Source organism: Caretta caretta, chromosome 1, assembly GCF_965140235.1.
Source record: "Caretta caretta isolate rCarCar2 chromosome 1, rCarCar1.hap1, whole genome shotgun sequence".
NCBI classification, from domain to species: Eukaryota; Metazoa; Chordata; order Testudines; family Cheloniidae; genus Caretta; species Caretta caretta.
In genome coordinates this window covers 209,607,465-209,751,643 of record NC_134206.1, presented here as the reverse complement: position 1 = coordinate 209,751,643, position 144,179 = coordinate 209,607,465, and the positions used below count along the sequence as shown (strand labels likewise).

The following is a 144,179-nucleotide window of genomic DNA, read 5'->3' as shown; positions in this document are numbered from 1 at the left end:
AAATATTTTGCTGAACTCCCCAAAGCCATAGCTCAGCTACACAAATAAATACTGTAGCAGATCCTGACAGGAAGACGTTCAGTCCAATCTTTTCCAGATGGCAGTGATGGATGGCTGTGTGCATATATTTATTTAGTTTCCCAGGCACTGGTGTCCTGCTTTCAGTGGTCATCACGTGTTTAGCTTTGGCTTGGAGACTGACACAGCAGTCTTTACAATACTAGGTGGATATTCTGGCAGGCTTGCTTCATGGCTTGGGTACCATGATTGCAGAAGAGGAGCAAATGTTTAATCTACAACCATTTAACTATTTTGCTGCCACTATCTTTTCTGGAAGCTTTAGCTTTCTCTCAAATTTGTGATGAAATCTTGTAGCAGAGCTTGAGACGTCTATATGTAATACGTGTTGGTTGATCACTTGTGACATGCTAGCTGCTGGGGTACCCTGGAGATGAGTACAGAAGGGGACCTAAAGTGAACAGAATGGGAAAACCATCCTGTGTAGTAAAATCCTAAAATACAGGGACTGGAAATGTGGTTGCTATGTGGTTATATAATGCCATAATGTGCTTTACGTGAAGGAAAAGACAATGTCCCTGGCCCAAAGACCTTGAGGACAGATTTTCAAAGGTATTTAGGTGCTAAATATGCAGATAGACATCTAGTGGGATGTTCACAAGCTTCTAGGAGTTGCGAGTTAGGCATCTAGGTGCTTTTGAAAATCCCTCTAGGCATCTAAATGCATCATTAAGAGCCTGTATCTAGGGATATGGCGTCTCACCTCCACTGCTTTAATCTGGCCCCAGCTCAGTAATGAATAAATCTGGTGGATGTTTGGTGGTATGTATCAACTGACTATAATAATAATGGACAGGTTGTTTGTCATAGACACCCCTCTCCCCATGCACACACTCGCACACACACACAAATCCAAGGATAAATAGATACCAGAAGTATGAGCTATGTCCAGAAAACAGGTAAAACACAGAGTCACAAATGACTTCAGACAGTACTTGTCTGGCTGTTACCTGCTTCCTAGTAGGTACAACCAATATTACACTGTGCTTACTACAAAGCCTACTGCTAAACATGAGCCACCCAGATCATAACTGCATTAAGTGATACCCTTGTTGTCAGTTACAATCCTGCATCCAAGAATTAGAAGGCTCATGAAACCGAGGAGTCAATGAAGTGGAAAGACACAGGGAGACTATTTCAAATGGTAGCCGGAGATGAGAAGGCTTGAATACGAACAATTGTGGGATGTAGTGTGGAAGGACACATGGAGGATTGTGCTAGCAGAGAGTGAGTAGAAAGAGACATGGTCCATAAAATAGGCTGGGGTAAATCCATGGAGGGCATTAAAAATTAGAAAGACACGTTTAATCTGGATCCTGAAGAGACCAGGATGCAAATGGAATTGTCTGAGGGTATAGGTGTGCAGTCATGCTTCTTCGTACATGTGAATAGATGGGCAGCTGTATTCTTCATGTGATTGAGTTTTGACAACTGGGACTTGGGAAGGCCATAGACAAGGGAATTGGACTAGCTCAGAGGAGAGAAAATGAAGGGAAGGGTAAAAATTTCTTCATTTGAGGTGGTAGCTGAGGTTGTGGTGTGCATAGGTGCCGACCCCGTGGGCTGGGTGTGGGGGCGGGACACAACACATGACCTCCCCTTTAGATCATACCCCCACAGTATGGGGAGGCACCAATTGTCTAGGTGCCCTCGTGGGAAGGGGCAGAACGGGTGGAAAGAGGTGGAGTGGGGCAGGGCCTGGGATGGAGCGGGAGTGGAGCACCCCCCCAGGAAATCAGAAAGTCAGTGCCTCTGGTCATGTGTTCAGGCACAGAGCTTGAAAGATTCACCAACACCTCTTAGTCTACTTGCCAGGCTGAAATATATTACTACACAAAAAACTATGTTAAAAGAACATTATTAAGATTGCAAAATCAAGCATGCAAAATTTAGGAAATGCCAGAATTAACACTGCCTGTGCAACCTTAATTCATCCCCCTTGTTCAAATGCATAATGATACAGTCTTTAATTACATGATCACATACTATTTTTTCTCAGGACCCCTACCCACAAATTGAAAAATGGGTCATGGGTCCATCATGGGTCATCATATTGACACCTTCATGGCTCATCAGCAGGGTTGGAAACTTTAGGTCCAACACAAAGACACCTGCCAACTGAGCTAATGGAGTAACTGAGAGCAATTGTAGGTTGTTATCCTCTGTATGGACCAGTGCTAGAGGGAGGTGGGACACTCTGCCAGTGGCTTTCACAGGTATTTGCTGACAGCAGAGGAATGGTGAGACTCAGGGATCTTGAGTTCCATTCCAGGCTCTGGAGGAGAACGAGGAGTTTGGCTTATTCCACCCCCAAGCTTGACCCCTTCTGCCCCTGCCAGGTAAGGGTCTGTGGGTCTCAAACCTGAGTTCCCAGGCAGCCTTCACACCCTGGCCACTGTTGGGTATCTCACCCAGAACTACTGGAAGCAACTGGCAAGTCGAACTCTGACCCAACCCAGAAGCACTGCTCACTTGGGTCATGACCATAATATTTAAGCCGGAAGGAAGCACACAAAGTTGTCAATCGAACTGATCAACTTCCTTACTGGCTGCTCCACTGGACCTGACTGTTGTTTGATCCCTAGTTTCTGAGTCTGGCTCTGACCCCTAGCCTGGTTCCTGGACTCTGACAACTACCTCTCTGACCAGTAGGTCACACCACCCACATCCTGCTTCTGACATGTCCTCTGCAGCCTGTCCCTGTCCAAGTCCTGTCTTTTTTCACCCCAGACTCCTCATCCCAGTCCCAGTCTCTTTGCTCAACAAGTCTGAGTATCATCGCCCTGGACCCACTGTCCCAATCCTAGTCTCCCCTGCTCCAAGTCCCAGTCTCCTGGCCAACCACACCCAGTTCCCCTCAGCCCCCTCATTACTGTTCCCCAGTCTCCTTGCCTATTCAGTCCCACTTCTTCCCTGTCTCCTGGTTTATTGTCTGATCTGTCATCTCCATCTCTAGCCTCCAGTCAACCCTCTGCCCATGTTCTCCATTCCCAGTAGCTCCCAGCCCCAGTCTCCCTCCCTAGACTCCTCATCCAGTCTTAGTGATCCTTCCAGGTCCTTGTCTTAGTCTTTTTGCCCAGTCAGTCCATATGCTCCCCACTGTGACCTGTCTCTTTATTAGATCTGTTTTTCCCCCAACCCCACACCTTCTTCCTCCCACTGCATTGGTTCTCAGTCAGAGTCTCCCCCAGCTCTTCAATCAATCTGTCTCCCACCCATCCACTGGTGAGCTGTTTTCATATTACAACCATAGTAAAACCCAATCAAAAATAGTCAAGAATATTTGTTTGTGGAGGTAACTGAAAAGACTGCAGCAGTAACCTTAACTCTGTCCCGTTCTACATATTTATTACAAAAGAAGCTCTGATTACAGAATCACTGTCACATAATATTTGACAAAAATATTATGGTGCTTACTGGCTGTGCTCTAACAATCTCTGCTTAAGGCCTATTAGGCTTGAGACTGAACAGATCATACATTCCAAAGAAATATAGATACATAGGTTCACAGGTTTTAAGGCCAGAATGAACCACTGTGATCATCTAGTCTGACCTCCTGCATGATGCAGATCACAGAATTTCTCACAGTAACTTCTGCATAAAGTCCATAACTTCTGGTTGAAAGATATCCAGTCTTGATTTAGAGACTTCAAGTGATGGACTGCCGACCACATACCTTGTAAATTGTTACAATATTTAATTACCCTCCCTTATACATATTTGAGTTTTATTTCCAGTTTGAATTTGTCTAGTTTCAATTTCCAGCCATTTGGTTGTCTTCTGCCTTTTTCTTCTAGATTAAAAATCTTCTCTCCATGTAGATTCTGATCAGGTCACTACTTAGTTAAACAGATTGAGCTTCTTTAGTCTCTATAAGGCAGATTTTCCAGACCTCACATCATTCATATAGCTCTTGTCTGAACACTTTCCAGTTTTTCAACATCCTTTTCGACGTGTGAATACCAGAACTGGACACAGTATTTCAGTAACTGCCTCACTAATGCTGAATACAGATGTAATACCATCTTCCAACTCAATATTCCTTCGTTTATACATCCAAGGATCACATTAACTCTCCCAGCCACAGCCCTGCACTGGAAGCTCATTTTCAGTTGATTATCCACCATGACTCTTAAGATCCTTTCAGAGTCACTGATTTCCAGTGTACAATCCCCCATCCTGTAAGTCTGACCTGCATTCTTTGTTCCATTATTATATATCATTGCAATTATATTGAGCTGCCTAAAGAGGGTGTAAGACTAGACTGGCACCAATCTATTGCAGAATCCTGCACTTTGACAGTGCGTCTCCACAACAAGGTCCTAGAAGAGTAGGGCTTAGTGGCTCCAGCCAACTCCTTTTCAGATCACCTATTTGAATTAAATCTCCTGCTATCTAGAGAGCATGGTTGCTGTGTGAAATTTGAAATAGAGTCCTGCAGGATGCACTATGTAGCTCCAGAAAGTAGGAAATTTGACATAAAATTAAAACAAAAAAATATAATGGAGGAGAGGTATGGTGGGAGGGGTCCCAACCTAGACTATAACCCCTTTTAAGTGTGGAATCCATTGCAGCCATATGCATGCTCAGCTAGCTGTGCAATGTGAACGCTAGATCATGTTCAGATCAGATAACCTCTTTAAGGTAAATGGATTGAAGGCAGAATTACAGTTGCTGTGAACCCATTCTAAATTTCCTGACTGTAGGACAACTGCATACTCAACATTTTACTCAACATTTAACATTCCATAAGCACTTCCCTTCCTCCTGACATTCCAGATGGAGATCACTTGGGGAGTTTGTGATTTCGCTCTGCTAAGATCACTGAAGGGTGAGATCTATCAGCAAGGGTGGAGAAAAAGCACAAGGGGATTGAAAGTAGAGTACCACATTCAGCCCTGCTGTATGTGGATACAGTTCCTTTGAAGGGTGTGTAGTCCTCCTTGCTAATGTTAGGATCAAAATTGGGGTTTATTGTCCATTCTCGGCATATTTTAGCATGTCTGTAGACACTGGCTGCAAATAAACTGGGATTTTATGATTAAAGCTCCACTACTTTTGCCAATGTACTGTTGAAGAACAATTTAATCTCAGTTAACTGGGGATGTTTTGAGGGAGAAAGAGAAAGAGAAACGCCAACCACATGGAGATTAAAATCAGCAGTTCCAAGAATGGAGAGTCAAGATCTCTTCATTTCAAAATTTACTGGGCTCGAGAGGACCCAGGTTTGTATAAGCTTTGTGTAAGGGGACATGAACTAGACAAACTCTAGGATGCCGGTGCTGTCAACACTGGTTGCTGAAGTCTGTTTCTGGCTGAATACCACACTGATTTACAATTTCAGCATCCTATCAAGACAGCAGTCTGTGTTATTCCTATTATCCTGCACTATGATTTCCACTGACCTCACTGTGGAGGGGGTGTCTACACCAGCCCTGTACCTTGTGGCGCTGGCCCAAGATGGAAGGCCAGGGAAGAAGCCATAAGATCTGTGATTCTGTGGACCCAGTGGGGCTGAAACTGCACACAACAGGTGTAGAAGGGCTTCAGGAAGCCTGTGCGGCCCCATTTTCAGGCCACAGTTTGGGGGTGGATTTACCCTTGTTAAGCCCAGTTACTGGAATTTGACCCACCATGCACAGCTATAACTTTAATGAAGAAATCTATTGGGCATGATCGGTTGGCAGCTTTCAAACACTTGTAACTGTGGAAAATCAAAAACAATTTTCCCAAGCTAACTAAGCCATTTTCCCCCGAAGCTTAGTCTTGAAAAAAATGTGGTTTGAATTTTTCTAAATCAGGAAAAATGGATTTTTTTCACCATTGCTGTGCTCAAAAATGGCTGAAAGGATTTTGCTCAAACATTACGAACATAGAGAGACAGATGGGCAGACAGCACCGAGCATAGTGAGATCCTAGGCTCCTAGCCACTGTGGGAATACGAATAGTAAATAATAACAGATGAATGGTGTAGCGAGGGGGCATGGCCTCCCTCTGAGATTGACAGGGAGGAACCCCCGCCCAGCCCCGATGAGCGGAGCCAGGACACCTGTGCCTGCCCTGCCGGAAGCAGAGGGGCAGGACAGGAAGTATAAAAGGCAGGCCTTGCAGCTCAGTTGGGCTGGAGGAGAGAGATGCCTCCTGCTGCTGGGGTTTGAGCCTGAAGAAGACCCCTGCTGCACTGAGGACTTACCAGAGCTGCCAGACCAGGGCACTGAGGAACTGCTGAGACTGCTGCTAGCCGGGTACCTCGGGGAGAGAGAGGATGATCCTAAGCCACAGGTACACTGCGAGGGGACTGTAGGAAGTAGCCCAGGGATACCTGACAATAGTTTGGTTTTGTTAATGCCTGAATCCAGGTCAGTGTGTTTAAGGCAAATCCTAGCTGACCCAGTGGTGGAACACTCTGCCACTTTTAGGGCCCTGGGCTCAAACCTGGTGTGGTAGGGTGGGCCTTGGACCCCTACCGCTTGCTGCCATCCCCACCCCTGGGGTGGCAGCCTTCCTACCTTAGGCCAAGAGGCCTGCATTTGTCTGCCGTCTGCCAGAGCTAGGACATCAGACTGTTTGTGCTCCGTGCTGCCCAAGGGCCTGATCTTCTAGATTGTTGGGTGCTCTGCCATGTCTGATGGCCTGAGCCCATAGACTCTTTATTGCTCTGCCCTGCTTGCGGCCAGGGCCCTGGGCTACCTGCCGCTTGGGCCCACCTAGAGGGTCAGGGTCATAGAGACTGCTAATCTCCCAATAACTCTTGCCTTATTAGGGATCTGAGAGTGAGGGGGCATGGCCTCCCTCTGAGATGGACGGGGGGGATGGCCATGCACTCCTACAGACAGACACAAATCACCTTCAAGCAAGCTTACGCATGGAAAAATTTAGTTCAAAGGGTTGATTAGTTCAAATTTAGATAAAGGGTGGATATTTCAAAAGATTGTGAACAGCTGAAAACAGGGGCTGAATAAGAACATAAGAATGGCCATACTGTGTTAGACCAATGGTCCATCTAGCCCAGTATCCTTTCTTCTGACAGTGGCCAATGCCAGATGCTTCAGAAGGAAGGAACAGAACAGGGCAATTATCAAATGATCCATCTTCTGTCGTTCAGTCCCAGCTTCTGGCAGTCAGAGTTTTACAGACACCCAGAACATACGGTAGCATTCCTTACCATCTTGGCTAATAGCCATCAAGGAACTTATCCTCCATGAATTTATCTCATTCTTTTTTAATCCAGTTCACATAACATAAGAACCTGCCCCAATGAAATTAATAGGTAGCAAGTTTAAAACAAGCATAAAGAATTATTTCTTCATACAATGCATAGTCAACCTGCCCTCACAATGAGTTACACAGGTTGACTAAAATTAATTTCATTGGGTGACCCCTGGTTCTTTTGTTATGTGAAAGGCTAAATAACACTTCCTTATTTACTGTTTGCACACTATTCATGATTTTTAGACCTCTATCATGTACCCCCTTAGTCATCTCTTTCACAAGCTGAATAGTCCAAGTCTTTTTAATCTCTCCCAATATGGAAGCTGTTCCATACTCCTAATAGTTTTTGTTGCTCTTCTCCATACCTTTTCCAATTCTAATGTCTTTTCTGAGATGAAGTGACCAGAACTACATGCAGTATTCAAGGTGTGGTCAAACCAAGGATTTATATAATGGCATTATGTTATCTGAAGATCAAAGCTGTTATGAACTTGTAACTATAGAAAAACACTCTTTGTGGGATTTGAAGAACTGGCTCCTACCAGATCCCTTATTAGAGCTGGGGTGAGCTCTACCACCCAAGAGAGATGGTGGCAGAGCAGTTGGGTGCCTAGACTGGGTGACCTTGCTGGACAACAGAGGAGGACTACAGGTGTGGTTGCCAAGATCTGTTGGGAGTAGTCTGTTTGAATAAGGGCTCTTTATGATAAAGCAGCTTCTAAGTTATACCATTTCTCATAACTTCTATAGTGCAGAATGCAGAGAGCTCCAATACACCACACTGGTAAAGGCTATTATTCTTATTCATTATTTGTATTACTGTATTACTCCCAAGCATGAGGGACAGCATAGGTGAGAATAGGAATTGATTCAGGGGCTGTGGCTCTGTGATTTCTGAAGAGATGTACAAAGTAAAATGTCTGAATGGAAAAATCAGTGAGACATAAACTACTGGTTTGCCTGCAGGTCAGTGTTAATTATAAAGATATCTGCTTATCATTATAGTTATTTGTGATGGAAGGAAATGGGTTTTCAGCTAATTTACAGATAATAATAAGAAAATGTACTTGTGGTTGATGCTTATTCCAGGTGGACAGAATTAGTACACATAATGAACTTCTGCTGATTAAAGCATTGAGGTATATGTTCGCTGCATATGGGTACTTGAAGGGAAAGTGTCAGATAATCATTCTCAATTTGTTTATGAGGAATTCGGTAACAAATGCTAAATCTGCTACTTCAGCCCAGCAACAAACCAAGAGTCAGCTTCAAATGGGTTAGCAGAATGCTTCATGCAGACACTTATGTGGACATTAGAAGCAAATGAAGTCAGAGCCATGCAACACTGTATTGGAAATGTTATTATATGAGACTACACCACACTCTGCCACTCTGAGAACAGACTGACAGTTACATAGCTAGAGACACAACAAATACAAGCAGTAAGCTGCGGCACTGTAAATCACTGTTTCCATGTCTACACTAGGGGGTTTCCCCAGCATAGCCACATCAAAGTAGCTACACTAGTGGCTAAAAGCCAATGTAGACAAAGACTGACTCTGGGAAATCCAAGGATTCAGGAAATGCAAAGTTGGGTGAAAGCTCAGCCTTAACTCTCCCATCTTGTGCTTATGCCTTAAAATATGGTCTTTTATCATTATAAATGATTTGTTAATTATTATAACACAAAATTGAATTTCTTATACATCCCTAAATACAAGTTACAATATAAATGGGGCCAGGTTCTGATCTTATCTTATTTACACCAGTGTAAACCTGGAGTAACTTCATTGACTTCAACAGAGTGACTGAGGATTTACAGCAGTGCAGTTGACATCAGAAAGTGGCCCACAGCCTTTAGAGTTGTCTTGGTTCTTAAGTCTCTACAAGATTTACAAAATAAGCCAAATATGGAAAAAAAACATTTGATATTTTTTGAACATAAGAACGGCCCTACTGTGTCAGACCAAAGGTCCATCTAGCCCAGTATCCTGCCCTCTGACAATGGCCAGTGCCAGGTACTCCAGAGGGAATGAACAGAACAGGTAATCATCAAGTGATCTATCCCCTGTTGCTCGTTCCCAGCTTCTGGCAAACAGAGGCTAGGGACACCATCCCTGCCCATCCTGGCTAATAGCCATTGTTGGACCTATCCTCTATGAATTTATCTAGTTCTTTTTTGAACCCTGTTATGGTCTTGGCCTTCACAACATGGTCTGGCAAGGAGTTCCACAGGTTGACTGTGCGTTATGGATGTTTAAAGTAAGTCAATTGAAACTTTTTGAAACAACCAGACTATAGCCTTGAATAATCAGTGACCTGTTGCAGACTTTGATAGGGTCTTTGCTAATGGGGATGATACCTCTGTAAATTGGGGCTAAGAGATAAAAGCAATCTGATTTGGGGTACATTTTCAAAACTGTCACTGGACTGTAAGCTGTTAACTCCCATCAACTTTAACACAATGCTTTGAACATGTACCCCATTCAGAGGGTGTCTTTGCCTGCACCAGCAGAGTCTTTTCTACCACTTCTATGGGTGGGTGGAATGAAGGGGTATTTTTTTTTTTTTGCTGCAATGAGAGTTAGACAGTGCACTGATGCTGTTTGACAAGAAGGGAGAAGGAAATGGTGGGAGTTGGGGGGTGTTAGTAGACTATTGGGCAGTGGGTAGAGTTTCTGTTTGGCTTAAGTAGAAAGGAACATTTTGGGAGAGGGAGTTTTCTTCTTTGCTTTCCCATCTCAGGCCTCTAGCTTACTACCTTAGCCTCTGTGATGTGGGGGCTAGGAATGTTCAACAAGAAGCCAGTCCTGCTGAGCGAGAGCTCCATGGGGGTTGGGCTGAGAGTGATGGAGGGAAAGAGAATGGAACATAACCCTGTATACAAATTTGGGAGTCCTGTTTGGGGCATGTGGGGTTGCTGGGATTTGGCCTCTGCTCGCCTAATTTTTTTGAAGGCAGGGAATTATTTACAGTTGGTTTTTTATATTGATGGCATGGCATTACATTCTACCCTGGAACTTCTTGCCCTGGAATTCAGCTATGGCACAGTGCTCATTCAGTGGATACTGTATAATGACTAAGGGTTTGTCTACACTTACAGCGCTGGAGCTGTGCCGCTGTAGCGCTTAGTGAAGACGCTACTTATGCCAACGGGAGAGATTCTCCCCTTGGCATAGGTATTCCACTTCCACTAGAGGCGGTGACTATGTCGATGAGAGAAGCCCTCCTGTCAACATAGTGCTGCCTACACTGGGGGTTAGATCGATATAACTGTGTCGCTCAGGGGTGTGGCTTTTCCACGCCGCTGAGCGATGTAGTTATACTGGCATAAGTTTGTAGTGTAGACCCGAGCTAAGAGAGCTCAATGGTGCTGCTGCAGATTGGGGATGTGGAGCAGCAGGAGGGGGTATTGGCTCTGCAAGCCTGTCATAACAGGAGGCTAAATGAAGTGGTGAGACCTTCTTCTAGATATAAACCAGGTATTGTCATTTAGCATCAGTCCCAATGGTCTTGTCAGCAATCCCATCTCTGGATCACAGGCCATTGGATCTTGTTATACCTTGTCTGCTAGATTGAAAAGCCCATTATTAAATATTTGTTCCCCCGGTAGGTATTTATATACTGTAATCAAGTCACCTTTAACTTTCTCTTTGTTAAACTAAATAGATTGAGTTCCTTGGCTCTATTCTATCAATATAAGGCATGATGCTTATAATAATCATGCTTGCGGCTCTTCTCTGCTTTATCAACATCCCCTCTCCAATTTATCAAAATCCTTCTTGAACTGTGGACCCCAGAACAGGACACTGTACTCTAGTAGTGGTCATAGCAATGCCAAACGCGGAGATAATGTCATCTCCATGCTCAATATTTCCCTGTTTACACATCCAAGCTGCACATTACATATTCCTGGTGCACTGTGCAGTGTGTGCCTAGTTGCTGCATTTAAATACTGGTCTCACTCCCAGTCACCAAACTCCTGTGCATTTCCCCATCCCTGACCCCTAAAAGGACAATAGGCTGTTTTCACACCTCTGCTTGATCAGAGAAATCTTGAATAAATTCCCCTCTTCTGTTCAAGCAAAGGCTCCTGCCTCCACAGCCAGGGATAATATTACAAATGCTTTCTTGCGTGAGAGGTGAACAGAAAGGCTGGGCTTGCTTAAGCCTTTGCTTTTGTAGTTTGTTGAGAAGAGTGAGGTACACTTACGTGTCAGGTTTCACAGTGAACCGTCTCCACTCAGTTCATTACCTGCCAGTCATGTATCCTTTCTTCTCCACAATAAGTAGCAGCATTTCAGCTCCAACATCAGAACATTCCCACTTATCCCAATCTCTCCTTGACTCAGAATAAAGGAGGAAAGAGATAAGCACTTTGTACTTTACTCGTTTTTGGGAAATGACTCAGTTGTTAGTTAATGGTGAGGATACTAATCTGGAGTTTCTAGGGGCAGCGTTTTTGAAATATGGAAATTGTTCCTGTGAATGTAGCTGTCTCTGTGGGTAATCTGTGGAGAGAAAAGGGGTCGCTTAGCAGCTTGGGACAGCCCCATAGAGGGCTTTGAATATCAAACCCAAACCTCCAATTATTCAGGGGAGCCAGCCAGTCACTCTTGGTGACCTGGGCTGGTAAGTGAGCTACTGTGTTCTGAGCCAACTGAAGCTTTATCCGAGTCATCAGCATCATTTCTAAGGATAATGAGTTGCAATAAACCTGGCGGTTATGAAGCCATGGACTGCCAAAGCCAAATCTGAATCTCATAGGATGGGTCCCAGTTTTCTCGCCAGCTGCAGATGGGAGATGGCATTATTAGCATGTCTAGTTTTTTGGGTATTCAGTAGCGTGAAGGGCCCTGAAGAAGTGAGGCTGTAGACTGGCCTGATGGTAAGAAAGCAGATACCCTGGTTGGAGGAATATATTCTGTTCTGATGATGATGAGTTTTTAAAAGGATTTCCCCCTTGCTCCTAAAATCCCCCCCGTCTTGCCAGGGTTCAGCACTGGCTGGCTGTTCTTTGTCCAGGTGCTGATGTCTCCCAGGCACTGGAACTGGTGCTGGTTGCATAGCAGGTGAAAGAGATGTGGAGTTATGTGTCATGCGCATGCTGTTTACACCGGAACCCATGCTGCCTTACAATCTTGGTCTATGACTTCAAATGCTGAATGGGGCAGGGAAGAGCAGTGAGACTTGTAGAACTCCATAGGTGAGAGGCAGAGGAGCAGTTCCCCATCATGGCTTTTTGGGATCAGAATGATTTCAGTGCTTTCTTGTTCAGACCTGCTCTGTCTATACAGCATGTGCATTTGTTTTTTGTATAGCATATTATGAAGACATGGCTATACTGTGACCAGATAGCAAGTGTGAAAAATCAGGATGGGGGTGGGGGGTAATAGAAGCCAATATAAAAAAAGGCCCAAATATTGGGACTGTCCCTATAAAATTGGGACATCTGGTCACCCTACATGGCTGCCATAGCCCCAAAGCCCTGTGTCCTATGCACTAGTATAAAGTATGGGTGAAGTATAGGCCCCTTAAACTGACAAGGCTCCAAACCTCTATGCCTAATCTCTGTGTGCTTTGTTTAAACTGGATGTTTTCTGGGGCCAGGACTGTTTTGTCTTGTACAACACAGAGCACACTGATGGTGCTTAACAAATAATAAAATAAATAATCATTCTAAATTGCAAGGAAACACTGACTGTGGAAAGAACAAAACCAGTCTCATTTTCAAAAGTATCCTGACAATGTGTTTTACAGATTTCACGCAGTAGTTGGATGGCCTTTTGAATCGAGGCCTTTCGTCTCCAACTCAGCATTTATCTCTCAGCCCTTTGAAGCTCATCCCAAGTGGAAGAAAATGTTTGTTTGCTGCTGGCATTTGCTATTATGGCAGCAACGTTCACTTTCTGGAGACAAGAGCCCTTTGTGCTACACCACAGTCTGCTTCAGGAAGCAAGTGGGTAAAACTGCACCTCACCTCTTAGCCCAATTTCACACATTGGCTTCACAGCATTAATAAATTGGTTTCGTTTGCCACACATTTGGCAGGAGAATTTTCTAATAACATTTTTATCCCCTTTGAGAACATGAATCACTCACATGCTGAGTATAAAATTACTTCCCTCTCTGACTATTAAAGGTACCGCCCGTTAGCAGAGGTCAGACATTCAGCCTCACCAGTGGCAAAGTCAAAAACAGGGGCCATGGCTTGGAGGCACAATTGTAAAGCTCAAAGCTTTTCTTTCCTAGGGAGGGTAGATAACCTATTTAGCACTTGGAATATATAGTTTTCTACAGCTGTCAATCCTACCTGGTTGGGGTACAGATTGAGAAAATGTGTTAGATATACTGCATGGCTCACAGAGCCAAGCCAATAAATAAATAAATAAAATGTGTGCAGCAGATGTTTGCGTGTTCCGTGCCTACACGGACTTGCAGACGCTTCCTGTTTGGAACTGGGAATCTTCAAGGACAGATGGCCTTAGCTAGGACAGGACGTAGCACGTCAATAGCTGCAAACATGCAAATATCATGCGGCATCCACTCAACTAGCACACATGTAACATTGAAAATAGAACCCAGGACATCTGGCTTCAAAAGCATAGCCCTCCCTGCAATCGGCTAGCTCTTATTTTCTGAGGCCTCTAGCCACAAGGGGGCAGTGAGGGACACACTAGCCAGTCTGTTGCAAATTGTTTTGGAAAAGTAAAATTTATGTCATTTTTTTTTCAACAGAAAAGGGCCTTTTTAATTTCATTTGACATTTTCTGGGGGGTTTTAATGAAAAAATTAAAACCATAATATTTTCAGTTTTTAAAAACTAATCAATTTTTTTTTAATTATTTGGTTTCAGTTTTTCACTGAAATGTTTCATTAGGAAATTTTGAAAAAAAAAATTTAAAAATTTGACACAAAAAAGCAATTGGCATTTTTGGCCAGCTCTATGATGAGTAAAGGACAAATTCTACTTGTTTTGAATACTTCTGAGCGATGATCACATGCACAGCAGGGGAGCGCAGCATGGAGGAGGAAGGAAACTTAAGAGAGAAATCATGTCACAACATGCACAGTTTGCTGAAAGCAACTATATGACTTTCATTGAGAATGTTGTTGTAGCCATGTTTGTTCCAGGATATTAGAGAGACAAGGTGGGTAAGGTAATAGCTTTTACTGGGCCAACTTCTGCTGGTGAAAGAAACAAGCTTTATAGCTTACACAGAGTTCTTCTTCAGGTCGGGGAAAGGCACTCAGAGCACAACAGCTAAATACAAGGTGAAAGAGATGTTGCAAGAGACCATGCAAGGTGAAGTGGGCAGTTAACACTTCTACAGTCATAGGACAAAGGAAGGTTTGCAGGTTCCAGATTGTTGTAATGAGCCATAAATCCAGTGTGTTTGTTAAGTCCATGATTTTTGGTGTCTAGCCAAGTGATGAATTTTTGAAGGTGTTCTGCATGTTTCCTTTGAGGATGAGGACTGAGAGGTCAGATATGGAGTGATCATTCTATGAAAACTGTTCACCCACAGTACTGATTATTGTAACCGTGAAGATATGTTTGCAGGTTTTTTATCTGTTGTTATGGCAGATATGATAGATATGGCAGCTATGATAGATGCAAAACCTACAGACATTTCTCCACTGCTCTGACGATCTATACCCCCCCCAACTCACCTTTCAAGGTCCATAGGTCCTACACATGCCTATCACAACATGTAGCATATCTCAACCAGTACACTAAATGCCCCAGTAATAACTATCTGAGTGAAACCAGACAAGCACTTTGCTCTCAAATGAACTCACAGAAAAAAATGATAAAAGACAACAAACCCATAATACCCCTGGATGAACACTTTTCACAAAACAATCACTCTATATCTGACTTCTCAGTCCTTGTCCTCAAAGGAAACTTGAATGACATCTTCAAAAGATAAACCTAGGTCCTTAAATTCATAACTCTGCTCGATATAAAATGGCCTCAATAAAGACACTAGATTTATGGCTCATTACAACAATTTGTAACCACTAATCCTCCTTTGTCCTATGACTGTAGAGATGTTAACTGCCCACTTCACCTTGCAATGTGTTAACTCCTTATCTGTTCCATCTTGTATTTAGCTGTGGTATTCTGAGTACCTCTTCCAGACCTGAAGAAGAGCTCTGTGTGGCTCGAAAGCTTGTCTCTTTCACCAACAGAACATAACATCAGAACGACCATATTAGGTCAGACCAAAGGTCCATCTAGACCAGTATCCTGTCTTCCGACAGTGGCCAATCCCAGGTGCCCCAGAGGGAATGAACAGAACAGGTAATCATCAAGTGATCCATCCCCTGTTGCCCATTCCTAGCTTCTGGCAAACAGAGGCTAGGGTCACCATCCCTGCCCATCCTGGCGGATAGCCATTGATGGACCTATCCTCCATGAATTTATCTAGTTCTTTTTTAACCCTGTTCTAGTCTTGGATATAGAAGTTGGTCCAATTAAAGACATTCATTACCGCACACACCTTATCTCTCTATATGACTTTCGAAATATGCACTTATTATTAATTCTTTGCATTTCTGTAGTGCCTTTCCTTTAAAAATCTCAAAGCACTTTACTATAATGTGTGAGGATAGTGCATGCTATTGATGCAGATTAAGTCCAGCTTTCATTTTAATCTCTTGATTTGTTGCTAAGTGTCTAAAACATATTTCTATTTGGTCTAAAAATTGTCATATTTGATCTCACCCAGAGATGATTTTTTCCTTTTAAGAATAAATAAGGTTCCACAATTTTGAAGTTTTGAGTAAAAAGCCCCTACACCAAACAATCACCACCACATGCATACACTCCTTCCTAGGGTTACCACCCATCTGGGTTTTACCCAGACAGTCCGGTTTTTTTTTTTTTGCTTCTGTGTACCAGTACCATTTAGGTTTGCCAGGTGCCCGGTTTTCGACTGGAAAGTCTGGTTGGAAAAGGGACCTGGCAGTGTTCAGTCAGATGTACTGACCGAACACCAAAAGCCTGGTTACCGCAGGGCAGGGAGAGGAACTGGGTCATTAATCAATGAGAGCCCCTGCTCAGCCAGGGCCGCCTCCTACATGCAGGCAGACTCCTTGTCAAGCTGCAGTAGCTCACATCCCCCCATCTCTGGAGCAGAGGGAACCTAGCTGGGGGAGAGAGAGGTGGAGATAACCCAGTGAGCAACATGGGGAAAAGGAGCGAGTGATAGAAGCAGGGCCTTGGGGGTGAAGGGGTGGTACAGAGGTGGCGCCTTAGTGGAGAGAGTTGGAAAAGGGGGCAGGGCCTGGCAGAAGAGGTAGAGAAGGGGCAGGACCTCAAGGGAAGAGGCAGAGAAGGCAGGGCCTTGAATGAAGAGGCTGAAAAGGGCGGGGTCTTGGGGGAAGAGGTGGGGTAGGGACGGGGCTTCGGGGGTTCAGTTACCAGCAATTAGAAATTCCCCATCAGGAATTCTGCACACAAATAGCTCAAAAATTGCAGGATTGCTCTTGTTCAGACATGACTTGTCCTGTAGATCTTATTGAGTGCTAAGAAATAAGCCATGGTGAAAGACAATTGGTTCCGAATGTCTAAAATTAAGGATAGAAGTTTTGTTCATGCACAGTAGAATGTCCTGCAGAGATACAAATCCCTTGCGTAATGGCCAAGAGTTTCAAAAACAGGTGCCTGTAGTTAGATTCCAAAATCCACATTTGGACAGCTAAATAAATGCTGATTTTCTAAAGCGTTGGGCACTCAGCTGAGCACTTTTGAAAATCCTTAACCCACTAACCCTCCTTTGTCCTATGATTGCAGAGGCGTTAGCCCACTTCATCTTGAATGGTCTCTTGAAACATGTGTTAACTCCATCTGCTTAACAATCTGTTCCACCTTGTATTTAGAAGTGACACTCTGATTATCTTTCCCAGACATGAAGAAGAGCTCTGTGGAGCTCTGAAAGCTTGTAACGTAGGTCTGGTCTACACTACACTACACTAGAACCAGCTACTTGGGAATCTCCATGGCATAAAGGGAATTCCACAGTAGTGTTGGCTTTATGCTGTTCCCTCACAGTGCCTGGCAAGGAGTGGTAAAACGTGTTGCAGGAGGGACAAAGGGGGGGCAGGAGTGCAGGGCACGCTGACTCTTCTAGTCTGCTACAGTGGCTCATAAAGCTCAGAAGAGCTTAAGGCCTGGTCTATGCTTTCAAGTTGGATCAACATAAATTGCCTTGAATTAACCTATTTGTGTATTAAAATTAATCTCTCGTCAAAAGAAGCAGCCTGTTACAGCGATGCAGTAAAATCACCTCCCCAGACAGCGTTGAGCTGCAATTGACCTACTGAGGTCAACACAGTGCGAGTGTAGACAGTGTGTGACCTGTGTCAATCCTAACAGTTCTCAAGCAGCTGTCCCACAATGCCCCATTCCTTGTGACAGTGACCACTCTGGTCACAATTTTAAACTCATCTGCCCAGGGGTCACAGAGACAGGAAGCCTCCTTAAAACCCTCCATGTGTTTTTGAAATGCCTTTTTTCTAATTGCCTATGTTTGTGAGCACACCTAGCTCATCTGTGTACTGTGCAACTGCCCAACTGGCCATGTCAGCTTCATGCATACAGAGAGACATTAAATGTGATCCTGCCTGGACAGACAGGAAGTTTTGGACGTCCTGGGCCTGTGGGAGATAAGACTGTGCAAGCTCAGCTACAGACCAGCTCCAGAAAGGTGGACATCTACAAGCAGATTGCACAGGGGATGCAGGCAAAGGGGTGCAACAGGGATCAGCAGCAGTGCTGCATGAAAGCAAAGGACTTCAACAGGGACACCCCAAGACCAGGGAGCACAGCAATAGATTTGGTGCCAAGCCACTGACCTGCCACTTTTACAATGAGTTGAATGCCATGCTTGGCAGAGACCCCACCAGCACGCTGCAGACCACTGTGGATACCTGAGAGGAGCCCAAGACAGATACCCCTCCTGTGAACAGTGAGGAGGAGAAGGAAGAGGAGAAGGGTAGAGCTGCCAAAGGGGACTCCAGCCATGCTACCATGGGCAGCGAGTATAATAGGCCAGGGGAGGCCCTCCCCTGGTACTGCTGCAGCCTCTGGACCCCTGGTTGTGGAGTTTTGGGGGCAAGTTTTTGCTTTATTATGCCCCATGCAGGTCCTGGGGTGTCTGAGGAGGCAGGATGTGCTATTCAGCTTCCTGGGTTGATCAGTAATCTCCCTGGACTCCAGAGAGATTACTGAGGAACCCAGGAAGCTGAGTAGCTAAGTACTGCCTCCTCACCCCCACTCCCCCAACCTACATGGGGCAATAGCAAAATCTTTTTCGCGAGATTGAGAGCTTTTCTCCAGGGCAGCTTGGGGTCTGGGGAGGGGAGGTGCACTGCAGCTGCGGATGGCCCATGGCTCCCCCGGACAGGTGGGATGGGGGGCCTAGGGGCTTTGGCTGGCCAGGGGCTCCTCTGGGGGAGGGGAAGGGCTCGTGGCTCTGGCCATGTGGGTCAGGGGTCTCGGGACTTCAGCTGCGGGGGGGGCTCGGGGCTCTGGCCGTGGGCGCTCAGGCCTCTGGCCAGCCTGGGGCTGCTCTGGCCAAGGGCGGGAGGGGCAGAGGGTCTCGGGGCTGCGAGTGGGGGGATGAAGGGGCAGTGCCAGGAGCCAGCCTCCCCAAAGCGGGGTTCTAGCCATAGGTGCCAACTTTTCCCGGTGCTGGTGGGTACTCGACCCACCCCCGGTCCCACCCCAACTCCACCCTCACTCTCTCCCATTCCAACCCCTTCCCCAAAAGTCCTCACCCCAACTCCGCCCCCTCCCTGCCCCTACTGGACTCCTTCCCCAAATACCCACCCTGGCCCCGCCTCTTCCCCGAGAGCGCTGTGTTCCCCCTCCTCCCCCCTTCCTCCCAGCGCTTGCCGCTACGAAACAGCTGTTTCACAGCAGGAAGCACTGGGAGCTAAGGGGAGAAGCGGGGAAGGCGCGCTCAGGGGAGGAGGCGGAGGGGGAGTGGAGGCAGAGGTGAGCTGGGGTGGGGTGGGGAACTGCCGGTGGGTGCAGAGAGCACCCACCAATTTTTTCCCCCTGGGTGCTCCAGCCCCGGAGCACCCATGGAGTCGGCACCTATGGTTCCAGCCCCCACCCATGATGCCGCAAACCAGTAACCAGAGATTCTGCCATAGCCTAGGCAGTTCTGCCTGGCAAGTGCAGATGAGCCTAATGAAGGGGAAAGGAACTCAAGGCAGTGTGTTCATGCATTTTTCCTTACAGTGTTTAAATTTAAAGAAGGAACCTGGCCCATCCCCCAGTTAGCAAGACAAAGGTAATGACGTTTTACTGTTTTACTCATACAGAAATGTTAGAGGTACAACAAACAGAGGTAGAGTTGGCATCTGCTTTTCATTCTCCTGTTGGGTTGGGGGCGGGGGGCGCATATGGAAGACTTTGTCTAAGTGAATAGCGACGTCCCTTTTATCTTCTGAGAGATCTTGATGCAACTTTCATGGAGACACTCTGCAATCCTCTCTTGAAGGTTTCTAGGGATGGCAGGTTTATTTTTTCCTGTGCAGTAGACACTTTCCCATGCCACTCTGCAATGAGTTCTGCCGGTACCATTGCAGTAAATAGGCTAGTTGCATACAGGCCTGGGCAGCTCTGGGTGCCAGTAGCTGTGTTATCTGTGCCTTTTGTGACCCTTAGGAATGAGATACCAGCTAAAATCACCACTGACTATGGAAAATAGTGCCAATATTCTGTGCCATTGCCCTATATTTGTTGTACCCATGGAATGGGACTGAAATTTTACAGCTTTGTGCAACAGAAAATCTTTCCTCCTCCCACCCCTGGTGGGCCATGCTCACCATGGCTGGGACTGGACAGTGATGCTGTCCTGTGACACTCCAAAGGTGACATGTTAATAAATATTTCTTATTAAAAGTATGTATGGGAAATAAGGGAAGGGAGTTTTGAAACCTTCCCGTGTGACTGTAAATCCAGTGATACATCTCTCTGTTTTATTTGCAGTTGTTTCTGTTGTGGCCTTGATGGGTTGACCCTCCAGGCCCGCAGAACCTCTGACCCTGAGGAGAAGAAAGAAGAGGACATATTCTATGAGATGCAGCAAGCTAATACAACATTGGAACATGAACAAAAGGCTTGACAAGCCAGAATGACTGACAGCATGGAGAAAGGCAAAGAGGATGGGGAAAAAGCCCAGGAGTCCCAGAAGAACAAGAATGGGGAAATGCACCAGGACATAACTGGTCTTTTGAGGCAGCAAACCCAAATGCTGGAGACCCTATGTCACAGGGCTGGCCCTTTAAAGGAGTCAGATGCCTAGCCTCCTATGACAGTCTCTACTGAAGGGATTAGGGAATGAGCCAATGCAGGCCCACCTGGGGATAGTTAACTGCCTAAGTTGCTGGAAGGCAGTTAATTTAGGAAGGACCACCTGGGCCTAATAAAAAGCTTAGGAGAGCACACTTGAAGAAAAAAGTTCCTGAGGAGAAAGGAAGCTGCAGAGGAGGGGAGCTCTGAGGGGACCGGAACTAAGCGAAAGCTCTCTAGGCAGGGAGGCCTCGGAGAATGTGATGGTTCATGGAGCACTCAAGACCATGAGTGGCAAGATGTGGCCTTGCCTGTGGTGGCTGGGTGTCAGCTCCCTGACACCATCAGCCATTCAAGCATTCCCCTCTGGGATCTGATAGCCATAACATCGCCTTGCATATTAACATTAGGGGCACACCAGTCTCCAAATCCCCTTCAAGTGTCCCCCTGTGATATCCAGCCCCTGACGCTGGCTACTCACAGAAATCCCAGATCCCCTGCCCCCCAAAGGAGCAGTGTACCCCAGTTTGCCAGTTTTCTCTTAAATCACCATTCCTATAAACCACACAGCACTTTTAATACAACAAAAGTAGGTTTATTTAAGAAAGAATAGAGATTTAACTGGAAACAAGAGAGAGTGGTGGAAACAAATGGTTACAAAACACAATCATAAAACAGGAAACTGCGTCTACATTTATCATTCCTATCTAACAGAGCAGATTTCAAGTTCTATTTCTGGAGAATCCAATTATCTTTATTAGTGCACAATGAATATTGCAGAATGAATAGCAGTAGTCAAGCAAACAGTACTTGGAAGTGCACACCAAGCACCATACAATTCATAGCTTCGGGGCAACACACAGCCTTTGTTATAAATATATAGCCAACACTACACAGTTCTTAGCAGAACTCAAAGCTCCACGCTCACAGAACAGTCCAGCGCAGAACATTACTGTGACTGACCATTAAAGTGCTCTTTCAAAGCCTCCCTCAACCACAAGATCCACATTTGGTTCTTGTAATAGCCTCCGTGTCTGGGTATTCAAAGGCAGCAGACAGCCGCTCCACCTTCACCATGGTGGCAGCTTTTCCCCCTTTTGCCTCACAGATATTATGCTGGACCCAACAGGCAGCTATAACCATTTGGGACATAGGCACCGACTTCTGCTTCTGCCGATGGGTGCTCAACCGGCCTCTGCCCCTGGCCCCGCCCCTACTCCACCCCTTCCATGAGGCATTGCCCCTTCCCCACCCCCATTCCAATCCCTTCCCCAAAGTCCCTGGCCCAACTCCGCCCCCTCCCTGCCCCTGTTCTGACTCCTTTCCCAAATCTCCGCCCTGGCCCCGCCTCTTCCCTGCCTCCTCCCTTGAGTGCGCCATGTTCCTGCTCCTCCCCTTCCCTCCCGGAGCAGCCAAACAGCTGTTTGGCAGCGGCTGGGCGGGAAACGCTGGGACGTAGGTGGAGGAGTGGGGATGCGTGCACTCAGGGGAGGAGGTAGGGTGGCGGGGAGGGTATATTAGGATATAGATATTCAGGCCTGTCTGTAAAGGCCTATACTCTAAGAATTTAGGTGTATTCTTATCACTTGGCTAGTGATAGAGGTATAAAAGAAAGAATCAAAACCACTGTCTGCCAGTGTAAGGGCCTTCTCTTACTGTGACAGTTTGTGGCCCTGTGCTTAGGCTCAGGCCTTTGGCTAAGCAGCAGAGGCAGCCATAAGCTGGGAAGCGACCGGTCACATCCTCACATTCCAAACTAGTCACATTGAAATAAGGTGCTATTGGGCTGTTAGGCACTATCAGGACAGGATTGTATTCCTATCACCTCCAGAGAAAGGGAAGTGCCTAGAAAATGTAAAAGGAAACTTAGTCTGATAGCATCCTGTCTGGCAAGAACTAACTTATCAATAGCTGGGATGTGAAATCCTCACTTCTGTATTGTTTTGTCATTATAGTTCCCACTTTGTTGTTAAAAGAAAAGGAGTACTTGTGGCACCTTAGAGACTAACCAATTTATTTGAGCATGAGCTTTCGTGAGCTACAGCTCACTTCATCAGATGTTTACCGTGGAAACTGCAGCAGACTTTATATACACACAGAGAATATGAAACAATACCTCCTCCCACCCCACTGTCCTGCTGGTAATAGCTTATCTAAAGTGATCAACAGGTGGGCCATTTCCAGCACAAATCCAGGTTTTCTCACCCTCCACCCCCCCACACAAATTCACTCTCCTGCTGGTGCTAGCCCATCCAAAGTGACAACTCTTTACATAGTCAAGCCCGACTTGACTATGTAAAGAGTTGTCACTTTGGATGGGCTAGCACCAGCAGGAGAGTGAATTTGTGTGGGGGGGTGGAGGGTGAGAAAACCTGGATTTGTGCTGGAAATGGCCCACCTGTTGATCACTTTAGATAAGCTATTACCAGCAGGACAGTGGGGTGGGAGGAGGTATTGTTTCATATTCTCTGTGTGTATATAAAGTCTGCTGCAGTTTCCGCGGTAAACATCTGATGAAGTGAGCTGTAGCTCACGAAAGCTCATGCTCAAATAAATTGGTTAGTCTCTAAGGTGCCACAAGTACTCCTTTTCTTTTTGCGAATACAGACTAACACGGCTGTTCCTCTGAAACCTGTCACTTTGTTGTTGTTTGTCTGTATAATCTCTGTCTGGTTCTGTGATTGTTCCTGTCTGCTGTATAATTAATTTTGCTGGGTGTAAACTAATTGAGGTGATGGGATATAATTGGTTACATAATCATGTTACAATATGTTAGGATTGGTTAGTTAAATTTCAGGAAAATGATTGGTTAAGGTATAGCTAAGCAGAACTCAAGTTTTACTATATAATCTGTAGTCAATGAGGAAGTGACGGGGCGTGGGTGGGTGTGGGTGGGCATGTGGGTGTGTGAGATGGGAACAGGGAATGGGGGTAAGAAAATTGGAATAATGTTTTGCTAAAGGGGGAAATGGGAACAGGGAATGGGAGTAAGGAAGTTGGAATCATGTTTGGCTAAGGGTAGGAATGGGAACAGGGACACACGTGTAAGGCTCTGTGGTGTCAGAGCTGGGAAGGAGGATACTAAGGAAGGAAACTGGAATCATGCTTGCTGGAAGTTCACCCCAATAAACATCGAATTGTTTGCACCTTTGGACTTCGGGTATTGTTGCTCTCTGTTCATGCGAGAAGGACCAGGGAAGTAAGTGGGTGAAGGAATAAGCCCCCTAACAGCTTGGCTGCCAGTGGGTGCAGAGCTCCTCTCCCGGAGCTCCCATGGAGTCAGCGCTTATGATTTGGGATATTTTTCTCACTGAGATCCCATCTAGAAAGTAAACATCACCAGTGTCCCTTCAGTTTACTAAAAGCACATTCAACAGACTTTCTGCATCTGCTGTGCGGGTAGTCAGATCTTTCCTTGGTGCTATTGAGGTGGCCAGTGTACTGCTTCATGAGTCAGGGGAAGAAGGGGTAGGCTAGTTCTCCCAGAATCACTACTGGCATTTCAATATGGTCAGTGGTCATCTGTGAGTCTGGAAAGAAAATCCCTGCTGGCAGTTTTCTGACCAGTCTTGTGTTCTTAAAGAAGTGAGCATCGTGCACCTTCCCTGACCAGCCCCCATTGATATCAGTGAAGCATTCCCAGTGACCAACCAGTGCTTGCATCACCATAGAAAAGTAGCCATTTCTGTTGATGTACTCTGTGGCAAGTTGGGCTGGTGCCAAAATTGGGAACTGCAGTTTGGGAACTCCATTGCTGCGAATCCATCCACTATATCTTGCACGTTGCCAAGAGTCACAGTCCTGCACAGCAGGAGATGATTAATGGCCCTACGAACTTGCATGACAACAGCCTCCCACTGAGGATTTTCCAACTCCAAAATTATTTCCTACTGACTGGTAGCAATCTCATGTTGCAATTTTCCAGAGTGTGTTCACCGCTCATTTCTCAGCTGTCGGTGAAGCTCTCATTCTGGTGTCCACACACTGGAGGGCTGAGGCAAGCTCAGCACACAGATAAAGTTCTGCAGCAGCTGCTCATCATCCCAAACCTGCATTAGGATTCGATCCCACCAGTCAGCGCTCATTTCTTGGGCCTAGAAGCGGCTCTTTGCCATCTGCAGTTGCTCCCTGTACACCAGGGGTTCTCAAACTAGGGCCGCCATTTGTTCAGGGAAAGCCCTTCGTGGGCCGGGCTGGTTTGTTTACCTGCTGTATCCACAGGTTCGGCCGATCGCGGCTCCCACTGGCCATGGTTTGTCGCTCCAGGCCAATGGGGGCTCCGGGAAAGTGGTGGCCAGCACATACCTCAGCCCGCGCCGCTTCCCGCCGCCCCCAGTGGCCTGGAGCAGCGAACCGTGGCCAGTGGGAGCTGCGATCGGCCAAACCTGCGGACGCAGCAGGTAAATAAACTGGCCCGGCCCACGAAGGGCTTTCCCTGAACAAATGGCGGCCCTAGTTTGAGAACCACTGCTGTACACCACCAAGACGCTGGAATTGTTTTTTGCTATGTCCCTCAACAAACTCCTCTGGAAGAAATCCTCATGTCCCCCATTTTGCAGTACTTCCTGAAAGTCTGTACATAAAGAAGAAGCATACATCCTGTATCTGCAACGGTCATTGGAATACTGCAGAGCTCTGCAAGCTCCATGCTTCTGTTAGAGATGACAGAGACCAAAAAGAGCTGCATGGGTTTGTGGGATTTTTTTACAAGTGGTGTGAAAATTATGGGATATGGATGGCATAGGATGGAGAAAGTTGCATGCTGGGACCTTGACCCGTAGTGCCCAGAGATCCCTGGGCAAGTCATTACTCTCCCACAAAACCTCGCGAAAATATCTCAGAAGGCATTGTGCTAGATGGCGGAGCATATCACACGGGGACACTTACCCATGGTGCACTGCACTTGACATCGCCACAAGTTCTCCTGGTGAGTATGTGCAGCACTGACACAAGCAGGCAGGCATGCACCCAAATGATATAGACACTGCAGCGGCTACACACTGGCAGCTTGCATTGACCAAAGTTCATAGTGTTGATATGGTCTAAGTTAGAGCAAACTTTGGGCTCTGGGAAAAAAGTTAGAGCAGTCCCAGAATCCATGAAGTGCAAAGGTGGCATAAAGTCACTTTTGTCCTCATTTCTGCAGTTCCAGGACTGATCTCAGCTCACCCAGAATGGAGAATGAGGACCAGAATCTTTGCCGGTGATGCTTGAACCAGAAAGAAGCCAGCTTCTGTCTCTGGTCCCAGGTTAAGTTTGTGGAGGCAGCAGTTAGAAAAAACAGCATTTTACTTGTAGTCTAAACTAATTTGCTCTGGACTCATGAAAGACAATAAACCTGAAGTCCCACAATGATATGTTTACAGTTACCTTCCAGTGTAGAACTGCACTTTAACCTTATACTGTACAGTACATCCTGTATGTATGAAAGTATACAATGTAATAAACCCAGTGAATCATGGCTGTATTACAGTGTGGAGAATAAGGGAGTTAAGTGTATTATTTTTATTAATATCATATGCACCTCAGCTTACTTGTTTGATATTTGCCTGCCTGCCTACATAAATTTAAATCAAAGGAGGTTGTTAGGGGGCAAACAAGCAGGAAACAAAACAATGGCAGAGCTAAGGCTCCTTAAGGGAACAATGGAGGGAACTATTAACTGAGGAATGCCCCTGCCTGGCTCCAACCAGACTAGCAAGGTTTACTCTTCCCAGGCCCAAGTCTAGGATCAAAGGAGATATTCAACCATTAAAGAACCCTGGGTCTAGGCAGGAGAGTCGGGTTGAGTGGATGGTCAGCAGCTGCCAGGGGGAGATGCTGAGAGTGACACCTGGAAGGAGGAAGACAATGCAGCAGGGCAGTCTGCTTCCCCTGCCCTGAGATGGTAACTGCACTCAATGCACTTACCAAAGCTAGACAGGAAAAGTTGAGATTTAGGTAAGGGGAAATATCTATACAGGCCTTTGTTTTAACTCTTGTTTCTGACTGCTACATACATATGGGTGAATGAATAAATGCATATTTTCAATAAGTTGGTTTTGGTCACAGTTGGGTTGCCATCTGTCCAGGTTTTCCTAGGATCGTCCCTTTTTTGAAGTAGCAGTCCTGGGAAATCTGTAGTGGTGCTCAGCATACTCTGCCAGCTGTCTAGTTTTACGGGCTGAGGCTCATCCAGGATGTCCCTTTATTTCTACCTCAGAGATGGCAACCCTGGGACACAGGCTCCTGGAGGAAAAGGGTTTACAGGTGCCAAACACAACTGGGCCTGTCAGGTTAACTCAGTTGGTTAATAGGGGGGCTGCAGTCCAGAGATTCAGTCTAATTATGGTAGGACTTCTACCCAGAGAAGGGTGAGAGTAGCGAAACCTGTCCCCAAAGAGGTGCAATAGAGGGGGACTCAAACGGGTGAAAAGCACTGCCCTGTAACCAAGACATACAGCATTACAGTAATGACTCTGTAGTCAAGAGTGCAAAGGACAAGTCATACTAAAATGCCTCCTTTTCAGATGTAATTACTTTCTTCAAAAAGCTTGAGTGAAAAGGTTTTTGTCTCAGCCACAGGGGAATAGATCTTATTTGTTGAAAAGATTTTTTAAAAAATCCATGCAACCATTTTCAAGTTAAGAAAGTGGGTAGATGGATGAATTGAAAAATAATGTGATGCTCTTTAAATTATTCAGACCCTTTCCCTCTGAACATTCTGACAGCTGATTCTAAAATGATTTTGAATTCATGGGAAATGGCTAGTACTAAGGGAGGAATAGTTATTTGATTAGGTATAGGAAAAATGTGAAGACATAAAATTGTAAACAAAACAGAATTGCATGCTGACAGGTGCAATGTCTAATGGTCCCTGTCAATCAAGCTACTATTAATGACCTAAAATAACCAGAGCCCAGATTGTTTCCCTCCAAACTCCAGCTGGAGGGGATATTCTATGTCTGCATCTGCCCCTGACCTTGTAAGGGGTAGATTAAATATTTTGTGTCACTGTCTCCGCTGCGCTTGGCCCCACAGATGGCTCTCTATCGTGTCAGTATCTTCACTGCAGAGGATGTGAGGGAAATTCCCACACTTGAGCCATTCTTTTTTTAAGTGACAAATCTGAAGAACTGTCCCAGAATGAGGCATCAATAGAAAAAGTTTTTGAACAAATTGATAAATTAAACAGTAATAACCAAGACCAGATGGTATTCATCCAAGAGTTCTGAATAAATTCATATATGAAATTGCAGAACTACTAACTGCGGTATGTAACCTAGTGCTTAAATCAGCCTCTGAACCAAATGACTGGTGGATAGCTAATGCCATGCCAATTTTTTTAAAAAGGCTCCACAGGTGATCCTGGCAATTACAGGTCAGTAAACCTAACTTCAGCACCAGCAAATTTGCTGAAATTATTGTTAAGAACAGAATTATCAGATACATAGATGAACACAATATGTTGGGGAAGAGTCAACATGGCTTTTGCAAAGGGAAATCATGCCTCACCACTCTATTAGAATTCTTTGAGACGGTCAAAAAACATGTGGACAAGGGTGATCCAGCTGGATATAGTGTACTTGGACTTTCAGAAAGCCTTTGACATGCACCCTCACCAAAAGCTTTTAAGCAAAGTAAGCAGTTGTGGGATAAGAGGGAGTGCCTCAAGTGCCTTCTAGTAGCTAGGTCTGCAATCTTTTTTCTTCTCCTGGCATCCCCTATAAGTTGCCACCACAGCAAGGTATACAGCAGAACTGAAGCACAAGACAAAGACAAGAAAATGTACTATAGGGAATAATCTTGCATTGGCCTGCAGGAGGTGGACTGAACGATCTAACACAGGCGCTTTCATACATTTGCATAGACCACATGTTATTAAAACTGTGTTTGTGGACAACCACCCTCCCGTTTGCAATCTTGCAATATCGCTAAAATAAAATCGTCTAATGTATTATTTACTGTGATTCGCTCTCCTGACTTTTTATGACATTCATAAAAAGGTTAAAGTTCAAAAAGTGAGAACCTCCTTTTTGTGAATCCACATATCTCCAAAATACCTCATCTACTATGCCTTAAACATTCCAGAAATGTTCTACTCCAACCTACAACCTTACCTGTGAAATGTCAGCTTTGGTTTGCCCAAATTAGAAGTGGGGTTAGAATCAGGCTTATAATAACTGCCTCAACTGCAGTTATGTAAGAAACTAGCATCTCCTTAATAACAGAGAGTAGAATGTGTTAGATTGAGACACGATTATCAGCTAGGCAAGAAAGGAAGACAGATAGAAATGGGGATGGGCACTATGTTCTCTTTCATCGCAGTTTTTAGCTGCCAACCCCATCAATGGTTGTACAGTATGAAATGTTCAGTGTCTGACTCAACCACCCATTCTTCACCAGATCTCAGTGGGAATGTCTAACACTGAATCTCTGTGTTATTATAACATATCGGTAGATGCGCTGCAATATTTTCCTCTCTGCGTGTCATTGTAAAGTCTGGTGGTGGCATTCCATGATGGCAGATGATTTTCCAGCATCAGTGAGGTGAAAGGCAGCTGCCATTCGCCCCAGCAGCAGCTGGAGAAACCAGTGCTATGTGTAAAGAGTGTCAGAGGTGTCAGAGCCTCAGGGGCAAAAGAGGGAAGGGAATTGCATGACTGTAACAGGAACCTTGTCTGCTTGCCTATCTATCTGTCAGCATGGAGTTCTGAGTCAATAAATACTAGTCAAAATGCACAATTCCTGCTGACCCACAGTCCCCTCTCTGTCTCTGGAGAAAATAAACAGGAATCTTGGGTGCTGAGCAGTTCTGCCTTCTTCAGAGCTTCCATTGTATTTGTATTTGAAGTTTTCAGCCAAAAGCACTCATTAACATTTGTCTGGTAGTCCCAGGAACTTGGAGGGACTCCCCAGTTATTATGAGATGATCCTTTCACCACAAAATGAAAGGTTCTTTACTGTTTCCAAATCCAACAAAGGAGCGTTCTCTCACAGATGTCGAGGAGTCAGGATGGGCTGGGTGATTGATCTAACAAGTAAATCCTCTCACTGTTAGCTGAAGTTACCAGCACATTGTGACTCTCCATCCCAAGCATCCAACATGTCAAGAAGTTTTAGTGATTCTGTAGGTGGCACTCTTCCTCTGAATCAGAACTGAACGCAATGTCCCCCCAGCATAATGCTAGAGAACCCAGTGCTGCTGGAGGTGCCTCCTTTCAATGGGATGTGGTAATGAGGCCTTGACCACTTGGGCCCCATGGCACTTTTCAAAAACAGCTACACTACTACTTATAGGCTACTTGCTATTTCCTGACAACAAAACATTCTGTCTCAGGTCACGCAGGGGACAGGACACTACCCCTAAGAATAAAGGAACGTCTTTTATTCTAGATCTTTGCACAACCAATTGTGATTATTATAATTAATTGTTCACTGTAAAATTGCAGTACAGAGTTAGTTATGTATCTCCACCCATTGACTGACATCTCCATCCTCCTCTCCATATTTAACTCCACTGTGCCTCTGTGATGGGACACCCCCCTTGCTGGAGACCCTGCAGCCCTACTACACCACACCCCAGGAAGGAGCAGCTAAGGTGGGTCTTCCAGGCCTGACTAGAGAGGCCTCATGAAAGCAGCCAATCAGAGTCCAGCAGGCTCAGATAAAAGGAGCAGGTCACTTCCTGACTGGAGTCTGTGGGGCAGAGAAGGGGGCTCTGCTCTAGGCAATGGAGCTTGGTGAGCTGCAAGCCTTGGGGCAAGGGGACCTGGGAGATCTAACCTTAAGGTCACAGGGAGAGGTAAGGAAACCTGGTGGGAAGAGGCTCTGGGAAGTAGCAGTAACTAATTAAAGGGAGCAGTGTGTAGCTGCTGTTTTTATACAGAAAAGCCTCTGTATTAGGAGAGATTTAAAAGACTGGGACTTTTCAGTTTGGAAAAGAGATGACTATAGGAGGATATGATAGAGGTCTATAAAATCTTGACTGGTGTGGAGAAAGTGAATACAGAAATGTTATTTACTTCTTCATATAACACAAGAATGAGCAGTCACCCAATAAAATTAATAGGCAGCAGGTTTAAAACAAACAAAAGGAAGTGTTTCTTCATGCAATGCACAGTCAACTTGTGGAACTCCTTGCCAGGGAATGTTGTGAAGGTCAAAACCATAATAGGGGTCAAAAAAGAAATAGATAAGTTTCTGTAGGATAGGTTAATCAAGGGCCATTAGCCAGGATGGGCAGGGATGTGGATGACAGAGGATGGATTGCTTGATGATTGCCTTGATGATTGTTCATTCCCTCTGAAGCACTTGGAATTGGCCCCTGTCAGAAGACAGGATACTGGACTAGATGGGCCATTGGTCTGACCCAGTGTGGCCATTCTTATGCTCTTATGAGGCAGGCCTGGGTTCCTCCACTGGCCTCTGCCAAAGTGGTCTAAGCCCTGAGAAGGGGACAAGTCTCCTTTAGAAACCTGAGTGAAGGGCTGATTTGAAAGGATCCAGGGACAGGGCTGAAGACCCTGGTGGGGGAAGACAGTTTGTTGAACTCTTTGCTACCCAGGAAAGGGTTCATTTGTGACTCTGTGACTTGGCCAGAAGGCTGAACCACCGAAGACATACCTAATGAGGTTGGCAACCTACACAGGGTGCCAGGAGCAGAAAAAAAACTACAGAACCACACCCAGCTGATAGAAGGCACTCAAGAGGTGAGTGTTCTCTGTCGCAACCTCTTTCCAACTTTCCTTCCAGTCCTCAACCTTGGCTGTGCCCTGCATCTACTCCCTCTGTTCCTTCCCCTGTACTACCAAGCATTTTGAAAAAAATCCAACAACCATGCTGACTTCCACCTATAAATTTGTCTTGTTTGAGTTCTGCTATGTATCTTGCTTTGTTTCTTCTCCTTGAATTGCTCTATGTTCACAAACTTTATTCCCTCTTCTCCTTCAACTGTGTCCTCAAACTCTCTCTTCCCTCTTGGCCTGCACTCTTGCCAGTTTCCTGAAGGACTGACACCATCTGGTACTAGCTCTTCTTCTCCTCTTATCCCATTTGCTCCAAAATCTCCCTTCCCACATGCTCCTACATGCTGAGAAGTCCCTTCTCGTCTCTTGGAAGTACGAATGATATATGGAAAGGAAGTAGAGAGATCCTAGAGGCCAAATTTAGGCTACTGGGTAAGAGATTAAAGTTCAGGACCTCCATGGTAGCATTCTCTGAAATGCTTCCAGTTCCATGCGCAGGGCCAGTTAGACAAGCAAATCTGTAGGGTCTCAATGTATGGATGAATCTATGGTTTTCAGAGGAGGGATTTAGATTTATTAGGAACTGGCAACCTTTTTGGAAAGGAGGAGCTGATACAAATAGATGGGCTCCACCTAAACCAAAACACAACCAGATTGCTGGCACATAAAATGAAAAAGATTGTAAAGGAGTTTTTAAACTAAGGGCTAGGGGAAAGCCAACAGCAATGGTGCAACAGTAAGCTATTTATAGCCAGTAAGTCGTACTGGAAAGACACAGGAGGAGCTGTACCGCCTCCAGCCCTTCTACGCAGCTGCACACCTGCATCTCCTGTCTGGGGTCTGTTCAGCAGCCCCATTGGAGGACAGGGCTTAGAGCAGGGCTGGGGGTGGTACAGCTGCACCAGAGGAGCTGCCAGTGTGAGGCCACCCAGTGGTCCCACATTCTGCTCCTTTCGCCACTGCCCTTCCTGGGAGAGCCCTGTGGTTTACAGAGGCAAAAAGAGCTGAATCCCACGCTGGCAGCTGTTCCGGTGAGGCTATACTGCCCCAGTCCCGCCCCCAGCCCTGTCCTCCGATGGGGCTGCTGTACAGACCCCGGACAGGACTCAGGAAACGCAGCTGCATGGAAGGGCTGGGGGCGGGTCTGGGGGCGGTACAGCCACACCAGAGGAGCTGCTGGTTGCCGGCGAGTCTGGAAAAAAGTATTCTCTGCTGTCAGAGGGAGCTGGTTTGAAGCTCTTCTGCTGGCAATTTCCAAAGAGCGGCAGGGTCATGTGAGGAGTCACGGGAGCGGGTGTCACATGAGGAGGTCATGTGCATTCCCCCCGCCCCCAGCTGGTGCAGCCTACTGGTAAGAAATGAAATTTACTTGCACCACTGGCCGACAGGTGCAGAGGAGAACACAGTTCAGACAGGAGAGAATTTATTAAAGGGGATTTTCTATATCCTAGCAAAGAGGAGAGGATAGAAGTTGATAAAGTATATGTAGGAACTAAAGAGAGACAATCAAACAAGAGTCCCATTCTGTTACATCATATGAAGGCAGACAACTGAATACTGTCCAATTTTATAAGTGCTTGTAGACAAATGAAAGTCAAAATACTAAGATGGGTAACCTTGGACGCCTATTATGAAATGAGGATATTGATATAACTGCGTGCCTGAATAATATGAATATAACAGAAGGAATATACTACAGACTGCCCAACCAGGATGGTTGCAATGATTGTGAAATGTTCAGGGAGATTCAAGAGGCTAAAATACCAGAAAACCCAATAATAATGGAAGATTTCAATTATCCCCCTATTGATTGGGCCCATGTTACCTCAGGATGGGATGCAGAGATAAAATTTCTAGATACAATTAATGACTGCTGCTCGGGACAGCTAGGCCTGGAAACCACAAAGGGAGAGGCGCACAGGAGCTGGTTCAAGACATGACTATATCTGAACCGCTTGATAATAGCGACCATAATGTAATTAAATTTAACGTCCTTGTAGAGGGTAAAATACAAAAAAACCCAACACGCATAGCATTTAACTTCAAAAAGGTCGTTCCGACACAGAAATGAGGAAGCTAGTTAAATGGAAATTAAAAAGAACAGTCAGAAGAGTGAAATGTCTGCAAACTGCATGGAAACTTCTTAAAAACACCGTAAGAGCGGCTCAGAATATATGTATACCCAAATAGAAAAAAAAAAAAAAACAGTAAGAGGACCAAAAAAATGCCACTATGGCTAAACAGAATAAAAGAGGCAGAGACAAAAAGACATCCTTTAAGAATTGGAAGTCAAATCCTACTGAGGAAAAATAGAAAGTAACCTAAACTCTGGCAACTCAAGTGTAAAAGTACAATTAGGTAGGCCAAAAAAGAATTGGAAGAGCATCTAGCAAAGACTCAAAAATGAACAGCAAAAATATTTTTAAGTACATAAGAAGCAGGAAGCCTGCCAAACAATCAGTATGACCACTGGAGAATTGAGGTGCAAAATGAGCACTCAAGGAAGATAAGGCAGTTGGGGAGAAGCTAAATAAATTCTTTGCATCAGTCTTCGCTGCAGAAGATATGAGAGAGATTCCCATATGTGAGCCATTCTTTTTAGGTAACATATCTGACGAACTGTCCCAGATTCAGGTGTCAATAGAGGAGGTTTTGGAACATATTAATAAATTAAACAGTAATAAGTCATCAGGACCAGATGGTACTGAGTACTGAAGGAACACAGATGTGAAATTGCAGAACTAACTGCAGAACTAACTATCGCTTCATCATCTGGTACAGAGGCTGATTAGGCAGATAGCTAATGTAATTATTTTATTTTTTAAAATGCTCCAGAGGCAAACCTGGCAATTACAGGCTGATAAGCCTAACTTCAGTACCAGGCAAATTGGTTGAAACTATAGCAAAGAACAATTGTCAGACACATAGATTAACTCCACATGTCAGGTAAGAGCCAATACAGCTTTTGTAAAGGGAAATCATGCCTCACCAATCTATTAGCTTTCTTTGAGAGGATCATCAAACATATGGACAAAGGTGATTCAGTTGATATAGTTCACTTGGACTTTCAGAAAGTCTCTGACAAGGTCCTTCACCAAAGGTTCCAGAAAAGTAGGTTGTCATGGGATAAGAAGGAAGGTCCTCTCCTGGATCAGTAACTGGTTTAAAGATAGCAACAAAGGGTAGGAATAAATCGTCATTTTTCACAGTGGAGAAAGGTCCCCCCCGCCAAGGATCTTTACTGGGCCCAGTCCTATTTAACATATTCATAAGTGAGCTGGAAAAAGGGGTAAACAGGTGACAAAGTTTGCAGATAATACAAAATTAATTATCTTGAGTAAGTCCAAAGTGACTGGAAAGAGTTACAAAGGGATCTCATAAAACCAGGTGACTGGGCAACAAAATGGCAGATGAAATTCAGTGCTCATGAGTGCAAAGTAATGCACATTCAAAAACATAATTCCAACTATACATACAAAATTATGAGGTCTAAATTAGCTGTTAGCACTCAAGAAATAAATTTTGAAGCCATCATGGATAGTTTTCTGAAAACATCCACTCAATGTGGAGCGGCAGTCAAAAAAACTAACAAAATGTTAGGAATCATTAGGAAAGGGATAGATAATAAGAATCATTAGGAAGAAAATATCATAATGCCACTATATAATCCATGGTATGCCCACATCTTGAATATTGCTTGCCGTTCTGGTTGTCCCATCTAAAAAAAAGATATATTAGAATTGAAAAAAGACAGAAAAGGCAACAAAAATGATTAGGAGTATGGAACATCTTCCATATGAGAAGAGATGGAAAAAACTGGGATTTCTCAGTTTAGAAAACAGATGATCAAGTGGGGATATTCTAGAGGTCTATAAGATCATGAATGGTGTAGAGCAAATGAATAAGGAAGTGCTATTTACCCTTCATACAGCACAAGAACCAGGGGTCACCCAATGAAATTAATAGGCAGTAGGCTTAATACAAACATAAGGAAGTACTTCACACAATGCATAGTCAACCTGTGGAACTCATTGCCAGGGGTTGTTGTGAAGGCCAAAATTATAACTGGGTTAAACAAATTAGATAAGTTCTTGGAGGATATGTCCAACAATGGCAATTAGCCAAGAAGATCAGGGATACAGCCTCATGCTCTGGGTTATCCCTAAACCTTTGACTGCTAGAATCTGGGACTGGATGACAGGGGATGTCTCACTTGATAAATTGCCCTATTCTGCTCATTCCCTCTGAGCACTGTTGGAAGCCAGGATACTGGACTAGATGGACCATTGGTCTGACACAATATGGCTGTTCTTATGATCCAATACTTGACCCCAAGTTTTCACATCTCCTGATCTCCCTTCAATCCCCCTACTCCATGACCCTTCCATTGTACTCATTCTCAATTTTTTTTCATCTGGCTCTTTTCCCTCAGCCTCCTTTTCCCTCCAAGCCTCTTTTCCCTCAGCCTTCCCTGCTTCTCCTATTTCCCTACAAACATTCCCTCAACCCTCTCTGACTCCCCAACTACAGCACCATCTCCATCCTCCCTTTCATGTCCAAGCCCCTAGACTTTGCAGTTTACTCTTGCTCCCTACTAATTCACTCATTGACCCTTTGCACTCTGGCATCACTCCACTCAGGCTGCTCTCATTAAAGTCACTAATGACCTCTTCCTAGCTTCCACCTCTTGTCCTTCTACACCTTTCCCCTGGGAGAGCTCATTCACTTGCATCGCTTCCATCACCTTCCCAACACTAATGACTGCTTATCTCTGCCCTTCCTGATACCCACCTGACTCTCTTCCAGTTTAACAAAATGCTGCCAACAAATTCATCTTCCTCACCTGCCACTCTGACCGCATCATATTCTCTGCTGGGCCCCTTCACTAGCTCACATCTCCTTCTGCATCAATGTCAAACTCCTTGGCCTCATTATCAAGGATCTGTCCATTCCTATAAATTATCACTGGTCACCCACCACTCTCCTGATTGGGCTATGCAATCTAACAATTCTTCCTTGTTACTTTTGTTCCCTTCTATAGGTGCCTCTGCACAATTTCCCCATGCTGCCCAATGTCTGGAATGTGATCTCTAGTTCTGTGTAATACCTTCCTGCAAATCCCTCCTCAAAACCCACCTTTTCCCACAAACAAAGATTCTCTAATTCCCTATAAATTGTAATAAGTAATTATTTAAAATAAAATCAAGGAACTAACCTGCTGTGCATGATGCCATTGAAGCAGACACACAGGATCATCTCTATTTCTTCCTTCCTTCCTCTTTTCCCCATCTTGCCTGTCATTTGCTTCCATCCCACATTCCTTTTTCTGTATGTTGTCCATTTAGATTGTAAGCACTTTGAGGCAGGTTCCTCTTTTACCCTGTCTCTAAAGTATCTAGTACAGTTTGGTTGTCATACAAATAGTAGATGATAGAATATCAGGGTTGGAAGAGATCTCAGGAGGTCATCTAGTCCAACCCCCTACTCAAATAAGGACTAATCCCCAATTTTTGGCGCAGAACCCTAAATGGCCACCTCTGAGGTCTGAGGTTAGGCTGGTGTAAGGGTGAGAGAGTGGCCTGGGGCGGATGAGCAGTGTCGCAAGATGCAAGGATGAATGAATGATCTCAGAGACCTACGACAAGGGAGCAGGTGAGAGGGTACGGCAGTGACCTCTGAGGCATGGGGCAGTAGAGCAGCCATTGAGGATGCCAGAATGGTGCATAATGAATATTGAATGCAGCACATTAAGATGTTTATCAGATCTTGTAATCAGGGCTCCATGTTTCCCACGATTCCATAACTGTGGAATTCGCCACTTCCTGCAAAATCATGCTCCCAAATCTGAGCTTTCACTTAAAATAATGACAGGTTTCAGAGGAACAGCCGTGTTAGTCTGTATTCGCAAAAAGAAAAGGAGTACTTGTGGCACCTTAGAGACTAACCAATTTATTTGAGCATGAGCTTTCGTGAGCTACAGCTCACTTCGAGCTGTAGCTCACGAAAGCTCATGCTCAAATAAATTGGTTAGTCTCTAAGGTGCCACAAGTACTCCTTTTCTTTTTACTTAAAATAATGTTTCTAGTCATTAGAGCTGCAGAGAACATGAACCAAGAGTAAATAAATGCAGTGATGTTTGTCTGTTTAGAATACAGTAAACCAAAAAACAGTACCTCTGAGAGATGTGAGCTGTTCCATTCATTTCAATCAGGGCCTCATGGACTCCATGACTCTGCTTAGATGGGATTCCCCCTCCCACCCCCGATACAACTGAATTCAGTACTTTTACCGTTCACCATTTTGCTGCAGCAGGCTCCTGACATTTTTTATTTCAGTCAGCTTGCAGAGAGGGAGATGGGGAAGCTGGTGTAAGCTGGTGAGCTAGGCAGCCTGAAGAACAGTATAGCAGCTAAGACCCAGGATGATTCTAGGGAGATGCGCTTCTGAAGCCAGGTACAAGTTCCCTCCTTCCCTGCCCCATGAGAGGAAGAAAGCTCTGAGCCGGGCTACTTGGACTACATTGCTGGATTTGAGGCCTTGGGAATGGATCTGGGCTGCCTGGCAAGCATTGTGAAAGGAACCTTTCTCAGAAATAATAGTTGTTGAAAATAGTCAACAAATGTTACAGCTGAGTGTTTTCAGCTACAGGCCACAGATATGTGTGTGTTTGTGTGGAGATAGGGAGACAGAAATAAAGGGTATTTCCTAGCGGTCACATCAATTGTTGCCACACAATGAAGTGGTTGTTGCTGAAGTACTTGGCCCCACTGTACCATGGAGTACACAGGCCCCTGCTTATAGAAGGATGCCCTATTGAATCCTATGATACAATACTTTACACCAGCTAAGGATCTGAATCTCCATTGAAGTCAATGAGCTACTCATTAATCAACTGAAGTCCATGGAGCTACATTAACTTATACCAGCTGAGGATCTGGCCCTATATATGTACTATACATTAAGGTTGGAAAGTACTCAAAAGTAAGAAATGCCCATGCAACCATAATTCAGTCCCCTTTTGTGTATGCATTATGATAGTCTTAAATTACATGATCAATGTGATGCTTTCTCAGGGTATCCAGACGTGTAAGTAACCTTGTTATTCCTCTCTCTCAGTGAGAGAGATTTGCTGCTGCTAAACTGTGTGTCTGCACCTTGATGTTCCAATATTAAGCAATAACAATAGGGACAGAAAAGGTTACAAATAAAACAATGAAAAAAGAAAAGGAGTACTTGTGGCACCTTAGAGACTAACAAATTTATAAGAGCATAAGCTTTTGTGAGCTACAGCTCACTTCATTGGATGAAGTGAGCTGTAGCTCACGAAAGCTTATGCTCTAATAAATTTGTTAGTCTCTAAGGTGCCACAAGTACTCCTTTTCTTTTTACGGATACAGACTAACACGGCTGCTACTCTGAAATAAAACAATGGTATAATCATGCTTCTTAGAGACTAAAACTTAACTCAGCAGGTTATTATCCTTGTCTAAGGTGGTTTTCTCCCTACAGCCACTTCAGTGTCATCAACCTGTGTAGTGGGGTATCCACCATTCATAGCGACAAAGAACACTGGCCTCTTAGTTCCTCAGTGATGTATAGCTATGGCATTCTCTCACCTTCTTCTTATAGTCCAGTAAACCATTGACATGCATTCTTTTGAAGTGTATCCCCAGATAAAGTTCTCTTTCATTGCTGCTTGTGCCCCAGTGAGCTGATGCCATGCTGCCTTCCTCACCCTTCTCTCAATTTGCTTTTCCTGCTGAGTCAGATGCAAATATAACTTCCATTGTCTCTGGCTTTAGGCTGACTGGTAACTCAACGTTCCTTTGGTGCTGGGATTGCTCCCATCTGATCCATTATCCCTGCAGGCTTGAAATCAGACCTCTTACCATCCAGACTCTCCCGTGTTCCAGGGGAACTCTGACTCACATCACGTTATGGCTGTGCCTAGTTTTCCTCAGCCAGATCAGCAAAGGGTTCTGTTAGTGTGAGTGTGGTCTCATGCTTTATTTACTGCACACTATTCAATCCCTGATCTGAAGACAGATTTATTAATTTTCTCATGGGATTTTTTATGGCACTTAACACAGTAGGGCCAAGTGCTTCTCAAACATCAATGAATTTATCTTCACAACACCCCTCTGAGAAAAGGTGATATTATTATTCCCATTTTACAGATGGATAAATGAGGCATAGAGATGTTGATGTCAAAAGTGCCCACAAATTTTGGGTGATCATTGCACAGGCAACCCTAATTCTGGAATTTCCTAACTTTTGAGTCCTTGACTTTGCAACGTTAATGTTCCTTTATTGTAGGTTTTTGTGTGTAATTTTCTAGGTTTTTTTAAAAAAAAAGGAAACTGAAAAAATCGAAATTCCATTGCATGGAATCATTTCAATTCCAACATGGTTCATCAGCAGGGTTAGAATCTTTAAATCCATAGCACAGATCTCTGCCACTTGAGGTAAATGGAATAACTGCTAGCAGTAGTAGGCTGTCATCCTCTGTGTGGACCAGCACTAGAAGGAGATAAGGCACACTTTTTGTCAGTTGGCTTCACAGGTATTGCTGACAACAAGGGAATCTAGAGACTCAGGAATCCTGGATTATATTCCAGGCTCTCGAGGGAGTGGACTCAAGTGGTGTTAGACCCTGTTCTGCCCTCTCCCTCACAAGCCTGGCCACGTCTATCCCAGCCATTTCCCCCATGTCCCAGTCACCACTCCACCGCATCTTGGCTTCTTGTCTCAGACTCCCTGCCCACTCTAGCACTCCTCCCACTCAGTTCCATGTCCCAATCCCAATCCTCCATACTCTCTGGTTCCATGGCCCTGTCCCCCACCCTGCCTTGACTCCTCATCCTGGGCCTTCCTCCCTGTCAATTTGTCATAGCCCCTTAACTCCACATGCCCCTTCTTTGTTTCAGCCTTCCCACTCACAATACCTGATCCTCAACCCTCTGCATTCCAATCACGAAGCTTACTCCTGCTACTCCATGATACCTGAGGCTACGTCTACACTACCGCGATAAGTCGACCTACACTACACAACTCCAGCTACGTGAATAATGTAGCTGGAGTCGATGTACCTTAGGCCAAGTTACCGCCGACTTACCTTACTCTTCTCAGCGGGGGTAAAGTACAATTTACTAGACCCTCTAAATTGATCGCTGGTGTGTTTGATCTCAGAGCGTCGATCATGGCTGTAGTGTAGACCTGCCCTGATTGTCAGCAGAGTGTAGTGAAACAGTCTCTCTGCTCTCAGTTCCTGCGTGTGGAGCAACCATTCGTGGCCTCATGTAGCCAAGCGCACCAATTTCATGGAGAGGCCTGATCAGCCCCTACAGTCCTGAGCTGGAGCATGCCCAGTGCAGACAGAATCTTCAGGAAACTTAACTGCAAAACTATAAAAAGTCTATATTGAGCATGTGTGAACTGAGATTTTCAGAGGTTCATAATGCAGCCAAATTTGGGTGGATGTTGATAGGGGTAGGAGAAGGCATAATACCAGGATGTGAACCCTGCCAAATTTCAAGTCCAAAGCAAGGAGACATTAGACTTTCTCAACAAAACAGTTGTAAGATTTTTTGTTTTAACATGAACAAGACAACCATTTTCCTTTTAGCCTCCTTCTGAGAAATAGCAGAACTATTTTTGCAGACTTTTCTTTTTTTGTTGTTTTTTGTTCAGCCTGAGGCAGACATCTGGCACAGGAAATTTCAGCCGAAATAGTTAGAGTTGGCAAAGTTATAATTAACTGAAAACAGGGTCTTATAATGGAAAGTGTTGGCCAAGCTTAACTATAGGTGTAGCTATCTGTTCTGCCTATAATACCCATCTCAGTTAATAAAAACTTAATCAAAAATAATTTTAAGTGAAAAACAAATCTGCTCTGCACATTATTTTAATCAACTCAGTAATAATTTGGTGATTGAACATAGCAGAGTTCATCTTAATTATAGCAATTACAGGCCAATTGTATGTATTAACCTTGGTTCTAAAATCTTGCAAAATGTTTAGCCAAGCAATTGTTAAAAACCCATTTTACTTTCTCTCTTTTTATCAGATAGATTTAATAAAAATGTTTGGCTCAGATAGTGTGATGAAGACTGTTCAATTTCATTCCTACAGTAAGTCAGTGGGCTCATTACTGTGTGGGCAGCATCACTGTCTTCCAATGTCAAAAAGGCATTTGACCACCATGAGGAATGGGGCTACCTCATCCAAGCAGTTAGTTGACTTAGTGAAGTGCCAAGGCTCATTAAAGGAACATTTCAATTAAATACAAAAGGCCATCTAAACACTACATCTAATTACAAAACAGAATGAATGAGAATGTAAGTGTTCAGAAAAAATAAAAATAACAATGATCAGGTTGCTAGGAAATTGCCACATTAATAGTCTGACAATGCAGGGGAGGCAATAGATAAGTCATATGAATACATGAGAAGAGAGAACTTCAAAACTTGCAAGAAAAATTGATCATTTTTTAAATTAACTAAATGGGCCAAATCTAGTTAAGTGCTGACTAAGGAGGAACTTGATAATTGTCTTCAATTTGAACTAAGTAAACACCAAGCAATATGAAGAATTGTTTAAAGTTGTTCATGGAATAATGGGATGGAAATGCGGGGAAAATATCTTGATAGTAAAGATCAAATAGCTGCTGGAACTGTCTGCTTGGAGAAGTAGTAGAAGCCCCAGTATTTGTAATCTTTAAAACTGGACTGGACAAAGCACTAGATAATACATTGCAGGGAACAATTCTGCTTTGTCCCAACTCTATCTCTTATGATTTTGTGATCAAAATCAGTACTCATTGTCAGTCTGAGACTCTCAGCAGAGAACCCGAGGACTGGGTCTAGACCATGGAAACTGACTTCCCTTCTCCTCAGAAGGGGGATGCGGGTGTGCCTAGGGTATGGGTGATGTGCTTTGGTGAGGGAACTCAGTAGCTGTGCCCAGGCTGTACCTGTTTTGTGGATAAGTAAAGGACTTCAGTTTCTAAGGCTGTCAATTTGAAACCATTCACGAGAATCAAATGAATAAAAATGTCTTTAAAAAGTGAATAAAAAACATGTTAAAAGTGCTAAGTAGCCAGCGATTGATAGTTTGGAGCCCAGGGATTGATGGTGGAGAGTGAGCAGGGGGTCTTTCTCACCTAGGTAATGATTATATGAGCCCCATAAGGACATAGTTAAATCAAATATTAAGAAGACTGCACTTAAGAAGGGGAAAATATGTCAATCACACTTTGCCTTTGACAAAAGGAAATTCCTTGAAACTGAGAATGGAGAGAGAGCGGGAGGGAAAGTGTCTCCTCATGTGGGTGGCCAGGAAATTGGAGGCCAGAAAAGTACGAGAAAGAAAGAAAGTGTAAGAGACAGGAGGAAAAAAATCCACAAGATTGAATTCTAATCCAAATGCTGTGAGGCGTTCACACCAGGCCTTGTGAGAATATTAACAAGGTTACAGAAGAGGGGCCTTTAGCCTCGGGAATTATTAGTGAATATGGAATTATATTTGCACAAACACAACCAGATGCAAGCAGCTAAATGTTCTGCAGATGTGAAAAGGGCTGGAGTGTGTTACATGAAGCTGCCGCCCATTTGGATTTTAACCCTCCTTCTTGGTGCCTTGCTGCATGTTACAAAAGGGCTACATTTCTCAAATGCCAATAGTACCAGAGGTATGGGGGTTTCTCTCTTGTAAAAGCTGCATATATGGGTTCCGTTTTGGGAGTGTTCTTTTGCAGAGCCCCCAATACCTCCCAGGTGACAAAGCTGAAGAATGTGTCTTTACTTCATTCTTTTTCATTGTCTTGTACTTTTCCTCAGATGCATTTTCTACTATTTTAATTTCTTGTTGAATTTTTCCATTTATTTTTTTCTATAACTTCTATGTCCTTCTCACTGTTGTATTATGGCCATTATTGGTATTACAGTTGCGCCTAGAGCCTCAATTGAGAATACAGCTCTATTATTTTAGACACTGTACAAACATAGTAAGAGGCATGCCCTGCCCTGACTCCATGAGGAGAAAAATCTAATGAGTCTTTAAACAAAAGTTTAATCTAATTTGGGTCCACAAACACTAAAGTGCCTTAATCATAACTGTGTGGTTTTCGGATGGTGTCATTCTAGGGCAGAATTAAGGATTTTGCTGAAGGAAAAAAACCTCAGTTATGAAGAATAATGGGAAAAATTACTGTTAATCATAGAAAAATATTCAAGTGTAGCCTATGGACGAGAGTTCACTGAGTTTTAATTATATGGGAAGTTTGACAAGTCCGTGACAGGGCCGAATTAAAGTTGTTTGGCAGCCTAACTGTGCATTTGTATACTTTCATATGTTAGGGCTTCTTTTAACTTAACTGTAAATTTCCTGGATTTGTAATGCTTGATTTCAAGATAATTACCTTAAATGTAGTTTACCCTAAATTACAATTGATGTGAGCTCTCAGTCTAAACTTAATTTTGAAGTATATTTGTCTGGGAATATAGACTATGGAGGCATTGTTAGTAATTCCATAGCTAAGACTGAGTTGAGTTCTGCACTTAAAGCAGGGGATTTAACTTCTTTGTCATGTATGCAGGAAAAAAAAATTTCCTCCCCAAAATTGCAACACTTTACTTTTTAAGTGTGGAATAAATTTTCTGAGTATTTGTGATGCATTAGTTAATTAGTTTAGGAATAAAAATTAATGAAAAATGGGTCCTTTAAGAAATATATCATCCACTGACATATCTCATTTTTGCCTCTAATAATCTCAGTAGCAGAATAACAGACTCTTCAAACTTCCCACATAGTTAAAAATCACTGAAATCTTATGCATAGACTACATTCAGTTTTGTTTTTGTTTAGAATCACTGTTTATATTGGGGTGGGCAAACTTTTTGGACCAAGGGCATCTGGGTATAGAAATTGTATGGTGGGCCATGAATGCTCACAAAATTGGGGTTGGGGCATAGGGGTGGCTCGGGGTGCAGGCTCCAGGCGGTGCTTACCTCAAGTGGCTCCCAGAAGCAGAGACATGTCCCCCCTCCAGCTCCTATGAGGAGGCACATCTGGGTGGCTCTGCTACGCGCTGCCCCGTCTGCAGGCGCTGTCCCTGCAGCTCCCATTGGCCATGTTTCCTGGCCAATGGGAGCTGTGGGGATGGTGCTTGGGGTGGGGGCAGCATGCAGAGCTGAGCCACCTGGCTTCCCTATGTGTAGGAGCCAGAGGGGGACCATGCTGCTGCTTCTGGGAGCTGCACAGAGTGGCCCCCAACACTGCTCCCCGGCTGGAGCACAGGAGCAGGACAAGCCCCAGACCCCGCTCCACAACGGGAGCTTGAGGGCCAGATTAAAATGGCTGGTAGGCCAGATCCGGCTTGTGGGCCGTAGTTTGCCCACCCCTGGTTTAGATCATTTTTCAAGTTTTTCTTCATAACTGATTTTTTTTCCTTCAGCAGTGGCTGAAGGATAGAATGGCCTACTACAAAGAATTCCATAAAGAATTGCCCTCTTTCAGATGTCTGCCATGTTCCATTGCTCTCAGTGGGACTGAAGCCACAGTTGCCCCCTGTTGGTGTCCATTTTGAGAAGGTGCACTGTCTCTCTCATTGTTCTCAATGGGTCTGAATTTCTCTGATTCTTCACAATATAGTCTCTCACCATCTTCCCTGAGGGCAGCTGTCAGACTTCAGTTCCACTGAGAACATTGTGAGATGGTGGGCATTTTGAAAGGAAGCAATTCATAACAGATAAACTTTCAGTTATGAATAAGAATGGCACATATGATCATTCATCCTAAATATCTTTTCAAAAGCCAACCATTGCATCAGGTAGGCCTTGAGAGAGGGGGAAACTGGAATGTGTGTGTCCATGCAGGGGAATGTAGGAGGATACAGGAGGAAAGAAGAAACAGACATGTGGGTGCAAGGTCATGTAGACAGGTGCCAGAGGAAGAGGGAATTTGGAGTGTGTGCATAGGGTAGGTTTGCTAGTTCTGGTAGGATGTATTCCTGGAGGTTTCATCACATGACATAATCTTTAATTAAAGATTAATCTTTAATTCCTGGAGGATTGGAAAGCCTAGCACAGGGTAATGTAAGAAGGCGCAAGAAGCAGGGGAATTTTGTGTGCACACAAGGTAATGCTGGGAGGTGGAACAACAGGGGTAATCTGAGGGTTCTGAATAGTGGAACATAGGGAGGTGCAAGAGAGAAATGGAATTTTTGCCAGGACAATGCTGGGAGGTAGAAGAGGCAGGAGAAATTTGGAGTATGGAAGGCAGGGCTCTGAAACAAAGCAGCCATAAATCCAGTTTATATGACCCATAAACTCTGGCTCCTTTGTGTTGCTCCAGAGTGGGGTAAAGCAGCCAGAATGTATCAGTGAATCTGGTCATAAAAGTTAAAATTTAAAAAACAGATTTAAGGCTGATACTGCATATCTTCAAATCACTGAAAATATCAAATGCAACATTCTCTTTGAGTTTCTTATTTAGTGTTCTTCTATTAAATTTTCATTTAAAAAAGGAAATTCCCAGACAATAACTATGTCAAAATGGTTTTAAAGGTTAGAATAAATTTCAGTATTTAGGGTAAAATGCATGTTGTAATTATATATCAAATAAACAAAAAAAAAACCACCCCAAACTGTTGTAATCCGAGGAAATTCACAGTTAAGTTTAAGATGAAAAGAAATTCAATCATGTTAAGGTATGGAGAGGCACAAACGAGGGCACTGAAACAATCTTAAATCTGCCTTGTCACAGACTCTTCAAAACTTCTCATATAGTTAGAGCTCAGTGAAATGTTATGCATAGGCTACATTTGAATCTATATTTCTTTAGAATTAATGGTCATTTTCCCCCACAAGTCTTCATAGCTAAAAGTTTCTTGATCTGCAAATACCTTAACTCTGCCATGTAGGACAAAACCATATGATTTATTATTATTATAATTACGGCATTTTAGGATTTGTGGTCCCAAATTAGAGTAAAATATTTTTTAAAACTCATTAGATTTTCTTCATTATTTTCTCCTCCTAGTTTACTATAGGACTGAGTTAAGGTTATTTGGGTGCCCTAACTGTGCATTTCCTTACTTTAACAGGTTTGGATTTCTTTAAAATTTAATCTTAACTGAATTTCCTGGGACCATAATGCTTGGCTTTTAGATAATTACAAGACACCTGTAATGTATTTTGTACATAAAACATCAATGAAGCACATATTAAATAGCTTAAAAACTGACAGATTTCCAAAAAGAATTGTGATTGGGGAATCATCAGATAAGGGTGTTTTTATGGGTTTTCTGCAGAGATCTGATCTTGCTCTAATGCTCTTGAATGTCTTTTTTCAACAATCTGGAAGAAAATTATTGCAGGTAGAGTTTGCAAATGACTAAAGTTGTTGGATTAGTAAATAATGTTGAGGATCAGACTGTTATACCGAGTGATCAGGATTGCTTGGTAAGAAAGACTCAGTCAAACAACGTCTTTTAATACAACTAAGTGCAAGGTCATACATCTAGGAACAAAGAACATGGGTCATACTTACAGGATGCAACACTGTATCTTAGAAAGCAGTGACTGAAAATGGTTTAGGAGATCATGGTGAATAAGCAATTGAACATGATCTCCCACTGCTTCATGGTGGCTAATGCTATACTTGGATGTATAAACAGAGGAATATTGAGTAAGCAGGTTGAATTAAGTGAGACTGTTATTGGAATACTCTGCCCTGTTCTGGTGTCCCTGCTTCAAAAAGGATGTTGAAAAATTAGAAAGTGATCAGAAAAGAGCTACAAGAATGATTTGAGGGCTGAAAATCCTGATTTAGAGTGAGAAACATAAGAAAAATCTATCAAGCATTCTTACAACTACAATACCCACCTGTGGAAGTGAAGAAACAGATTGATAGAGCCAGAAGAGTTCCCAGAAGTCACCTACTACAGGACAGGCCTAACAAAGAAAATAACACAACGCCACTAGCCGTCACCTTCAGCCCCCAACTAAAACCCCTTCAACGCATTATTAAGGATCTACAACCTATCCTGAAGGATGACCCAACACTCTCACAAATCTTGGGAGACAGGCCAGTCCTTGCCTACAGACAGCCCCCCAACCTGAAGCAAATACTCACCAACAACCACATACCACACAACAGAACCACTAACCCAGGAACCTATCCTTGCAACAAAGCCCGTTGCCAACTGTGCCCACATATCTATTCAAGGGACACCGTCAAAGGGCCTAATAACATCAGCCACACTATCAGAGGCTCGTTCACCTGCACATCCACCAATGTGATATATGCCATCATGTGCCAGCAATGCCCCTCTGCCATGTACATTGGTCAAACTGGACAATCTCTACGTAAAAGAATAAATGGACACAAATCAGATGTCAAGAATTATAACATTCATAAACCAGTCGGAGAACACTTCAATCTCTCTGGTCACGCAATCACAGACATGAAGGTCGCTATCTTACAACAAAAAAACTTCAAATCCAGACTCCAGCGAGAAACTGCTGAATTGGAATTCATTTGCAAATTGGATACTATTAATTTAGGCTTAAATAGAGACTGGGAGTGGCTAAGTCATTATGCAAGGTAGCCTATTTCCCCTTGTTTTTTTCTACCCACCCAGCCACCCCCCCCCCCCCGACGTTCTGGTTAAACTTGGATTTATGCTGGAAATGGCTCACCTTGATTATCATGCACATTGTAAGGAGAGTGGTCAGTTTGGATGAGCTATTGCCAGCAGGAGAGTGAGTTTGTGCGTGTATGGGGGTGGGGGGGTGAGAAAACCTGTATTTGTGCTGGAAATGGCCCACCTTGATTATCATACACATTTTAAAGAGAGTGGTCACTTTGGATGGGCTATTACCAGCAGGAGAGTGAGTTTGTGTGTGGGGGGGCGGAGGGTGAGAAAACCTGGATTTGTGCTGGAAACGGCCCAACTTGATGATCACTTTAGATAAGCTATTACCAGCAGGAGAGTGGGGTGGGAGGAGGTATTGTTTCATGGTCTCTGTGTATATAATGTCTTCTGCCGTTTCCACAGTATGCATCCGATGAAGTGAGCTGTAGCTCATGAAAGCTCATGCTCAAATAAATTGGTTAGTCTCTAAGGTGCCACAAGTACTCCTTTTCTTTTTGCGGATACAGACTAACACGGCTGTTACTCTGAAAGAAAAATCTATTAGTTTATCAAAGACAAGATAAAGAACTGACTAGATTATTTGGAGAGAAGATTTCTGAGAACAGAGGGCTCTTGCTGCGATGATTTACTTGGGGTTGGTCCTACTTTGAGCAGGGGGTTAGACTAGATGACCTCCTAAGGTCTCTTCCAACCCTAATCTTCTATGATTCTATAGTTTATTGGACAAAGGCATAATAAGATACAATGGCTGGAAGTTGGAGTGAAATTAGTTCAGACTGGAAACGAGGCACAATTTTTAACATTGAGAATAACTAGAATAATTTGCCAAAGAGGTTGGGGCAGGGGGTGGGAGGATTCTCTATCACTTGAAGTATTTAAATCAAGACTGAATATCTTTCTAAAAGATATCCTCTAGCTCAGCCCAAAGTTATGGGCTTTAGCAGGAATCACTGGGTGAATTCTGTGATCTGTGCTATGTAAGGTGTCAGTCTAGAGGATCATAATGGTCACTTCTGGACTAAAATCTAGGACTACGTGTTCACACATACATGGATGTATTTAACAAGATCCCCAATATGTTTCATGGTAGGTTCTACATAGCCAAACCATGAGCATACACAGGATTTAAGATGTCCTCAGCTTTAGGGAGCCAGACTAAGGGTATGTCTACACTACGGAATAAGGTCGAATTTATAGAAGTCGTTTTTTTAGAAATTGGTTAAATATATTCGAGTGTGTGTGTCCCCACAGAAAATGCTCTAAGTGCATTAAGTGCATTAACTCGGCGGAGTGCTTCCACAGTACCGAGGCAAGCGTCGACTTCTGGAGTGTTGCACTGTGGGTAGCTATCCCACAGTTCCCGCAGTCTCCGCTGCCCATTGGAATTCTGGGTTGAGATCCCAATGCCTGATGGGGCTAAAACATTGTCGCGGGTGGTTCTGGGTACATATCGTCAGGCCCCTGTTCCCTCCCTCCCTCCATGAAAGCAAGGGCAGACAATCGTTTCGCACTTTTTTTCCTGAGTTACCTGTGCAGACGCCATACCACGGCAAGCATGGAGCCCGCTCAGGTAACCGTCACTGTATGTCTCCTGGGTGCTGGCAGACGCAGTACGGCATTGCTACACAGTAGCAGCAACCCATTGCCTTCTGGCAGCAGATGGTGCAGTACGACTGGTAGCCGTCCTCGTCGTGTCCGAGGTGCTCCTGGCCACGTCGGCTGGGAGCACCTGGGCAGACATGGGCGCAGGGACTAAATTTGGAGTGACTTGACCAGGTCATTCTCTTTAGTCCTGCAGTCAGTCCTATTGAACCGTCTTATGGTGAGCAGGCAGGCGATACGGATTGCTAGCAGTCGTACTGTACCATCTTCTGCCGGGTAGGCAAGAGATGAGGATGGCTAGCAGTCGTATTGTACCATCTTCTGCTGGGCAGGCAAGAGATGAGGATGGCTAGCAGTCGTACTGTACCATCTTCTGCCGAGCAGCCATGAGATGTGGATGGCATGCAGTCCTTCTGCACCATCTGCTGCCAGCCAAAGATGTAAAAGATAGATGGAGTGGATCAAAACAAGAAATAGACCAGATTTGTTTTGTACTCATTTGCTTCCCCCCCCTCCCCTGTCTAGGGGACTCATTCCTCTAGGTCACACTGCAGTCACTCACAGAGAAGGTGCAGCGAGGTAAATCTAGCCATGTATCAATCAGAGGCCAGGCTAACCTCCTTGTTCCTATAAGAACAATAACTTAGGTGCACCATTTCTTATTGGAACCCTCCGTGAAGTCCTGCCTGAAATACTCATTGATGTAAAGCCACCCCCTTTGTTGATTTTAGCTCCCTGAAGCCAACCCTGGAAGCTGTGTCGTCAGTCGCCTCTCCCTCCATCAGAGCAACGGCAGACAATCGTTCCGTGCCTTTTTTCTGTGTGGACGCCATACCAAGGCAAGCATGGAGGCCACTCAGCTCACTTTGGCAATTAGGAGCACATTAAACACCACACGCATTATCCAGCAGTATATGCAGCATCAGAACCTGGCAAAGCGATACCGGGCGAGGAGGCAACGTCAGCGCGGTCACGTGAGTGATCAGGACATGGACACAGATTTCTCTGAAAGCATGGGCCCTGCCAATGCATGCATCATGGTGCTAATGGGGCAGGTTCATGCTGTGGAACGACGATTCTGGGCTCGGGAAACCAGCACAGACTGGTGGGACCGCATAGTGTTGCAGGTCTGGGCCGATTCCCAGTGGCTGCGAAACTTTCGCATGCGTAAGGGCACTTTCATGGAACTTTGTGACTTGCTTTCCCCTGCCCTGAGGCGCATGAATACCAAGATGAGAGCAGCCCTCACAGTTGAGAAGCGAGTGGCGATAGCCCTGTGGAAGCTTGCAATGCCAGACAGCTACCGGTCAGTTGGGAATCAATTTGGAGTGGGCAAATCTACTGTGGGGGCTGCTGTGATGCAAGTAGCCCACGCAATCAAAGATCTGCTGATATCAAGGGTAGTGACCCTGGGAAATGTGCAGGTCATAGTGGATGGCTTTGCTGCAATGGGATTCCCTAACTGTGGTGGGGCCATAGACGGAACCCATATCCCTATCTTGGCACCGGAACACCAAGCCGCCGAGTACATAAACCGCAAGGGGTACTTTTCAATAGTGCTGCAAGCTCTGGTGGATCACAAGGGACGTTTCACCAACATCAACATGGGATGGCCAGGAAAGGTACATGACGCTGGCATCTTCAGGAACTCTGGTCTGTTTCAAAAGCTGCAGGAAGGGACTTTATTCCCAGACCAGAAAATAACTGTTGGGGATATTGAAATGCCTATATGTATCCTTGGGGACCCAGCCTACCCCTTAATGCCATGGCTCATGAAGCCGTACACAGGCAGCCTGGACAGTAGTCAGAAGCTGTTCAACTACAGACTGAGCAAGTGCAGAATGGTGGTAGAATGTGCATTTGGACGTTTAAAGGTGCGCTGGCGCAGTTTACTGACTTGCTTAGACCTCAGCGAAACCAATATTCCTAGTTATTACTGCTTGCTGTGTGCTCCACAATATCTGTGAGAGTAAGGGGGAGACATTTATGGCGGGGTGGGAGGTTGAGGCAAATCGCCTGGCTGCTGGTTACGCGCAGCCAGACACCAGGGCGGTTAGAAGAGCACAGGAGGGCGCGGTACGCATCAGAGAAGCTTTGAAAACCAGTTTCATGACTGGCCAGGCTACGGTGTGAAAGTTCTGTTTGTTTCTCCTTGATGAAACCCCCCACCCCTTGGTTCACTCTACTTCCCTGTAAGCTAACCACCCTCCCCTCCTCCCTTCGATCACCGCTTGCAGAGGCAATAAAGTCATTGTTGCTTCACATTCATGCATTCTTTATTCATTCCTCACACAAATAGGGGGATGACTACCAAGGTAGCCCAGGAGGGGTGGTGGAGGAGGGAAGGAAAATGCCACACAGCACTTTAAAAGTTTACAACTTTAAAATTTATTGAATGCCAGCCTTCTGTTTTTTGGGCAATCCTCTGTGGCGGAGTGGCTGGTTGGCCAGTGGCCCCCCCCACCGCGTTCTTGGGCGTCTGGGTGTGGAGGCTATGGAACTTGGGGAGGAGGGCGGTTGGTTACACAGGGGCTGTAGTGGCAGTCTGTGCTCCAGCTGCCTTTGCTGCAGCTCAACCATACACTGGAGCATACTGGTTTGGTCCTTGTCATAAATAAAGGGAAGGGTAAACCCCTTTGAAATCCCTCCTGGCCAGGGGAAAGCTCCTCTCACCTGTAAAGGGTTAAGAAGCTAAAGGTAACCTCGCTGGCACCTGACCAAAATGACCAATGAGGAGACAAGATACTTTCAAAAGCTGGGAGGAGGGAGAGAAACAAAGGGTCTGTGTGTCTGTCCATAGTCTGTCTTTGTCGGGGATAGACCAGGAATGGAGTCTTAGAACTTTTAGTAAGTAATCTAGCTAGGTATGTGTTAGATTATGATTTCTTTAAATGGCTGAGAAAAGAATTGTGCTGAATAGAATAACTATTTCTGTCTGTGTATCTTTTTTGTAACTTAAGGTTTTGCCTAGAGGGGTTCTCTATGTTTTTGAATCTAATTACCCTGTAAGATATCTACCATCCTGATTTTACAGGGGGGATTTCTTTATTTCTATTTACTTCTATTTTTATTAAAAGTCTTCTTGTAAGAAAACTGAATGCTTTTTCATTGTTCTCAGATCCAAGGATTTGGGTCTGTGGTCACCTATGCAAATTGGTGAGGCTTTTTATCCAACATTTCCCAGGAAAGGGGGGGGGTGCAAGTGTTGGGAGGATTGTTCATTGTTCTTAAGATCCAAGGGTCTGGGTCTGTAGTCACCTAGGCAAATTGGTGAGGCTTTTTACCAAACCTTGTCCAGGAAGTGGGGTGCAAGGTTTTGGGAAGTATTTTGGGGGGAAGGATGCGTCCAAACAGCTCTTCCCCAGTAACCAGTATTAGTTTGGTGGTGGTAGCGGCCAGTCCAAGGACAACGGGTGGAATATTTTGTACCTTGAGGAAGTTTTGACCTAAGCTGTTAAAGATAAGCTTAGGAGGTTTTTCATGCAGGTCCCCACATCTGTACCCTAGAGTTCAGAGTGGGGGAGGAACCTTGACAGTCCTCCAGCAGCCTCAGCATTGAATCCTGCCTCCTCTCATCACGCTGCCGCCACATTTGAGCTTCAGCCCTCTCTTCAGCCCGCCACTTACTCTCTTCAGCCTGCCACCTCTCCTCCCGGTCATTTTGTGCTTTCCTGCACTCTGACATTATTTGCCTCCATGCATTTGTCTGTGCTCTGTCAGTGTGGGAGGACAGCATGAGCTCAGAGAACATTTCATCTCGAGTGCGTTTTTTTTTCTTTCTAAGCTTCACTAGCCTCTGGGAAGGAGAAGATCCTGTGATCATCGAAACACATGCAGCTGGTAGAGAAAAAAAAAGGGACAGCAGGATTTAAAAAGACACATTTTATAAAACAGTGGCTACACTCTTTCAGGGTAAACCTTGCTGTTAACATTACATACATAGCACATGTGCTTTCGTTACAAGGTCGCATTTTGCCTCCCCTCACCGCGTGGCTACCCCCTCAACCTTCCCCCCTCCCTGTGGCTAACAGCGGGGAACATTTCTGTTTAGCCACAGGCAAACAGCCCAGCAGGAATGGGCTCCTCTGAGTGTCCCCTGAAGAAAAGCACCCTATTTCAACTAGGTGACCATGAATGATATCTCACTCTCCTGAGGATAACACAGAGAGATAAAGAACAGATGTTGTTTGAACACCAGCAAACATACACTGCAATGCTTTGTTGTACAATGATTCCCGAGTACGTGTTACTGGCCTGGAGTGGTAAAGTGTCCTACCATGAAGGACACAATAAGGCTGCCCTCCCCAGAAACCTTTTGCAAAGGCTTTGGGAGTACATCCAGGAGAGCCGCGAATGCCAGGGCAAAGTAATCCTTTCACATGCTTGCTTTTAAACCATGTATAGTATTTTAAAAGGTACACTCACCGGAGGTCCCTTCTCCGCCTGCTGGGTCCAGGAGGCAGCCTTGGGTGGGTTCGGGGGGTACTGGCTCCAGGTCCAGGGTGAGAAACAGTTCCTGGCTGTCGGGAAAACCGGTTTCTCCGCTTGCTTGCTGTGAGCTATCTACAACCTCATCATCATCTTCTTCGTCCCCAAAACCTGCTTCCGTATTGCCTCCATCTCCATTGAAGCAGTCAAACAACACGGCTGGGGTAGTGGTGGCTGAACCCCCTAAAATGGCATGCAGCTCATCATAGAAGCGGCATGTTTGGGGCTCTGACCCGGAGCGAACATTCGCCTCTCTGGTTTTCTGGTAGGCTTGCCTCAGCTCCTTCAGTTTCACGCGGCACTGCTTCGGGTCCCTGTTATGGCCTCTGTCCTTCATGCCCTGGGAGATTTTGACAAAGGTTTTGGCATTTCGAAAACTGGAACGGCGTTCTGATAGCACGGATTCCTCTCCCCATACAGCGATCAGATCCCGTACCTCCCGTTCGGTCCATGCTGGAGCTCTTTTGCGATTCTGGGACTCCATCATGGTCACCTCTGCTGATGAGCTCTGCATGGTCACCTGCAGCTTGCCACACTGGCCAAACAGGAAATGAGATTCAAAAGTTCGTGGTTCTTTTCCTGTCTACCTGGCCAGTGCATCTGAGTTGAGAGTGCTGTCCAGAGCGGTCACAATGGAGCACTCTGGGATAGCTCCCGGAGGCCAATACTGTCGAATTGTGTCCACAGTACCCCAAATTCGAGCCGGCAAGGCCGATTTAAGCGCTAATCCACTTCTCAGGGGTGGAGTAAGGAAATCGATTTTAAGAGCCCTTTAAGTCGAAATAAAGGGCTTCATCGCGTGGACGGGTGCAGGTTTACATCGATTTAATGCTGCTAAATTTGACCTAAAGTCCTAGTGTAGACCAGGGCTAAAGGTTAAAATGGTTGTAAAATGTCCAATAGCTGGTGTGAGGGGAAGATAGGATGGGTGTTGGATACTTTGTTGGTGTGTATATGGTGAGATGTTGATGTCTTGTCAATGAAGGGTGAATCTGAGAATAATCTATGATCACATTGATGGAACACACCACACAGCCATCTGTCCTCCCTGGGGTAAGGGCACTGTATTGGAAGTAAAGAGGTCTGGGTTGAATTCTTGGGCCCATCACAGACTCTTATGTGACACTGAGTAAATCACTTAATATCTCTGTGCCTCAATCTCACATCTGTAAAATTAGGATAATACTTCTCCACCTCCCAGGTGTGTTGTGAGAGTAAATTCATTCATTCATATTCAGAGGGAGGTTCACCCAAGGGCACTGGAACAATTTTTATAGTGGGGGTGCTGAAACCCATTGAACGAAACTGTAATAAACCCTGTATATGGTGGAAACCATGTCAAGCCAGGGGGTGCAGCAGGCCTCCCCCAGCACCCCTAATTCCAGCAGCTGTGGGTTCATCTAACTACATGAGACATATTTTTCTCTCATGTTATAAATATATATTACAATCTTAGCACTATTTTAGCATATTTTTGTTTGGGAATATCACTGTCAGTTTGGATGCTCTGCAGACAGGTTCCATAGATAAGAGTAAAGGAGATAAGATGTACTAACTCTCTTCAGAGTAAAATCCTTCAGCTCTACTCCATGAATAGTTATTTAAGCAGATGGTGCAGAGTATATTAATTTAATCCAAGAAAATAATATAGGGCCCATTGCAGATGTTTTGCACATATTGCCATTCCACATGACAGAACCTTCTCAGCACCCAAGAAGAGAATGATGACCGGGGATCTAGCGGAGAGGATGAAATTTAAATGTTTGCTGTCAGAACTGTACTGATTTATTATAAAGCCTGCTTGATCTCTGTGGATCGGTGTAGGGAGGAGTCTGTGACTCTGGTGGAAACTACTTTGGATAATATTTTAATTTGTTAAGCTACATTGGTACCTGGAAGTTTTAAAAGGAAGAAGTGTGTGGGAGAGAGGGGGAGAGCAGTTGAGGTGACATCCCAGCCATTCAATCCCCCCACCCCCATACACTTATGGGTCACGTTCTTGTAAGATTGCTGTATAATATGACAGGTTTCAGAGGAACAGCCGTGTTAGTCTGTATTCGCAAAAAGAAAAGGAGTACTTGTGGCACCTTAGAGACTAACCAATTTATTTGAGCATGAGCTTTCGTGAGCTACAGCTCACTTTATCATCTGATGAAGTGAGCTGTAGCTCACGAAAGCTCATGCTCAAATAAATTGGTTAGTCTCTAAGGTGCCACAAGTACTCCTTTTCTTTTTGTATAATATGAGGAAATACTGTATATATCTGCCCCCCCTCCTGATAGTTCTCTCTCATACACACACACACTCTTCTTCCCTTCCCATCCCTCTCTTGTATTCTGGAAAAGCATATAAAAGTAGGTACCAGATCAGCACTAAAACTTTTCTTCATATTGTCTGATTTGGATATTGATGCATCCTTTTCTTTCAGCCTGGGGAATTCATGTCATTTTAAGTAGATAGATATTTCCACTATCCCCCTTATTACTAATTCATATTATCAGCATCTAAACAGCAACACTGCTACAAACTGAATTTGGGAAGCAGGAGAAATGAAAATGTAATTATTAATTATTATTTCTGTGGCATCCAAAAATGTGCTAGGCACTTTACGGACATGAGATAAGACAGGGCCCTGCCCTGAATATGATTGGAGCTGTCTTCAGACATTCAGACTGGACAAACTACTGGAAATAATCGCTTTTTTTATTTACCATAGTAAAGCAACCTGGTCTAGAAACTCCTTATTGCTACAAACTAAAGGTGTGTGTCTGGGGAGGGAGAGCTTTTCCCCTTGATGTTCTAGGACGTGGAAACACAATCCTTTTTCAGACACAGATGTTTGCAATAGAAAACTTTCACCCTGCACTCCTCTGTTTTTAATCTACCCATGACAGGAAACACAGATTCAAAATGAATGTAAGAACAGAGTCACCACAATGGGTGATAATACAAAAGAACTTGTAGGAAAGATCTCCTTCCCCCAAAATAGTAGAGAAAGAAAATTCCAGTAGATTTTAGGTGTATGTATTTCTGCTATGTTATCAATGCAAATGTTTTTCATGTACTTCAGAGAAAATAATCCTTACCAAACTGTGCCATATAGTACTGTGCAAATATATCTGGTTTTTGTGCACAATACACATTTACTGTCTCTGCCAGATACTCAGCTCTTTTCAAACTGCTAAACTGCTTCATGTGAAAAGCTCTGAGTACAAAACAGAAATATCAGTTGTTAAAGCTTCCTCTTCTTATGTGTGTAAAGTTTTTAATGGAACAGATATGATTATTTGATCCACTCCCTAGCCCCTCAGCCAGTCTCCAGCCCTGCTCTAACTCCTTAGGCCAGGCCTGCTCCCAAACTCTGTACCCACAAATACAGGTTTCAGAGTAGCAGCCGTGTTAGTCTGTATTCGCAAAAAGAAAAGGAGTACTTGTGGCACCTTAGAGACTAACACATTTATTAGAGCATAAGCTTTCGTGAGCTACAGCTCACTTCATCGGATGCATTCAGTAGAAAATACAGTGGGGAGATTTATATACAAAGAGAACATGAAACAATGGGTGTTACCATACACACTGTAAAGAGAGTGATCACTTAAGGTGAGCTATTACCAGCAGCAGAGCGGGGGGGGTGGGGGGGACAGGGACGACTTTTTGTAGTGATAGTCAAGGTGGACCATTTCTAGCAGTTGACAAGAACGTCTGAGGAACAGTGGGGGGTGGGGAGGTGAGGGATTAACATGGGGAAATAGTTTCTTTGTGTAATGACCCATCCATTCCCAGTCTCTATTCAAGCCTAAATTAATTGTATCCAGTTTACAAATTAATTCCAATTCAGCAGTCTCTCGTTGGAGTCTATTTTTGAAGTTTTTTGTTGAAGTATTGCCACCTTTAGGTCTGTAATCAAGTGACCATAGAGATTGAAGTGTTCTCCGACTGGTTTTTGAACGTTATAATTCTTGACATCTGATTTGTGTACATTTATTCTTTTACATAGAGACTGTCCAGTTTGACCAATGTACATGGCAGAGGAGCATTGCTGGCACATGATGGCATATATCACATTGGTAGATGTGCAGGTGAACGAGCCTCTGATATTGTGGCTGTGATTAGGCCCTATGATGGTGTCCCCTGAATAGATATGTGGACACAGTTGGCAACGGGCTTTGTTGCAAGGATAGGTTCCTGGGTTAGTGGTTCTGTTGTGTGGTGTATGGTTGCTGGTGAGTATTTGCTGCAGGTTGGGGGGCTGTCTGTTAGCAAGGACTGGCCTGTCTCCCAAGATCTGTGAGTGATGGGTCATCCTTCAGGATAAGTTGTAGATCCTTGATGATACATTGGAGAGGTTTTAGTTGGGGGCTGAAGGTGATGGCTAGTGGTGTTCTGTTATTTTCTTTGTTGGGCCTGTCCTGTAGTAGGTGACTTCTGGGTAGTCTTCTGGCTCTGTCAATCTGTTTCTTCACTTCAGCAGGTGGGTACTCCATTTCTTTTTGTACCCACAAAGACATTTCAACATGTACTTCTCAAATACATATTCAAACATTCACATGTACAAAGATCATAGAAGTGTAGACTGGAAGGGACCTCAATAGGTCATCTAGACCAGACCCCTGCACTCAAAGCAAGACCAAGTAATAACTAGACTAGACCATTCCTGACAGGTGTTTGTCTAAACTATTCTTAAAAACCTCCAATGATGGAGATTCCACAACCTTCCTAGGCAATTTATTCCAGTGCTTAACTATCCTGACAGGAAGTTTTTCCTAATGTCTAACCTAAATCTCCCTTGCTGCAATTAAGCCCACTGCTTCTTGTCCTATCCTCAGAGGTTAATGAGAACTATTTTTCATTCTCCTCCTTGTTACAACCTTTTATGTACTTGAAAACTGTTATCATGTCTCCCCCTCAGTCTTCTCTTCTCCAGACCCAAAAAACCCAATTTTTTCAATCTTCCCTCACAGGTCACGTTTCTTTAATCATTTTTGTTACTGTCCTTTGGACTTTCTCCAGTTTGTCCACATCTTTCCTGAAATGTGGCACCCAGTACTGGACACAGTGCTCCAGCTGAGGCCATATCAGCGCAGAGTAGAGCAGAACAATTACTTCTCATGTCTTGCTCTCAACACTCCTGCTGATACATCTGAGAATGATGTTCATTTTTTTGCAACAGTGTTACACTGCTGACTCCATGTTTAGCTTGTGATTTACTATAAACCCCAGATCCCTTTCCATAGTACTCCTCCCGAGGCAGTCGTTTCTCATTTTGTATGTGTGCAACTAATTGTTCCTTCCTAAGAGAAGTACTTTGCATTTGTCCTTACTGAATTTCATTCTATTTACTTAAGAAGAACATAAGAAAGGCCAAACTGGGTCAGGCCAAAGGTCCATCTAGCCCAGTATCCTGTCTCCTGGCAATAGTCAATGCCAGGTGCCCCAGAGGGAATGAACAGAACAGGTAATCATCAAGTGATCCATCCCGTTGCCCATTCCCAGCTTCTGGCAAACAGAGGTTAGGGACACCATCCCTGCCAATAGCCATTGTTGGACCTATCCTCCATTAATTTATCTTGTTCTTTTTTGAACCCTGCTATAGTCCTGGCCTTCACAACATCCTCTGGCAAGGAGTTCCACAGGTTGACTGTAGGTTGTATGTAAAAAATACTTTCTTTTGTTTGTTTTAAACCTGCTCCCTATTAATTTCATTTGGTGACCCCTAGTTCTTGTGTTATGAGGAGTAAATAATACTACCTTATTTATTTTTTCTCCATACCAGTCATGATTTTATAGACCTCTATCATATCCCCCTTTAGTCATCTCTTTTCCAAGCTGAAAAGTCACAGTCTTATTAATCTCTCCTCATATGGCAGCTGTTCCATATCCCTAATCATTTTTGTTGCCTTTTTATAAACCTTTTCCAATTCCAATATCTTTTTTGAGATGGACGACCACATTGGCACACAGTAGTCAAGATGTGGGTGTACCACAGATTTATATAGAGGCAATATGATATTTTCTGTCTTATCTATCCCTTTCTTAATGATTCCAAACATTGTTAGTTTTTTTGACTGCTGTTGCACATTGAGTGGATGTTTTCATAGAACTATCCACAATGACTCCAAGATCTTTCTTGAGTAGCAACAGCTAATTTAGACCTCTGCCATTTTATATGTAGAGTTGGGACTTCAGACCATTTCTCCAGTTTGTCCAGATCATTTTGAATTTTAATCCTATTCTCCAAAGCACTTGCAACTCCTCCCAGCTTGGTATCATTCACAAAATTTATAAGCATACTCTCTATGCCATTATCTAAATCATTGATGAAGATATTGAACAGAACCGGACCCAGAACTGATCCCTGCAGGACCCGACTCGATATGCCCTTCCAGCTTGACTGTGAGCCACTGATAACTGGTGAACCCACAGAGTCAGCACCTATGCTGATGTGGTTGTCTCTCAATCTCCCACTGAAGTTGTTCCACTTTATATGAATTAAATATTTATTTGGGCAGAGAAAGAATGAGTGACTCTATGGCCCAGTGGTAAGAGCACTCATTTCAGAGGTGGCAGATCCCTATTCAAATTAACTTTTAAAACAGTATTTACATGCCTAACTGTTTAAACGATTAAAAATATTTCTTTTAAACCATTAACCAATTAAACAGTTGAGGTTGATCTTGCCAGCCAGCCGGCATGACTGGGGCTGCTCCAGCTGGGTGGCATGGCTGGTCCCTGCTCTGGCCAGGCAGCACAGCTGGCCCCACTCCAGCTGGGCGGTGTGGGGCCAGTAGGGCTAGCCGGTCAGCCCAGGGTTAATGGTTAAGTCGGGTTAACCAGTAAGACTACTACTTACCAGTTAACATTTTACATCCCTAATTCAAATCCCTTCTGATAACAGGCAGAGGAGGCTCTCCCACATCCTGGGTGAATACCCTAACCACTGGGCTAAAGTTTCAGAGCCCCTCCTCTGGCTCCAACTGTTTTATGGAGGCAGCCTCTAAGCAAACCTACTGGATTGGACTCCACATGTGAGGTCGGTGGAGGAGCACCTACCTCCTCTAGTTCATGGATTGTTAGCAGAGAGAGGCACTTTCCTGCAGCCTGGACCTAGGCACTGAACTCTGAGAGAGTGGAGGGGCTTAGCAGCATCTCACATTGGCTATCTTAGGCAGCTCCCCGCCTCATATGCTGACTTTGTGAATCACTCTAAGGCACCTATCTTTCCCTGTTTATTGTATTGGAAGTTTAGGAGCCAAACTCAGGCTTTGTGGATCAGTGTTGTTCCAGTGATTTTTTTTTTCTAGGTGCCTATAAATTAGACATTGTGATACTCACTGTCACAAAATATCTCTGTAGATACAAGCCTTAGGCCCTGATTTTTCAGAGTACTTACTGTTTTTTAAAGTACATTATATATTCAAAGCAAATCTCCAACTAAACCCAACAACTGGAATTAGACCAAGGTATTACAATCCTCAGAAGACTAAAACTATTCATAGATTCTAAGGCCAGAAGGGATCTTTGATCATCTAGTCTGACCTCCCCAAAATAATTCCTAGAGCAGATCTTTTGGAAAAACATCCAGTCTTAATTTAAAAATTGCCATTGATGGAGAATCCACTATGAACCTTGGTAAATTGTTCCAGTGGTTAATTATTGTCACTGTTTAAAAATGTACACCTTATTTCCAGCCTAAAGCTGTTTAGCTTCAACTTCAAGCTGTTGGATCATGTTATATTGTTCTCAGCTAGACTGAAGAGCCCATTATTAAATATTTGTTCCCCCCTTAGGTACTTATAGAATGTAATCAAGTCACCCCTTAACCTTGTTTGTTAAGCTAAATAGAGTGAACTTCAGTCTTTCACTAGAAGGCAGGTTTTCTAATCCTTTAATCATTGTCGTGGCTCTTCTTTGAACTCTCTCCAATTTATCAACTTTTTTTTTAACTGTAGACACCAGAACTGGACACAGTATTCCTTGCAGTGGTGGCACCATTGCCAAATAGAGAATAAAATAACCTCTCTACAAGTTGAAATTTCCCGGTCTGTGCATTCAAGGATTGCAATAACCATTTTGGCCAGAGTCAGCCTGGGAGCTGACATTCAGTTGATTATCCACCAATGCCCCCACATTTTCTTCAGTCACTGCTCCTCAGGATAGAGTCCCCCCACCAGTAAATACAACCTACATACTTTGTTCCTAGGTGTATACATTTAGCTGTTTTAAAACACATATTATTTGCCTGTGCCTAGTTTACCAAGTGATCCAGAGGACTCTGTCAGTGACCTCTTCTCTTCATTACATTAACATTTTAATTAAGTAGACTGCATAAGGATTAATTTTTTCAACAATCTGACTCTAAATTAAAGTATTTCTGTGAAAATTAACTTTTAAGCAGTATTGTATGTGTGCTGAATGTCTCTGTTCTAACGTCAGGCTACTAATCTGATCTAACCTGCACTAAAACATAATGTGTGCAGATGACCTGAGGTTGAAAATAAAAGCCGAGCTTCCACCTAATGTTTCTTTGTAAACTCTATCAAATGGCAGAAATGCCTCATGTTGCGCATCTGTGGGAGCATATTATGGATTGACACCCATACTAGTAAAGCCTGGAATATATTACCCACAGTAGGACGTTGGGGTTAGTATTGACTCAGAGAAGAGTGCCCCCTCCTGAATTAGTAATGCCACTCACTTCCTCCAGCCAGAAGTGGATTATGGCTAAACAGTAGCTAGAGCCACCAAAACGGTGGGAGACCCCATCCCCCGTAGACTGGTCGTCTTGCTCGAAAATTTACAGGCAGCTGGAAGCAATCACCTGTGTGTTACGTGCTGTCATCTTCTGCTCTGCCATTGGTCCACTGCTGCATCTGGCTCTTCCTAACTGTTGGGTCTGAATTACACAAATCCCGCAATAATCCACCCCTGCTTTTAGCACCGCGCAGGTTCCCAGTCCTGGATCTGAGCCTGCCCATCTCGGTTCAGCTTGAGCTAACTGATCACAAAGCTATCAGGGAAAAAATCACCTGTTCTTTATAACCCCAGTGATGTGTATTGCTCTTGGTTCTGTTATCCCGAGCATCGCGAGGGGACGGGGATGCAAGATCGTGCCGGATGGTTAGGGAGAGGTGATGGCCTGGGGGAGAAGTGGCCGATTTCTGGCAGGGATGGGGCTGGCGGTGCTCTGTGTAGGTGGGGTCTGTTTGGAGTGTTGGGGGGACGGGGACGAGACTTTGGGGTGATTCTGGGAGCAGCCTCGGAGGAAGGCCGGGCGGGGAGGTTCAGTCTGACTCTTGGGCTGGGGCTGGAGCCGGGAAGGAGGAGAGCTGGACACCCGCATCTCTGTGCGGGGACATGGCCCTGTGCAGGAGTCTGCGTGGGACGGGACGGGGGAGGCGCTGGGAGAGGGGAGCTGTGCACGCGCCGGGGCGGGCACGGGCCCCGGGAGAGGCGGGGGGGCGGCGGGGTAGGGGGAGCTCGGACGCTGCGCGGGAGGGGCGGGGCATGAAACCCAGGCTGGGGGAGGCTGGGATGACGCAACGGGAGAGGAGGCAACACGCGCCGGCGGCCGCAACACTGGGAGGTGGGGGCGGGGGCGGGGGACGCTGACGAACCTGCCGGCCCCGCCCCTGGGCCGGGCGGTCGATGATGTTCTGGCCCCGCCCCTTGAAGGCGGGTGCCGGGCGCGCAGGCGCTAGCAGTCAGTCAGGCCACGTGCGCAGGCGCAGGCTCCCCGGCTCGCTTCTCCCCTCCCCCAGCCATGGCGGCGCCGCGCGGCGTGATCCGGGCCCTGCACCGCGGGACCCTCACCCAGGTAACGGGCCGGGGCCCCTCCCCTGACCCTCCTGGGCGGGGCCCGCGCGCCTTCTCGCCCCGCCCCGGGCGCCCCGCCCGGGCACCGGCCCCCGGCCCCACGCTGCGCCCCGGCCTCTCCCTGGAGCCGCCCCGAGCGGGGAGCCGGAGCCAGGGGAGCCGGTGCGTGGGCCAGGGCCAGGGCCAGGGCCCGGCCCCTCTGCGCGGCTCGGCCCTGCGCCGCCGCTCTCTGCCCCGCATCGCACCTCGTCTGGCCCCGGGCCCCGCCCCCGCCTCGCCTCCTCCCCGCCCCGCATCACTTCGCTGCCCCCGGCCCTTCCTGTGCCTCTGCAGCGCATCGCCGCGCCCGCCTCCTGCCCCACGCCGCCCCGTGCCCTGCCCCACCAGCCTCTGCCTCGCACCACATCCCGGCCCAGCTCTGCAGCGCATCGCCCCGCTCTCTGCACCACATCCCTGTCCCTCCCTCTGCCCTACACCACGCTGTCCTCTGCCCTGCTGCCCCCCGTTCCCACCCTGCTCTGCCCCATCCTCTGCACCACATCACCGCCCTGGTGTTTGCTCTGCAGCACATCAGCGCACCTCCGCTCTGTATTGCCCTGCCCCTCTGCAGCATTGTGCCACATCTCTACACTGCATCCTTGCTCTGCGTGTCCTGCCTGCACCACTCTACCAGATCACCACCTTCCTGCTGTGCTGCAACAATGCACGACTGGACTGTCATGTTACCTTGTATTTACTGTAGGAAGAAAAGTCAAATTTAAGTTAGGCTTAGCTGGCACATGTGTGAGCTAAACCCTACTTTACACTCATCCACTGTCCCTAGTCCAGACAAAGCCTTTGGCCTTGTCTGGACTAGGGAGAGCTAGTCCAATTTAGCATGTTAAAGGAAGGCCACTTTGTCTCAATGAGACTCTTAAAAGGTAGGTTTCAGAGTAACAGCCGTGTTAGTCTTTATTCGCAAAAAGAAAAGGAGTACTTGTGGCACCTTAGAGACTAACCAATTTATTTGAGCATAAGCTTTCGTGAGCTACAGCTCACTTCATCAGATGCAAAGCTTATGCTCAAATAAATTGGTTAGTCTCTAAGGTGCCACAAGTACTCCTTTTCTTCTTGAAAGGTAGTCACTAACATCACACCATGAAATCCTAGTCTAGACAGTATTTGGTAATAGTTTTTCTCAGGGTGATGGGGAGCCAGAGCCTGACTTTCTAACCTTTTTTCCATAGTTTACTGTGTTTATATGTGCGTTTTAGAATTTTTCAAAACAAACCCTTTGGGCTGAAATTTATCAACCTTCTTCTCAGCCAGAGGTGGCATAGTTGGAAAACTGGTAAACTGTTTACAGCAAAGTTAGGTGAATCAGGGTGGAAGGGAATAATTCAGTTTATCCAAAAGTATGTGTAATAAGATTTTTTTTTTTTACGAATAGTACAAGGTTTTACCTGTCTTCCTCTTGTAGAAAAAATCTTTTTCAAGAAAAAGCTCACAAATGTTATGAAGAAATAGGCCCCTGGGGCCAGCTGTATCGGCCACTGCTCGAGCAATCGGTGTAGCTGTCTCCAGGGCCGCCTGAGCAGCTGGCCCCAGTGCCAGCTGCTCGGGCCACCCTGGGATCAGCCACACTGGCTGCTGCAGAAGTCATGGAATCTGTAACTTCCGCAACCTGTGTGACAAACATGGAGCCCTACATATGCTAAACAGTCTGTTACATCTTGTATTTAGCTGTGATGCTCTGAGGGAAGGTCTACACTTAAAATGCATCAGTGCAGCTGCATTGCTATAGCACTTAAGTGAGAGGTCCCCAAAGCAGGGACAGGAATGAGGGGGGGGGGGTGGGGAACCACCTGGCCCCTCCCTGTCCCTAGGTCTGCTCTGGTCCCAGCCCCCACCACAGCCTGGGTCTGGCTCTGCTCCTGCCCCCAGCCTTGGCCCCTGGCCATGGCCCTGCTCCCAGCCCCCCGCCCCACTGTGTTCTTCCCCCCCCCAGCTGCAGCCCCGCTTCCGGCTCTGGAGGAGTGGGGGAGTGCAGACAGAGGTAAGGGGGGTGTGACCCTCAAAAGTTTGGGGAATGCTGGCTTAAGCGAAGATGCTCCTACAGGGAGCAGAGAGGGTTGGATGGGGGTGGGGTCCTGGGGGGGCAGTCAGGGGACAGGGAGTGGGGGGGGGTTGGATAGGGTGCAGGGTCCCGGGGGTGTGTGTGTGTGGTTAGGGGCGGGGGGTCCGGGGACAAGGAAAGGGGGCGGGGTTAGATGGGTCGGAGGTTCTGAGAGGGTTGGAAGTGGGGTTGGAAGTTGGGAGGGGGTGGGGGCTAGGCTCTTTGGGGAGGCACAGCCTTCCCTACCCAGCCCTCCATACTGTTTTGCAACCCCAATGTGGCCCTCCAGTGAAAAAGTTTGCCCACCCCTGCATTACCGGGTGGTTCCTACTGAACAAAAATTTTTCACCTCTGAGGAATAATGTTAGAAAAAAGGCCACTAATCATAAAAATCAAAACGTAGCCTATACCTAAGACTGCACTAAGTTTTAATTATATGGAAAGTTTGAAGAATGTGACAAGGTGAAGTTAAGATTGTTTGGATGCTGTGATTTGCAGTGGACACTACACTGCGGCCTATCTCATTGTTCTTGAGAGTGCAGAGACGTGAGGATGATGCAATGTTTCTGGGTGAGGTGGAAGTTGGAAGCGGCAAAGGTCTGTTTGATCCCAGACCATCTCGTGGGGGCCAGTGCAGGATTGTTTAGTACAGTGTAATTTTCATGGTTTTTTTTTTTAGTCCAGTTTTAAATTACTTCAAATGTGGCTTCCATTGCTTCCTTGAAAGACTGTACACAGAAGAGCTGGTACATGATATTCTACCTCAGTTTTCTTTTTTATTACTATTATCCTTCTCCTAATTTTATGCCTTTGAACTGTTAGTGTTGGGTTTGCTCCTAGGCCTCTCTTACCAGTCTTCTGTTCTGATATAGCGTATTGGGTAGCTTTACAGCCATTTGCACTAAGGATTGAATATCCCTTTCAGATATCCCTTAGGACAGTGGTGGGCAACCTGTGGCCCGTGGGCTGCACGTGGCCCATCAGGGTAATCCGGTGGCGGGCCACCAGACGGTTTGTTTACATTTGCAGAGTTGCCCGCCACTCCCAGTGGCCTTCATTCTGGTGTCTTGGCAGCGCTTGGTTAGAGTCCTACCACTCGTTCCCTCTCTAGCCCATAATTGAATCTCTTCGTTGAGCCTGATGTTAAACTGGCAGTTCCAGATGCCGAAGTTCTCTGTAAATATCCCCAGAGCAGGTAGTAATTGTCACCATTTCAAGGTTAACTGCTCCCTCTGCCCCCCCAACCCCTGGTCATCCTTGAGGACATCCATTTAAGTTTCAGGCTCCCGGTAGTCACCTCTCGTGGGCAGAGACCTGTGTCTCTTTCCCTCCAAACTGGGAGATTAGATTAGCAGTCCCTTTGCACTTCACTGTGGTTTTCTCAGCAGGTGTGACCAGGTTCTAGCACCTATGGTTAACCTTTCTCCAGGGGCTACAGCAGTGTATACCAGTTACCAAGCAGCCTTCCAACCCTTCCGCAAGGATTGGGGATCCTCCTCCTTGGACAGAGGGTCCTTTCTGTTTACTGGGTCAGAAAGAAGGCCCTGTGTCCCAGGCTTTTGGTATAAACTCAGCCTGTTTATACCAAAAGCGCTTTATTTGTTTGAGTCTCTGGAAAACACAGTGCGAACCAATATATGCAAACCTCTCCAGGAGGTGATACCGCTGTAGAGTAGTTTAGTCTCAGTGACTCACCTTAATCACCCCCCTCACCAAACACACGCACCGTCTTTAGTTCCTGAAGGACCTGTGGTAACCCTTCCCATGAAGTAGAACGTAGTCATACATAAACCATGAATACATTTAGTACACTGGTCCCCAGAGATACTGCCTGGTGTTGCAGTATCTACCTGTCATCACACAACAGGAGACTAGAAGGTTATAAAAGGGCAGGAGCTGCTCTATTCTGCATCTCCAGCCATTTTCACCAGCCAAAGCTGAAGAGAGCTGCTGCTGCAGGAGCCTTGATGAGGCAGGGGGAGACCTGGCTGTCTGAACAGACAGACACTTAAGGGTTGGGTGAGCTGGAGTAAGGGGTGTTGCATTCAGGATGCTTGTTTTCTAAATGAATTGTGCTTTCTCTTAAGTAAAGAGTGACTGAGTTAGAAAGACTGTCTTTTGCTATTTGCTTTCCACAACCAGAAGGCTCACAAGGTATTCTGGGGAACGTGCAAGAGCTGCTGGGGAGCCTTGGGGAAGATGGCTCTAGTTTCAGGACTTAGCAACTGGACCATGTAGTCCTCATTGCCAAGAGTGGCATCAGATGCAAGGTCCGCACCTGGAATGCACGCGTAGAGGCCCAAAGGCAGGGACAGTGCCTAAGCTCATCTTGCTGGGGCTGAGCCCATGTTATGTGTCTTCAGTGTTGAGATCCCCTCACAGCTTTCTGACAAGTCTGCCGTAGGGGGAGCTTGGCCAGACCTGTGACAAATACAATGGGGCAGTGGAAAACTTCCTCCAAACTGGCCTGCCCTCAGAGAACCCCCTCTTGGGGTATGTCAAGAGTAGAGTGTGTAGTCCTGTATTAACTGAATTTAACTGACAATTTAGTTAACTCAAGTTAACTAAAATATGATGATAAATGCAAGTTGAGACACTCTACAGCTCTTTGTTACAGGACACCAAAATTGTTGGTTTACCCTTGGACTCCAAGGTTAGATGGACAAACACTTGTGGAATTGACTTTGTTCTCCTATTGTAATTCAAGTTCTGACAAACCTGAAGATTGAGGTCAGTTAAGTCTCCTTGGACCATTTAGCCCTTGACCTCAGCTGAGGTTGCATATAAGAGGGCTGGTCATGGTGGTTTTTAGTGAGTTGAGCATCTGTTCACTAGGAAATGGGCTGACACCTTTCCCCTCTATTCAGACAGGCCAATGAACAGCCTTCAGGAGCCTCACTTGTTTCTGTTGGGTTTAAAAGATTTACCTAGTACCTGTTAGCCAGAACAAACAGGTGTCCAGCTTGAAAGTGCTCCCAAATCTCTGCTGCAAGGAGGAATATTTTCTGTCTTTGACCAGTCCCACACTATTTCCGACTGGCTGCCACAAGGGTGGGGGAGGTCTCTGTTACTCTTAGCCCCCAGCTTCTATTTCTATGGTTCTTCCAAGGCTTGCTGCTGTTTCTCTGAGCTTTTCTAAGCAGCAGAATGAAGTGGACCAGATTCTTATTCGTTTCACTGATTCCTGCAGGACTTTGAATAGCAGCAGGGACAGCTTGCAGTACTCTGGTCAGTTTTCATGATAATGCACCTGGTGATTAGCAGCAGAAGTAGAACCACGTCAGTTACAACATTTTGTGTTTAGACTATAAGGGCTATACACATTTTTTTATTTTAAACGAGAGCTTATAGTTAGTAGGAGTGGAGTTTTCAAGCCCTGAGGGTAATGATTTGCTTTTTATGCAATCTTCACACTGGGCTTTTTCGGCCACCCTAAAGAGCTGGGTCTCCTACTATCTAGGGTTGGGCATTTGACCAGTCCGAAAATAGCTAGTCATTTGACCAATTACATACTAGTCACATATTGTCAAATAATGCCAAAAATGGTCAAATATTTTAAAGCATTAATTTATTAGAACAATAACAACAGTAACAAAAAAGATTAAGACTTTATGGTCTCCAATAGGCTTAGCTTTATGTACTTATGCCTAATAACAAAAAACATTTATGAAACAGAGTTATTTTAATGCAGAAAAATGTATAACACAATGAAATTAAGATTAAAAAATGAAAGAATGGTGCAATCAAAAAGGGAGGCAACTGCTTATATCAGGATATTCTTGCTGGAGTATTTGACAATAGTTGGCTGTAGTCAAATAATAGGTGCTCAACTGGCCAGTCAATTGACTGGCTTGCCAAGCCTAATCTGGTCCAGTGGTAGCACTTTAGTGTGCCTCGTAAAACGGAGATCCCACTAGTTTAGAATTGACACTAATATCTATAATTGTCATACTCAGCACCCTTCCCGTGTACACACCTCTTGTTACAGCAAATGCGTACTGACATACATAAGGATTTGCACTAGGAGGTTTCTGAGAGTGTAGCGTCTTTTGTGATGTGGACTGATGTCCAGTAAGAGCTAAGGTGAGAGTGCCAGGCCTAAAATAGGATTTGAACTTTCCTCTCCAGAGGCTAGTGCACTTGTCTGTCTGGACTCCAAAATCTGCCACATTTTCCAGTTCAAATGATCTGGAAACTCTTACTTTCAACTTCTGATGTATGACTGTCCCAAAGCTACCGCAGTTCATTGTAACTCCTTTTAACATGTGACTCTGTATAAGCAATTGTGCCCCCACCTCAAGCCATGATCCAATCACATATTTCAAGATGTGCCTTGCTGGGATGGGTCAGCACTTGGACTGGAGAAGTCCGGAGAATATGCATGTTCTGCCTGATATGGCGTTTGTGATAAGTACAGTCTTACTTTGTGAGTCAGTATTGAGCCAATGCTGGAGTGGTACTGGGGAAGGACATTGTGCTGCTGGAGGTGCTATCTACTAAGTAAGAAAAAACTTAGGTTCTTATATGGATTTGGTATTCACTTACTGTCCCAAACAGTTAAACAGCTGCCGTGTTCCACCTTAGAGGTTGCTGAATCATAGTGATTCCTGTGTATATTTTGTGTATAATGTTAAGCTTGTAAATAACTTTGGGATTCTTCAGGATAGAAGTGTGGCTATAAGATAATTAATAATCAGGAGAAAGTGAAAATTTTGGAACACTTATTATTTGGGGGGGGAGCCGGGGGGGGGGGGGTTAAGATGCTTTCTTGTATCCAGGAGAAGATGCTCAAAAGTAGCTGTATCCATTATACCACCACATTGCTGTGTTGCATTGTCTTTTCCTCCAGGAAGTTAGAGAAAATTACAGCTGGCATTTGGGATACACCTTTGCCACTACTCTAGCAGTGTCTGTCTCAAGGATGCACTACTGGAAAGTCAGCAGTTCAGGGGACATCTGTTTTAATGAAGAGACCATGCGTATACACAGCAATTCATGCTAGAGAGGCTGGATTCAGGAAATGAGGATTTCCTGTGTAATGTCCTATATTTCTGTACAGCTCCTTTTAACCTGAAGGATTCCAAAAGCACCTTGTGACCTTAAACTGTAATGTACTGCTTAGATTCTTAGACTTAAAATTTTCAAAAGTGCCAAAGTCCCATTTTCAAAAGTGACTTAGTCACTTAGGAACCTAACTCTCATTGACAATCAATGGAACTAGGGGCTGGCCTGCACAACGGAGCTTAAAGCACCTTTCTGCTGGTGTAACTGTCCACACTAGGGGGTTGCATTGCTTTGGTTATTGTTTTCTAAACTCATGTTGTTATAGTTGAACAAAAGTTGTGCAGACCAGCCCATGGTCCCACTGACTTTCAGTGGGACTTGTAGTCCTTAAGACGCTTTTGAAAAGGTATGTCTGTCACTGTGGTGCCTGAGCATCTTCCTGTAATTATTCTACGTAAAGATCATTGCCATGCTTGAGATGTAATTGGGCATCAAGTCTTTGGTGCACAGCAAAACTGTGCAACTGTTTAGGACAGGAAGAGAAGCAGAATTTTGTATCCAGCTGAAACTGCAGGGGGAATTTAGTGAGGCAGGATGTAATATGAGGTGAGATTTCACCAGGATGCTGTTGTTAATGGCCCAAGCCTTACAAAAAGTGCCATAGGATCTTTAATAACCCAGTGTGGTCAGATTATCAGTTTTGCATCCCCTCTGAGGACTGATTTAAACAAGCTTGATTACAATGTTCAGTTAAGTTAAGAAGAAAAAAGCTTCAAGTGATTTCTTGACTTGTTCAAAGGATTTTGCTTGTTGTCCAACCCCAAGAGTTGTCTGAGAAGCCAGCATTTCACATCAGTTAAGTGTAGACCTTGAATGAACTGATGAATTTGATCTTCTACCATCTGGATACAGTAGAAGGGATGATATTTTTGCATTGGCTTACTGGATACTATCCAGAAAATAACGTCTTTGGCATCAAAGAGCTAGATCAGAAGTGGTGTCTATGCTGTGGGATTGACTTTTTTTAAAAAACATGGTTATGAGACATCTTAGAATGAGATCAGAGTTGCCAAAATTTATGATTTTTCTCTTTTGCCACCCCTAAATATTAACTTATGTATTCAATTGTATCTTGGAATTAAACCTCATTGTCTCTCTAATGAGATCACTCCTGCCTGGGTAGCAGAACCAGGAGGGATGGGGGTGGGGAGTGGGCTTTGTCTCCTTGTAAACTCATGCACAGCAAGGGATGGGGGGAGAGGTGAGAGTGAGACCAACTGCTCTAGGACCTGGGCTCATTCCAGGGAGCTGGAAATGGAGGGGCTAGAATGTGCCCAGGAGCAGGTAGGAAGCCCTGGGACCCTCCTTCCCAGCCTGGGACCCTCCTTCCTGCCTCCATGCTGGCCAAGTCTTAGTACCTCCCCTCACTCCCCCTCCTGTCCTGCTTCTGCCACCTCCTGACTCCTGCAATGCACTATGCATTTAAACAGAAGGCTGTGAACATCTCTGGGGCCTTAAACTCGGTGTAGTCTAATGATGGATGCCCAAACTTTACCATACTGAGAATTGTTTTGGTAATTTGTAATGAACCTATAGTCCAGTGGTGGGCAACTTGCAGCCTGTGGGCCACATGTGGCCCTTCAGGATAATCCACTGGTGGGCTGCGGGACAGTTTTACATTGACCGTCCCCAGGCACGGCCGCCCACAGCTCCCAGTGGCTGCGGTTTGCCTTTCCCAGCCCATGGGAGCCGCAGGAAGCGGCATAGGCTGCCGGGACGTGCTGGCCACCACTTCCCGCAGCTCCCATTGGCCAGGAATGGTGAACCGTGGCCACTGGAAGCTGCAGGCGGTCGTGCCTGCTGATGGTCAGTGTAAACAAACTGTCTAGTGGCCCACCAGTGGATTACCCTGACAGGCCGCAGGTTGCCCACCACATCCACACCAGACTTGTATAAAACATGGCAGATCGCAAATGGCATCTCATCTTTCTTGCAGAGGAATGGCTCATGAAGACTACAGACCCAATCATGTGATGCTGCTTGGCTTAAGAGAAATAACAAATAAGACTGTGACTTTCATGAGATGCACTTTGGCCATCCTGGTCTTATGGGAAGAGTCCTCTGGATTTTAAATATCTTAGAACTCTATTAAGTGGCACGCTGCTAAATACCCTGGCACTTGGTAAGGGTGGAATTCTCATTTTCACCTGTAAACTAATAGTTTTCTTTTAAGTCTACCCTTAGTCATTGTAACATTAAAGAAAATATGGCTTCCACTTTTGCAGCAGCCATAAAAACAACTGTTAGTTATGCTGGTGTCTGTTAAATATGCTGATATATTAGGTTTCTAGATGTGAGAGGGTGCTAGGTTGAATTGGTAGTTTCTTACAATGTTTTAAGTGAATGCAGCATTGGTGAAAATTCTTGGATATATACAGAAGTAGAGATTGAAGAGTTGTCTATCTGAAGAATAGGTTCCAACACAGTAAATGACGGTGAAAGCCTCCCATCTGCCCGATCTCCACTAGGGAGCTTCAACCCCAACGTAGATTGGGCTTCTTGACGGGGGGAATGCAACTTCTGTTGCTCATGCAGTCTTTGGTGTGTCTGAGATTTAGGCCTGGTCAACTTTAGAAAAGATTTTTAAATCTTAGTCCAGTAATGTTGCAACACAAGCTATGTTGATTAAGTAAAGGTTAAAACAGTTTAAATATGTCTATGTGAGGGGTTCACGCTGATTTAATTAGTTCTATTTTAAATCCATTTAAATTGGTATAACTTTTCTAAAATGGGCAAGAAGGGCCAGTTGTGTTTTTTGTCATGTGCACATTTGCCCACTATGAGACTCCTAACTCACACACACTTCACAGTACCATCAAATGGTGTAAACTTTCATTTCCACCTGAGCTAGATTTGAGCCAGAGACCACAAAGTGAAAGTTTTTAAACAGGTGTGTTAATTTTGGCGCCATATACAAAGTAGCTAACCTTTCCAGCCTTGAGGCAATTGCCAAACAAAATAACCAATAGAAAAATATATCTTCTGGTTTTTAAGATGTATTATGAACAATTGAATAATTAAAACCCAAAACACACGTTTTTAAAAAGCCACTCTATATGTGACTTGATACTGTTTGTCCTTGTTTGTGTTTTTTTGGGCTAGTCTTGCTAGCATACAACTACACACTTGAACCAGAAATGCAATAAAATATAAAAAGTTCCCTTCACCTGAAGGTCAGAGAAGGAGAAACTGAGATTGTATGTTTGTAAGGGATTTAGATACTACTGTGATGATTGCAATATAAAAACTTAGCTAGCTAGTTCACTGAGAGGGAAGCAGGCAGTTGGGAATTTGGTTGCCCTCTCCTAAAGAGAAACTGGGAAGTCTTTTTTACAAATAAATGAAATAATTGTTTACATAAGTCAGAGATCAGAAAAAGGAGGCATTCAATAAATTAGCTACTACCCCTTTGTATGTCCAATTGTCATTATTCTTAAAAGGTAATAATTACATACTGTCTTTTCATAGTCTGAAAATAAGTTTTGCCTCTGTATTGCTTACTCCTCATTTCTAAAATCACTTTTCTTTTTGGAAACAAATCAGACTTCTTTCCAGCAGTCTTATTTGGTGCAAATAAATGGAGGTTTCTTCTATTTCTGAATGATAGTACACACGAGGCTATAAGTACTAAATACTAAGCCACATTTCCTTGTTTCCAGAACATCTCTATCAAGGTAGAACACAGAATGGTTGCAAAATTGTCAGTGTTCAATTCTTACCTATAATGGGTTTTTATAATCGCTTCCCCAAAACTTGTCAGAATAAGACAGGCTCAGATCACATGATCCATTGAGCTTCGTTGTCATTTCTTGCACAACAATGGGGTTTTTTTGGGAGGGGGCTTTATCTACACCGGAAAGTTGCAGTTTTCAATTGACTGGTGTAGTTTAAAACAGTACAACCCTACAGTGTGAACATGGTTATACTAGTGTAAAAGTGCTCTATATCAGTACTATTATTCCCATATGGAAAAGGAAAAATTCCCCTACTGTAGTATTCGAAGTGTTCTATGGCTCCCCCCAACTCCGCTTTTCTATCTTCAGTTAGTGGATGTGTTCCTCAAAGCCCATTGGTTACCATCTTCTTCCTCATGGCTCCTGCAGCCCTGCTGGGAGTGTGGAGGGGCTCGGAGGAGGGTAGAATCGGTAGCTGAGTGGCGGTGAGGTGTCCCCAGGATGCCACCTCCTATCCCCCTCATTGCCACCACTTCCTCAAAACACAAGAGGAATTTGCTGACTAAAAATTTAGTGCAGAGTTAAGTTTGACCAGCAGAGCATCTTAACCCTCCAGAATGTCAAATGAACCTATATTTAAACCTCTGAAAACCAGGAAGCATACCATCCCGACCCTGTAACAATAACTGTGCGTTCTCTGTGTGACATACCAGTGCGGCCCCTCCAACAGACATCTGTGAGGACACAGCATGGGAGTGTGATAGGAGGAATTGTCAGCGCCTGTCCTCATTAAGGGAAAAGTTGTGTTTAGGGCAGGCTTAGTGGCACCAGCAGGCTACATCTGTCTTTTGCTCAACTCTTTCACCTGCTTTTCACAAACCATTCCAAAATTACTAGATGTTACCATCCTTTGACCCTTGTCCTAAGGGCTTTCTCTGCAACATACTTGCACCAATGTCTGCATTATTATGTATGCTAGCAGACTGCTACAGATCCACATGACAAGAATAGATTTTATGCTCCTATGCTTGCACAACCCGCATAACTCAGCACAGAAACGAGGGGTCTGTGATCCCTTTGGGTGCACGTCTCTCTCCTGCTACTGCAGTGTTAGTTGTGTCAACCTGCTGCAGGTAATCCCTGCACTAATCAATACTGCTGTCTGTAACAAAGTAAAGTGAAGTTATAGTGTTTGTAGATGAATAAGATAATGCAGTTCTGTGGGACCAGCACATCACTTAAAATGGCCCATTTACTTCATACATTCAGTACTTGCCAGCTCCAGGTTTGGGGCGTGGCTGTTGTGTATCTTAAATCTTTCTTTCCTGGTTTTCAGAGTTTCAAGTATAGGTGCATTTGGCATTTTGGAAGGGTACAAGGCACTGCTGGACAACCTTACCTCTACATTAACTAAGTTTTGGGGCAGTGCATTAATATAGTTTCTTAGTGCATGTCTATATCCAAAAACTTGCCTGGAATAAATCTTTAATTTAATTACATCAGTGCAAACCCCTAACTCTAAATGCACTTAAATCAGTTTAAACTGCATTTATACCAGTTTATTTTATTTTGATTACCAGATTAAGCTAAACCAGTTTAAGTACATCTTACGTTAGGAGTGTGCACTGATGTAATTAAATTGATTTAGTTACATCAGCACAAAAAAATTGATGTCTAAACCAGCCCTTGGTTTCCCTGTTCCTTTTAAAAAGAAAGTGAAACAAATGCTTATACCTGATGATGATAGCACTTCAATGGCCCCAGTTAGGTTTTAAAATGTATACCTCAGTTTAATGCAGGGGTTTAATGAGTTAGGATAAGTTCCTACCTTTCTTACTGCTTCAAACTTTTTTTTTTGTAAGTCTATGTTAACAGACCTGCATATCATTTAGAAAACAAAAGCTTTTTATTTGCAAAATATTAATAAGGGAAGTAAAAATTATGTGCAGACCCTAAAGATGCAAGAGTTCATATTTATAGCCAGAGAATTTCTCCTGTCCCTGAAGATGAGGCGAGGTTTTGTTTTTGTTTTGTTTTCTTCTCCAACCCCCTCGGGAAGATCTATCTTATGTTTGATCAGGCACTTACAATATCAGGCACTTTTCTTTTGACTGCATTCACTTATATATTGTTCTTTCTTCCTTCTGACACTCTGGTTTTCAATCTTACATGTTTCTCTTCTTTTGACAAATTTCAAGATGTTTTGGTTGGAAATGTGACCTGCCTTGGATAAAATAACGATAAAAAGGAGAAAAGTCTGAGAGTGATTCTTCTCTGTTTCCTGAGTCATTCCAGCCCCATTAATCAGTGCTAGTGCTGTGGAGGCTGGGTGGTGTGTTATGTCGCCAGCACAGCAGCTCCTCAGTCCCTTTCCCCCACCCCCTGCCTGCCTACACAGTGGGGAAAACTAGAGAGGGAAGCCATCAATCTTTCCCGTCACCACATGCCAACAGTGATTCCCCTCTCCACTTCCTGTTCTCTGTCTTGCTCACCACCTGTGTTTAGAATTAGCTCTGAATCTACTAATCTCACTCCCGTCCTTACCTGATCTGCTCCGAGAAAATAGCAAGTGGTTGTACTGCTATAGCATTTGTGAGGAGTGACTGCTTGAGTTTGGATTGTAAAATAATTTCCCTTATAATAATCTGTTGTGACTCTCTCCACTTTGTGTAACGTTCATTCTTATGGCTGAAACTTTGCTTGCTTTCACTTCAGCCCAGTGATGAACTTTTGAGAGTTTTAGAAAACTCTAGTTAGCCATTTATTATCTGCAGAGGTTGAAATATATATTATGTACTTTCTCATGAGAGGACTAAACTAGCTAGAGCAGAGGTGAGCAAACTACGGCCCACAGGCCCCTCCGGCTCGGCCCCTGAGCTCCTGGCCTGGGAGGCTAGCCCCCGTCCCCTCCCCCGCTATTCCCCCTCCCGTGCAGCCTCGACTCACTGCGCTGCCGGCACAATGCTCTGGGCGGGGGGAGGGCTGCAAGATCCTGGGGCAGCGCAGCTGCAAAGCCTCTGCCTGACCCGGTGCTCTGTGCTGCAGAGGGGGCAGAGGAGTTTGAGGGGGTGGTCAGGGTCAGGGATGAGGGTTGGAGACAGCCTGCAAAGTAAGTCCATAGGCAACAGTTGGGTTAAAAGCCCAGTCTTTATGCTCAGCTACTGGGAAGGTTCTTATCAAAAAGCTTTTGTACCCTGGGCTTGGTCTTGATATCTGCATCTCGCTAGTGGGTGTTTTGAAAATTAGAAGTCCCATCCCCTCCTCTTTTGGCTACTAATAGATTGGTGCCTCCAGGTTCAACTCCATAATCTCATCAGTTTGTCTCTGTCAAATAATGTGGCCAAGTAAAACCTTTATTCTCGCTGTCATGTAGCTTGTAGCCTGATCTAGATTATGAATAAAATTCCCAGCTATCACTTTGAGGGTTGACAGGTTCTTGTCCAAAGATCAGACCCATTATTTTTAAAATTATTATATAATTGTGAACCCCGATGTGCACAGGTGCAACACTTACACTGTAGGAACTCTTTTATATTTACAAATAAATAATTTATTAATATATTTAGCAAAGTCTCCCACACTCTAACTCAGTAAGGTAGATAGAGATAATACAGAAAGTACGTCTGAATATCCACACTCACACCATCCCTTGCAAGACAACCTGAAATGTTAACCATTATCTTCCTCATCACCATCACCCTCCTCATCTTCACCAGTGGCTATCATTCTGGCCCCTCCCAAGGGCTACATCTCTCCCCACTACTGCCTTGGGATGCCACTTTTATAATATTTTACGCTGACGTTACCATTTCTAATGCATATTCATTAGGGGTTTTCCCCCGCTTCCTTATGTGTATTTCCTCCCCTTACCAATGTTAAGGTGTTCTTCTTCCACAGGTTAGTGTATTTATGATTTCACCGCATTAACATATATGTCAATTCATTACTATGGCACTCTTGTGGTCGGATGTTCCGTCCAAAACCTTCCAGAAGCTGGTGTGAGTTCATGTGCTGTGATTGGCTGATGTCCTTATGGACAGAATTTCCCCCTGCACTCTATTTCCAGTTCCCCAAAATTTAGGAGTTACCTAAGTTTATCTGTGCCAAAGTTCATAGGCCTCAAGCCTCATGCTAGCGGCTGAAGCCAATGACTTACAGGATACAAGCCTGTAGGTTCCTTGTATTACTACTGAATATAAAAAGCAGAATATAATGCAAAGCCATGAATGTAATAGAGGTAAGCTGGCCCACTGGGCTACAAGCTTGTATATAAATAAACTTTCTAGGCAAAAAAAAATTGTTTATGGCATTGGTAGAGTTAAGGTTGTAAGCAATATGCTTCTCAATTATTTAAAAAGAAAGCTCTTACAGGAACGTTAGTAGTTTTTACAAAACTTCAGCAGCTGTTGGCCTGTCTGTTCAAAGCTAAGATTTTGCTAAAAACAACAAAATATTTGGAAAGAATGGAAATGCGCAGTTAAGGGCATCCAGGTAACCCTAACTCTGCTCTTGTCTGCTTCCACTCTTCTATTGCACCTTGAGTGTATGATGGTGATATTCTTATAGACTTCTGGAGGATTTTTGATAGGAACTGAGCTTTAAATCCACTTTATGTACATAGTTTAAGTTGTCTGAGGAGCAGAGGAACAGTAATACATGTTTGATATATGTGATCCTGCTATAATCTCGATGTGTAAAACTACTTAATTTGGGGTTCATCCTTTATGAAGTTCATAACCCTAGACATGGTAGCCATGGTCAAAATTTTGCAAAGGTGAGTAGTGATTTTTGGGTCCCTCAATTTGTGGGTGCTCACTGAAGGTGCATTAATTGGCCTGATATTTGTCAGAAAGTGTATCCACAGCACTTTCTGAAAATCAGATCCTTGAAAGGTGTCTTAATGAGCACATACAAACTGAGGCACATACAAATCAATAGTCACCTTTGAAAATCTCTGGTCCATGTGCCTATACTAACTTTTGCAGTATGACAGCACTCATATTTGAAATTACACAGAATATCATTCAGGATAATTCCTAAAAAGTGTTCACCTCTGGTCAAGAGATTTAAATCTGTATTTTTTTTTCAGTGACTGACTGCTTATGGCCTTAAAGAAGGCGGAAGTATTTTGCTGTAGTGATGTAAAGACAGTTGTACTTCGGTTTATATGCTACAGCAGTAGTGCTCAGTTAATCAACAACAGTACAGTAATTTTAGTCACTGACACAATGATTAAATGTGCTTTTGAAGATGGGATTATCTACTGCCTTTCAGTTGTTCTCTGGGTTGAGATACAGGTCAGAGTTAGGGTTAGGTTTTCATGGCTGTTTGCTTTTTGGGGGTTTTTTATGTAACGTGACCTTGGAAGTTCCAAACTTATAATGTTACTGTAATTTGAGAAAACTACAATGTTGTCAAGCCTTTTCCTTACAAGATAGGTATTTGCAAACTTATTTAAAGATTAAAGTTTTGCCTGAGAGTTTTTTTTAGATTTTTGAGTGCATTTTATTGCCGTTTCTGTCACTTGGACATCTGTTAGGGATGTCTAAAAGTTGTGTATACTGATTTGGACATCTGTACAGTTTGGAGAGGCATTAACAAAATAAACTTGTTTGCAGTGTTTAGCCTCTTTGGTCCCAGGATATTAGAGAGACAAGATGGGTGAGGTAATATTCTTTATTGAACCAACTTCTGTTGGTGAAAGAGACAAGCTTTCAAGCTTACACAGGGCTCTTCTTCAGTTTGCTGAAATAAACTTGAGTCAGTTACAAGTCATAGAATGCAATAGAGCAACTTTATTGTGAAACTTTGGCTACAGCTGTTTATGTCTAATGGAGCATGTGACACACTACTCTGAATGGTGCACGAAGCATTAGAGATAACATAAAACATAGCACGTATGTCTGCCAGCATCCTAAAGTTTGAATGGCATAGCCATTTAGATGAGGATTTCAGGCTGCCATACTGGTCAAGAGCTTGGAAGTTTCTTCATATACATTATGAATGGCACGTGGGGACCATGCCTTATCTTGAAGTATTTGTTTTAGTTCCTATAATAGATAATCCATCTCCAGACTCCTTGGAAATTGCAAAAGGCCCTCTTCCTTGATGTCTAAGGACAGCTCAGGAAAACATACCGGGGGATCTGGCCATTTTTCCTAGGTCAAACCACTTTTGATCTGTGAAGGGACAAAAACAAATGAGGAAACTTTTCATAGTCAAACACTCCATTCATTTTTGGCACTCCCGAATCTTGGAAATGTCTTCTCTTATTTGCTTCAACCTTTTCAGAAAATTTTTGTTCTGGAAGAGGGCCCTGTTTGCAAATGTTTGGACAAATTAAGTGGACCTTTGAAGTGCCTGGTGAGCAGTGGGTGTTCAAAATCAGCCTGATAATGGTATGAAGAATCTATATGCCATGTGTGTGTGTGTTTGTACACCCCCAACAGAAGTAAATATAAGTGTACCCTTCGGGCGGAGGGATAGCTCAGTGGTTTGAGCATTGGCCTGCTAAACCCAGGGTTGTGAGTTCAATCCTTGAGGGGGCCATTTAGGGATCTGGGGCAAAAATTGGGGATTGGTTCTGCTTGGAGCAGGGGGTTGGACTAGATGACCTCCTGTCGTCCCTTCCAACCCTGATAGTCTATGATTCTATTCTATGAAATAAGCAATATAAGCCAACTGCTAGTGCCATTGTGGCTTGAAAAATGCAGTTTATGACAATAGTGCGGGGAACACTCGGATTTTCTGTCCTCGTATCCAGCAATTACACAACATTCTCCCGTTTCAACAGGTGGATTTCTTATGGAAACCAAGTTTGGAGGCTGAGGTCCAGATATTGTATGCATCCTTATCTTTAACATGGAGGTGTAGCCTCTTGAGAAGCTGGGTGGCTGCATGCAGTGCTCTATCTTGATGCCAAAAAGAAGGCAACATTGCATGCAGGGGCTGGCGGTCTCTAAAGAACACTCTAAAAATGAGTCACACAGTAGAATTTGGTGTGGGACATGCTTGGTTGTCCTGCAGTAAGTAGGGCCCTATCAAATTCATGGTCCATCTTGGTCAGTTTCGCAGTCAGGGGATTTTAAAAAATTGTAAATTTCATGATTTCAGCTATTTAAATCTGAAATGTCACCGTGTTATAATTGTCGGGGTCCTGACCCAAAAAGGAGTTGTGGGGGGGAAGAGGTTGCAGTACTGCTACCCTTACTTCTGCACTGCTGGTGGTGGTGACGCTACCTCCAGAGCTGGGCAGCGGCAGAGCGGCAGCTGCTGGACAGGAGCCCAGCTCTGAAGGCAGAGCGCTGCCAGCAGCAGAGCAGAAGGAAGGATGGCATGGGATAGTATTGCCACGCTTGCTTCTGCGCTGCTGCCTGCAGAGCTGGACCCTCAGTCAGCAGCTGCCGCTCTCCAGCCACCCAGCTCTGAAGGCAGCAGCACAGAAGTAAGGGTGGCAGGATATGGTACTTCTGTGTGCTGCTGGCGGGGTGCTGCCTTCAGAGCTGGGTGCCTGGCCAACAGCTGCTGCTCTCAAGCCGCCCAGCTCTAAAGGCAGTGCAGAAGTAAGGGTGGCAATATCGCAACCCCCCTCAAATAATCTTGTGTCCTCCCTGCAACTCCCTTTTTGGTCAGGACCCCCAATTTGAGAAACACTGGTCTCCCCCTGTGAAATCTGTATAGAATAGGGTAAAAGCACACAAAACACCAGATTTCACAGGGGAGACAAGATTTCACAGTCCATGCCGCATTTTTCATGGCAGTGAATTTGATTGGGCCCTAGCAATAAGGTAAGCATAGATGTTTTAGTTATGATTAGTCTTGGCAGGATTCAATTTAAATCAGTAGATGTCGGTAAATGTCATTTTCAGATGACGCACTGAAATCAACAACAACAAAACCCATTGGTAACAGTTGTGGCGAGTGCAGCCTGCCCCTCACACCTTGCAGGTGTCACCGACCCTGTGGCCATGCAGGGAGCCCTCTGCAGCCCTGCTGTCATGGGAGTGAGTGAGCAGGGCTGTGACAGCAGGGCTGTAGAGGGCTCCCTGCCCAGCTACATGGTCGGTGACACCTGATGCCTGCAGGCACAAGTTGCAGAGGAGCCTGCAGTCCTGGCAGACTACCCCACAGCCAGGAGGCAGGTGAACCCCCTGGCCACGAGGGAGGCCACTCCATTGCTGAATGCCTCCTTGAAGGGATGGGGTGTTATTGGCCCCTCAGTCATGCAGAGAGCCCTCTACAGCTTCGCTGTCACGGACCCACATTCTCACTCACCAGCCTGGAGTGCGAAGGCCATCCCAGGCTGGAATTGTTCAGCAGTGTGGTGGCCTCCCCCATGACCACTGGCTTCTCCTCCTTGCAGGCCTGGCTGAGGGCTCTGATCCTGTAGGCCAGGACTGTATCCTTCCCCACACCTTGCACCCAGGGATCTTGAGCCCCTGCACTATGCTGGGAACCCCCTGCAGCACTGCTGTCAGCACTGCCCCACTCCTACCCTCCCTTAAATTCCTGCAACTGTAAAAATAGTTAATTAATATTGATTTTTATTTTTTATTAAGATTGGGGAAAAATATCAAATGGTACCAAGCCTGCTTGTGATCATTTAAGAGCAAGAGATATGGAAGTCAGTGGCCTACGCTTTTGCATTTGTCAGGAGGGGTAGCTGTTCATCTTCTCGTGAAAGATAGGATTTGGTGAAGGAATAGCTGAACCTTGCCACATTTCACATTTTATTTAAATGGCAAGACCTACCCCCACACCTGGGTTGAGTAGCAAGTTCCAAAGTCTGAGGTGTGGAATTTTTTCCTTTGGGAATGCCAGGGAGTAATAAGTAGTACCGAATGCAGAAGCCTTATTGAAGGAAAATGTGATAAAGCAAATGAAGTGTCTGAAAAGGTTCCCCTTTCCTCTGACACACACTGTAGACTCGTATATAGATTAATCTGCCACACACAACCTTTATGGAGTTACATGCTCACCATGTAGACTTAAACACACACATAACAGACTTTCACGCTGCACATACTACAGATGCCTTAGAGAGAGCCTGAGGGCTAAGGACACCTGTCTTGTGGCTTTCACTCTGCTCCATTGGGAAGTCTTCACTCCTTTCAGTTTTGTCATTTTCTCACCTCTGTACTTTAGAATACACAACTCCTATCCCCTGATTTCACAACTCCATTGAAGCACATTCCAGCCCTGTGATTTTATACTACCTGGCAGGACTCCCCTGCCATGCTGCTATGCTACCTACTAATCCTCACAGGGTGTTCAGACGAGAAACATAAACTGTGTCCAAAGAAGCAATGTTTTCTGTATATTTTTTAGTAGTAGCAATGAATCAGGGATGCATATAACGGTTTTTATACAGACATTTGCTAACACAATGGAATATTTCATAGTCCCCTACTTGTGAAACATTTCTTTCTTAATGGATAGAATCGAAGGAGTTAAAGATGAAAGGTTTCTAGTAAACTGGTCCCTCAGCTGGAAGCCAAAGGAAGATTGTTCCTTGCAATGTATTCTCTAGTGCTGTATCCAGTTCCAGTCTAGTCTAATTCTTATTATTCTGCTTGCTTGGCTTTGTGGTATCTTTTTTGCAACTTCCCCATTTTATGTTGGATAATTGCTGAACTCAGAACCAGTTTAGTGTTGCTAACATTTAATTCTCTCATTGACTCCACCATTGTTCATGTACTAAGCAAACCTTGTATCATTAGCTATTTACCATTTGTACATACAAACAAAATTAAAACCCCCTTTTAAAAATTCTTTTAGCCCATTTTCAATATCTTGTCCATTCACAGATGTGTTGTTATTTGCCATGAATCCATTAACTCTATCCACAATCCGTATTGTGCTATGCTTGGGCTTTGCCTTGAAGAATATGCTGCCTATTCCACTGCTACACTGTGTAATAGAACATAAAGCCCATATTTAATTTTGAGCTCATCTGTAATCTTCCTCCAAATATTTATATCAATAAATAGCACAGGATCTGTATTTGAATGGGGAATATACCCTTTAAGATCTCAATATTTTCCAGTATCTATAGCACAAGGACCTGTCACATTTATTTGTGGTATGGAGGGGTCAGTAGTGACTCCATAGTAAACTCTAGGTTGATTTGCATTGATTGCATGCTTAAATTATTTAGGGTACGTCTACACTTAAAATGCTCTAGTGGCACATCTACGCCGCAGAAGCTGCACTGTTGTAGTGCTTCAGTGTAGGGGGGTGAGGTCGTTTTAACTGCATTGCTCGAGGGGGTGGGGGAGCTAGGGAGCAGGCAAAGTGACCCTAGCTTGGAGAGGCATGAAGTGTTGAGTGGGGGTTAGCAGGGAAGAGTGGGAGGCCTGGGAGTGAAGAGATTTGTGGGTTGGGGTGCTGAGTCTGTGGAGGCGAGCCCCGTGTCTTCATGCCAAGGCATTGGCATTGGAGCTTTTCTTATACTATTGCCACTTCTGCTTCTCTGTGCTCTACGACTCCTGGGCACAGAAGCAAACTTCTTTGGATCTCCTAGATCCGGAGCCTTGCTTTTCTGTAGTGCCATTAGTTAGGTCAGTAGTAAAGTGTATTAGAAGCTAGTTATTATTGGGTGCTATATTAGTAAATTTAGTTACTGTTAGAAAAGTGATTTTAATTTTAGTTCCATCAGAGCTGTAACGGCAGATCAGAAGAACAGAAGAGCAGGCTTCAAGGGACCTGCCTCATGTCTGGCAGTGTTCCTGGCATCAGACTCTCATCTAAGGTGCCTCTCGTATCTTGGTGAAGGATATTGTCAATCCAGATGTTCCATCTGCTACACATTTATTCTAAGAGTGTGTAGATGAAATAGGCTACAAGCACCCTTGATTCAAGAGGCTTTGGCAGTTCAGCCTATAGGGTCTGACTCCTCTCAGAGCATGGAACACAGACTGCTGTTAGCTTCAGGTTCAGTTCTAAGACTACGTGGACTATGAAGACTCAGGAAATGGCATAGGACCGAACTCTAGAACCTTCTGTATGCATGGCACACAAGATGTGGGATCTGTTAAAACTGAAAACTCCTGAGGTCCCATCACCACGTGCGTTGGATCCATCAAAGGATGGGCCATGTGTAAGACCATTAGATCCATGTGGTCTGATTCCAAGGAAGGTGGCTAAGGAAAGAGCAGCCACTGTTAGCAGGGACGGATCCCAGATGAGAGACTCTTCAGATCAGTCAGGCCATTAGTATCAGTTCCCAGACTGAAAACTAAACAAGACATTTTGTTAGTGGAACCTGTGATTCATATGGATCCGAAGGTTATGGCAAAGGCATGACCAGACCAGATAACAGTGCTGTCTTTGGAACTGAATAGTACTAGGATGGTAGCTGAAATTTACTATATCAGCGGTTCTCAAACTTCGTTGCACTGTGACCTCCTTCTGACAATAAAAATTAATACATGACCCCAGGAGGGGGGACCGAAGCCTGAGCCTACCCAAGCCCTGCCACCTTGGGTAGGGGGGCCAAAGCCCGAGCCCCATTGCCTCAGGTGGGGGGACCAAAGCCGAAGCCCAACCTTAGCCTTGCTGCCCAGGGCTTTGGCTGTGGCCCCAGGCCCCAGTAAGTCTAAGCCAGCCCTGGAAACGCCATTAAAATGGGGTTGCGACCCACTTTGGAGTCCCGACCAACAGTTTGAAAACTGCTGTACTACATGGATCCCCAACTGGAATGATTTACTGATCTGCAAGAGGTATCTTCAGGGAAAGGAAGAGAAAAGCTTCTTCAGAAATGTCTGTTGGGATCAGTTCCTCTAATAAGTGAGGTAGAGTGGAGGAAATATCTTGCTTTTATCCAAAGTCTTCTCTACCTCCTCCCAAGACACCCTCAGATCCTCTGAATATATGGATGTTCCAGTTTTGATAGTGCCTCCAGTTGTCTCAGCTACAAATCCAAGGTTGCATCCACATTGAGGAACCAAAGCAGGAAAGTCTTAAACAACCTGAGGCACTGCCTAGCTTCTATTCTACAGGAATGGAATATAATCCAGGAGATGATGCCTTTAGACCTACCTACCTTCCTAGTTGTAAAATAGTACTGGATGGGAGGATATTGGTAAGGTTGGCCTCCTTGAGCTGCAGGGCCCTCTTGACATTCAGCAAGGGAATTTATGCCATCACCTAAGTGTGGTAGAAGAACCTCCCTTCTAATAAGGATCCAGGAGGAGACTGTGGAATGGTTTCAAGTTTCCAAGATCAGTCTACCTCCCCTGCCTTCAGGGAACAATTCCCGATGGTAGTACCAGACACTCTGAGGAGGAGGAATGCTTAGCCCCACAAATGGACTTTCAGCATCTTGATATAGAATTAGAGGCAGATTGATTTGATAAAAACATGGGAATAACTTCAGCTTCCTTTCCCTCAGAGACTGCGCGACAATTTCATAAGCTGGTGGACAGAATGTCAGGAATTCTAAAACTGCCTGCTGTGCTAATTGTCTCTTCCCATCCAATTTTTGACATATGGAGAGCACCATCGAAGAGCAAGTTTTCTTTATCCATTTTGGATGAGTTACTACAGCCTGCCAAATATGTTGGGCTGAGAAGCTGGTGTAGACCAATTTCCAGAAAGGCTGTTAAGTTATACCACCTTCCCTATGAAGGATTGTCTTATTTTCATTCACATCCTGCTTCTTGTGGAAGCAGCAGCTCTCAGCAGGTGAAGAGTAGACAAGGATATTTCCCACCATATGATAAAAAGGGTTAAAAATTGGATGTTTTGGGAAGGAAACTTTTTTTGTTTTCTTTACTTTTCTTGGGGATTAGAGTAGTAAACTATCAGGCAGTAATATCTCGTTACCAATTTCACTTCTGGGAAAAGATGGTTACCTTTATTTAAGTGCGGCCTGGTGGCCACCTCGAACTGCCTGAGGGCCAACTTAAGTTGGCTTATACCATTTTGACAGAGGGACAGAATATGGCTAAACATATGCTAAGCGCAAGGTTTTTTTATGCTTCTGATTTGTTAGCCAGAGCAGTAGCCTTGGCTATTATTATAGAAAGGCCTGCCTAGTTAAAATCATCTACTTTTCCTACTGAAACAAGGGTATAAGTAGAGGATCCCCTCTTTGAAGGGGATGGTCAATTAACAAAGGAGCTGCTAGAAAAACAAATGAGCTGCTAGAAAAACTAGAAGATCCAAAATCTACTGCTTGGTCCCTGGGATTAAGTCCGTCTGTGTCTACACTTAGATACCACCGTCAATTTTACCTGTCATTCTCTTTGCCACTCCTTATTCAGAAATGGACTGTCTCGCTTTATCAACAAATGGATGTCAATAACATCTGCCAAAAGGATATGGGAAATTATAGAAGAAGAGTATGGAGTTCAATTCAATACTGTGCCTCCATCCAGCCCCCTCATCCCCTTTCCTTGTTCTGGGACCCCTCTCACAAGCATATGATGTTATGGGTCGTACAGTCTCTACTGCTCTCAGGTGCTATAGAGGAGTTTTCCAAAAGAATTCTGGGGCTTGGATTTTTAATCAAATTACTTCCTCATACCAAAGAAGGAAAGTGAACTTTGTCCTATTCTGGATTTAAGACAGATCAACACCTTTATCAAAAATGTTTGCTTCTGTTTGTTGACACCTGTGTACATCCCTTTTATTTCCTAGATTGGTTTGCAGCTCTCTGCCTCAAGGATGCTTATTTTCACATAGCTATAAGACCAACTCACCTCAAGTACCTCTGGTTTATGGTGGGTCAAAGACACTTCCAATATAGGGTCCTCCCTCTTGGGCTGTTTATGGCCCCCACAGTCTTTATGAAATGCCTCTCTGCTGTGGCAGCTCCCTTGAGAATACAAGACTTGTTTGTCTACCCATAACTAAACAACTGGCTTCTGAAGTCAACATCATGCGAGGGATTCCTCAGAGAAATTCAGTATATCATGTTTCTACTAAAGAACCTGGGTCTCTTCATAAATATAAAGAAATCTCAGTTATGCACCACACAGAGGGCTCCATCATAGGTGTAATCCTAAATTCTCTGTAGGGTAGCGCTTTTGTTCCAGATGACAGATTTCTCAGATTTAAACCTTGACAGTGTTCTCAGAAGGCAGTCGTTTTGTCCTAATACTTACCGGCCTAAAGGCATTGGGAATATGTGTCACACACCATGTGCTTGTCTCATAATGAGGATTCTATAGTAGTGGCTATCTCTAAACTACTGACCCAGTTCAGACAGCATACAGAAATTTCCAGCGATACCACAGAATGTACTAAAGTTCTTGACATGGTGAACTTGAATAAAAGTTCTAAGAGAAATTTTATTCAGTCCTGCAACCTAATAAATGACAAGCACTTTGGATGCATCCAGCAATGGTTAGGGAGCTTATTTAAATTCCCTGATAGTTCAAGGACATTGGAGCTATCAGGAGAAGAGACTGCCTGTAAATCTACTGGAGCTGAGGGCAATTTAACTGGCTTTTGTCAAAGGAAAACTGGTTCTGGTGGTAACTGACAATACAACTGTCATGTACTTTGTGAACAAGCAGGGAGAGAGGCTCACTCATCTCAAGTATGCAGTCAAGCTAGGGGACTGGTGCATTTTCATAGATTCATAGATATTAAGGTCAGAAGGGACCATTATGATCATCTAGTCTGACCTCCTGCACAATGCAGGCCACAGAATCTCACCCACCCACTCCTGCAATAAACCTCTCACCTATGTCTGAGCTATTGAAGTCCTCAGATCATGGTTTAAAGACTTCAAGGTTCAGAGAATCCTCCAGCAAGTGACACGTGCCCCATGCTACAGAAGAAGGCGAAAAACCTCTAGGGCCTCTTCCAATCTGCCCTGGAGGAAAATTACTTCCCGACCCCAAATATGACGATCAGCTGAACCCTGAGCATATGGGCAAGATTCACTAGCCAGATACCCAGGAAAGAATTCTGTGTAGTAACTCAGATCCCACCGCATATAACATCCCATTTAGCACAAGATTTATCCGTTAGCCCTGCACCTTGTAGGAGAGGAAAACAACCTAGTGGACCCACTGAGCAGAGAGGCTGTACAGCTGCATGATTGGTCTATAGAGAAGGAAGTGATACATGAGATCTTTAGAATATGGGGTTGTCCAGATATAGACCTGGTTGCAACAAGTCACAACACAAAGTATAGACTCTTCTTTTCCAGGTCAGGAAGCATCTGAAACTCCATATTGGATGTGTTTCTTCTGCACTGGAGAAAAGACCTACTCTGTGCTTTCCTCCCCTTCCATTGTATCACAGGGTGTGCCTGCCCTGTTGTCTGAATGTGGCACTCCAGGCACTCCCTGCCTCAGTTTCCTCCTCCCCAAGGTTTTCTGGTTCACCTGGGCCCTCTGGCTGGATCACTCTGAGTTCAATTCATTTTCAGCACAATAAGTCCAAACAAAAGTCCAAAATAAACAAAAGGATATTCTGGCCTTTAGGACTTCTCTGAAGCCAGCCTTCTGGGTCCTGTTCCCAGTCCCTCCTGGGTTACCTTTCAGTCTCTTTGTCTTTCCTTAAACAGGAGCACTAGCCCTCCTCCTGGAGCTGGATAATTCAGCCAGTTATTACTTTTCTCCTTAAGCCAGGAGTACCCAAGCTCTCCTCCTTGGAGCTGGGGTGTAATTTAATCCACTGGAGGCCCTTAGCCAGCTTCTCCCTCAATTAATCCTCAAGCTGAGAAGGTTCAGTAGGGCAACATTCTATTGGTTTCTGCCCTGCTATGATGGAGGAGGCAGTATTTGGTCTGGTCTCCTTCTTCCAGTTCATCCCCAGATGGTTGGGTGATGGGGAGCTTTGTCCCCGCCTTCTCTGCAAGGCTCCTGGCCGTGCATCCTTAAAGACAATTGACCAGTAGATGTTAGCAGCTTAAATGGTTGAGATTTATGACTTGGATGCACATCAAACCAGAGCATTCAGAACTGGCTTCTCTTCAATATATTTTAAAGTATTTATTGCATTTGAAGCCTCTGAGGGCCTTTCAGATTCTTCAGAGAGGTTCCCTTAGTGGCTATATTGACAGACCATAATTAGATAATAAATTGGTATTTATACATGGTTCAGTTAAAAGGTTCCTGAAGGGACTTGCAAATCTATATCTACCAGTGAAAGATCCTGTACCTGCATGGGACCTCACTTTAGTGCTGGGGTACATTGCTACAGCAGCACAGCTGTACCGGTGCAGCTGTGCCACTGTAGCACTTCAATGAAGACACTACTATGCTGGTGAGAGAGCTTCTCCCTTCAGTGTAGTGAATCCATCTCCCCAAGAGGTGATGGTTATGTCAACAGGAAAAGTTCTCCCGTCTACATAGCACAGTCTACACGGGGGTGGGAGGGCGGGGGTGGTGGTTAGGTCAGTATAACTACATCACTCAGGGGTGTGGCTTTTTCACATCCTGAGTGACATAGTTATGCCGATATAGGTCTGTAGTGTAGACCTGGCCTAATAAACTTGTAATGATAAAGCTTGAACCTTTGGTGGAGTGTTCATTATTTCATTTGTCTGTTGAGGTTGCCTTTGTTATTGCTAGAGTTTCTGCTAGACAAGTTAGTGGATTGCATGTCCTTATCACACCCTCCTTTCACTATCTTTCATAGAAACAAGGTAGTTTTCAGGCTATACCCTAGATCATTACCATAAATTATGTCATTATTCTATGTTAATCAAACTATAAATCTACCAATTTTCTTTCCCAAACTGGTGTTAGGCACAAAGATTCTTTTTCCCAAGAATCAGGCAAGCACAGACAATACTGAAGGGGTTTATTCACGGTACCAGGAAGACTGACAAGCAGCTTCAAAAATATGGTGCCATAGTGGCCAGTTATATACATTCTCTTATCAGTTTATTTGCATTTATCTGTACATACAGAGACAGACATTGTTACAAATCAAGGGAGAACCCTAAACAAAGATAAAAATAGGAACAGTACGTAGGTATAGAGGTCATCCCGTTGTATCAAGCATCTATGGCTACCTTGCAGGGGAAAGAGGCTGGGTGGAAGGGAGGGTAGGGATGAGTGCTTACAGACATCCGGTGGGTTGTGAAGGGAGGGTTAGCACTGTTCTAAGAGCTGAGTTACTGGGCGGGCATTGACCATATAAGCTGAGCTAAGTTATCAGGTATTGACAGAAACTATGTCCTTGCTTCTCAGCAGTTTCTGTCTTTTCTGCTGGCTGAATTTTAACTCCTTCCTGACACTAGGGAATCCACTTTACATGATTTGGATGCTAAAAGAACCCTCACCTATTATCTTAATAGAACTCAGGAATTTTACAAATCCAGTAAATTGTTTATTTCATATGTGGATGCTCTTCAGAATCAGGCAGTATCATCTCCAACCATTTCCAGATGGATTGAACAATGTATTCAGAAAAGTTATATATAGCAGCACTCTCCTCCCCTCTAGGTATTAGATTGCATGGCCATAGCGTGTTTTAGATGTGTCTGATCAGGAGTCATGTAAAGCTGCCACTTGGAACTCTACATATTTTCACAAAACATTACATGTCAGATCTGACAGCTCAAACTGATGCACAGTTTGTTAGAGCCATACATCAGTCTTTTTTAACCCTCCTCCTGGTTGGAGTATTACTTGCCAAACTATCCCATAAGCGGGAATATGCAGGAGACTCTTGAAAGAAATGGAGGGTACTAACTTGTAACCAGAGTTCTTAGAAATGAATGCTGCATAGTCACACTCCCCATCAATCTTCCCCTCTTCCTCAGAGGTCTAATGAACACTTTCTCTGATGAACTATTGGAAGGAACTGAGGCAGAGAAGGGCATCCCACTCCTCTCTATAACTTTGCCCCCAGGATGTTTGGGAGCAGAGAAGTAGGAGTGGGGACATAAATGCTGTAACAGGTACTGCTTGGAGGAGGTTCCACACTCTAGGCTCCAGCAGCTGGCACAACCCGTGAGTGTGAATATGCAGAGTCCAATTACAAGTAACAGCTTTCCTTTTTCTTGTCAGAGCAGAGCTTCTCTCCCATCCCCTCAACTTTTCAACCCCACAAGTCCCACTTTTTTCTCATGCTCCCCTCCATTACTTCCACCTAGCGCACCCATGCTAACCCATCCAGGCCTCCCCCAACAACATCCCCACTCCCGCGGTGCTTTTCTAGTCTTCAAAAATCAGCTTTAGATCTCTGAAGATTAATTTGTACCAGTGGTGCTAGTGATAATCCAGGGTACATGAAAACGTAAATACCTGTTGATACTGACCCACTTATTTTTTTAAAAAGCTGGGAAATTCCTACACAGCTTTAACTTTAAGCTGGGAAATTCCTCCATAGCTTTAACTTTGGGGTAAAGACTACATAATCTATCAGTGCAAATCACAAAAACCAAGGAATTAAGAGTTAAGTCATTCTAAACTCCACTTCAGATTCAGCCACCTCTCTTCCACTGCCCACAGACCAAGTGCATCTGGAGCTCCAGCTGTGAACATGCTATGCCAGTGTGCACACATACAGATTTTGTTTAATGACTCCATCACATACGTTTCTGGACAATCATAAGCTGGTATTTCACATAAGAATTCTTGCCTCACAGGAGAAAATCATAGAATCACAGAAATTTACAACTGGAAGGGACCTTGAGAGGTCTCTACTCCATCTCCCCTCGCTGAGGCAGGATGTTTGTCTAACATATAAAAACTATGACACTAACTAATGTGTGTTTTAACAGTCCTGTTCATGCAGGCTTTCCTAAACATGATAGATAAACAAGTCTCTTGGACACCATTCTCAACCTAACACCATCTCTCTCTCACTTATGCACACAATACAAAACCAAGTACAGAACTATGTACAGTATGACTTAGAAAGACACGACAGTGCTGCATTAATGATCCAAACACATAGAAATATAACTAGTAGACATGGGGAGAGTTAAGACTGCCTGTTCCTTTGTGGTCATTACCCCAGTGATTTCATATGATTTGATAATGGGAGAAGAGATGTGAGCTGCGGGATGGCAGATAAGAGAGGAAGTGTCTACAAGACAAAAATTCCCCCCCCAAAAATTCAACTTTGAAGAGAAATCAGTCCTGGAAAACTTCAGCCCAATAGCTAAAAATTGTGCCAACTTCTGAGTGATGAAAACAGGGCCATAATGGAAACAGTGCTTGTGTTACCAGAGGCTAGTGGTGGTGGGGAGCTGACCCACAGGAGGCTCAAAAAAGGTTTCCTCATGCTAAGGATCAGTTGTAGCAAAACTTCACAATCCTGGGTACCCCTGAGCAGTGTTGCACTACTACATTATTATAGTGGTACATCATGATATCATTTTAAGGGACAACTTTTCTAAGTCCTCTAAAATCAATATGCTCAGTTGGATTTCTTTGAAATTTGGTGTGTTTCACAAAGGTGCAGAGTAGATAATGTTTATGACCCCCATTTGAGGTCATTTGATTGTGGGGTTCTACAGATATAAGCCCTGGAAAAAATAGCCACAACCAGGAACACTATTCCACTGTAACACAGTTGTCCTTTGCTCCAGGTATTGCATGTGAGTTGGGTTATAAGAGAAGGGAAGGAAGGGCAATATAAACATTTGTATACTAGGAGTGAAGACTTCAGGAAGATGTGGTTCCTGCTTGCGCAGGGGAGGCCATGGCATAGTAGTCAGGGAGGGGCCGGGTAGGAGGGGGGAACACATTGCCTGGGTTGAGGGCATGGCTAGAGAAGGGTGCAGAAGCATGGCTGATAGGGCCAGAGAGGTGGGGGGACAGGCTGACTCAGTATGCTAATTGTGAGACATGATCTGTACAACTGTCTAAATGACTACTAACTCCTAACAACTATATATCTAGGAAATTCAATGCCAAAAACCTCAGTGTTAACGCAGAGTTAAGGTTGCTTGGTGACATGTCATCCCCTTGCAGATCATTTTGTTGAGCAAAATTCAAACTTCGGAAAACCGGGAAATGCAGAGTTCATAGATTCTAAGGCCAGAAGGGACCCTTACGATTATCTAGTCTGACCTCAGTTAAGGTTGCCCGTGCTCAGCTCAGCATTCTTCAAGGGGACTGCTTACCACCACACACCATTAACTCTGCATGAACATAGTTGTTTGCCATTGATACATTATTTTTGCTTTAGCAAAGTGTCTTGGGATGAAATCATAGAATCATAGAATATTAGGGTTGGAAGGGACCTCAGGAGGTCATCTAGTCCAACCCCCTGCTCAAAGCAGGACCGACACCAACTAAATCATCCCAGCTAAGGCTTTGTCCAGCCGGACCTTAAAAACCTCTAAGGATGGAGATTCCACCACCTCCCTAGGTAACCCATTCCAGGCTTCACCACCCTCCTACTGAAATAGTGTTTCCTAATATCCAACCTAGACCTCCCCCACTACAACTTGAGACCACTGTTTCTTGCTCTGTTGTCTGCTACCACTGAGAACAGCCTAGCTTCATCCTCTTTGGGACCCCCCTTCAGGTAGTCGAAGGCTGCTATCAAATCCCCCCTCACTCTTCTCTTCTGCAGACTAAATAACCCCAGTTCCCTCAGCCTCTCCTTGTAAGTCATGTGCCCCAGCCCCCTAATAATTTTCGTTGCCCTCCTGTGGACTCTTTCCAGTTTGTCCGCATCCCTTCTGTAGTGTGGGGCCAAAAACTGGACACAAAATGTGTTGTGTAAACACAAAATATTAGAGTGGTGCAATTGGGTAGAGTGTACTGTAACCTCAGAATAATTGTTTTATTCGCACATCTCCCAGGAAACTGGTTTAATGGTAATTGGGACAGATTCTGCTAGTATATAGTAGTTTAATTGTGATCAGATGTTAAAGATTGCAGAAAAGGCTCCATTAGAAGTCCTGTATTTGCTTGCTCTAACTTTAAGTAAGAAAATTGACTTGACCTGAAGAGTGGTGATTTATTCTGAAGGCAAAGGATAATTTTTTTACCAAAGTAGGAAGAAAATTGGTTATGGTTGTCACTTGTGTCTAGTGTGGGTCACAACTGTGAGTGCCAATATTAGGTCAGACTGGCAAAACTTGGCAGACACTTCCAAACAGATGGCATATTCTATATTTAGATTTAACCAAGCCAGCAGTATATGCCTGCTCCTGGGTCAGGCCTGATCTTCACTACAGGGAGATCAACGCTGCTGCAATTGATGCAACAGGGGTCAATTTAGTGGGTCTAGTGAAGACCCGCTAAATCGACTGCAGTGTTCTCTGGTCAACCCCGGTATTGCAACTCCCCGAGAAGAGTAAGGTAAGTCAACGGGAGAGCGTCTCCCATCGATGCAGCACAGTGAAGACACTGGGATAAGTCAACCTAAGCTACATCAACTCCAGCTACGTTATTCACATAGCTGGAGAAGCATAACTTAGGTCGACTTACCCTGTTAGTGAAGACAAGCCCTCCCTTTATTATCTCATCATAAAGCCACTGACAGTCCACTTCGCTCTCAAGCCTCCATCCAGACAAACTAGACTACTGTGATGAAAGGTTATTAAAACCAATAATCACCACACATCAAGTTTTGGCTCCAAAGAGCTAGTCACTTACCACCAGGTCAAGACAATGCCGCCAGCCAGTTACTTCAGTAAATTAACTAAAGTTTTATTAGCTAAGAAAAGAAATGAGAGTTATTTTAGAGGTTTAAATCAGGTAAAATACATTACTGAGGGGTTAGTTTGTCAATCCAAAATTCTAGCAGGGATGTTATATCTACTAGTTTTCTATAAGTCTGTGGTTTACCCAATAACAGTGGGGACCTCAGTCCTTTGTTCAAAATTTCCTTTGTCAGAGTTCAGCAGTCCAGAGATGTGGTAGGAAAGAGGGGGTCAGGAGCCTTTGTTTTTGCCTTTTATATCTTGACCCCTCTTCTGGAAAAATCCTGGCTGTGTCATGGAGTCAGATGGCTCCAGTGTTTATGTGCTGGATCAGACAGCTCCACTGGGCCAACAGTTCTTCATATGAATTGCAAATTTTGCTTCCACTTTCTGCGTGGTACATGCTGCTTAAGGTGTCTTTAGAAATGACATGTAGATAGCTCATTTGTTATTCCTGAAGGGCTAACCTGTGGGCGTTTCCTAGACTCACATGTTTGAGTTACAAACACATAGCCAGAATTTCATAACTACATACACAGTGTTGATACACACATAATAATGAGATACCAATACACAGCAAATGATAATTTTTCCAGTGATACCTCAGAAAGCATACTTTGTATAGGAATTATCACAATTTTGTAAAAGTGGTGACCGTATTAGTATTATAGACAGTCACCTTCCCCTTTATACCGTATCACAATGTTCTTTTGAATTGCTGGTCATTTAAAAAAAAACAAAACCAGTACCAATTTGAAATGTTACCTAAAATTTTGTATTTCATTACACCCATCTAGATTAGATATTAAAGGGACACAGTCAACTTGAAAGCTAGTGAATTAAAAAATTAATTTCAGGTTTTACAGTTGCCCGAGAGTATCCCCGTTATTTTTTGTGGTTTTACAATCACATTTTTTTCCTATTTAAAAAAAAAAAAAAAAGTCCACACATGTAGGAGAGACCTCCCACAAATGAGAAGCTGACCATCTAACTAGTCATGAAGGGGAAACAATGAAAACTGTTATAAACAAAATGCCATCAAGTCCTCAAAGTAAAACTGGGAGAAATTTTTTCTTGTCTTAATTATAGGAATCTTAGATGTTACTTGTAACAGTAGTAGATAATCACACTTTTATTTGAAAGATTTCTTTTAATTTGATGTCCTTTTAACATGTAAACTTCCTATGTTATGAATAATCTTTGTAGTGGTTCCATAGTTAAGATTGAAAGCAGGGTTACATTTGCACACTCTTAACTTTACAAAAAGTATTTTCACATAACATTGTTTAATTATTTTCAAAGTACCCAGGAATTTAAGGTTCCTCCCCCACTCTGAACTCTAGGGTACAGATGTGGGGACCTGCATGAAAAACCTCCTAAGCTTATCTTTACCAGCTTAGGTCAAAACTTCCCCAAGGTACAAAATATTCCACCTGTTGTCCTTGGACTGGCCGCTACCACCACCAAACTAATACTGGTTACTGGGGAAGAGCTGTTTGGACGCGTCCTTCCCCCCAAAATACTTCCCAAAACCTTGCACCCCACTTCCTGGACAAGGTTTGGTAAAAAGCCTCACCAATTTGCCTAGGTGACTACAGACCCAGACCCTTGGATCTTAAGAACAATGAACAATCCTCCCAACACTTGCACCCCCCCTTTCCTGGGAAATGTTGGATAAAAAGCCTCACCAATTTGCATAGGTGACCACAGACCCAAACCCTTGGATCTGAGAACAATGAAAAAGCATTCAGTTTTTTACAAGAAGACTTTTAATAAAAAATAGAAGTAAATAGAAATAAAGAAATCCCCCCTGTAAAATCAGGATGGTAGATATCTTACAGGGTAATTAGATTCAAAAACATAGAGAACCCCTCTAGGCAAAACCTTAAGTTACAAAAAAGATACACAGACAGAAATAGTTATTCTATTCAGCACAATTCTTTTCTCAGCCATTTAAAGAAATCATAATCTAACACATACCTAGCTAGATTACTTACTAAAAGTTCTAAGACTCCATTCCTGGTCTATCCCGGCAAAGACCCAGCATACAGACAGACACAGACCCTTTGTTTCTCTCCCTCCTCCCAGCTTTTGAAAGTATCTTGTCTCCTCATTGGTCATTTTGGTCAGGTGCCAGTGAGGTTACCTTTAGCTTCTTAACCCTTTACAGGTGAGAGGAGCTTTCCCCTGGCCAGGAGGGATTTCAAAGGGGTTTACCCTTCCCTTTATATTTATGACAGAGGTAATTGATCAAACCCTGCCAGCTTAAGTTTCTGAGGGTACATCTACAGTGCAAAAGGGAAAAAAATGTGGTAGCAAGTTACAGAGCCCAGGGCTACAGATTTGGGCTTGCCTTACAGCACTAAAAATAGCACTGTGGATGTTTCTGCTTGGGCTGGAACTCAGTCTCTGAAACTCAGTGATGGGGGTGGGTGTCAGAGTCTGGGCTCCAGCCTTAGTGGGAACATCTCTATAGACCTGGGCTCTAAGACTTGCTGCCACTGGGAGTTTTTTGCAATGTAGATGTACCCTGAGACAATGATCAGCCTGAGAGCTGGGACAGAGGAAAATGAACTTTCCAAAAATGTTAGTTGTCATTTAACCAAACTGTATATATTAACTCTTTTTAATCTTTCTAATAGAACACTGCTGTCAATATTTTCCCATCAATAGGGATAAACCTTTTATGTTCACTGGAATGAGAAGTCAATTTCTTTTGATACTTGGAACATTTTCAGGAGAAATGTCTGGAATTCCCTTCACTGTCATTCTGAGCTTCTGTATCAGTATGGTTAACATGCTAAAAGAAAAATTCCCTTGCCTCTGTTGAAAAGTAGTCCTTACAGAATTCAATTTCAGCCAGTGCATTTGTTTTTACATGTAATCTGACTGGTTAAAATTATTCTAGATTTCAGTATTTATTTGAGGTAAACAGTAGGAAGTTTTAATGACTGATCACAATAACTGTTTCTGGGCAATCACGAGCCAGAATTTATTTTATGTAACAATTATACGTACCTTGCAGGAGGAAATCATAGATGTCTAAGGTGGGAAATAGACCTCAAGACCTTATATATTCCTTCTAGCCCCTGCACTGAGCAGTACCAAGTATATCAAGGCCATCCCTGACAGGTGTTTGTTTAACCTGTTCTTAAAAACCTACAATGATGGGGATTCCACAACCTCCATTGGTAAACTATTCCAGTGCTTATTATCCATGTCTTCCTTAAAGTGTGGTGCCAAAAACTGGACGAATGCCAGTGACAGCAGAACAGTTACCTCCCATGTCTTGCATATGATGTTCCTATTGTTACGTTCCAGAATTATGTGTCTTTTTGTCAGTTGCATCACAGTGTTGACTTATCTTCAATTTGGGATCTACAACGATCCTTTTCAGCAGTACTTCTGCTTTTTTCCGATTTTGTATCTGTGCATTTGATTTTTTTTCCTTCCTAAGTATAGTATCTTACTGTCTTTATTGAATTTTATCTTAGTGATTTCAGATCAGTTAACGAATTTGTCAAGATCATTTTGAATTCTAATCCTGTCCTCCAAAGTGCTTGCAACTCCTCCCAGCTAGGTGTTATCCGCAAATTTTATTAGTGTTCTCTCCACTCCATTACTGAAGTCAGTGATGATAATATTTCATAATACCAGACACAGGACAGATCCCTGGAGATCTCCATCATATACATTCTTCCAGTTTGACATTAAACACTGCAAAATGAAAAGTAGGAGGAAATAGGGCGTAGGTGAGGCGTAACCAATGTCTGAAAAACACTGACAGCCACAGATGAAAGAAGCTGTGAAAAAGCAATGGTGGTATAAATTATTAAATGTTTTCGTTACAGAATAGCGGTATGGATCGCATTTTCTCCGGTATTCAACCAACTGGGAAGCTCCACCTTGGCAACTACTTTGGAGCCATCCAGAACTGGGTGAGGCTTCAGGAAGAGTACAACTCCGTGTTGTACAGCATTGTAGATCTGCACGCTCTCACAATACCACAGGAGCCAGCAGTCTTGCGTCAAAGCATCCTGGATACTACTGCCACTCTCCTCGCCTGTGGTATCAATCCAGAGAAGTGCCTCCTTTTTCAGCAGTCACAGGTCAGCGTCCCAGTTATTTAAAACTTGGTTCTCAGACATGGCCATATGGTGTTCCCCATGCACTTTGCTGAGCACACATAGCACTGTGCAAGTCTTTTATTCTTTTGTACTGACTGTCTAGAAATTCTTAGCAGTGTTCGATTCCAAGCTCCTGCCTTCACTAACTCTCTGCAAAGGTCAAAGATTTGTTCACAAAGTCCATCCTGAGATACATATATTTCCCAAACAGCCTAGGACTTTGTGGATCTTAAGTCAAACTTATTAGAAAACAGTGAGTCTTATTAGAAGCAAGTCTCCTGTAAAACTAACAAAAGCTTAGCTGCATAAAGTCAGTTTGTGTAACTTACATAAACAAAATGCACTCTGATCTCTTGGTGTCAGTATTTGTCAACCAAATACTTTTTTTGCCAAATTTGCCAGTTTCTCAGCTTCTTTTGCAGACAGTCAACATGGCAAGTCTCATACAGGTCCAGCCCTGGACATCTGTCTCTCCTGTCTTCTCTGAGATCAGGTGTTTCCCTTTCTCCCATATGTGCGTCCATTTTTTTCACCTTTCCCACCTTCTCGAGCTCCCCCTTTTCGGAGACTTCCATTGCCCACTTGACCTGATGAGTTGTAAAGAAAATATTTGTTCCCACTCCAAAGTTCTATCTGGCCCACCTCCTGGGGGACTATTTAACTATCCTTGTTAAATTATTTCTATTTATTCTGTTGTGTGCTCAGAAACTTCAGAATACAACTTTGTTCATCTGTCTGGTCCTGTTAATTTTTTATGATTGCATCTATGCTGGGAAAATTTGCGTCCATAATTCACCCTGAATACAGCTCCACCCTTGGTAACAAGAGTGGAAGCTTGTAGTGTAGAAGGGCAGAGTCCACTCCTGCAATCACCAGTGGAGCTACAGAGGTGCTGAATAGAGGGTCTGAATTTTACCAGTTGTAGACAAGTCCTAGTTTTCATTATCTTGCTCCTTGAACTTGGTTCTTATCCATGGTTTGTCTGGAGTTTCCTGTGCATCTGTCAAACAGAAGTGCTGCAGAAGACAAACCTTAGAGGACTTCTTAATTCCCTGCCCTTTTGAGTGAGATTCTTAAGTAGGATAGATTTCATATAGCCTTCCTTCGCTAGTACTGCTGTGACTACTAAAGCCTGCTCTACATTAGAAAATTCCACTGGCGTAACTAAACGGATTTTAAATGCATTGTAGATGCACTTAAACCAGCTCAACTTTTGACTAAACCTGTTTATTTCTATTTGAGAAATTATCTCATGGTTTGAACTGACTGAACCCTTGCTTAAGTGCAGTGGGGCTGGCACCAAGTTCACTAGATTGATTTAAATGGGTGATGAAACTTTTCTAATATAGATATGGATACACTGTGATCCTTTTGATCCTAAACATGCCAGCCTGCCTGTTTATAATATCTGGCATCCCTCATAAAGGTATTTATGCAGAAAACCACCTCCCTAGAGAGACTGTTGTCTGTCTATTAAATGTCCATTGTGTGTTAGTCATTCTCTTGTTCAGAGATTCTCAACCTTTTTCATTCTGAGCGCGCCGCCGCCCCCCCGCAACAAGCAATAAAAACTCCACGGCCTACCTATGCCACAGTAACTTGTTTTCTGCACGTAAAAGCCAGGGCCAGCGTTAGGGGGTAGCAAGCAGGGCAATTGCCTGGAGCCCTATGCCACAGGCATTCCTGCAAAGCTACATTGTTCAGGCTTCAGCTTCAGCCCTGGGTGGCAGGGCTCAGGGCCTCAGGCTTCAGACCCATGCAGTGGGGCTGGCCCTGCTTGGCAGACTCCCTGAAATCTGCTTGCAGCCCTCCAGGTCTCTGGTTGAGAACCACTGCTCTAGTTATCCTCTTTTGGTAAACCAGTTCAAGAGGTTCCTTTTTTCCTTTCTGGTGTGTTTATTTTTTATTAGTTAACTTTTCAACCCGCATTTACAGCATACCATCCTCTGGAAATTTGTCTACACACGTTTTTTAACTTCCGTTAATGGACTGTTAACTAGCTCATGTTAGCTAACACATTTGTACATGCTAGTCTGGACAAGTGTTTTGTAGAATGTCATTAGTATGTACGTACATGTTTGCCAATTAACTCGAGTTTAAAATTTCCTCCAGTGTAGACCTACCCTGGGTGAATGACTGTTATCAAAAATAAGTTTGGGATGCTAAATAGCTTCAGATGTTTTCTGTCCCTGACCATAGGTGTTGATCAAGAGATATCTCATTGTCTTTTTTGAGGCAGGTTTTATGTTTTGCCCATGATTCCTTTTTACCAGTATTTCTCCTTTATAGGAAATTTGAATTATTGACAGACCAGAAACCAGTCTGTCACGAGCCTTCATTTCGCCCAAGTGATTGTATGCATCATAGCTGAATTCTTTTGGGAAGCCACTGTAGCCGCTAATTAAATTGAATTCATAGTTCAGTGTTAAACCCCAGTGTCCCTAGTGAGTGATTCCAGCTCCTGTGTTGCTGCTGTTTTATAATTTATAATGCAAACAAGATTTCTTAATTGTAACTGTGTTTGTGGTCACTGTATTCGTTCTTCATGTACTCCTAGGGTGTCCCAACTTAAGAGAATTGCTAAAGGAGATTTTCACCTGTTGATTTTAAAAGTGTAGCAATAGAGAAGCCAGACTCACTCACTGGGGACACTGGTTTAACACAGAACTATGAATTCAACTATCAATTCAATTTATTGACAAGTATTTTTGAGTGATGAGTGTGTATTAGGTATATACACTAATATACACCTAATACACTGTATTAGGTATATACACTAACAATGCAAGGCCTACAGGCTAAGACCTGTAAGATTTCAACTTAGCCATAGGAGGCCTCCAGCCAAAGGAGGCTTGAGATAAGTAGGTGACCCAGGAATAACCCTATGCCAGTAAAGCTACACCAGTTTACATTCTTTTTTCTCAGTCTTTAGGTGTAAACTTTAAGCCGGTTCAGTGTTCTCTTGATCTCAAATGTAAAGCAACTGGGATTATGTTTGCAAAAAGTTCCCCTTCACAGTTTTATTGTATGAATTTTTGACTTGAATCTCCGCAATTTGGAAACAGGTGTAAAAATGTTACTTACAGAGCTATAAATGTGAAATTTAAACCAATACATATTTCTATCGTATTTTTCCTTTATAATAAAGATGACTTTTCATAATGTTTTAAGGGTTGTTTGTATTATTTGCATTAAAAAATGAATATTGTGTCCTGTCTTCTAACTTTTTATTAGAAGACTTGGGCAGCAACTTGAGGATTGGGTTGTTGACATCACAGAAGTCTGAAAGCTGAGCTAATGTGGTCCAGTCTGCCTTGAATCAAGTCTTAGAATGCAATGGAAAGATTCTCTTGACTTCAGCTGAGTGTCTGAATAAGGCTACTAGTCTCTAGCTGATGGTGGAAGGCTTTATGCATCTTGCACAACATAAGCAATGCAGAAGTTGATTCTTTCAAAGTCCCTTGAGAAGGCAATTTCCTAGTGCAGTCTGTGAGACACTGAATATCCTGAGCTCCCTTTGCCATCCTTAGGGGTTTAGGATGCTCAGTACCTTGCAGGATCAGGTCCTTAGTATTTAGTGTTCTCTTAGTAACTATAGAGATTATACACTACAAACTATCCATTATATTTCATTTATCATTAAGCCAAATTATAAATGATCATAGAATCATAGAATATCTGGGTTGGAAGGGACCTCAGGAGATCATCTAGTCTAACCCCCTGCTTAAAGCAGGATCAATCCCCAATTGAATCATCCAACAGATTTTTGCCCCATATCTCTAAATGGCCCCCTCAAGGAGTGAACTCACAATCCTGGGTTTAGCAGGCCAATGCTCAAACCCCTCCCCTGGTGCATCCCGGTTTTTGGGGTATCAAATTCAAGAAAATTCTAATTGTTATTACAGAGCCATGGTACAGAGTCAGCATCTTAATAGGAACCTCTGGATTTCAAGAACATTTGACATTAACAAGGAAGCATTCTCAAACATAAAGTTACTGCCAGCGGTGACTCTTCACATTATGCAGTGGGTAGACTGGCCTAAATTAAATTGATTCTGGTACCTTTGACCTGTGTTATTAATATGCTTCAATTATCCATTGATGGAAAAACATTCAAAGTTACCACTGTTATCTAGGGCTTGTCTGTGTTAGTGATCTCAGTAATTCCTAACTGAAGTAGAGGGATAGAACAGCTGAAGCACAAACAATTCGCTGTATCTGGATGTGCTGATTCACATTCTGAATCATTGCAGTTTTGCCCATGGCCACGCTACCGATGTTCAAAACTGTTTCAATTGCAGTGCTCTTTGAGAAGTACCTAGTCCATAGTTGCCAGCACAGCTCTCAGAAGCAGTGGATTCTGGGAGATTTTAAAATGCCATCGGAACACTGATGTTCAGTAAGAGAAAGAGTATTTGAGTTGTTTGTGCTATCCAGATTGGCACTAAATTGTTTAAACTGGAACAATATTTAGACTTGCTGAAAACAAATGGCATTTGGCAGTCATGTAAACCTAGTGTCATACCTTTGTGTATGTTTCGAGATGTACTACAAAAAAGTGTGTCACAAAAAAGACAAGGAGAATTCATAGTACTGACAAGATCATCATTACACCCTGTTCTGTACCTGTGCAGATTCCAGTGTTCTCAATCTGATAATTTGCACTACTAAATTCACTCAGCAAGGAAGAAATAAAATTCAAGAATGGATAAAATTAATAAATATGTCAGTGCAGTAGCAGTGAACGGATTGATTTTTAAAGAAATTAAGGCCAATATGTTGCTTAATTTGAGGAAATTAAAGGCTACAAATTTAGGCTTCGTTTGTGCACATAAACACACACTTACAGTCCGTTTGCACATGAAAATCCAGGGTAGGTTTGGTGAAAACAGGTTTTGTGCATGGAGATTCTATCATTTGCATGTGCAAGTGATAGCGTGTCAATTACATGGGTACAAATGGAGGCTGGGTTGAGACACTTAAATATTAGGCTTTATGCATGTGCTCAAATAAATTTGTTAGTCTCTAAGGTGCCACAAGTACTCCTTTTCTTTTTGCTAATACCAATATAGGTATTGCTATATGAAAACAAAATCTATGTAGGTTGACTAAGTAGTGACTTAAAAGGAGACATAATGATAGTCTACAAGTATTTGAAATGTATAATTATCTAGGATCCCAAATAATTATTTAGGGTGGTGCAAGGGGGTTCGGTATAACTAGCTATGATAGACTGAAATTAAGCAAAGGAAATTTTTAAGATGACTATTTAGAAAAACTTCCTAGTGTAAAATCTGTTAGACACTAGAATGGAGTCTGAAGGAAAGAAGTAAAAGTCCCACCATTATTTACAAACCAGGTACTATTAATTACAGCCTGGCCAGGTTAAAGAATTTAATAGGAAAATAACAGGTCACAGAGGAGTAATAAAAATTCCTGTAAAACAAAAGTGCTTGTTTCAGAATTTACACAAGTTAATAAGTCTTGACATGGAGTCTAGATGTAAATTAATGGCTGGATGACTTCTCTCGATTACAATTAATCATTTTCTAAGATACGGGATAGGATGGTGTTGTCCTTGGTATGTGCTTTTAGTGTTAATATGTGATGTGCTGTTTACCCTAAAACCAAATCAGGATGGTGTTGTCCTTGGTATGTGCTTTTAGTGTCAATATGTGATGTGCTGTTTACCCTAAAACCAAATCATCTCAAAATATGCTTTCAGTAACATTCTTCTCCTGTTATGCTAAAAGATATGTAATGGAGTAATGATGCATACCACATACGATGAAAGTGCCATAAGAAAGATTAAATTAAATATAATTGTGGAAAATGGATTTTTTGTCATTGATAACTTTGTTAGGGCTTCCAGTGAGAGGTATATGTGAAATGAAAGACAACTGTCCCCTCTTTCTTCATTAGAATAAAAGTGGAAGAAGATGACTATCACCAGGAATTGGGAGGTAAGAGGCTGTCCGTCACTTTGCTCTTTGTAGGACTAGTTTCTCCTTTGGTTTGTAAGGATTGAGCCTGCTTTCACTGTGCCTTGTTATGATGGGAATTCTTGGAGACTAGGGCTATAGACACTTCCACCTTGGGGCATTCCTACTTTCGCTGTGATTTTGGAATATCCAGACCATTAGTGGGACAAAAATTTCTGCCCTCCTCATAAAGGTGAGAAACTGTCTAAGGGGAAAAGCAATTCTAACTCCTAGAAATACCCTCTCTCATAACAACCGAATCAGCTGTAAAATCCTGCCCTGATTCTTCTCCAGAAGGAGCTTTTCCATGTCTTCCTTTTCCTCTATGTCTCCTCTTCTAGAGAATGGACTCCATCTTGTGCAGCCTAGTCCAGATAGGAACATTCAGGTCAACATTTTTTCCTAGTATAAGCCCTTGGCCATTGACATATACTCTTTGAAGAATATCAGCCCTGTCTCTGCTCTTTTTTCCTCACCTCCTTTCTCCATTATAACTTCTTTGCAGAGAGCTAGATCAGTTCCTCGATTTACTAGGGTAGAAGCGACGTTTGTAATATAGAATTCTGCTCCCATCCTTGTCCCTCTCCGTTTTAGCTTCTTCTCTGACGGAGGATAGACCCTAGACCTGCAAGTGTCTCAATCACTAATGAGCAGATCATTTTTTTCATTCATCAGACAACTTCTGCACCCATTGCTTCCTGCTCTGGGTAGCTGTTGGGAAAGGTTCCACTCAAACTCTGACACCTGATGCCCAGGCTGTTCAGAGAGTATGATTCTGCCGAGAAAACTGCACTTCTTTGCAGGTAGATTTCCTGTGTTCAGTTCCTGAGGTCATCTTCACATACCATTAGATCCTTCCCCAGTACGCACCTAATCTCATGTTCATGGTGTGTTTAACTCCCTGCTGATAGGTTGACCTATCCCTTTAATCTCAACTCAGCCCTAAGTCTGCATGGAGGTGGCTGCCAAATTTTGATAGGAAGGTTTTCACATTTATCCCTATCTAAGCATGTGACTGTTCTGGGACAGTTTTGCCCTTTCTTGATAAGCTGGGACAGAATCCATCACTGCCTCCTGGAATGTGGATTCCTTACCAGTTTTGAGAGGCTATGCCTGGACTCTTCACAGGCCCTTATTCTCTTTGGCCTAATCTGAAAGACTCTGTGCAGGTGAGAGTCTTCCTCTGGATGGCTTTGAATCCCACCAGGAAATGCATTCAGACTGTCTGGGTGAGTTCAGGGAAGACATCATCCACTGCAGGTTGCTGCCACTGCAGTCTCTTTCCTGCAGCTTTGTGTTGCCCTGTCTAACCCTCCCCATCACTTTTTTTTGCTCTTCAGCCAGCCATTTTACCACAATCTTTAGAGTCTGGTATTCTACCAAAAATGCTAAGCTGGCTTCATATGTCTTTGGGGAACAAGAAAAGTTTGTGCCAATGAAGATTACTTTCCTAATCCCCCCTTTACAGATCAAATCTGTAGTGCAGGTTTCCAAACTGTGATCCACAGAGCACTTGCTCAGGAAGGTGACCAATTGTGTGGTGTTGCCTGGTCCTTATTTCCAGCTGCTAAACTGCATTAAAGAAGCTAAAAATATATTAAATGCTTCCACATAGCAACACTTGCTTCAAGGTTTTTTTGTAGCTGTGCAGACCACCTCTCCCCATATTCACAATCTCTGTATTAAAGTGTTGTCCACACTATGAAAAAGTTTGAGAACTCCTGTTCTATAGGATATGAGATCAACTGCTCACTCTAAAGCCCTCCTTAGTGCCACATAGAGTTGGTTAAATACTTATGAATTCACAATTTATATGAAATTTTTAATCAAAATTTTGAATTTTGATTAAACAATTTTTTGAGAATTTTGATGAAAATTTCTACCTATTTTTCAACCAGTCTGGTGTAATCATGAGCATGACATTTGTTCAGACTTATTTTATTGACTTACAAAGTTGAGGTTGTTGCTCAGCTCCAAAATTTGAGGCCCAGATAATCCGAAAAACAAAACTGTTCCCAATTATTTGGATGGGAACAAGCATCTCAGACCAGGCTGTGTCTGCATTTCATCTCCAGTTACACAAGGACAATGATCGCCCCTCAAGTGAATCATGAGTATCAATTGCCTTGAACTCATGGCCATTGTCCTAGTTTGCATTAAAATACAGAATTCCCAATTAATCTGTTATATTCCAGTGAGATGACACAATTAACCTGTCACATTCTAGTCAGATGACACAACTTCATGGGCTATGTAAATAATGAAATAGGGAATAAAATTACAAATGTTCTGTCGAATCCAGCTGATGGACCATTTTACACCAAGAAACAATCACAAGGTTGGACAGGGTGGTCCAGGGAAAGCTATGTCTCAGCTTTGTCAAAACATGGTAGTCTGGAAAATCAAGGAGGAAGCCATTATACTTCTCACTGCACCTCACAAGTCAAGGAGCCCCTGTTTTTTCAAACCTTATTGTCCTAAGATCAGAACTAATGGGAATTAAATAAGATCAGACTCATTTATCCAGCATCTGATCTTTCTCTGTGAGCCAGGAAGACGTGTCTAGCACCTTGAAATCTTAAAGGGGGAAGACTGACCTAGCAAGGGAACTCCAAAATGGCCATTTGAAACGGCTATGGCACCCAGAGAGGACTCAACCAATATATTATTTTCCAGGCTACTAAAATTACTACTAAAATTAATACATTGGGGTTCAAATGAGCAGATTATATTAAAATAATCACTTCTTATAATGTATTCAAAATTGATTATTAGGGATAAACCTAGTTCCTTGAAGGGCTTTGTCTCAGTAATTGCCAGTATAATTGGATGAGACAGACCAGGGCATATCTTTCTATTCCCCCTGTAAGAAAATTGTCAAAGGCACTTGTTCAAAGTCTGGAGCCTTAACTCTGCCCTTGGAGCCCTAACCCTTTCATCATTTCGACACCTGAGCTCAATTTCCTTATTTTTTTTTCCATTAAAGCAGCCTTTTTTCACAGTGATCACTTGTTAGAATTTCAAAACTAGTGACTCTAGACATTGTCCCATTGTTGCACTTACAGTAAAAACAACATGATTTTATGGACTAATCCTGTCTTTGTTCCCAAGCCAAATATTGTTCGGAGATCTTAGGATATTCTGCTGAAAGATCAGTCTACCCAGCTGTCGAAGTGGATGCATGGTTGATGTCTAAAGAGCAATCAACACTTTTATTGAAAGGTTGGATTCAGCAGGTACTGACTGGTGTCATAGCACCACTTCTCTGAGAGCTCCATCGGTTTCTGCAGAATTAAATCTGCAGTTTCTAAAGAGAATTAAGTTTCTAGCCCTTCTGGTTGTGATCGACCTTTGAATGTAACTGGATGCACTCTTGCAATCTGCAGGTAAATTAAAGCAGAACTCAGAAGGTGGAAATTTACCTACTCATCTCAGTGTGGTCTCAATTCTGAAGCCAAAAGATGACAGTTTAAATGATAACACAAATTACTTCACTGCTGATCATTTTCAGAAACATAACTGGTAACTTCTAAATCCATTAAAATATACTCAACTGGCATGGACCAAGAAAGACTATATTTAATAAGAAGAAATATGTGAATAGTTATTTTAATTCAGATATTTGTCCCTCCCTAGGATATTCACAGCGGTTTATATCACACAGTGGAACTGAAAGTCATGGTTAAACGGGAGAGGGTTTTTTTTCTCTTATTATCCATGTCTGTCAGTCTAGCTCCCCCATAAATTATCTGGGCACATCGGAAGGGCATTTGAATTAATATTGCAGTTTGGAGTAATTTCATAGTTCTTCGAGGAATGCCCTTGTGGGTGCTTCACTTCAGGTGATGGTATGTCTCTGAGAGGAGGACAGCGCAGGCACAACCAGATGGGCACTGCTGCTGAAAGGCACAGGACACGCCATCACCTGAAGTAAAGCACCCACAGGGACGCCCATCTCAAAGAACCTCAGTTACTGCATAGGGTGAGTAACCTTCTCTTCTCCTTTAAATATTCCATGGCATTTTTGTAAAAGAGGAGAGAGAGAAAAACACCACCCGCACCTGATTATTCTGATCTTTCACTTGTTTAAATGCTACAAGCTTCTCCTAAATATTAGGTGAACATAAATTATCAAGTTAGGCAAATATTTTTCTCTTTCCTCTGCTAAGTAATAACAGGTAATCCCTGTGGCAATCCAGAAGCCATCTTCCCCAACTCAATACTTTGCTCTTTATTTTTGGTCCTTCAGCTAGTCTACTGTCCATCTAACAATGATCGTATTCAAGCCAAGTTGTATTAATTTCATGAGCAAGAATTTGAGATACCATATCAAGTTTCCTAAAATCCAGATAGTACTACTATTGGTTCGCTCTCACCTAGTAACTTTTGTGAATTTATGAAAAGAAGCAATCTGACTTGCTGCTTATTGTTCATGGTTCTGTTCTTCTTTATACACTAGTGATTTTTCTCTATTTGCTTATTATATGGAGGTGCGTTATCAGCAACCTTGTCAATGTTGCCTCAGGCTTTAGACTTTGACAGAACCTTGCACCTCTTTGTAGTTCAGCCTAAAAATGGAAAACGCTCTTAGAGGTCTCTTGAATTCTTTGAGAGTATTGGGAGCACTAGCAGGTGCTCCTGAAATATGTATAAACCCTCAAATCTTTCACTTTTTTGAAACTTAGGATAGTCTCACCTTTATTTGTGTCTCTTCAGTTACACAACTCCAACCCCTAAATATCCCAAAATGCCCACACAGATCCATTTTATTTTGTGATCTTTGATGTTAAGTGACCATCTATCAGAGTCAAGCTTTGCTGGGTGGCAAGATAGATTGGAATGCCCAAGGGGACTCTGACACCATGCTACGGCTGTGTAGTGCCTGAGGAGTTTACACTTGTTACTTGGTTGGTGAAATCTATGTATAGAACACACAACAAGTTTGAGAGTTGTGCTTGCTTCTTCACAATCTGCCCTGAGATTGGTATTCTCGCTCATGAGCTACTCCAGACAGTGTGACATTGGTGTAATCTTGGCCCAATTCACATGCCACTGGTCAGTTGGATTTATAGATCATAACCCAGTGCTGTTAAAAGTTTAAGCTTGATATTGAGAGTTTTAAGGATTAAAGAATAGACACAGTAAGTGGGCCACCTTATATGATGGTCTTGTCACAAAAGACCTTGAACAGTCACGCACGGAGAGGGGAATATCTTTTAAAAGGAAAGCCCCAAATCTGGAACTGAGAGCTTTGCTCATAAGTTTTGACCAGGCATCCAAGGACCCTGCTGCTCTAGATACAGTTGGGGAACTGGCCTGATTGTAGTACTTGGTAGCCCAGAAAGAACGTAAGCACGAGAGAATGATGGTAGAGCTGCGGATCAGGGAGACTGAGGCAATCCAAGCATCAGTCAAAGCCAGTAAGAAGGTTGAGGAGAGAGCCCACCAATGATGCATAGCTAACAAACAGGTCAAGGAGAAAGCCCACTGAAGACATGTGGAACAGCTAGAAGCTGAGGAAAGGTCACACCAGAAACAGATGGAAGTTCACACATTGCAGGTCAAAGTACTGGAGCAGCAAAAGGAGTTTCCTCAGCCAGTGATTACACCCTCTCCCTCCTCCACAGTAGCAAAGAGACTAATTGCATAGAAGAGTTCCTGTGACACTCCACCAGAAAAGTAGATCGCATCCTGGAATGGGCCACCCAAATACCCCGAGAGAATCTGCTTCAATACAGAAATAAAACCGTCTCTGACCACACACCACTAGTTATCACACTGCCATCCACACTGGAATCCATATGGGGTATCATCAGATAAATTCATGGAGGATAGCCATCAATGGCTATTAGCCAGGACGGGCAGCGATGGTGTCCCTAGCCTCTGTTTGCCTGAAGCTGGGAGTGAGCGACAGGGGATGGGTCACTTGATGATTACCTGTTCTGTTCATTCCCCCTGAAGCACCTGGCATTGGCATTGTTGGAAGACAGGATATTAGGCTAGATGGACCTTTGGTCTGACCCAGTATGGTCGTTCTCATGTTAATTACAACTCATACTCATTTGGGACCCCATCCTGAAAGACATCTTCCCTGAACCTGCACTTCTGGCTTTCAGACAACCCCGACCTCTCCAGGCTTATCATCAGACGCAAGCTCCCCACAGACCAGGACACATCAACTCAAAGCGGCACCAGACTCTGCCAGAACAACAGATGCAAAACATGCAGATATATCTCCACTGCTGCAATGATCAATACACAACACACCTTTCAAGAGCTATGGATCCAACATTTGCCTATCACTACATTTGGTATACCTCATCCACTGCACTAAGTGCCCCAATAACAGCTGTGTGCATGAAACCAGACAATAGTTCTTGAATGAACTCAGAGGAAAATGATGAGACAAAAACAACATATCACCTGTGGGAGAACACTTTTCACAAAGTGATCATTCTATATGTCGACAATCAGTCCTCATCTGCAAAGGAAGTCTGCACAACGCTTTCAAAAGACAAGCCTGGGAACTTAAATTCATAACTGCTAGACACTAAAATTCATGCACTTAATTAAAACACTGGATTTATGGCTTATTACAACAATCTGTAACCCACTGTCCCCACTTTTTGTCCTATGACTACAGGGGTGTTAGCACATATTCTAAGTCAGGGGTTGGCAACCTTTCAGAAGTGGTGTGCCAAGTCTTCATTTATTCACTCTAATTTAAGGTTTTGCATGCCAGTGATACATTTTAACATTTTTAGAAGGTCTCTTTCTATAAGTCTATAATATATAACTAAACTATTGTTGAATGTAAAGTAAATAAGGTTTTTTAAATGTTTAAGAAGCTTCATTTAAAATGAAATTAAAATGCAGAGCCCTCTGGACCAGTGGCCAGGACCCAGGCAGTGTGAGTGCTACTGAAAATCAGCTCGCGTGCCACCTTTGGCACGTGTGCTATAGGTTGCCTACCCCTGTTCTAAGGGACCAATGTTAACTACTTACGCTGAACTATCTGTTAGATCTTGTATTTAGCTGTGACACTCTGAGTACCTTCCCCACACCTGAAGAACAGCTCTGTGTAGCTCAAAAGCTTGTCTCTCTCACCCACAGAAGTTGGGCCAATAAAAGATATTACCTGACCTACTTTGTCGCTCTAGAAGAGTTCCTGTCTACCTCTGAGAGACTGTGTGAAATCCACAAGATCCCAAAGGATAAGTGGATGCCTGTCCTCTTCACCAGATTAACTGGGATAGTGAGACAAGTTTTTAATTATATGGAGGAGGTGGATGCTATGGTGTGGAAGAAATTTAAAGAAAGTGTATTGAAAAAATTAAAGATCACTCCTGAGACATATCGACTGAAGTACAGAAATCTTAAAAATGTTTGACAGTATTACTCATGTTGAGTATATACACAAAATGTCTAATTTTATGAGAAAATGGATAACGGGGATAAGGGCTGATGGTGATTATGAAAAACTGTTTGATCTGATGGCCCAAGAACAATTGTTATGGGTAGTTACAGAAGAGGTAAAGGTAGCCATCTGTGACAAAAAACGTTCCATAGACTATAGAAATTTCTGATGAATATATTGAATCAAGGGTCCATGGAGGATGCAAATCCCAGGGGAAAGGAAATTCCCTGTCACCCCAGTTAAGAGGGAGGAGGGGATTGGAAGTAAACCTAAACCCAGTGTTGATAAGAAACCCCAGGGGAGCCCAGCTTTTGAAACCCTCTACCCTAAGGGAAGGCAGGTAATCTGCCATCACTTTGTGGGGCTCCTGGCCATATAAAATTAACTTGCCCAAAACTCAAGGTAACCCTATGATCCACAACCCCCATTGTGACGCCGCTACAGTGGTACCAGAGACAGTAGTAGAGAAGGTGCAGGACCCAGTGAACTATGTAAGGACTGAGTCTTGGGAAGGCAGTGAAGATTTATTAAGGATGCTAAGGTAAATAACATAGATCATAAGGGCTGGAGGAACCCAGCACCCCAAGTCACTTTGGTCAAGGAAAGTTTCGTAAGGGAGAAAGACAGACACTGGTAAGAGTTTAAATATATTAGCTTTGGCTGAATGCTCTGTAGCTGTGCCTCTGGCTAAGGTCCACCTTGAGTGGGAGGATTTTAAGGGTGATGATATTGTGGGCATTAGAAATCTGCTCCTGCTGATATTTTAATAGGTAATAACATTTTAGCCATGTCTAAGCAGGTTGATATTATAACTCGCAGCCAGAAAGAGTATAGCTCAACCACACCTGCTTTGTCTGTGGACAGCAGGAAGGGCTGCAAGTAGGAGGGAAATGCCCTCAGTCCTTTGTCAGCTGAGAGCAGCGGGTTTTGTCTTCAGAGGAGGAATTTGAAAATTCCACTGCTTTGCCAGAGTCTGCTGTGAATGTAAGTGAGACTCCAAAGGACTTTACTGAGGCTTAACAGGCTGATCCTTCCCTGGACCAGGAGAGGGTTGCGGCTCAGAATAATATGCTAGGTGGAGAAGGAAAGGGTAGATTTTTTTTCTTTAAGGAGTTTTGTTGTACCAAGAGGATTCCATAGGAAAAAAGAGGTATGCTGTTGAGGTTTGCAAGCAGGTGCTTGTACCTGATAAATACAGGACAGAATTTCTGCAGTTAAGCCCTGATTTTTTTAAGCTGCACATTAAGGAGTAAAAGGAACTGGTGACAGGCTTAAACAGAATTTCTATTGGCCTCATGTGTGAGACAATAAATAATTACTGTAAGAGCTGTGGCTTGTGTTAGAAGCATGAGAAAATAAAAGGACTTTGTAAGGCACCGTTGCAGCCATTGCCCATCATTAACGTGGTGTTTGCCAGAGTGTCTCTGGATATTGTGTCCATAGCGTCCAGGATTGGAAAGAAATACATTCTTGTTGTGGTGGATTCTGCCACCAGGTACTCTGAAGCCGCAGCTCTATCTAACATAGAGCTGAGACCATGGCCACTATCCTATTCAGCATTTTAACAGAGTAAGTTTTCCCAGAGATATTTTGTCAGACCACAGTGCAAACTTTAAGTTATGGAAATTGTGTGAAGTGAGACTTATAAAGGCTGCTCTCATCATCCAGAAACTAATGGTCTGATGGAAAGAGTTAATGGGACTTTGAAAGCTATGCTGAAGATGTATGTTATCAGGCAAGCGAAAGACTGGATGTGTTACTCTCTTATGTGTTATTCGCACACAGAAGTGTACCACAAGAATCTACTGGCTTTGCCCCCTTTGATCTTCTTTATGGAACACATGTGAGGGGATGATTTGAGGCTCTTGGGAGGGTAGTACAAAGGAGACAAGACAGCCTATAGGGGAGTATGTCATTCATTTTAAAGAGAATTTAAAGGCTATGATGGATTTAGTGCAGCAAAACCTTGAAAGAAATCAGGTGACTCAAAAAGTTTGATACGGCAGGCATGCTTTTGACATAGGTGATTTGGTATTGGTGTTGATTCCAGGGAGGAGGAACAAAATGCAGGATTGTTGGGAAGGACCTTCTGAGTTGATAGAGGGAATGAGGTCACTTACAATGTAAGGAACCCCCGTGGCAGGGGAGTCTGTGCAAACAGCACTTGTTGCTAGAATGAAGGCTTACCATAAAAGGGAGAAGGGAGTGAATATGATTTGTTGTGTGGATCAGGGAATGTTAAGTGCCCCTTTAATTGATTTGGGAGAGTAAGAAAGAAATCCCTCTGGAGAGCCTTGATATATGGGAGGGTTTGAAACCCACCCAAAAGCAGGAAACACTGGCCCTTCTGCAACACCACAGGTGGCAGGTATTTTCCAACTGGCCAAGTTTAACTGACAAAATCGTACATTCCACTGAAACTACAAGGGTAGCGATCAGAGGAGTGCAGCAGTCAGCTGGTAGAAGAGAGCTAGAGTCTAGGAGAGAAATTGTTGCACAGGAGAAGCTCTAGGAACAATCAAGCTTTGGGATAAGGTTTGGGTCTCAATTTGTTAGTTTATTAATAAAGTCAAATGTCAAAAAGAGGGTGCTTTATTAGAGCAGCATGGGAATTGCAAATGATCACAGAATCCTAAGGTGTAGAGAGAAGAGTAGACAACTGAAAAGCCATTTGTCTGTATGGAGGGACAAACTGGGCAGCAAACCAGCACAAGTTTCCTTTGGATGAAAGAAGGGAAACATATGCTGGAGTTCCAGGGAAGTGCTTGGATCATCCACATGTAACCATGTTTGCTGTAAATGTCACTGAAGTTTTTAAAAGTCTGAAAACAGATTAAACATAGACCAAATGTGAGCCCCACAGGAAAAAGGTTCAATAGTTTGCACTGGAAATAACTTTTATCAGTGATTAGCAGGAAGTACTCTCGTGTTGCTGTGCTGATTTGATGCAATGAAGATTGAAGGTGCGGGGACATGAAACCTCTACATCACTGTTAGGAGTAGGGAGGCGACAGTCTCAACCTGATGAGAGGTATTAAGAAGTTTTTTGGCTTGTGAAAAATGTGGGAGTGGGAGAAGAGAAACAGGAAGACTAGAACTTGAGCACACAAACATAGAGAACAGACCAACAGCACAAACTTGATGTATTTAGCAAAGGTGTGATCTAGGTGGCCAAATAGAGGGATTCATCGTGGATGTGAAAACTATTAAATGAGAGAGAGCTAGTTTCCTAAGGGAAACAGTAAATAGGGGATTTGTAAGTCTTCAAAATATCTTGAGCCAAGTTGCAGGAAGTATTTTTTGATATTTATATCCTTCAGGACACAAAAGCAGCTGGAGCTGACATGCAGGATTTAATGGATTAGATTAGATAGCTGCTACTTAGGGTTTCTAATGGTGATGTTCTAGTAGGTTGACTTGACATGCAGTCAGTGACATCTCCTAAATTGCGGTTTTGCTCATTGCAGAAGAAATCCTTGAGCGCTGCTTTGGGAGTTGGAAGATATGCATTTGCTTTGCTCCATGTATGGACTTTTTTTGGTTTTTCTTTATCTCCATCCAGCACAGACATCTGCTGACTGCTCCTTCATGCAGTTGCTTGAACTCTAGTTATATTGGCTTGTTAAAATAATCTGCAAGACTTGTGGAAAGCTTAGAGAAGATTTTACTCTTAGATTTTACTCTTTCCTATTAAATTTAGCAATTTGCAAGAATGCCCTTTGAACCGCCATTCTCTTCCCATAATTTCTGATCAATTTACATCACCTTGTGCATATGTAATCTCTTATGAATTTTGCTATAAGCAGCGCTGACAGTTACATCTCTAGTTAACTTTGCCAAACACTTTCTCTTATAAGAACCTGTTTTCAGTTGCTTGCAATTTTGCACAACTTTAATCACTGGAGTTGAAATTTTTCATTCCAGATGCCTGATTTTTATTTTTATTTTTCATTTAAGCATCGGTCATTCTTGATAATGCAATTTGGTAAAAATAGGTTGTTTTGCAAATGTTAAATTTCACAACCATTAATTGAGAAGATCTAGTTCCTTACTGCTTCAGAGCAGAGTCTTGAAATTTGGAGTGTGTATGAGGCGGAGGGATGGTGGCGAGGGGTGTTGTCACCTAGGGTGAGAGAAGTGCCTTTTTGCTATCCCATGAAAATCCATCCATATCTGGCCAAGTTACAAGTCTCTGAAAATCACTGTTTATACATGCTCAATAGAGGTTTGTTTAGTTCGGCATCTAAACTACCTGAAGATTGTCTGCACTCAGCATGCTCCAGCCCACTGCTGTAGAGGCTGAGCAGAACTTTCCCTATGGTTGTACCTCTTGGTTCCTGGGGCCCACTGTGGTACCTGGTGCTGGAACTAAGAGCAAGGAGATTGTCTTGTCTGTGATCAGGGCTTCCCATGCTGATGCTGAGGCAAAGTGGAGGAGGAGGCAGCCTGATTCAAATTCAGAGGAGTGACAGAGGCAGGCTGTGGGGATAGAATCACTGGAGCACATTCCTCTCCACAACCTGGAATAGAATTTAGAATTCCAGATGTTATGCTTATAAGAAGCACACGGGATCTTTTTTAGGGAAAAAAGGCAATACGCTGCATTGATTGAGAATACAGCAGTTAGCATATGCTTTTCAGTCACACACACACATACACACACACCCACACACACCACGCACACAGTCCTGCCAGTTGATGTTTATAGTTACCAGTCCAGAGTCTGGATCAATCTAGTGGCCAACCAGATTGGTCGCAGAGGGAAGCCAGGCTCTGTCGGTCACCATCCGATGCTCCTGGAGTTGTGGTGAGATGAACCCAAAGTCCCATGGCCAAGCACCCTGTTTTCATAGTCTTTTTTTCTCTGTTGAAGTCTATGGACTTTGCTGTCTGTGTTTACAAATTACTATGGTTACTCCTTAATTGGTCTTATCTTTTGATGTTAACATTTCAAAACACCTCCGAGAGGGTCATTCTGCCCTGGTTTCGATTTAATCAAAATCGTCTTGTCTTGTCTTTAGGGGTGCCAGCCTTCACCTTAGGGTCATCAGTCTGCCCTTCCTCAATCATGCATGCGTGTTGATGGTTCTCCGGTGTCCTTAAGTCTCTTCACTCCTTCTTCCTTGACTATCTGGCTATAACAATGGCCTTCACACTTTATTTTTTCCTGATGCATACATTCCTCATTCACACAGTCTTTTACAGAGACCTTTAAAGGTATACAGCAGTTTTTATGTTGAGCAAGAAAGGCATTGTAAATTAAACCTTACTAAATCTTGTAATCAAAACAGTTCACATTGTGGCCCGGGCCTTCAACATTCCTCTAATCTTATTAACATAGACACAATACAAGATCCTGTCTTTTACTTACTAAACCTCAAAACAAATAAATGTATATTTAACCAGAGTGCCTAATTTATAATACATATAGGAAACCATAGTAGACATTATAACTTATCCTAAAACAAAAGGGTGACTATAATCAGTCATAAGGATTGTTCTGGTCTGCCCCTGCCTTAACATCAGTACAGACACTGGCAGTCTGTCAGATGCGTTTCTACCAATGTCCCAGGGGGTCATTCTTTTCTGCTATTCAAAAAGGGTGGCTGGTAGGATGATCAAATCGTACATTAATTCTTATAGTACAAATATAAAATCCTGCTCCTACACAGAGTCCCAGTGTTTCCTCTGTTGTCCAGCAAATAGCTGTGAAACTAGCTCGTCCCCATAGTGGTTAATAGCCTACAAATGCTATCAGTTACTCTGTTATACAAAATGGCTCCTAATCTAGCAGAAAAAGGCAAGATAACAAGAACCAATAGCTGGAAACTGAAGCCAGACAAATTCAAATGAAAATTTAAATATATTTTTTTACTGTGATAGTGATTAGCCACTGGAAGAAACTACCAAGAGAAGTGGTAGATTCTCCATCTCCTGATATCTTCACATCAAGACTGGATGAATGCCTTTCTAAAAGATACGCTTTAGCCAAATACAAGTTATATTTTCATTAAATAAAAGTTATTGGGCTAACTAGGTAAAGTTTATTGGCCTGTGATATACAGGAGGGTAAGACTAGATGGTGTAACTGTCCCTTATGGCCTTAAACTCTATGAATGAGCTCGAGTGGTAGAGGTCTGTGATGTGAATCTGATGGTATGTCTAAACTTCAAGCTGGGGGTATGATGCCCAGCTCAAGGAAACATACTTGCACTAGCTCTTATCCAGCTAGTATGCTAAAAATAGAATGTAGCTGCAGTGGTGTGACCGGCAAGAGGGACTAACCACTCCGACTACGTACCTGTTCAAGACCTTAGGCATGTACTCAGGGCAGCTAGCCTCTCCCACCAGTCGCATGCTCATGACTACTCTGTTTTTAGCAGACTTGATCTGATTGAGCTAGCCCAAATATGTCTCCTTGAGCTGGGCTTCACACTCCCAGCTCAAAGTGTAGACTTTACATAAAGATTCCAACACTACCAGTCAATAGACATGGGAGTCAGTATAGTTCTACATGATGCAATTTCTGTTTTTAAGTTTGCTTTTTTTAAAACTTGAGAAACTTCATACAAAACTACATTTTAAAAAGTTAACATTGCAAAGTTGAGCACTCAAAAGTTAGGAAATACCAATTTTAAGGTTGCCTGTGCAACATTAATTCAGACCTTTTGTGCATATGCATTATGATAGTCTTTTAATTACTATTTTGCCTGCAGCACACCTGCATCATTCTGTGCACAGGATGGATGGTGCTTGGGGAATGAATCAGAACTATGTAGTTAATAAAGCTAGCATTTATGGGACCCCCACTTCGTCTGTTGAAGAAGTTAGTTGGTGTATAGTGAATGAGGCAGGGGATTCCAGGAAGAGAAAGGATGGTTTCATGGTTAAGGCAGTTGAATGCCACCTTGGAGAATTAGATTCTGTCCCCACCTCTGCCACAGAGTTCCTGTGTGATGCTGGGCAAGTCACTTAGACCAGACTTTTCACAAGTGGTCACTGATAGCATGTTCCTTCATTTTCTGGATAGGAAATGCCAGAAGTAAGGTTGCCCCTGTAGCCTTCATTTGGCCCCATTTCATGTATGCAATCTTAATTCTGGCATTTCATAAGCTTTGAGTGTTTGATTTTACAACCTTAACTTACCTCTTATATAACTGCCAATGAGTGTGTGTGTGTGTGTGTGTGTAAATGTAACTTTACATTTTAGAAGAGAAAACTGACAAAAATTCACCATGTGGAATTATACTGACCCCCCACATGGATCATCAGCAAGGTTGGAACTTTTAGTTTTCTGAGCGGCTTCTGTGTGTTCTCATTTCTGGGATTATTACCTCCTGGCATTGAGCTGTGAAATCTTTCTAGAAAGCAGTGTCCATTGGGGCCACTTTGCCTCTCCTCCCCCTTGGTTCAAAGAGGATTCAGAGGCTGTAAAGGGGGAGTGTCCCTAACTACCCTTCACTTCCTTTTTTAACCACCAAAGGTACAGCAAGCTCAGATATCGAGCAGTGCCTGTGACACTTTGCTCATCAGTTTCTTTGTTTTTCTTAGTGCAGTTTTTCTTTTATTAGAAGAACAAATTGAAAATGGTACCCCTTGGGCACAGGTATCATCTGAATGACCTTCAGGAACAAGAGGGCTTCCTCTCCTCTACCTATGTCGTGTTTCTCAGGCCCAGTCAACTTATTCTTGCAGTATCTAAATCCAGTATGAACTTCGTCTGGACGTTGCTAGCCTAAGATACTGTGCCCAGCTTAAGCAGTGTCTGCCTCCCTGGTCTTATCTGGGTGAGCCTGGAACCGTCAATGCAATGCCAAGGTCCCTGGATTCCTCTGTGTTGACCTAATTGGGCACTAACTTCCCAGCACTAAGGTCCTTGGATCCTTATAGGTTGACCTTATGTATTCTGAGGTTCCCACACTGTAGACTTCCCTGGATCCATCCAGGCTGACTGAGTTCAGTGCTTAGGATCTAAAATCATGACCTGGTGACCTACTTAATGAAGTGGCCTGGTTCCAGTTTATGGGTCACTGTAACTGGCACTAAGGTCGACCTTAGTTGAAGTCAGGTACCCAGCTCAGGTGACAATAGGATCCATGGATTCATCTGAACCAACATAGCTGGCAAAGATTCAGCACCATTAGCTTGGATAAGCCACCAGTCAAAGTTGTTGTTTGTCCCATGTCTGCAGTACTCAGGGCTCTGGTGCTCAGGTCAACTGGGTCCAATGCTGAAAGTCTCTGAAGTGACATTTATTAGGAGAGTATTAGATTGTATGTCAGTATTACCAAGGTTCCTGATTTGTCAAGGTCAGATGAGTGTGATGCCAAAGGTCCCGCACCTTTTTTTATTCCATCAATGCTGCTTAGCAGGTTGGTGGTGAGGCTCCAGAACCACAGGTTCAGAGTGAATCACATACTGTGATGTTCTATATTTAGTATAAGTGGCTCACAAGCCCCAAAACTTAACTCAGTAGACTGAGTCTGGTGCTGAGTGAAATTGACTCTGTTTATCTAGGTGGCACCATAGTCTCCTGATCCTTTGAGCCCTACTTCATCAACACCCCTAAATCTGGCTCTACTGTCATAGAGCCTTTCCATAGCCAGATGCCTAGTCTCAAGTAGGCATTACTGATAGGTGATGTCTACTGAGGGCTTAGAGCCAGAGCTTGCAAGAATAGTCAGCTGAAACTGTAAGAATTCCTTTTGTGGGAGTCCTTCCAGGGGAAACCAGAAGAACTGTTCACATACCATGCTGGGGTTCTGCATACAACCCGAAATGGCCTTCATTGGCTCCTAAACCCTTCAGCTGGGTTCCCTATCTGAGGCGCCCTTGAGTGCTAAGACACCCTCAGCACTGAAACCTTGGAAACCTGTTCCCAGGCCTGGGCTGAGGTAGCTTCAGTGCCTGAGTCTCCATTCTGTGCCACGTATGGGCTCTGAAAATGACTTTGAAAACATCCAAGGCTGTGATTACCTGGAGACATCTAGGTTCCCAACACCTGTATCAGTGCTCTATTTCTGACTCCTGGAGTCCACTCCTTATCTACTAATGTTGGATTACTGGATCTGCATGTCTTTTTTATGTATGCAGTGTTGTTATAGCCATGTCAGTCCCCGGATACTAGAGAAAGTGGGTGAGGTAATATCTTTTACTGGACCAACTTGACAAGCAAGTGTGCATTGACATTTCCAAGTCTTTGAGTGAATAACAATGTTAAAGAAATTTTTTAAAGGAAATCTTGGCATCCCCTCCTGCTTTGGCACAGAAGGTCTTTATGATCAGATTGGGCCCTCCAGTGCCAGATCTCCAGTGCTTTTGTTCTGGAACCTATTCTTATAGCAGTGCCAGGAAGAGCTTGGACTTACATTCTCGGTTTGGGTTTAGCAAACAATCTATTTCAGGTGCACATGCCTCAGAAATGTTCTTACATACTTTTAAATTTACCTGAACCTGACTGCTTATGTAAGTAACCATGCCCAGTGGGAAAGAATTTAACTTATAAATCTGGGATTCTCAGCTGAGTTTAAGATAGCCATATTTGGGGTCAGGAAGGAATTTTCCTCCAGGGCAGATTGGAAGAGGCCCTGGAGGTTTTTCGCCTTCCTCTGTAGCATGGGGCACGGGTCACTTGCTGGCACGGGTCACTTGCTGGAGGATTCTCTGCTCCTTGAAGTCTTTAAACTACGATTTGAGGACTTCAGTAGCACAGATATAGGTGTGAGGTTTTTTGCAGGAGTGGTGAGTGAAATTCTGTGGCCTGCGTTGTGCAGGGGGTCAGACTAGATGATCATAATGGTCCCTTCTGACCTAAATATCTATGAATCTATGAAACATAATTTGCTTAGAATTGTTAGTGCTATTCCTTGAACACACAGTACATGAAAATTGCTACTTATAAGGTGTACTTGTGGCACCTTAGAGACTAACCAATTTATTTGAGCATAAGCTTTCGTGAGCTACAGCTCACTTCATCGGATGCAAGTGAGCTGTAGCTCACGGAAGCTTATGCTCAAATAAATTGGTTAGTCTCTAAGGTGCCACAAGTACTCCTTTTCTTTTTGTGAATACAGACTAACACGGCTGTTACTCTGAAACCTGTACTTATAAGGTGACATTGACATTGTATCACCTCTTCACAGGACAAACACCAGAGCCTGCTATACCAGTCCACCTCATTGAAAGTATCTATTAAATGCTTTTCTTTAAAAGCAGCACATAAATGAGAGAGAGAGAACCCTGCTATCTTGACTTGATCTTTGTCAATCAACAGGGCACTCATCTAGACTTGGGTCCACAGACAGGTTCCATAACAGCATAAATGGGTGCATACTCAGGCTATGCCTGTAGCTCCATGAGACTGATTACAGAAGGAATCTTGATACTTACACCTGAGCTATTTATGTATCAAGTCATTCAAAAAACTGAAGGTGAAGATAACGTGCTTATTAAGGAATTCTCTTCCCTCCTTTCTTACAATCTGCAGTAATATTTCTAGATGGGATGTTCACCTTGATTCCCAGCCCTTTTGAGATTTATGGATTCTGCAAGAGATAAAAGCTCCACATACGGGTTTGGAGTTGAAATCTGTTTGTTTAGCTCGTGAATCTTTCTCTCTTTTGATCAGAACTTACCTATAACCCTGGCAAATTCTTTTACCAGTTTTCATACAACAGCATAAATGTCTTACCTCTGGCTGATATTTATGTGTTATGCAAGTGGAGACCCAACCAGGTCTCTTTATTACCAGGGTGAACATCTATTGTCTCCAGTTCTGTTTCAGAGTCGAGCAAGACCCATTGTCATTGGCAGAGTCTCTTTTTTTTGACTGGAATCAGGAATTCTATGCGTTCCCTCTGATTTCCATTGGTTCAGGAAATCTGTCTGCAGATCATTTGGGATGGAACCAAGTTGTTGTTAGTAGCCATAACCAGGTCTTGTAGGATGTTTGAAGACTAATCTGCAATCTGTTGTTAGCATTACTTTACAATGTACTGGATCTTCTGCCCCTGCATCTTCTCAGACTGACATCTGGACTTCTGGATTGCCAACAGGCTTGATGAGAGAGTTTGTTGGAAGTTTAATGGTTCTTATCAAAAAGCAGCAATCTTTGACCAAACAAATCTCTTGCTTTTAACGTTGCTGTTTATTACACTTTGAACATTCAGAACCGTGTTTTGAGTTCTATCAAGCTTTCTGGGTGATGATTTCAGTTTCCACCCTCACGTGCTTAGGTTAGTAGTGCTCACACACTTGCAACACCATACTTTGCAGAAAGGCTGCACTGTGCACTACTAAGATTTCTGGAGATAATTGCTTTGTCCTTCACGCCTGTGTCCAAGGAATCTTTTTACAGGATTTATTTTACAGCAGCACATTTGTTTGTACTGTGAATACCACAAGGGAGACATACTCACTTAGCCGTCCTGGAAGTGTTCTCTCTAGTGCATATATTTCTTTTGATTTGGGGTTAGAGTCTTGTTTCACCAAGCTCTTGTCTGTTTTGTTGGAGTTTGCTGGAGGGAAGAGGATGTTCCTCATAGATGTAGCTACATGCTAGACTTCGAGATACCAGCCTAATGGCCAGTCCTCTATAAACAGTAGTCCATATGATAAGTGTGATATGATCAGTGTTCTCATCCCCATTTCCAGTCTCAAGTCCTCTCCTTTTCTGCTAACCAGCCTATTTCTGCAATCTTTTTTACACCCATGCTTAAGACTTGTCAGATGTTTATTCACCTGGATATATCAAAAGTATTCAACTAATCCAAAGAAACATCCATGTAGGCTCCTGTCTTCATAGAATTTGAAAAGCTGTTACTTGAAGCTCTATATGTACTTAAAGCACCAAAAAAATAAACTAAATAAAATGTTGTCCCTTGCATTCTGATCTGGGAGAATAAAACTGTGGTCCCTTCTGATATCTCTTGACTTGCCATCCAGAGCTGATGCTCACTTTGGCAATTCTGACTCCTTGTTCACTTAGAACTCAGCCCATGTTCCAGGGTCGTGGGGGGAAGGGTACTGCTCACTAATCTCCCACAGGTGGGAATATGTGGAAGCCACTCTAAGGAAAGAGGCTACTTAAAACTAACTGTTGGTCTTTGAATGCACTGCCTCTGGATATTCACTCTTCACCTCACCCTCACCACTTCAGAGTCTAAGGTAAATAATTCCAAAATTAGGGAAGGAGCTGAAAGGTGGTTAGGGTCTTTGGTTGCCCCTTTAATAACTTCTGAATCCTCCACAAGGGAAGGGTAGAGAGAGGTAGTTGACCCCAATACACACTACTCTCTAGAAAGATTCCATAGCAAATATGCAGGTGCAATATACTTGAAGAACGCCAGCTGCTGGCAAGGAACCTCTCTATCACCAGCACAGATGTATATCACTTTGAACTGATGGAATAACTGGTAGCAGTATTAGGCTGTTGTCCTCTATGTGGACTGGCTCCTAGAGGCAGATGAGACATATGCTTTTTCAGTCTGTTTCATGTATGTAAAATGTCAGGAACCAGGACGTGGGCAGTCTGGCCTAGTGGGCAGAGCAGGAGTCATGTCTAGTGGGCAGAGCAGGTATCCAGGTCAGAGAACAGAAGTGCGTGGGAGAGTTGGGATCAACTGCTAAGTACCAGAGCCAGGGAGCTGAGCCAGAGTCAGGACCGGGAGTCAACGCTGAGGATTGGAGCTGGGGTTAGATACCAAATGCCAGAGCAAAGGATTGAGCCAGAGTTTGAGTCTGTCATAAATATAAAGGGAAGGGTAAACACCTTTAAAATCCCTCCTGGCCAGAGGAAAAACCCTTTCACCTGTAAAGGGTTAAGAAGCTAGGATAACCTCGCTGGCACCTGACCACAGTGACCAACAAGGAGACAAGATACTTTCAAAGCTGGAGGGGGGGGAGAAACAAAGGTTCTGTCTGACTGTGTGATGCTTTCGCCGGGAACAGAAAGGAATGGAGTCTTAGAGCTTAGTAAGTAATCTAGCTAGATATGCATTAGATTCTGTTTTGTTTAAATGGCTGATAAAATAAGTTGTGGTGAATGGACTGTATATTCCTGTTTTTGTGTCTTTTTGTAACTTAAGATTTTGCCTAGAGGGATTCTCTGTGTTTTGAATCTGATTACCCTGTAAGGTATTTACCATCCTGATTTTACCGAGGTGATTCTTTTACTTTTTCTTCTGTTAAAATTCTTCTTTTAAGAACCTGATTGCTTTTTTCATTGTTCTTGAGATCCAAGGGTTTGGGTCTGTGTTCGCCTATGCAAATTGGTGAGGATTTTTATCAAGCCTTCCCCAGGAAAGGGGGTGTAGGGTTTGGGAGGATTTTGGGGGGAAAGACATTTCCAAGCGGGCTCTTTCCCTGTTATATATATTTGTTAGACGCTTGGTGGTGGCAGCAAAAAAGTCCAAGGGCAAAAGGTAAAATAGTTTGTACCTTGGGGAAGTTTTAACCTAAGCTGGTAAAAATAAGCTTAGGGGGTTTTCATGCAGGTCCCCACATCTGTACCCTAGAGTTCAGAGTGGGGAAGGAACCTTGACAGAGTCAGAACTGGGAGGTAGAGCCAAGATTGATAGTCAATGGTCAGGAGCAAAGTGAAAGGACAGTGTAATTAAAATTTTCTAACTGTTACAGTTATAGACAGGGTCCTGTCAGTAGCTCAGGTCAGGTGATAATGTGACAGAGAATGGGATGCCAACCTTCCATCACCTCCTCCCCAAATTCACAATCTTATCTCCACCACAAACAGGCCATACTCCCTCAGTCCCTACACCATCCCTTTTCTGCAGTTCTGTAAGGTTGCATACACTCAAGTGTTCAGAGAAGGCAGTGCTGGAAATCTGACATCCAGGCTGGGGCAGAGTTAAGGTTGTGGTACATTCTCTTAAGCAGATGATAGACTTAACTTTCCATGTCATTTTATTTTATTAGGGTTGTCGATTAATTGCAGTTAACTCATGTGATTAACTGAAAAAAATTAATCATGATTTAAAAATTAATTGCAATTACACGTAGTTTTAATCGCACTGTTAATAAAATTCCAATTGAAATTTATTAAATATTTTTGGATGTTTTTCTATATTTTCAGGTATCTTGATTTCAATTACAAGACAGAATACAAAGTAGACAATGCTTACTTTATATTATTATTTTTATTACAAATATTTGCACTGTAAAAATGATAAAAGAAATAGTATTTTTCAATTCACGTCATACTAGTATTTTAGTGCAATCTCTTTATCGTGAAAGTGCAGTTTACAGATATAGATTATTTTTTGTTACATAACTGCATTCAAAAACAAAACAATGTAAAACTTTAGAGCCTACAGGTCCACTCAGTCCTACTTCTTGTTCAGCCCATCGCTAAGACAAACAGGTTTGTTTACATTTACGGGAGATAACGCTGCCCGCTTCTTGTTTACAATGTCATCTGAGGTCACAAGGTACCAATGTGAGATTCACAAGGTCAGCTCCCAGACTGCAAGAAGGTCAGCTCCCAGACTGCTGCGCTGGGCATCACAACATGGGGAATAGATGGCCAGCCCTCTGTGGAGAAAGAGGTGGTTAGGGACTATTTAGAAAAGCTGGATGTGCACAAGTCCATGGGGCCAGACGAGTTGCATCTGAGAGTGCTAAAGGAATTGGCGGCTGTGATTGCAGAGCCATTGGCCATTATCTTTGAAAACTCGTGGCGAACGGGGGAAGTCCCGGATGACTGGAAAAGGGCTAATGTAGTGCCAATCTTTAAAAAAGGGAAGAAGGAGGATCCTGGGAACTACAGGCCAGTCAGCCTCACCTCAGTCCCTGGAAAAATCATGGAGCAGGTCCTCAAAGAATCAATCCTGAAGCACTTACATGAGAGGAAAGTGATCAGGAACAGTCAGCATGGATTCACCAAGGGAAGGTCATGCTTGACTAATCTAATCACCTTCTATGATGAGATTACTGGTTCTGTGGATGAAGGGAAAGCAGTGGATGTATTGTTTCTTGACTTTAGCAAAGCTTTTGACACAGTCTCCCACAGTATTCTTGCCAGCAAGTTAAAGAAGTATGGGCTGGATGAATGCACTATAAGGTGGGTAGAAAGTTGGCTAGATTGTCGGGCTCAACGGGTAGTGATCAATGGCTCCATGTCTAGTTGGCAGCCGGTGTCAAGTGGAGTGCCCCAGGGGTCGGTCCTGGGGCCGGTTTTGTTCAATATCTTCATAAATGATCTGGAGGATGGTGTGGATTGCACCTTCAGCAAGTTTGCGGATGATACTAAACTGGGAGGAGTGGTAGATACGCTGGAGGGCAGGGATAGGATACAGAGGGACCTAGACAAATTAGAGGATTGGGCCAAAAGAAATCTGATGAGGTTCAATAAGGATAAGTGCAGGGTCCTGCACTTAGGACGGAAGAACCCAATGCACAGCTACAGACTAGGGACCGAATGGCTAGGCAGCAGTTCTGCGGAAAAGGACCTAGGGGTGACAGTGGACGAGAAGCTGGATATGAGTCAGCACTGTGCCCTTGTTGCCAAGAAGGCCAATGGCATTTTGGGATGTATAAGTAGGGGCATAGCGAGCAGATTGAGGGACGTGATCGTCCCCCTCTATTCGACATTGGTGAGGCCTCATCTGGAGTACTGTGTCCAGTTTTGGGCCCCACACTACAAGAAGGATGTGGATAAATTGGAGAGAGTCCAGCGAAGGGCAACAAAAATGATTAGGGGTCTGGAACACATGACTTATGAGGAGAGGTTGAGGGAACTGGGATTGTTTAGTCTGCAGAAGAGAAGAATGAGGGGGGATTTGATAGCTGCTTTCAACTACCTGAAAGGGGGTTCCAAAGAGGATGGCTCTAGACTGTTCTCAATGGTATCAGATGACAGAATGAGGAGTAATGGTCTCAAGCTGCAGTGGGGGAGGTTTAGATTGGATATTAGGAAAAACTTTTTCACTAAGAGGGTGGTGAAACACTGGAATGCGTTACCTAGGGAGGTGGTAGAATCTCCTTCCTTAGAAGTTTTTAAGGTCAGGCTTGACAAAGCCCTGGCTGGGATGATTTAATTGGGGATTGGTCCTGCTTTGAGCAGGGGGTTGGACTAGATGACCTCCTGAGGTCCCTTCCAACCCTGATATTCTATGATTCTATGATTCTATGAGAACAGGCCTTCGCATGGCACTTTTGCAGCCAACATTGCAAGGTATTTATGTGCCAGATATGCTAAATATTCGTATACCCCTTCATGCTTCGGCCACCATTCCAGAGGACATGCTTCCATGCTGATGATGCTCCTTAAAAAAAAATGTGTTAATTAAATTTGTGACTGAACTCCTTAGGGGAGAATTTGTATGTCTCCTGCTCTGTTTTACCCACATTCTGCCATGTATTTCATGTTACAGCAGTCTCGGATGATGACCCTGTTGTTCGTTTTAAGAACACTTTCACTTCAGATTTGACAAAACGCAAAGAAGGTACCAATGTGAGATTTCTAAAGATAGGTACAGCACTTGACCCAAGGTTTAAGAATCTGAAGTGCCTTCCAAAATCTGAGAGGGACGAGGTGTGGAGCATGCTTTCAGAAGTCTTAAAAGAGTAACACTCCAATGTGGAAGCTACAGAACCCGAACCACCAAAAAAGAAAATCGACTTTCTGCTGGTGGCATCTGACTCAGATTATTAAAATGAACATGAGTCGGTCCGCACTGCTTTGGATTGTTATCGAGCAGAACCCATCATCAGCATGGACACATGTCCTCTGGAATGGTGGTTGAAGCATGAAGGGACATATGAATCTTTAGCGCATCTGGCAAGTAAATATCTTGAGACGCCAGCTACAACAGTGCCATGTGAACTCTTGTTCTCGCTTTCAAGTGACATTGTAAACAAGAAGTGGGCAGCATTGTCTCCTGCAAATGTAAACAAACTTGTTTGAGCGATTGGCTGAACGAGAAGTAGGACTGAGTGGACTTGTAGGCTCAAAAGTTTTACATTGTTTTATTTTTGAATGCAATTATTTTTTTAACATAATTCTACATTTGTAAGTTCAACTTACATGATAAAGCAATTGCACTACAGTACTTTTATTAAATGAATTGAAAAATACTATTTTTGTTTTTTACAGTGCAAATATTTGTAATAAAAAATAAATATAAAGTGAGCACTGTACAATCTGTGTTGTAATTGAAATCAATATATTTGAAAATGTAGATAACATCCAAAAATATTTAAATAGATGGTATTCTATTATTGTTTAGCAGTGCGATTAATCAGGATTAATTTTTAGTTGCTTTTTTTAATTGCTTTAAGCCCTAGATTTTTATGTGAAGTGTTATGTATAGAACAGCCTTAACTGATACACAACACTGTGTTTTTGTGTATTAGTTTCCCAGGTTTTCAGATAGGATCCTCAGCATTTCAGTTACTTCTTTCAGAAAGAACAGGACCTTCATCAAAGAGTTTTTTTGAAGCTATTGCCCTTTGTGGAAGGAGCTGTTTGTTTTTCGAAGGTTTTGCTCTTCATTAATATTAGCATGATAAATGTTACGAAAGTTTATTCAAAGCTACTGAAAATTAATTGAGTGATAGAGAGATGGGGCATGTCTTTTTTACTTTTGCCTATTTCTTTCTATTATATGAATTAACTCCACAGTCCCTTGTTTAGCAGCATAGAGAAAGACTTCCTGCAGAATTTTAAATGAATTAAATTCCATTGGGGCAATGAGTTAACAAGCTTTTTATTTATTTTACCCTGTGTGATTGTTTTTCTTTGTTTCTTCCATGCTTCTTTGTGTTCCCTCCCTGGCAGCTTTTCTTTACATTAGCATGTGCTCTTATCACTTTGTTAATAATGGACCGTGCTTCATGTGAATCTGGCTTTGGGGGCTAGAAGTGAATTAACTCGCTGCTTAGAGCCAGGGCTGCAGAATGGCTGACAGCTCAGTGTTCCGGTAACACATGGGATGTCAAAGCAACTGGCACAATGGGCACATGCAGCCTTGGTTGTGGGAGGGAGGCATGACAGAGGCATAGAGTGAAATCTGTAGCTTTGAAAGAGAGGCCTTGTCAACAGCAATGCTGCAGAACAACATCCCCTCTTAGTTTGTGACTAGAAGAAAGAAACGATAAATTGTTTTGTACCAGATGGTGATTCCTCCTAAATGAAATAGGCATAGGTTAAGTCAGTTCCATCCAGCTCGGTTTACATTGCATAGAGGACACATTTGGTGCCATCTTGTCACACTTTGCCTTGTGTACTAAAGCCAGGCAGGCAAATGAACATGAGGGAATCAAAAAAGAGAGGGTCTGGGAGGCTTCATGTCATTGTAATCAGTTCCTGAGCTATTCACCTCAGGTCATCAGTTCAGCTGTGGACCATATCATCAGTGACCAAAAGTAATTACAATCTTAGGGCTATTTAATTATATTAAATTTAGTCACTTATGGAATCGGTCCTTTTCCAAGTCTACATACAACACCAAAATGATTTCTGCAGATGATATTAGTAATTGTCCCACTTGTTGTTAATAAGCACTTTTTAAAGCTTTTTATCTGAGCTCTCAGATCGAAACACAAGCATTAAGTTTCTCAACCCCTCTGTCCTAGGTATTGTCATACCTCTGAACCCATACCTGCCAGCATGTGACAGAGGCAACTGAAATGTGTGGCAAGTGACCAGAAGTGGACCCTTGTTTTGTTGCACATTATACCTCATAAATTACCTCCAGACAAAAACAGTTAAAATGGAGTTAAGATTGAGAGTACACATCAGTGATTCATGGTGGGTTTTTTTTTAATACAGCGATGTAATTATTTCCAAAACATGCATTGTAAACCCAGGAAATTCAGAATTAAGGTTAAACTTTAACAGGAATCCTAACATATTAAGGTGTAGAAATATGAGGGCACCAAACAACCTTAACTCTGCCCTGTAGTGAATGACACCATTAGGAAGGAAAAAAAATCTAAAACATATTTTAAAATAATCTAATCTAGATGCTAAATGTTAAATGCTAAAATGTGTTAATCATTTCATTTCCTGAAGGCATTTTGGTGGTTGCAGTCTCCCACATTAGATTTGGCATCCTGGCTATCTGCCCTATGCATCCTTCCCTAAGTCAATGGATATTTTGAGTCAGTCTTCCTCTTTCATTTGCAAAACATCTCCTGCCTTTGGTGCTGCAGAACAGGCAGGCTGATTAACCCAAAATGTAGAACATTCCACAAAATCCAGAATACTTAAGAGGTCTAGGTGTCCCCATTTTACAGACAGGACAACTGAAGCACAGAGAGGTGTTTGACTCCCACATCAAATTAATGTTGGAGCTAGGACTAGAAGCAAGGGGATCTGACTAACAGTCCTGTGCTGTAACCCCTAGCCCACTGCCTCAAGGTACTTGGCATTCTCAGCATAAAGGCCAAGATCTGAATGAACATGAAAATTAAACACCCGTCTCATCTCTGCAGTTTTCTTTCTTGGTCAGTTAGGGCAGGCTGACCAGGTAGGGTGGGAAAGCGTGTACTGCTGTTGCAGGAGCTGTACTTGTACTATGGATCAATATAAGTTCCTCAGTCACTAGGGCTCTCTGTTACTTCTCACCAGCACTAAACTCACTGAAAAAATGTTAGCCAAAAATAAACTAATCTTACTAATCTCTGGTTTGATAGCCTTTACTGGCTGTACTTTCTCTAGACATGATGTGTGCAGGTGAAAATACATTAAATCTATTCCGATTTCTTATGGCTTTTTTTTTTTTTTAGGTGCCTGAACATGCAGAACTCGGTTGGATTCTTGGGTGCTTAACTAGTATGCCACGTATACAAAGCTTTCCCCAGTGGAAGGTAAGGTTTATATGATCAGCATATTAAACTAAAAGGAGATTTAAGGGAATTTAATAAAAACAGTATTGTCCTTTCTGTTGCCTGTGGACCATAAACACTGGGCCAGTCATTCTTACTAAAAGGTGATGGAGTCACTTCAGGAAGAGGAAAGAAAACAACCCCATACAATGCTATTACTATAGGAGACATAACTGTATATTGTGAGTCAGTGAGGCTGCTGCTCTGGGAGGTTACAAAGTAGCATACCTGTAAAAGTAGAGAATACAGAGGCAGTTAAAGAAGGTTTTCAATTATAGACTGGTATTTTTAATCATTTATCAAAATGCTTAAAGTTCTTATTTCAAGCCTCATAACATAATAAAATGCAATGAGTACAGCACAACATTAAGGCTAAAAAATCAAGCAGTCACAAGTAAGGAAATTCCATAAGTAAGTCTTCTGCAACATTAGTTGGCCATTCTGTGTGTTGTATGGTATGGGATATATTAAGGTTTACATTTTAAAAGGGATACAGAAATAAACATAACTAAAGATGACTGTGGCTGAGTTGATGTTTTGAAAAATCTTCCCTTTTGCCATTCATGACATATGTGCTTAATTTCTTAGTATTACATCAACACTGTTTTTTGCATTTAATTTCCGTGGGTTTTCTTTATTTAACAAGAAGAGAAATCAGAAGTGTGCTGGGATGTGTAAACCCCACGCTGACAGGGAAGGGGCTAGGGAGGTTCAGCGCTAAGGTAGCCCCACCTCTCTGGCCCTTCCAACCATGCATGGTAGGGTGGAAGGCATTCAAAAGAGGAAGCTGCAATCAGCAAGGGGGAAGCCCTGAGAATGAAGCGGCTGGAGAGTCTCCTGAAGCAGCAGGAGGAACCTCCACCATGCCAGAGACCCCCAGCTCTGGAAAGAGTCCAGTGAGCCCCAGAAGCAAGCCTGGCAGGGAGAGCATGATTGGGCTATCTAGCCCAAAGGACTCCAGTAAAGCTGCTACCCAGGCATCTCTGAAATAAGGTGGTGCCACTGACCTTTTTTTCTTTTGGACCCCTGGAAGGGCTTCTTTGTTGACTTTGAACTCCGCAAGGGTGGGGCCCACTGCAAGGGCTAAGAGGCTGTGGTCTTGACTGGGCTGACCCTGTGGTGGTCACTGGGCATGGCAAGGGGCCCCGACCGAGCTAGAGAAGTGCCCCAGAAAGAATCTCTTAAAAGTGGTGGAGAATGCGGGCACTTGGTCAGCTCTGCTGAAAGGGAGAGGAAAAGGGAGCAGGGAGTGGGAAAAAGGAGAAAAGAGGTTTGAGGCTGAGAAAATCCTGACAGAAACAACTTTGTAATGGATCTGGAATGGCTATTAAAATGGGTCACAGAAAACCAGCAGCACCAGGCCATCCTGCAACAAAAACAGCAGCAGCTTCTTCAACAGCTTGCAATCCAGCAACAGCTGGGGCAGCAGCAGCAATAGCTGACAGGGAATTAGCCACATGCCAACAGCAACAACAGAACCTGGAGCAACAGATGCTGTCAGTTCTCCGACCTCTAGGGTCACCTAGGGCTGTGGTGACCACTAACCCTGGGCCTCCCAGCTCAACACCCATCCCTGAGGAAGCTGTCTAAGATGGGCACCACCAGTGACCCCAAGGCATTTCTCACTCCTTTTGAGCTGGTGGCATCTGCTGTGGTGTGGTCCTCAGAGCACTGGACCATGTTATTGGTGCCATCTGTCAGGACCAGCTCAAGCTGAATGCCATGAACTTGATTTGGCAACAGCCCAGGACTATTGGAGGGTCAGAGAGGCCTTATTTGACTGTTTAGATATCACCACCTCTCTGGGAAGAGTCCAGTGAGCCCCAGAGGCAAGCCTGGCAGGGAGAGAGTGATTGGGCTACCTGGCTGGAAGGACTCCAGTAAACCTGCTTTCTGGGCAACCCTGAAGTAAGGTGGTGTCACTGACCTGACAGAAGGGGCTTCTCTGTTGAGTTTGAACTTTTGCTTTTCGTCACCCATAAACAAAGTAAGAAGGCCTACAAGGACGGGGTGGTGGGGTCCACTGCAAGGGCTAAGAGGCTGGGGCCTGGACTGGGCTGCCCCTGTGGTGGTACTGGGGTGTGGCAAGGGGCCCCGAACCCAAAAGACGGTTTTACAAGGAGTCAGAAGAGAGACAAACAATGAGAAGAAAAAAAATCCAGAGCAATTTGGTTTGCAGAGTTCACAACTGGAGAGGGCTAAATACCTCCAGATGTTTTTGGGTGTTTTTTTTCCCTTCCTGTTTTTTCTTCTTAATTAAATAAACCCATTCAAATTTAAATGCAACAAATAGTGTTAATGCAAAACTTAGATTAAAGCCAAGCTTTTCAAACCTGTGTTTCTCAAGTTAGACTTGTAAAGCGATATTTAGACATCTAAGTATAAGTGGTTGGACTTTTAAAACCCACAAATAGGAGCTGCAGGTGCTTGGCATCAGGCCCCCCATATTTAAGAGCCTGGAGATGGAGACAAGACAGTGTGATCTGGATGACGGGGAGAGTAAAAAGATACAGGAAAATATAAAGAAGTCTGGACAGATTTTAAGGATTTTTTTAAATGTAGCTACAGTTAAAACAAAAAGCAGGAAACTAGATACTTGAACATCTACAGACCAGCTGGTCCAGATGATATGCATCTAGGGTGTTAAAGGAATTAGGTATTGAACTTCTGAACCTCTGATAATTATTTACAAAAAGGTGGGTTAATCTGGAGGGTATCAGGACTTTGGATAAAAACAAGTGCTGCATACCAGTCTTCTAACAAACAACAAAAAAAGGAGTGAGTTTGGCAGTTACCGTCCCACACATCTAATATCGCTCCCTAGTAAAGTAATAGAATAATATTATGAGACAAGATCTATAAATATCTCTAGAAAATAACTGAGCCATGAGCAGTAAGTAGCACTGGACATTGAAAAAGCACAAATTCTGTTAGGCTTGCTTCTTTGCTAGAATGACAGTCAGTGAACGAAACGGACTCAGTAAGTAAAACTTACAACAAAAAAAATCAAAATCAGATGTTAACATCAGCCAAATGGATGATTTCCATATGTCTTTCTTTTGCAAACAGGTAAAGAATGCCAGCCAGAATTCTGAAGGAACCGTTGGTCTATTCACATACCCTGTGCTTCAAGCTGCAGATATTCTGCTGTACAAGTAAGAGACAGAATGTGAGCCCACAGGCAACGTCTGTTCAACTGCTGTAAGACTAAAGTTCTATGGGTCAACATGTTAAATATCAAGGGGCGTGAATAGCTGAGAGGACTGGGAATGGATGGCACACTTTCATCTTTCAGTCACTGATTAAAATCTTGCTCAGGTTGATAGTGATTAAATATCAGGCCACTGGAAAACCATTGGATGGTATTGTCTAAGAAGAGTTGGTCACCTCAGAACAATTTAGTGCATGTCCCTAAAATCACCAATAAAACTAACACCAATTGACCCATTCAGCAGTTGCATTGGATTGATTGACTGAATGGGCCACAGAGATTAAACTAGTTGTGGATCCTCAAGGTCAGGGCTGAATCATGTTGTTACTTCCCATGATGGACCTGCTATGAAGCTAGAGAGATTTAGTGTCCAGACCTTTCAGTTGGGCACTTTACACCACTATTAAATTCACTTACATTTTTTTCAGGTTCTGGTGTAGATTATGCTGTGTCAATGGGTGAAGAGTTTTCTGCACAAAGGGATAGCCAAACCTCATGTGTTGCCTCCATGAGAAAGTTGAGACCCATTACAGAAGCATAGTTCTATACTAGTCAATTATCTTTGATGTAAGATTAGCAGAGGTCCCAGCTTTGACATGAGGTGTAATGACTGGCACCATCAGGATGTCGTGTAGCCATATGGCACAGTGTTTGAAGAAGTCTTCTGCAAATTGGGAAACTGTGAAGTCTCTTTTTTTTTTCCCCACATTTTAACTTTTTTACATCCCTGAGGGGACGTTTCCTATACTGAAGAAATGTAGACAATATCCTTCTTTCAGTTACTCTTTCTTTTTTTCCTGGTTCTTCCCGCACGTCTCTTGTAAACCTAATCGCTCTTCTTCTCCCTGCCCACCTACCCAGTGCTAGCAGCCTGACTCCATGCTTACACCACTCCACTCCAGCAGCTTGATGGTTCCACTCCACGCTCCCGTTCTCCCCATACATGGCTGACCTATTAGCCCTTTATTAGTTCCTAGGCTGTCTGATGAGGCTGAGATCAAGAGCTGGTAATGTGGAGGAAGGTTGCATCTGTGAATGAAGCTTAGTTAAGTCGGGTAATATGTAAAATCTTAATTAATGAATCTCAAAGACAGAGTAAATAGTACATTATGTTTGCAGATTATATTGAGTTGTGTGGGTTCATCAACTTCTGGGAAGACAGAGAAATGATACAAAAGGGCATGGAGGGTTTGGGAATATAGAATAGGCGGGAATAACAAGGCTTCTACCTAGAAAAATATATCTTGGGTAAAATAATCCAAAGCATAGAGTCAATGGGAGGGGAAACAGTCATGTCAAAAGACTTAGGGATGATATTGCTAGTTTATATAGATCATAATTAGGAATATAGGGGTAAAAGTAGAGGGAAAATGTAATTTGAATATTAGAAAAAAATTCTTAACTGAGATCTGTTTGATTGTTGAATAGTTCCCCAAGGGGAATAATAGAAGCCCCATCAATTAAAGTAATTTTAATAAACAAAACACTGGCAACTTCACTGTCAGAAACCATTCTGCACTGGGCCCTGGGATGGACTGAACTACCTAGATCTTTTCCATCTCTATGTAGTAAGATTCTGTACTTTTGATTTGTACTTCCAGCTCATTTTAGCTCAACTTTTGCATATTAAGTGCTGGCTGACTGGAAACAGATGACAAAATAAGGAGGTGTCAGAGAGAGAGAGAGAGAGCACATATATTAAAAGATATATATTTAACAAGAGAGCTCTTTTATATTAAAAGGGATAGGAAATGGGACAAGAGGCAAGAGAAAATGGATAATTAGGAAAGGAGCAGCAGTCATAGAAGGAAGAGCAGGAAAAGCAGACGCTGAAATGGTACAAAGCAAAACTAACTGCAGAAATAAGAACTCATAAAAGTGGCAGAAAAGATTCAGCAAATAAAATGCCACAAACAAAATAAATGAATTAGGAAAAGGAAGTGAGGGAGAAATAAAACCAACTGAAGTGACCTTGGAGAAAAAAGAGGATTAGGAAGAAGAAAAAAAAGTTAATTAATAGAAGGTAAATAAATAGCATGTGAGAAGCAGGAGCAAAGACAGCAAGAAAACTAACATAAGAAAGAAAGAGTCATGCTGAGGCGTTTATAGAAACACAATATGTTTTCAGGTTAGTCGGATAACTTTGTGATTCTGGTACCATTTTGGCATATGGAAATGTTCCTTTTGGCCTGCTTAAGTGTATTGATTAAGGTAACTGTTTTTTCTGTGTTGTAAGACACTGTGATTTCCTATGGGCTACTCTAACAGTTTTTAGCTTGTCTTGCTTACTCTTTGGTGGGCAGAGGGGTGAAGAGATTGACCCCCAGTAATTTAGGATCAGAAGTAAAGAATACCATATTGAATTGAAATTGTCTGGGTATTTAGAGACGCAGAATTTGAATTAAATTAGAATTTGGCCAGGACTTGGTTTATCATACACCAACTCTTTAAAAGTGCAGTGGAAGCTTTAATAAACAAAAGAGGACATGATTTCAAGTCTATATCTCACCTAAAAAATCACAGGTTAACAGTGAGGGCAATTAATCATTGGAAAAAAACACAAGGGAAAGTGATGGATTCTCCATCCCTTAAAGTCTTCAAATCAAGACTGGATGCCATTCTGGAAGATATGCATTAGCCAAACACAAGTTATTGGACTTCAACACAGTAGTAACTGGATAAATTTGCATGACCTATGTTATACAAGAAATCAGACTAGATGATCTAACGGTCCCTTGTATCCTTAAAATCCATGAATGAATAGAAGACAGTGGGTAGTAGAAATCTTATGGAAAGTGGTAGATGCTTGCAGAACACAAGTGTACGTGCCAATATTGTTACTTTTTCTGGTATATTTCCCATTTACATTCAAACTTTGGTAAAAGGCTGTTCTTTTGCTGCTGATTCTGCATTTCATCCCATCAGACACAGCAGAACCGTATTAGACAGGATCCGTCTGGAATCTTGTTCACCCAGAGGAGAGCGAGTTAGCTGTGATTGAACATTTGGCTCCATCTGGCCCTCAACTATGGCAGGAGCTGTGACAGTCTCAGGTAACATTTCAATAGAACTAGAGAATTTTGCTGAGTTTCCTGTATCTGTCTTTTATTAAAAGGTCAACACATGTTCCTGTTGGAGAAGATCAAGTCCTGCACCTGGAACTGGCTCGAGATATAGCACAGCACTTTAACAAGAAATATGGAAACTTCTTTCCTGTGCCCAAAGCCATTTTAAGTGAGTAGGGAGAGGTGTGGTTAAATACTAGATTGCAGTGAGTTATTAAGGGTTGAGGTTTGACTTACAGGTAGGGTGAATCTATGTGGGAACAACTGGAAAGGGGGCAAACTGATGGCAAAGTAGATTAATAGAAAAGAATGAATATGGGGCTTTGAAAACCCCCAGAAAGGAATGTGTACAGTATCTGCTATTCCAGTCCTGGGGCCCCCCACAATGCTCTGCTACTGCCTTTCAATCCTGCTTGGTTGCAGCCCCTGTCTGTTCTTGCAGGCATGGGCCTCTCATGAGGAGAGAGCATGTTTGATGGTGCCAATTAAGGAGCAATTTGTGATGCCCATTAGGGCGTTGAATAAGAGACCACCAACCAGCATAACGCTATAGTGTTTGCTTGTAGTAAATGCTGTAATTGAAGTTGCAAAGCAGTTTCTGTTTTATTACCTTCATTACCATAGCACCCAAAAGTTCACTAGGTGCTTTGACATATGCTTGTAAATTTCAAGAAGGCTCTTCATTGGCGCTAAACTTTCCATTCTTGGTCACAGCCTAAAGCTTAGGAGATTTTGAGGAAAATGTGTTCAGCCATTTTTCGCATTACGAGGCCATGAAAAATTTCTGAATCTTTCTGTAGAGCAAATGGCACATGTGGCGGGAAACATGAGCAGCTGAGTACAGAAAAAGTGTGGTATCTTTGCATTAGTTCATAATCTAGAGGAATGTGCAGCCCCCAGGGGCAGGGAGTTCTCCCCTTAGAAAAGATTACACTGCCAGGGTATCATTAGTAGCCCTCTTTCCACTTTAAAGCCCCAGTTAAAAATGAGAGGTCACCCATGAGAATACAGGGTGTTACAAACCTTGGTGCAGTGTCTTGTGAGCAGTTTGAGCACCAATACTGTGATGTCTATGCAACAGTGATTCTGTGCTATGTGATTCTAGTCATTAGCTCAATGGCTCACACTGCATTTTGTGTATAATAGTAACAATGGGAAGAGACTGTGAATTAATGGAGTGGTGTAACTAGATGAATGTTGCCACGTGCTTTATAGTACTGGTATCCTGTCTTGCATGTGTGCATGTGTCTCAGTTATTTCTAAGGCACCTATCACCCTGCCAAAATCTAAGCAATGTTTTCCCCCTGCCTAGTTTTTGGGTAGATAATATCTGGGAGGGAGCAATTTCTAAGGAGCTCTAGGAGAGTTTCAGGGGCTTCTTGTGTGGGGCAGCTTCTCATGGTGAGGAGGCTGGTCATTTTGGGACCCTGGAGTGTGATCTGACCCAGCTTCCCACTATTACGGGATCCCTCACACACTTCTAGTTTGTGCTCCCTGGGTTACTCGCCTCACCAATACCAGGTACCTAGAGGAGGAGGTGGATTGGTAGGGAAATCAGCATAGAGCCATAGCAGGCTGGAATCATCCCAGAAGCAGTAGGTAAATGGGGAGAAAGGGGAACTAGGTTCAGGTTCTTTGGGTGATTATGGGGAGAAAGGAGAATGGCTGGGGTGCTTTTGGTGGGAGAGAATGAAGATTAAGGATGAGTATATTTTGTAATGCTTGAGAAAGTAATTGTTAAAGCAAGGCAAGCAGCCAGGGCAACCTGCTATAGGCTGTAGTATTCTCCTAAGAAAAGTGCCAAATAAGCATGAATAGAAAACCATGATCTGTTTGTCTTTTTAGGTACAACGAAGAAGATAAAGTCTCTCAGGGATCCAACAGCCAAGATGTCCAAGTCAGACCCTCAGAAATTAGGCACACTCAATATCACAGACAGTCCAGAGGAGATAGTTCTGAAATTCCGCAAGGCTGTGACTGACTTCACCTCCGAGGTGACCTATGACCCAGACTCTCGTCCTGGTGTCTCCAATCTGGTGACCATTCATGCTGCAGTAACAGGACTCAGCATAAAGGAAGTGGTGCACCAGTGTATTGGTCTTGACACTGCACACTACAAAGGGATAGTGGCAGAGGCAGTTATTCAGAAATTTGCGCCAATTGGGAACGAAATTAAGAGGCTCCAGGAGGACAAATCCCACTTGGAGAAGGTTTTACAGGCTGGAGCAGAGAAAGCCAAAGAACTAGCTTCCCTTGTGTATCAAGAAATAAGGAGATTAGTGGGGTTTCAATAGAACCTACTGAATAGTTGCAAATTTTCTTATTTCCTGCGATAGCTCTTGTTCATCATCTCCCATCTCAGAGTCTGAGAGAGAATTTTCTTTGTTCTGGAATATCAGACAAGAACAATCAGAGATGATTTTTTAATGTGATTGTGATACCATCTAATGGGAGCCATTCTGGATGGCCAAAGGAAGGACACACAATTTCCAAAGAAACTCACAAAACCAGAACAGTGAAGCTGACCAAATGAATTGCCTGTTTTCATAGAGCAACATAAAAAGTTGAAATAGAAGCCACGATCGTTGGGATGACAGAGTTGCTGCATTCCTGATTACTCCAGAAGGAGAGGAAGTCACAAGCTTCATAAAATCCTCCCCTATTACACACACAACCCCACAGAGAAGGACAGTTACACTATGCTGAATGTGATGGCAGAATGTGCTTCTGGATAACCAGAATAAAAATACATACCAGAGATCTGGAATGCCCAGGACATTGGTAGTAGGAAAGAGAGCCTTTCACCTCTAAATCCCCAGTTCATATGCAGCCTAGTTTGGTAATGACATCTAGTCTGTATGAAATGAGTTGGTCTCTTAGTCCATTTCCTGATATATAAATGTCCATATTACAGAAACCACCATGACCATTGAAACTCGGCTTCTTTTTGGCAGTCTCAGTAAAGAACTCATGGACTGAATGGAACCTGTACCCTCTATCCTGAACACCCCCTCTCACTTCTAAGTCATCTTAGTAGGTCAGGGCTAAGATACATTGGCAGGGGACTGTCTGTGTTGAGAAGCTTGCTCTGCAGCTGTCCATTTTGCAGCTATTCTGTAGAGAAGTAAAGGCTTCAGCACTGTCAGTCCAGCACCAACTACATGATTCATTATAGAATCTGTGTCCAGCAGGGAAATGACTTTCGGCTGGGAAACCAGAGAACTGGCTGTAAAATTAACAAAAACTGCTTGTGTAAGTGACTAGCTGAATACAAAGCCATGGTTATGATCAAAGCATTTTTCTCAAAATGAATAGGCCTAGTAATGAGAGCTGCACTCAGCCTCCACAGATCTTATTCCTCCCAAGCCCCAGTGAGAGAGCCTAGAATGAGTGAGCTGCTGCTGAGGAGCAGAAGGAAAGGGAGAAACTGGCAAAAAGGAATAAACTATTCTAAAGGCAATGGAATGGAGAGGGTAGAGAAGTGTTTAAAGCAATGCAAAAGCAATTATTGTACTGTTGCGGAGAATTTTGCTGCATCAGTGTGTTGATGCTTCACATTTGAAACCACTGTATTAAAACTTAAACTAAGTTTATATATCACAACCATGGCAGGTACTGCAAAGAGGAAAACGCAAATTTAAAAGTGTCTGAAACATGTCTTCACTGTTTCTTTCTCCTGAGTTGGGAAAGGTGGAAGTTATATCAAGAAACTAGAGCAACTTTATACTCGTGAATCAACATGAACTGATCTTTTTTCTGTGTAATACAGACCAATAAAAAGCTGATGAATTTGTTTACTGGTTGGAGTGAAATGGTGAGTGTTCACTGACTCAGAATCCTTTAGCTCCTGTGTATTGCAAAGCAAGAAATTCACAATTGGATGTCCCTACCATCCAAGCTAAGACCCGGGTTTATATATAAAGGATCTGTAGAAAGAGGACAATGGGATGAGAATTTTCAGGTAAGACCATTACTAAAGCAAGTCAAGACTAGAGAAGGTATATGAATGGACACAAGGATGTCAGTTAGAAAACAAGTGCAAGGTAATGTACATTGGAAGGATTAACTGCATCTATTCATACACATTGCTGGTTTCTAAATTAACACACAGGGAAAGACATGAGTGTCATGGACAGCTCATTGAAAATCTCTGCTCAATGGCCAGCAGTGGACCAGAAAGCAATTGTTAGGTTTCATGAAGAATAGGGTAGAACAGGGATCGGCAACCTTTGGC

The 144,179-nt window shown here is 43.4% G+C and overlaps 1 protein-coding gene across 3 annotated transcripts; it reads left to right on the top strand.

Annotated features, from left to right (window-relative positions):
• Positions 1-63,788: 63,788 nt before the first annotated feature.
• Positions 63,789-143,738, top strand: WARS2 (tryptophanyl tRNA synthetase 2, mitochondrial). Of its 3 annotated transcripts, XM_048819767.2 has the most exons (7): positions 63,809-63,890; positions 72,985-73,170; positions 100,151-100,408; positions 133,571-133,651; positions 136,739-136,824; positions 139,996-140,114; positions 141,791-143,738. In XM_048819767.2, exons 3-7 carry the CDS (start codon positions 100,160-100,162, stop codon positions 142,237-142,239), a joined length of 984 nt encoding a protein of 327 aa, XP_048675724.1. In that variant the 5' UTR covers positions 63,809-63,890; positions 72,985-73,170; positions 100,151-100,159; the 3' UTR covers positions 142,240-143,738. The 3 variants fall into 3 exon arrangements, with proteins under 3 accessions (XP_048675715.1, XP_048675724.1, XP_074975403.1); XM_048819758.2 differs by lacking the exon at positions 72,985-73,170 and having other exon boundaries at positions 63,789-63,890; XM_075119302.1 differs by lacking the exons at positions 63,809-63,890; positions 72,985-73,170 and adding an exon at positions 65,854-65,924.
• Positions 143,739-144,179: the final 441 nt, after the last annotated feature.

Coding starts and splice junctions, on each gene's coding strand:
- WARS2 (XM_048819758.2), top strand. CDS start 63,837: ATGGCGGCGCCGCGCGGCGTGATCCGGGCCCTGCACCGCGGGACCCTC. Junction 136,825..139,995: donor GCAGATATTCTGCTGTACAA/GTAAGAGACAGA, acceptor TTTTATTAAAAG/GTCAACACATGTTCCTGTTG. Junction 140,115..141,790: donor TGTGCCCAAAGCCATTTTAA/GTGAGTAGGGAG, acceptor TTGTCTTTTTAG/GTACAACGAAGAAGATAAAG.